Raw genomic sequence first — 144,179 nt, forward strand, 5'->3', positions numbered from 1 at the left:
CCCTGCTATGTGTTTCTCTCTTCACTATATTTTTCCCCGTATATGCCATCCACGCTGACTTCTAGTATCGTTTACTATATGTATGAATGTTTCTGTGCAGTTATCAGTGTTGAATCTAGATTTAGTTTTCGTTTGTAGCCAGGCATGGTGGCAAACACCTGCAATCTCAGTTCTCCAGATCTTGAGATAGGAGGATCATGATCATAGCCTGAGCTATGTACCAAGACTCTGCTTAGAAAGGTTTGAACGTGTGTTCATCATTACTCCTTTCTCATTAGTGCTGTAGCAATGTAGTCCTCCCCACTGCCTCCACAGTGAAGGGCTCTGCCACGGAAGTTTGCTCTGACTTAGCCAGACTTGGCTCAATTGTAGGTCTCTTTGAATTGCACACCATCTGATTTTCTTCCATTTCCTTGTATTACCTGAGTCCCTCGTGGCTCCTTTTGTCTTTATAAAGACCTCATTGCAAAGCTGACATGTAATTCGTCAAAAAATGTTGATAAAATCCAAAGAGACTGATGAGAGAGACTCATCAGTCACAAGTCTAAGTCGTCTTAAGTCGGTGTCTTGAAGGTTATGCTGTGTGACCATTTTCCTATGATGGAGAAGCTGTGAAAATAGTTACATTTAAAGACCTTGACTACCTTGTAAGCACCAGACAGTATGTCCATATCTTCCTGAGTCTGTTTCCAACCATCCTTCTTTACATTTGCAAGTTTGAGCATGGGAGAACAACCGGTTCATATTACGGTTACCTTGCTTCAGCACCGGTTGGTTTTGTTGTTTAAGGACTGTCTGTTGATTGGTTTGCTTCCACAACAGATGCCACAGAAGGGTTGGGTATTGTGTAGAAAAACTTTGTCATATTCTTTGTCCTTTTGAAAAGCCAGCTTTTGTTTAAAGGTCTTAAGATTTAATCCACAGTTCTCTAATATTCTTGGGCTTTACTCATGTCTGTCTAAGCCTGGTGCATTCCAGCCATTCCTGTCTTTGTGTCATCAATAATTTAACCTCAGCCCCAAAACAGTCATAAGAGGAGTTTCAGGGACATCCTGCATTCTCAAAGTTTATTCTTCCCTTGACTCATTTATGTATCCTCTCTGCTGGCAGTGATGAGCCTTTGAGCTCTATGAATTTCTACATATATTACAGATTGATGTTGACCACTTTTCAGCTGAATTCTTCGCCATTTCTCTGTAATGCCCTTCCGTTTATACTTTCGTTCTGTTTTATGTATTTGGGGAGCTGTGTATACTATTTGAAGCAGTACCTGGCACACAGTAGGTACTTAATATGTATGTGTTCAGTCAAAAGGGTGAAAACCAATAGAAGTTTACAATGGCTGGTGTGGAAACCTCTTTCTGAGTTCTTCAGATATCCGCGACTTGAAATTGGTAATGATTGATGTCAAGAGCTGGAGCAGTACTGAATTTCTTTTTATAGTGCTAAAAGACGGCTTTAAAAATGTGGAGAAGTGACAGGAATCAGAAATGGATCCACATGAGCCGTCTGATTCTTTGTCTCTGAATATCTGGTCTCAGATTCCTTATACAAGGGCTTCTTTCTATCTTGTGGCATGGTTTTATAGCTTTCTTAGGGATTCCAAAGAACTCAACATTCAGCATCCGATGTGATCCTTACGATGGCAGGAGGTGGGCTATACAAAGTAGCTTTCCTTTCTCGTGTGACCTCAGAGCACTTTAGTGGCTTGCCAAGGAGCCATGGAAAGTGAGTAGTAGAAGCTGTGAACTGGGTCTTCTTGGGTCTTCTTGTTCCTGGGCCAGTGCTCTGAACAATATGTCAAGTGCTTGGGATCCACTCTTAAGATGAATTTCTTGAGCATATTAATTCTAAGTCAAAAGTTTTCTGTAATGCAAGACAGTTCTACTCAGGAAATGTTTTCTTTTGTGCTTTTCCATTCTGACATGTTTAAAGGAGACAAGTGGACCAGGCGGCTTTTGCCTCACGAAACAGAACTTTAGACCAGTGTGGGTCATGACTAGAGTTTATATTTGAATGAGATCAGTGCCTGCTGCCAGCCTTTTTGTATAGAACTTCTACATTTGGAAGTTGATGGTTTTGTGTTTTGGTAGACTCAATTACAGCTTCAATTAAATGCTCTTGCACGTTCTTTCTGTTGCCATTACTTATAATAGCTCGGCTAGCTGTCGGAGCCTTGGATCTTTAGCGACTTTATGGTCTATAGTTGCTGGCGCTCTGAGGTCCACAAGTACAAATGGATTTTTTTCCTTCAGTTTTGTAGATAACCTGCTTGCTTGGCATGGCTGCCTGTTTGTTCTTGGTATTTTGTCACTTCATTTTAGTATAGCTCAGGGTTGGCAGTTGTCTGTTGGCCTTTCCTGGCACACAGTAAGCTTTCGCTAGTCCCATATTAGGCCTTATTACATTTCATATAGTTTTATACTGTTCTTCAGAAATGTGTTTCTCCATCAGCATTGTGTTACCCATTTTTCCCATTCATCTTCCTTTATGGCTTTCAACTCCGTGTCTTCCTTCGTGTGTGATCTCTCCATGCCCGAGTCTCATCTCCCATGTCACCTGCTGGTTTCCCCAGGCCCCGTGCTTGCTTTCACTTCTTTCGTGACCTTATCATTTAATTTACTTCTCGTGGCTTATTACTCTCCAATGCCTTATTTCTTTGAGGACTAAGCCTTTTAGTCTAAATGTAGTGGTTTCTGAAATCATTCTTTTTCCAGAATGGATTTGTGTATCTTTTGCTTAATGTGTCAGGCACACTCCTGGAGCCCACGGCATGGGATTGTGGCTTTTATTAATTTTGTCATAGATGGCTTTTTGATTATTTTTCAGACATATGTGCTGGCCAGGAGGGAGAGAACACTTATACAAACATACATTTATTCTGCCGCCTTTCCCAGTGGTCCAGATGCTTAAACATTGACTTTAAAGATAATGTCCTTCATAATCTATATGTTAGCAAACAGAAAAAACCAATATTGCCAGCAGGAGAGCACCATTAACTATTTAATCAATGCAGGATTTTTGTTTGCTGTTCTGGGTGAAAAGATAACTTTTAACTCTAGTTCCTGTCACACTGATTAGAGCTATCAGTACCTCCTGGCTTGAAAACAGGGGACATGTGAAATTTTAATGAACTTGAGAGGTTATCAGCCACTGACAGTGATTAATTAGTTAATTAAACATGGGAGAATACTTCAAACTAGGTGGACATAATCAGTTATCAAGAGAAGTATAAGCGTGTTTTATTAGCAGTTTGTAGACAGTCTCGCTGATGTCTGGTGTTGACCATTTTAAGAGCTTCGCTGTGACATGTTTTATTTTCAACCAAGCATTTTCAAATGTGATTCACTAATAGATAGCTCTGTTGGTCCTGACCAGGTGCCCCTGCAATCCCAGCGTGCACGGAGTGAGAGCAGGGACAAATGAGAGGCCAGACTAGGGTACGAAGTGAGAGCCTGTGTGAAAGAGTAAAGGAGAAGATAACAGAGGGAAGGGAGGAAGAAAGGAAGAACAAAGGGCAAAGAAGGGAGGGAAGGATATAAGGAAAGAGGCGTGAAGTCTTTGTTGTGGCTTATTCTTAGTATTTACGAATATGCATTCAAATAGTTTGTAGGTCTGGGGCCTACTGTAGAAGAACATGAGATACTGTTTTGAAAGTGTACGTGCAGGTAGATCATGAGGCAAAGGCTTATTTGGAATGCTTGTAGGATTGAAAGTTCCTTCCCTCAGTAGCTGGAACATCCTAGTTGCCAGCCAGCAGCAAACTTATCACCTGCAGAATTCCCATTCAGTGATCAAGGACCACAACCCTCGGAACTGTGCATGGGACAGGGCACTTCCCCGAGGCCAGCCTTCACCTTGGGTTGTGCTGGTGTGAAGTAGATGACTGAACGCAAGTGTCCTTAGCTAAGCAAGACTGGGAATGAAGGTAGCAGACAGGAGTCATGGGAAGGAAGATGAAGTCCAGCCTTCGATTTCAATAATATGTTACCATATGCTAGAAACTGTACTCACTGCTGGACATGTGACAGTGACCAAAGCAGAGTGAAATCCCTGCCTCAGGGGCTTCCCTTCCAGTGGGGACAAGATAGAGTGATTTTGTGCTTCCCTTGGGAAACAAGAACTGTGGGGGGAAATGAGAGGCTTACATTTCTTCAGGATTTCCCAAGTTTCTCGTTTTAAGATATCAGTCTGAATTGTGAAAGTCTGTCTTCTGTGCTTGGCTCTTCACTGGGCTCTATGGGGTCCCTGCAGAGGCCCTTGTTCTACAGCTTCAGTAGGTAACAGGGTCCTGCGCCCATGCCAGCCATTGTCCCCCTGGCCAACAGGGAGCAAGTGGTCTGCTGCGAGAGGAGTTCACAGTCAGATCTCATGGACTAACGAGGGTTGCCATTTGAGTCTTCGTAGCAGAAACTCAGCACAGGTCCGGATGCATCTTTTTAGGATTTCAGAAACAATCATTTAAGGGCCAGGGAGGTGGCGGAGCTGGTAACAGTGCTTGCCAAAGACTGGCAACCGAGTTCAACCTCCCATGTCCCACATGGTAGAAGGAAAGAGCCAATTGCAGGACATGATCAGCTAACTTCTGCACATATGCTGTGTGTAACACGTACACACACACTCTCTAAGTAAATGTAATGTTTTAATCCAAAGTTTAGATGTATCGGGATAATGAGTAAAAGTTGCTGCTTGTCAGAAGACCCTATTTAACCCTTGAGCTCCTCTCAGAGAAAGGGAGTAGCTGAGAAGGCTTCCCTCTGAAGTCTACCAGTTGATATCAGCTGTAGTCACTTGACAAAATGAAGGCAGTGCCCCAGCCACAGAAGTCTGGAGAAATGTGTCCTGTGTTTCCATCTTTCTCTGAAGTAGGAGTGTGGATTCCCCCTAATCTCCATGATACAGTTTGAAGTAGCCAGGACCTGGGCTGTTACTTCGTGTGTGCCACCCTCGGCTTCCTGGCAGAAGATTCACTTTCCCTCAAAGGGAATGTAAGAGTGGACTCACCCTTCTCCATACCCACCTCTCTGACTTCTTGGAGCAGATCTGAGTAGGAGCTTTAACTGGTAGGAGAAGGGGTGGGAATGTGTTTAATAACATCCGTAAGTAGATCTAACTTCTCGCCCTTTATTTTTTTTTCCGCCCTTTATTTTAAACAGCCAGCTTTTACATGAACAGAATCACCTTGGAACATCAGTACTGAAAGTCTAGTAGGTACATACCTCTATTAAAGAAAAGCACCCCTCGTCTCACAATATCCTTTGGTATTTTAATTCAGTCATGATATCCTATATGTGCATTTTGCTGTACAAAACAATTTTACCCAAGTTGCAGAACTGACCTCAGTTCTCCACCTGCTTGCTCCTTAAGTGTAGGTAACTACAGGCACAGTACCAACCAATTCACAGTGGTGACAACCTTTGATGGAGGTCTGTCCTCAAGTCCCTTGGAAGTGAAAAGAAATAAAACTTTATGTGTGCAATCTCTGAGCCAGTTAGGCCTGTTGGGTTTTAGCTGAAACTTTCTAAAAGGGCTGGAGAGTTGACATTGTAAGGCTGAGGGCAAGCAGACCAGGATGGGGTCGGTGGAGAAAGGAGTATGAACTTCACCTGAAAAATACCTCTCTTCTATAAATCTCTCAGTGGCATTTGGATTAATCAAGCATAATTAAACATAGTTAGTTTTTTTTTTTGTCAGATGGTAGTTCAAAATAATATTCATCTATGGAGAGGGTAATATATTCTGTAGAAATTTTATTAAGCATTTTAGCTAAGCAAACAGTAAGGAGAACAAAATCAGCCTCAGGAAGGTTAATTACTAAAAACGATGGAGTATAGTAGATTATGTAAATCATTTTCCTTTTGAATACCATGGCTTGAGCTTTAATTTACATAGAGAGGTATCTTGGATTTGTTTTTTACATTCTGATTTTCAAAGGTACCAAATTACACTTGCATTCTTTAGAAGTTCTAATCACTCCAGGCTTCTCTTAAACCTGCTCTAACTTCTTCCTATTAGAGTTTGCAAAACTGAATTGCAGTTTCCTTCCAACGAATTCTCTCGGGATTCCACCTCGTTTGTGGAAGTGATGAGAGCTAATGTTTTTATTTCTTTACCAAATGGTGGCTTTAAGTGCAGTATCAGGGGAGTATGAAAGCGTCAGCCCAGGCGAGCCTTCGAGGACAGTGTTCACTGAAAAGAAAAGAGAAAAGAAAAGGAAAGAAAAGAAAAGAAAAGAGAGAAAACAGAAATCAAATTGATTTTAAATGCCATTTCTCCTTGAGTGGAGACTTTTCTCTCCCCTTGCCTGGCTCATGGAACAGGGTCTGATCAGATCTGGAACTGGTATGTTCAGATCCGGTACTTGCCTAAGTTTCACGGTGAGACTTTCGAAAGCATTGTCAGCTCAGCAGTGGAAGCTTACTGAAGAAACCTGAATTGCCCTTTTCATAAGAAGTGATGCCCAAATTTCCTCGGGGTAGGACAGAGACAGAGGTCTAAAGCCCTCTGAGGTTTTCAGAGAAACTCCCTTCAGTTGGGTTCTGTTTGGCCATTTGTTTAGTGCCTTTTCCGTGAAGATCCTATGTTCCTGCAGAGCTGTCTCCTTTTGAGATGGTGAACTTTCATCTACAAGAACATCCCATTTAAGTAATCCTGACTTCCTTTAAACGTGGCCTATTAATGTAAACGCTCTCTCTGGCCAACTTTTGCAAACGTCAAAGATCCATATGTGTAGTAACTGAGCAATGCTGGCTGGTCCTGGAGTTTGCTCAGTAAAGAGGTGCCGAAGTGTGGCAGGTGGGGCTGGTCTAATTGCTCTCCTGCTCAGCCTGACATCACAAATTGATTGAAATTGGCCCAGTGCCAATAGAATTCATAGTGACAACAGAATTGCTTCATGTTTCAAATGATCTTACCCTCCAGTTCTTCAGAAAGAAAAAGTGCAACCTTAGCACTCAGTGGGAACATCTCTTAGGCATTGACACATGCTAGTCACAAGGAGATTGTGACAGTTAACTGTGACGACAAGGCAGTGACAGTCACCATTTAGCTATGCTGAATGCCAGGTCCAGGAAGAGTCTATGAAGTGAGTCAGGGCAAGATTGAAATGTGATATTGTTTACATTGTGGAATCCATTTCACATAATGGCTTGCTTTCTCTTTGTCATTTGAATCATTTTCAGAAGCTTTAATCTTTATCTTAATTAAAAGCATATTTTTTAAAGAATAACTTCTACCTTTATGTTAAATGTTGAGCTTAATATCCCACATGTAATTAGGAGTTTTGAACACATTGACAACTGAAGCCTGTAACTTACAGGGAGATGAAGACTTGAGACTACCTGCCGCTCTAAAGGGACCAGGCTGGACCTTGCCGTCTCACTTGGCAAGTCCTTTCAGGAGGAAGAATTTTCCCAACTGTTTATCCAGCACGAAAAGGAAAATAGAAGGGCCAACAATGTCTGTTCCCTTTCTTGCTGAGTGTTCTATAACTTCCCGGGGAAACATCACCAAGTCAATTGCTTTCTTTTCACATCAAAAAGCTCCTCTTGTGCAGGGTGGTGGTGGCTCCAGCGCACACCTTTAATCCGAGCACTTGGGAGTCAGAGGCAGGCGGACCTCTGAGTCCAAGACCAGCCAGGGCTATACACAGAAATCCAGTCTCAAAACAACAACAATAACAAAAAGGTTCCTCTTAGAGCTGAGATATTATTTAGACCAATAGACATTTGTGAGACTAGTAAGTGTATCTTGACTCAGATGGACAGCAGAGTTTACCTATAGTGCTTTATAGCACTAAGTGATTTCAAATGTTCCAGGAACTGGGCTGGGGATTTAGCTCAGTGGTTGAGCACTTCCCTGGCATATGTGGAGGCCTGGCTTCCACCCCTAGCACTGAAAACAGGAAACAAATTGCTGTGAATTGTCACAGGAAGTAGGTCCTGTCATCTCCACAGTTCCTTCTGTCCATTGTTTCAGCTGCTTCTCTCTTAACGCCCGTACTCAGAATCGGAGCTCAAGTTGTGATTGCCTCAGTCCTGGACAATGACCCTATTAGAAAAAAGGGAAGGCTAGCCCTAATCTCTCCTGAGTTCGTACTTTAACATGATTTGAAGTCATAATTGCTGCTTAAGGTTTATAAGCAGAGCATTTGCTCTTCCAAGTTCCCACCCAAGTGCTTGAAATGGAACTGTTTCCCATATTTAGAGCCTGACCTTAGAAGGCCTTAGAAGCACTTGGGCTGTTCGAGAGAGGTGTGAGTGAAAAAGTTCAGTGCTTTGCCAAGTTCTCTTTGTAACTCCTTGACTTATTAGGGTTGTCTTCATGGAATAATTGCTGCTTTGATAAGAGACAAATATTAACTTACACATGAAATGAATGTTCGTTGCAGTTTGTACCCATAGGTACGAGTCTGAGCTGATTCACTCTGTGCCTCTGTTGACTTAAATTACAGTGATGAATGTACACACACACACACATTTTCACAGTTCCCGAGCAACCTTGCGGTTTGTAAAATGAAGCTCAGCCCCATACGTTATGCTGTCATGAATGAAGGATGATTAGATTGGGTCATTTGTCACTCCACGTTCTACGGAGGGAAGTATGTTATGACTGTTGGAAAACATAACCGAGACGTGTATGGCTTGGACCATGCTCCTCTTGAGTTGCTAAGCAATCTGTTGTTTGTCATAACTAAACCAATCCTGCCGCACACAGGCACTTCTGTACCCTGGTAACCAGAACAATAAAATGGCAGTTGATCTTCCCAGCTCATTAGTGTGCTGTTTTCTGTGCTCCCTGGTCTGTATTCTCATCACCGTCATGTAGATAAGCTTTGCCTTCTGTTTCTGAAATTGAATCCATAAGCAGCACGCTCTTTTGCAAGTTACCTGGGATGCACAAGGGCCCTGACAAGGTTTTTTTGATTGATTAGAAGGGAAAAACATCAATTATTTGGGTTCCCTGGAGCAGAGAACATTGAAATCACATTTTAGGGAATATCCATCCTATGGGTAAAACACCGGAAATGCATGGCAGTAATTGTTTCTGTGACATCTTTCTAAATAGAGTTAATGTTTGGGGTTCAGTGGACCATATAATGTCCAGTTGGGACAGTTTTGGGTGAAATGAACACTATTATGTAGACTGTGTAAACGGATATAAACTTGATTGTTCAGGCAAAACACCTGCCCCAGAACTACCCGAAATGATTAAATACAAAGCCCCAAGTTTTTCCTCAGCTCTCTTGACTCAGATTTCCTGGGGTTAAAGGCTCAGAAATATTAATAAAAATAATATTAATATTAATAATATTGGAGCATCTGAAGATGACTCAGGGACTTCAATCGAAGGGTCATTTTTTCTATAGTACCAATAGTAATGCCCTCAAATAGATTTAGGTGCAACTCTATACTTCCTAGATCAAAAGATGGAACCTTTATTTTACTTAGCAGTGTGTCATTCATACTAGGGACTCAGTAGTGAAGGGATGCTGTTTTCAAATTTAATATGAAAGGCACATAGCCACTCCCGTGTGTGTTAATAGCTAGAAACCAACAGTCCCTGTTAGCTGTTGATTTCCCTCTATAAAATTATGGATGTGAACTCCAAAGGTCCTTAGGCCCTTACCAAGTCTGACGTTTTGTGGTACTTAAAAAAAAAGACCCAAGTGATTTGTTATCGCCTACTTAAGCCAGGAATGGTGGTATACATCTGTAATCCCAGCACTTGGTGGGTAAAGGCTAGAGGATCAGAGTCCAAGGTAATCCTCAGCTGCAGAGTGAGTTCAAGGTCAGACTGAGCTCTCTGGGGTCCTGTCTCAAAATGCCAAATAAGAACCAACTACTTTCATGTTACCTGTTTTGCCTTAAGAATGCAAAACTCTTAGAAGTGAGTTTTGGTTTCAGAATTTTCCATCTATGCTTTTCCAAGCAGTTAGCCATTGTACTAGGACTCATGTACTTGGGAGCTGCATCCCCGCAGCAGCTGCTCCTGTCTTCATTTGGAATTCATCAAAGTAGAGTTCAGCCTCACAAAGAGACTCTTTCACTCGAGCTTGCGTCCTTCCATGAGTTCTGTCCTTCCCTGATGCTGATGCAGAGCATCAGAGCTGCCATGTGCTGTGTTTTTATTTCCTTGTCCTTCATTTCCAAATTCTTCCCAAATGACTTCATAATGCATGCTCGCAAGTGATTATCTGCTGAAAATGTTTTCAGATACTCATTTCATAACAACACATAGATCAACACTTTGATCACATGAATAAACCATAAAGCATTGTGTGGAAGGGGTTGCCCTCTGGGAACATTTCCTGTAGACAGTCTCTCTACCACCACCACCACCACTCAAATGCTGCATTGATGTTCTTGTCCGATGTCTGTGCTGGCATGGGCCACCTCAGCAGGTGAAATATGGCTACAGCAACTAAGAAGCATTTTGGATTTTAATTATCTTTAAAATGTAGCCCTGTGGCTAGTGGTGACAAATAACCATCTACACAGCCTTTTCCCTCTCTTGGATTTTAAGAAACAATATTAAGCACCTATCTTCTCCTGTCACTGGCCTGGGTGCTTGATGGCAGCTGTCATTTTCAAATGCTGGCCTCTCCTTTCCCTGTCTGAGCACTGATGACATCATCAGAATAACAGTCTCTCTTTAGATAAGGAAATAGCAAAATAATACTCAATTTTTTTTCCTGTTGTCATCTTGCAGCAGAACAAGTCTCATCCCTGCTACCTGTGCCACACAGCAGGCACCTCTGTAAAGCAGCTCTGTCCAGGCTCCCGGTGTTCCCTGACCCGGTTCCATGTCAGAATCACTGAGGCCTAGCCTTTACTCCAGACTCACTGGACGAGTTCCCTAAGGCAACTCTCAAGTGTTGCACCCTGCTGACAGTGCAGGGTAGAGAGTGGCCCTTGAGAGGGGCTAGAATGTTGGCAGCAAATCCACCTCTCTGGAACAGCAACTTTACTGATGCCCTGTTTAACAGGTGATTGAAAAGCTGAAAAGGAGAAAAGGTGTTGTCTACCGGGGTTGGAGACTCCATGGCTTTGTAGCTTCCTCCCATGCATAAAACTCTAAGGAAGGCTAACATTCCGCAGTCACTATTCCCTGACATTTTATCCAAGCAGAATTTGTTGTCCTCAATAAAAATAAACTTGTTCGTAATTCCAACAATGGTATTAGATGTTGAACATTTCGTAAATGTTTACTTTTTAAATGTATGTGGCTGTGTGTCTCTGTGAGTGTATGCCATATGTGTGCAGGTTCCCAAGAGCACCAGAAGAGGGCATCAGATCCCCTTGAGCTGCAGTTACAGATAGCTATAAGCCACCTAACACGGTTGCTGGGAACCAAACTTCAGTCCTTTGGAAGAGCACCAAGTGCAATTAAGTACTGAGCCCTCTTTCTGGCTTCTTAACAATTCTTTTAACAGCTTAATAAGCTGCTGTCGTGTTTTCTAAAGTTAGGGATAATTATTGTTACCTTAGCACAATTGGAATGGAGCTTCCTATATGAAAACTGCGCGTCCTAAATCTGGTAATGAAATAACACTTTGTAAAGGTAAATGAATGCCCTGTTTTTCAGTTGAGGGAGCCTTTTAGACACTCTGTGATTAAAAAACAAATCTAGGGTGAGATCTAGGATGACCATTTCATCCATAAAAGACACTTTGACCTATTCTCAGAGAAGGCTAGGCCTACTTGCCAAGGTCCTCAAGGAAAGAGTTTATTTTATGTCAACAAAAACTTCAGGAGCTCATTTTGGCCTTTCTACTAGTTATGGGCCTAGGTGTGAGATAATATTGCCAGTCTCTTCCTTTCAACATTCTGAAAAAGTGGTTTCAAATAGGAAATGTTTTTAAAATTTAGGGGTTTTTTTCTCCATTTTTCTCCACTCTAAGTGAGAATTGGAGATCGTGGCCCTGTCCAGGGAGTGTACTCTATCTCAAAGACATTGTTACAATCAATTAGTTGGTAAGATAGATAATTCTAAATTTTTCCTTGGTAGAATCAGAATAGATTTTCATATGTTCCTTTGGAGACAGGTTCTTGCCGTACAGCCCAGGCTGGCCTGGTGCTTGCTTGCTAGCTCAGACTGGCCTCAAATTTGTGGCAATCCTTCTACTAACCTCTTACATTCTGGGATTACAAGAGTGCATAAAGGCTTTTGAGGCTCCAAACAAGGATGTTTCTTTCAGAGCGCATTAAGAATTAAGGATAAGGACAGGAGATACAGAACTTAAGTTGACAAACTACAAGCAAAGATTGTATGCTTTTGGACTTTTGTGTCCCAAAAACGTGATGATCCACTCAAATGTTTACTGCCAACTTCTTCTTTGGCCAAGACATCTCCCTTTATACCTGTCCAATTCACTCTTCATTGTGGACGTCAAGACTCCAGAGACATTTCATTAAGCAAGGTCATCACTAGTAGCAAATATTAAAACAGAATATTGCTTATTTTTTTCTAACCAGACAAAAGGCTCAGTAGTTAGTGAGCATAGCAGTGTTTAGCATAGCATAGCTTGTAATCCCAGCTCTTGACAGAGATGGGAAGATTCAAGGCTACCACTTCCTGGTGTTCGGTGGTTTCTTGAAGAATCTGTTCACTGGGTATACTTTGATGGATGTGAATTGTTGTACAGTTTGGAAAGTGTCACTGAGTGGTGATGCTGGTGCTGCCAGTGGTGCACACCTTTAATCTCAGCACTGCAGTCATTTCACGGAGCTAACCAGCTCCAGATGGAGTTACTCAAAGCTCCGGAAGTGTGTGGGGTAACGGCATACATGAAAACCCTGAGAACAACAGCCACAGCTCCCTTCAGGGTTGACACTTGGAACCATGACTTAGTGTCTCTGCCTCCATCTCTGAGCTCCCAGTTGAATTAAGATGGAAAAATAGTTGAATTGGCCACTTGCCAAAGCCTAGCTAACCTTGAGAAGCCTTCTATTTTCAGTTTATGAGGAGCCAGAATACTGATTTCCATAGTGGTGGCACCAGTTTATAGTCCTATCAACAGTGAAGAACACTTCTCACCTCCCCACACCTTCACCAGCATGGGTTATTTGTTTTCTTGATGGTAGCTGTTCTTCTTGAAGGGAGATGCTATCTCAAAGAAGTTTTCGTTTGCATTTCCCCCCGTGGCTAAAGATATTGGACACTTTTTCAAATACCTTGTGGCCATTTATGTTTGAGAATTGTCCAGTTAATTCATTAGCCCATTAATCGGTTGAATGATTAGGGGTTTGGGGCTTGGTATATTTTAAGTTCTCTCCCAAAAGACAAACACTACATTTTTTTTAAATATACAGAATCTATATATTTACATATATATTTGTGTGTATAGTGTAAGTTGACATTAGGTGTCTCCTTCAGTTGCTCTCCACCTTATCTTTTGAGACAGGATCTCTCATTAACCATGGAGCTCACAGGAGAGGAATTGATAAGAAAGGGGAGTGGAATGCATGGGGCATGAGAGCTGAAGAGCACCCAAGTTGGAAAGAAGGGGGCCGATAAGAGTGGGAGGGACACTAGGAGAGCAGGGGACGGGGACAGTGAGGACAATGTATAATTGCATATATGTATAAAATTGCCATGTGAGAAGCTGGGGAGACAGCACAGTAGAACCCATGTTAAACAACAAAGAACAAATGTGGTGCACATGTAATCTCAGCACTGGGGAGGCAAAGGCAGCCAGCCTAAGCCTACTGGTGTGATCCAGAGCATGGAGAGACCCTGCCTCTAAAACAATGTAGATGGTCCCTGAGACACAATACCAAAGTTAACCTCGGGCATCCACTTACATGCACACACATGCTATAATGAAACCCATTTTATGCTAATTTTAAAAATTAAAGAAACATAACAAAATAATAATAGTAGATGGACCCTGAGAGCCTTATATCTCCATGCTACAAATGTGGAGACGAGATCATCAACCAACGCTGCAGGTTGTGGGGATCCCGGGAGGCTTTCTACTTTGTGAGAAGTGAGCCTTTTCTCCTGGTCAGCGTGATAGCTTGGAGAACGCTGGGGGACAGTGCAGGCTGTCTCAGAAATCCATAGTGCCTTGTTGGCAAGGGAGAGCACAAAAGTTACTGCCTCAGCCCCACCTCATTTTGAACAAACAGCATGGCTGAAGAAGTGAAGTGGGTTCGATGGAGGTCACAAGTAGTGAGACCGAGCATTCAGCTTCGACCTTCCCTCAGGTGGCTCTGCCCTTAACTATCTGGTACAGAAAGATATCGGGCCATTTGGCAACTCCCAGACTTGGCTCCATTCAGCAGAAAGCAAGGGGTGGTAAGCCTTCCAAGTACTGAAGCCACAGCTGGACAGGCAGTGACTACAACTGCTACAGTGCATGCATTTTGCATATTCAGCTTGAACTCCTGGGTAGGAACACAGCAACACACAATAAACAAGGCAACCAAAGTGTGACTCTGCGTCCCTTTATTTATAAACAAGTTGGGAATACTGTGGTCCATTGGGGATCAGGGGACTGGATTGGGTCTAGGGGTTTCAGTGGTAGGGTTGGGGTGGTTCCAGTAGTTTGCACTATTCAGCACCAGAGCAAATGCTTGGGCATAAGATCATTCTTAAATCCAGACAAGCCCTTGGCTTATATGTACAGCAGAATTTTAAGTAGATAGGCTGTTCTTATGGCTTTGTCCCCAGACACACTGCAGCGACACAACAGAAAACTAGAGGAGAAGTAAAAAAATTGCCTAATGAGCTCACTTATCACTTGCTCACTTCCTTCCTTCCTTCCTTCCTTCCTTCCTTCCTTCCTTCCTTCCTTCCTTCCTTCATCAGATGGTTAGGACAAGACTGGAGTTGCTGAGTAGATGCCTGAAAACCAGTCTCATCTGTAGGGTAGGACTGGGCATTTTAAAAAGTCCTGAAGATTGAGGGAAAATAAGCCATGTTCTTCCTGTGGCCACAACCCACCAGTGTAACCGAAGTATCTTGTAGCCTAGGTCATAGAATGGCTGAGTCTCCCATACCCACTGCATGTGGGAAGCCACACTGTGTCTATCACAGGCCTGGTTTACCTTTGTCTCTGGGTTAGCCTGACAATTTGTGGCAGACATGGGCCATACACCACATTACAACTACACCCCGTTGTTTACATGGAGAGTCAGCACTTGCTTTCCAGGGGTGGGGGAGACATGAGAATTGCTAATATGCCAAAGAAGCTGGAGAGGCCAGGACCCCACCTGCTGCATGGGGATCCACCAGCCATGGAAGGAGACAATAGGAAGCCTTCCTCCTTCCTAGTGATGCCTGGAAGGAAAGTAGAAAATATAAATCCTCCCATACTCACCAACTCCAGTGTCATTTTTTTCCATCTTCCCATTCCCAACCTTAGGGAATGGGTTCCCTAAGTAGCTTCTTTCCCTTCATGGAGGAAAAGGAGCCCATTCCCTGGCTTCTATCCCTTTTCTTACTTCTCTAAGCCTGCAGCACGTGTTATGCTGTCATTCGATCCTTAACTCGCCCTTGACCATGAGAATTGCCTGAAGAACCCACACAAAGTGCAGTCATGGCTCCTCCCAGGTGTGGGGGGAGGTAAACCCGGGTCAGGGCTGGGAAGGCCTGTGAGATGGTCAAGAAGAGCCAAAGGTTGGCTAGCAGAATCTGCCCCATTTCTTGGTGGAAAGCTCGTGGCTTTGGGAAGGTGAGGAGGTGCTGTTGCAAACTGAGAAGGAAGTTTAAACCCACTTAAGTGTCTGTTTGTACCTGGGATGATTCTGATGTTGGTCACTTCCCATCATTCACAGCTACAGTGGCGCTCTCTGATGAGTCACGTATGTGGCACCTGGCAGGATGGTGTGTAGGGCCAGCAAAATTATACTCACCTGATATGTCACCTCTACACTCTCTGCCTCAGAGCAAGACTTAGGTAAAAGTGGACCTATCTGCCCTGGGTCATAGAGTCAGAACTTTTTAAAAAGGCTTCCTCAACAGAGAGTCTCCGCACAACCAGAAGTGGCTTAAGAGCGTAGATAGTTTTAGCTTTCTTTCTTTCCTTTCTCTAGGACCCTCTTCTCCTCTTCTTCATTTGCTCAGTTGCTCTCCTTGTCCCTGCACTGCCACAAGTGTCAGCTGGCTGAAATAGAAGGCATACACGCACAATTTGTCCTGGGTACATGGTGGGAGGCTGAGGTCAAACCGATACCGTGGAAGAATGGAAGCCCTTGCCTCTGGAGTATGATTCTCCGAGAGGGCCTTGACTATGAAAAGAACTTTCTCCCAGGCTGGGTTCCCAGCAATCCCCCATCTTTCACGAGCACTTTACAAACTTCTGGAAGAAGTACCAGGAACAAGGAGGCTCCAGGTTGCCTTAGCAACAGTCTCCACTGATCTTCAGGTGAGCAGGGAGGTAGTTTGACCCCAACACAAAGGGCAAAGACAGGGTACCTTTCTTCATCAGTTGTCTCCCTACCGCCCCAGAATACATGTTCCCAAAGCCTCTGAAGGCAGGGGGTGTTTCTGTCACTGGAGGAGTTGGACTTTGCCCACCAGTTACATGTTAAGGCCTTCATTCAGTCAAGCTGCAGTGCTGTCTGTCTGTCTTTACTAGGATAATCAGGAAATTCTATTTGTACCTAAGAGATTAGCTCTAAACCTTGACTGGACCTACTCATTCCCTGCATGTGATTAGGGAACAATGGCCCCACGTAGTTCTCCAGTCATCTGAGAGTCTCCATCCCATTTGGAGAAGCAAGGGCCAGAAATAACTTCAGTGTCTCTCAGACCATTCAAAAGATTGAGCCTTCCCTTTTCCCAAAATGTCGTGGGTGAAGAACAACAGGAATTTTCTGGGACCAAACATTTCTACAGGAATCTAACATTTGATTGAGCTTTTGACAAAGTGCCCAAGTCATGAGGGAACCAGGAGGTTCTTGAGATCAAGCATTTCAGCAGGGTGTCATGGGGGAGAGCAGGAGAGGGATCTAGAGTCCAACACCACCACCATATATTCATATTGCATATGGTATACACCCTGGGGTGGCATATTGGAGGATACATAGAACAGATACGTGCAGGTAGCACCCCCTATCGGTATACTAAGTGTTTGTTACATCAAACTGTTATTCGAGTCTATGAACTGTGATGTGGTCAGAAATGGAAAGAGCCGATCCTTTAAGAAGCTCCAAGAGATATTTTTCATCTTCCATACATGGAGCCAAAGCAGCGCAGCTCCTGCTAAGAAGGTCTGTGTGGTTATTTCTTTTTTAGATAAGACGGGCTTCCTTGTTGTGATTCCCATCAATTCAGGTAATTTCTGGAAAACAGTCTCCTCATGCCAAAGATGAAAACATACAGCCAGAAGCATGGCAGGCCTTAGGTGGAGTTCACCTTGACACAAATGTCCTTTGAGTGAGAGATTAAGGGTCACACTTTTCTATCTGACCAAAGCGAAGCTGCGTCTGAGGCAGGGTCCTGAAATGGGAAAGGGTTGGTGCATTCCATCCTGCCTTAGTGGCTGAACTGGGAAGGCTGGACTTTGCCTTTAACTTGCCCATTGTGGGAAGGGAATTCATTCTGGGAGAGCATGGGTGACAGGGGGCAACGTGCAAGGCTCTTTGAGGGCTGGAGAGGGCAGGGCAAGGCAGCAGCCACATCTGCGGGTGGCTTATTGGCTACAGATAGATGTGTGGACCAAAGCAGAACTCATCCCACTTCATGGAGTGCTCTGCACCTTTCCATAGCAGGGCTAAAGTGAGGGTGCTTCTAGGATGCTAAGAAGGTCTGTGTGGGTTTTCAGGTCAGAAACCTCCATGCTGAGCCCAGGCCAGACTGAATGGAGAAGGAAAAAGAGCTGGCCCTAGTAACTCCCATGGCAGAACTCCCATCTCCCAGCAGAGCTGCAGCTCTCAACACCACCCAGGCATCCCGGGAGCCCTTCCCATCCTGTGTGGTGTGCTCTTGTTGACCAGGCACCTTTACTTCTCATCCTCATCCCCCTCACTCATGCTGCTGATGGAGGCTGAGGCTGCTTTGGGTGAGGAGGGGGGAGAGGTCTTGTTTGGGAGCCAGGAGAAAGTAGGAGATGGAGAGCGAGAAGGGGACCGGCTCCGGGTCGGGCTGCTCACAGGACTCTGCTTTGGAGATAACGCCTGCAGCATCCGGCTACTCCTCTCCTGGAACATCTGCTTCTAGAGAGAAGATGGAGAGAAGATAACGTAACATAGCAATTCTGGGTATGGCTTAGACAAAGGATGAGCAGGATGGAGAGCCATGTCACCAGAACACCTGCTCCCACAGACTTGGATGGCATTCCATGTTGTCAAAGGCTATGGGGGGAGTTGAATGAAATCTGGGGCCAGTAAGAAATTTATACCTAAAGTTATGATCCCTGCTGATGAATGGGACTTTTCTTTCATCTGTACAATTTAAACGCCAGGCAAAGTAGCAATCTTGTAAGTAGTGGTAGATTCTTGTAAAATTAAACAAAAACCTTTGTCCTTATGGATGTGAGGAGAAATCACACAACAAGCAAAAAGCGCCCTGTAGTAGAGAAATGTAAGGCAGGTGAAGATCCCATGGCAGGCATGGTGGCTCACACCTGTGTGCCAGCACTTGGAAGGCAGGAGGAGTTTGAGACAAGCCTAGGGCTACAACAGACGATTTGCAAAAAAGAGTTCCCACATTGGGGCAATTATAAATTACTAATGGGCTTTCCATGAAAGACCTTGCTGAGAAATTGCTATCTGGGCAAAGGCTCGAGGAGAGGAGGGAGACCACCCCAGCAGTGAAAGCCAATTGATCTTGTTAGTGACCCCAGTCAGTGGCAAGCCAATTGATCTTGTTATCTGTTCCTTACGTTTTTACATTTACCAGAATGGCATTAAGATGGAACCCTGGTCTGGTTGTCAAGCCAACAGGACTCCCTGACAGATGACATGTGGCACATAGGAGGAAACGACATCAAGGGACTCTAGCTTCTAGCTGGTGACACTGGAATGCACTGATGCCATTTTCTGGGTTGAGGAAGACTGTGAGATAGAAGGAGACTTTACTGGTAAAATCAGACTTTCCCTGTGGATTTTTTTGGGAGAGGGAGTTGGAGGGGTTTTTTTTTTGTTTTGCTTTTTGAGGCAGGGATTCATGTAGCCCAGGCTGGCCTCAAATTCACTAATCGAAGCTAGCCTTAGACTTCAGACCTTCCTGTCCCTGCCTTCCATGTGCTGCAAGTACGGGTGTGGGACTTTTTCAGTCTTTGAGACTTTGGTCTCCCTTTCAAAAAGAAAGGGAGAGGGGCTTAAAGAAAAGGAAGAGAGGGAGTAGGTGGAAAGGGTGGGAGAAGAGAAGATTAAAGAAAGAAGGCTTAGGGTATATGTTAAATGAAGTAAAAATGGTCAACCTCACTAGTAATCAAATGATCAGAAAAGACTACATTAGCACCATGCTCTAATTAATTGAGCAAACCAGCCAGGGAAGAAACACCTTTGACTATATGAAATTGCTAAATTTGTAATCTTTAATTTGTAATAGCTAGTGTGGATGAGGGCACAGGGAAGGGGTCACACTTCCACTACCGATGGGAGGAGGAGAACACGCAAGCACCTACCTTCCTAGAGGTAATTTGCCAGTGAGAGCAAATTCTTCCTTCTCCCCCCCCCTCCCAGGAATTACAGATGTGAGTAAATACTTAGGAGGACAGATGCTGTAGTGTTATAACAGATAAATCAGTAAACTTCTAAAATAAGTTAGAGAAATGTATAACTCCAAGAAGATATGCTAGGCAACTGGCAAGCAGGTTCTTTTTTAAATGTGTGACACTCCATGACCACCTGGTGCCTGAGGAGGTCAGAAGAGGGCTTTAGATCCCCTGGAAGTGGAGGATGGTTGTGAGCCACCATGTAGGTGCTGGGTTCTCCGCAAGAGCAACAAGTGCCCTTAATTTTTGAAATATCTCTCCAGTCAGGAAAATCAGTTTCTCAAAGAATACTTAATAACACAAAAAATGCTTCTGAAATTTTGAAATTATTTTAGGATCATAGGGTCTGCATGATTTCAGTGTTATAGAAGAAATGCATACAGTGTTCCTGGAGAAGATCTGTGCAAAGCACTGCCAGGGAGTTTGTCATTTCCTTTTAGTATTTGGGGGAGGGGTGAGTGGGAGTAGAGGTGTGCATTTTACTGTGAAGTGAACCCAGAGCCTTGTCCACTTGAGGCAAGTACTCTACCGTTAATGTATAGCTCCAGCTCCCCTTATTTTTCGAGACAAGGTCTCACTATTCAGCCCTGGCTGTCCTGAAACTCAATATTCAGTCCAAGCTGGCCTCGAACTCAGAGATCCACCTGTCCTTGCCTCCCAAATGCTGGGATTAAAGGCATGTGCCAACACCACTTTTTTTTTTTTTTTTTGATACAGGGTATCTCTAATATTCCCAGGCTGCCCTTGAGCTTGCGATCATTTTGCCTTGCTCCCTCGGGTGACTAGGATCACGATCCTGTGCCCCAGGCCTATCTAGTCACCTCCTCCTAGCATGTCTGTAATGAATACACTAGTTCCACGTCTGTGGGTTCGACTGTCTGCATATCAAAAATGGCATTTATATTGAACATATAAAAAAAGACTTGCTAGCAATTATTTCCTGAACAATATAATATAATACCTAATGCATATTATTGACATCACATTAGCTATTATAGGTCATCAAGATCTTTTAAAGTGTAGAGGGAGATGTGTGCACTTTTTGTGCCAACACAATGCTATTTTATCTAAGGGGCTTGTACTTCTATAGGTTTGGGTATCTGAAGAAAGCCCTGGACCAACAAATACAAAGGGATAGCTGCTGCATGTTGCTTATGTCTTTATAAAACATATTATGATAGGGAGAAAGAAACTCAGATAGCCGGGATAGGGAGATGGGGCAGGCATTTCAATAGTGATATAGCTAGGGGAACAGAAAGACCTGCAGCACATCGTTAATGCCTCCTCATGCTCACTTTCCTTCCAAAGCCCCAGTCTATCACATTTTAGAGTCTAAAGTTTCTTCTGGAAAACATAATAGAGAAACCTTGCTGATCACTGAGATTCTTCCCAGATTGAAAATTCCACCTGTCTACAAATACAGCAATTATTTACCTTCCATTAAAAGCACTGATAATTCTGCCAAAAGACAGCCAACCCCCGTGAAATCAAACAGAAAAAAAAAAATAGTGCAGTACAACGGCATTACCTGAGATTAAGCCCATTTATGAGACAAAATCAAATGCCAAAAGGATTGGGTAGCCTATTATTAACAGTAACATTAAAAAAAATCCTTGAACTTCTAGCAGGCACTTTAAAATATGTGTTTTTATTACTATAATCTTTCAGCGTATTTTTAGTGGCAGCCATTAGCCCCCCTGCTGGTAATGGATTGTCCGCATTTCCATTAGAAGCCCACTTTCTAAGAAATCTACATCTTGTCTACTCTAGTTTGAATCAAGCTCATAACTTGAGAATATTCTGCCTAAAGGGATGAAAGAATTTGAATCTTTAATGACAAACAATGGTGTCACACTTCACAAATGTGCTACCCAGGCAAAAGCAGCCGGGCCTGGACTTGCAGGTTCTCCGATCTGTTTCGGCTGGACTTTCCAGGGTGGTTCCACTACAAAGGAGCTGAATTGAATCCAGTCAGGAGACAGTTCATAATGAGCTTCCTGGGAAGAAAAGCACTTTAGAACTATAACAAATAATGAAGACCATGGCATGACATTTTCAAAGAGAAAAGGTATTTAAATTCAATCTTTCATTGTATTAAGAGGTTTCCATTTAGAAAGTTTTCCCCCAAGAAAATAATCTCGTTTATAGTCCTGTCCGCGTGGAAGTAATTTTCTGTTTCCCTCCTACAAAGTTTTCCCTTTTAAGAAGTATTTAATATCTTGATGAATGCCTTTAAAGGCATTCATGTTACCTATACATCCTAGCACATGATTTAAAGGGAAATGAAAAAATAATCTAGTCTGATCTGATGCGGACCTCTGATATGAAAGATGAAACCCAAGAAGACAGATGTTTCCATTCTGGCCAGCTGAATAAACGTCATTATCATTACCAGCGGCTAACCCTCCACTGTGGCTGACGTGGTCTTGCTGCCAGGCTCTGTTATAAGGACATTGTTATGAACCAATTCAATCCTCGTGACAACTCTAGGAGGCAGCAAAGCTTACTTTTTCATTACGGATGATGTGACTGAGGTGTGGAGATGCAGAAAAACTTACCGGGGTGGGCTGGGCCCTGGACTGGGTCTGGGGCCAGGGGTACGCTGGGCTGGGGCTGGGCTGGGGCTGGGGCTGGACTGGGGCTAGTGTCAGTCATGGAGCACTGGACTAGTATGTAGACGGCACAGGGTATACCTTTACAGGAGCTTGGAAAAGGACGCACTCGGGAAACAACAACAAAAGAACTTGCCCAAGGCCATACAGCTAAGAAATGAGTTGGATTCCTGACCACCTCTCCTGCCAGGCACTTTGGGAGTTCAAGGCTTTTCAGGTTTACTCCCACTTTATTTGTATATTTGCTTAAAGAATTGACTATCAAAGAGCCTCAAGTGGAAAGGCTGGGAATGTGGCTCACCAGTAAAGCACTTGCCTAGTTCTGGGCTCAGCCCCCAACACTGCAAAAAGGGAAATGTTTCCAGTATGAACTCTAGTGCAGACATACAGACTTCATTTTCTAATTCTCAAAATCAAGGTGATTCTAAAAAAGAAATTAGCAGTATGCTTGAAGGGAAAAGACAGCTATTTTATAAACAAAAGAGTACAATCTGGCAAGGATGTGGAGAGCGTTGACTCCTTGTGCACCATTGGCGGGAGTATAAAGCAAGAGGAGCGCTACTGTGGAGAGTGGTATGCAAATTCCTGGAAGTGTCAGACACAAAGTCATTATGTGAGCCAGCAGTTCCATTTCTATGTATATGCCCAAGAAACCTGAATGTGGGGCTCCAACAGTTACGTGTACAACACCAAACGATTCATAAGCAACATCATTCACAACTGCCGAAGGTGGTGACAACCCAAGGATTCACCAACACAGCCATGGATAAAGCAAATATGGTGTTATACGGGGGAATATTACTCTGCTTTTAAAAGCTGCCACAACACTGATCCATGCTACAATGTGGGTGAACCCTGAATATATTAAGGATTAATAAGTCAGACACAAAGACACAAATACTGTATGCTTTGACTTATATGAGGTACCTGGAGTAATCAAGCAAATTCAGAGAGAAAGGAGGGTGGTTTTCAGCAGCTCGTGTGCAAGGAAGTCTGTGTTGAAATGGTGCAGTATCTTTTGATCTGGTGGAAATGTTCTGGGGATAGATGGTGGTAATGCTTCTGTACCGGCGTGAATGTAGTTAATGCCACCATTTGCTCAAACACGGTTAAAATGGGGCTGGCAGTGTAGCTCAGTGGCAGAGTACCTGAGCATGAATGAGGCCCTGGTTTTGATATTCAGGATTGAAAATAAAAAAGTTCAAATGGCAAAATTTATGATATACTTAAGTACATATGCTACAATTTAAAAAAATAGAAGTAAACCTTGCATTATATAAATTCCTCACCCCAAACCATGTTTTTTTTTTTTTAAACAAACAACATAATTGTATGTAACAAATGGCACATGTCTATTTGATTGGCATGGGATCTCTTTGGTCTAAGGCAAGAAGATAAACATGGTCTAAGCGGATCAAGCATGGTCTAAGATGAACTAAAAAAATTCACATTAGACTTAAGATTTTTGGGTGTTAAAGAAGTGGGCCCATGTTTGGTAAAAATAAAATAGACCCAGTTCATTTGAAACAGGAGAGCATTTTGTCTTCAGAGGCCATGAAGGACTATAGTGGCAGATCATCTACAACACGGACCTGTGGCTAAGGTGCTAAGATTTAAATGTTTCTGCTCTGTAAATTCAGATGCTTCAAAGAAAAACAGTGGAGCTGCTTTAAGAAGATGAATACACAAAGCAAAACCTACATGCTGGGCCCTTATCCCCTAACCCAGAATCCTTCACTAATGCCATTTTGGAGACAACCAGCATCTCCCCTAACATAAGCAACCAAGCTTCAAAGTGAAGCTCACTTAGAGCTCTTCTTCTGAGACAATGTGTCATTCAGAGGTAATACTCACAAGGAAAGGCAATACTGAGTCTTTGTCTGAAAGGTGTTACTGTTTGGATCTGGACCATCCACTGGGTGCGGTGAACTGCAGGTGACCCTGCCTCCTTTCTTCTACCCTGGCTTCCTTCCCTGAGGTGCTATGAGGTGAGTAGCTTCCTCCCACAGCTTTCTACCATGATGTACTTCCCTCGCTACAAGCCCAAAAGCAACAGGGCTAGAAGCCTCCCAAACAGAGAGCCCAAATCACTTCACCCTCAATAGTCCCCTCCCTCTCTTTCTTTTTCTTGTTCTTTCTCCCATAAAGAAAGCTTTATTTACTACAACATCCTAAGAATGTATTATACATGGTGCACATGTTAAAGATAACTAAACTACTACCATGTGTGAAAACTGAGGTTAAAACTTTTATGCAGGGCTGGAGGGATGGCTCAGTGGTTGAGAACACTGACTGACTCTGCTCTGCTGAAGATCTTGAGTTCAAATCCCAGCAACTACATGATAGCTCACAACCATCCGTAACGAGATCTGCAGCCCTCTTCTGGGGTGCCTGAAGACAGCTACAGTGTACTTGCATATAATAAGTAAATAAACCTTTAAAAAAAACTTTTATACATTTTGCTATTGATTCTAAAAATTTCATGTATATTAAATTACACTCACTTCAGTAGTGTACATGAAATCAACTTGTCTTCTCCTTAATTAGGTATTTTGTTACAGTAATATAAAGTTGATTAACACAGAAGGCTTCTCTTTGTCATTTGGTTTGAATTATAGACCAGCTTCTGAATATGGCTCAAGACTAGTAGAACAGAGAAATCCTGTCTTGAATAACCAAAAAAAAAAAAAAAAGAAGACGACTAATAGAATCAGTTGACAGTAGTTAAATAATAAAGTAATATGAGTTAAACAAAACAAAACAAGACAGAACAAAAAAACTATTTAGGCCCTGATATCCCACCCCTCAGACTAAGTGGGAACTGGAAAATCTAATATAGCAGTTAAGAAATACATAGGTTGCTGGCTTCAACTTCTTAGAAGTCATTGTGGCAGACAGCCTCCAAGATAGCATCCTAGGGCCCCCTTTACATCATTAAGTAGTATTCTCCTATAATAGATAAGGAGCAAATTCAAATGTTCCTTGTGCCCATCTCAGTGCCATAAATAAGTGAGTCAGGCTGGGGGAGCCAGGGAAAGCAGGGAAAAGAATATGGCCATAGGGAGCTAGCAAGTCGACTCTTCCCCAGCAAAATATAAACACCAAGAAAACCAAGTCAGTCTATTTTTGTTGTGGATGTTTTTCTAGACAGGGTCTCACTCTGTAGCCTAGACTAGCCTGGGCATCATATAGCACAGGTTGGCTTGGAATTCATTGTAAAGTTCTGCCTATTGGATTTGATCCACCAAATACTAAACTGTAGCTAGTGCCACAGACAAAGGAAGACTGTATACGGAGAGTTTAAGCCTTACCACGCCCTTTCCAGATCAGAGGAAGGTGTGTAAATAGGTATTCCTCATAGTCCATTCCTTCGTGCCTTCACTCAATGAAGAGACACTTACGTGGAATACCCACTGTACACTACATATAAAGCGCCATACCAATCCTGCACTAGCCAATTTTGGACCTTAAATCTTTCTATTTTGTGCTTTTTAAAGTCTGGGTTATTTGTGTCAGTACTGTACTTGCAGGTAATACAGATCCCCTGTTTTAAGAAATGAGTTCCAGTCACAAATCTACAAATAAAGAATTATTATAATAATAGCATATTCATGAAAAGCAAATTACTTATCTTGGCGTTTAACATCCTTGTAACTATTCCTGTACTTTTAATGTCAACAGAAAAAAAGTAATGTCTAAGTCTGGCTGATACAGTAAATTAATGTTAATAACAGTTTTGACACTAATAGCAAGTTTTTAAAAGATAAACCTCCAGTCTCTAAGCTGGGTTTCATTTCTTAAAAATCACCTCCGCTCACTGTCACCAGACTCCTTAGGAACCATTCCAGCTACTATTTCGCCTTTGCCGGGAGCCTGAGACGACAGGGAGGATAACATTCCTAGGAAATGCTATCCTTTCCCTGCCTTCGCTCACCCCAGGTGGACAGAACATCCGCCCACTGCGTTCCAATCCAAGGGCTTCTGGCAGGGTCACATTTCTAAAGCATGCTAAGCAAATGAGCTGCTACATGGCTCCATTAAAAACCACTTGCCACTCCTTTAGAGGCAGAAAACTGTGAAAATGCAAAGTAGTGAGGTCTACGCTGGCTGGCTCGAAGGGCAAGTTCAGAATTTAGATGCTGAAGACCAGAGAACAGAGTGCTCACTTTGACTGTCTTTGTGTTCTTCCATAGTCCTGTGTATAGACAAGAACATTAATAAATGGGCCATGGATTAAATGATCTGAACTGAAAATGAACAAAACAAGTGAAAAGGAGCCCAGTGTCTGGTTTCTGCTTTCTTACCAGTCCTCACTGGAAGTTCTTTAAAGGGTGCAATTAGCCCTTCCCTTTCAAACTCAGCCTACAGATAGAACATGGTTGGCTTATAACATTGTCTACAACACTAGGCTTTAAGCATCTCCTCCATCTCTCTTCTTTTTCTATACTAATTGGGTGTTTTACTTTTAGATAATCCTATAATGAATGAGCTCAAATGAGCAATGGCAGAAGTGACAACCCATCAATAAAATAAGTAGAAGTGGATTTCCTTAGAGACTTCTCATATCATAATAGAAAATCTTGGCTATTTAAGATTAAGGAAATCAAATGGAATCATTTATCTTTGTTTTAAAAAGAAAGTTGGCTTGGGGCTAGAAATCCCCAGCAACCTGTCTCATCTCTGCACACTTAGATGTAGGGTGGCAGCTGTGTACAAGATGGCTGGCTTGTTCTGCAGGTGCTGCCATCCAAACTCTGGTCCTCATGATTATGCAGTAAGCGCTTTTCTCTGATAAGACAGAAGGGTTGCTGGGGCTTTCTAGAGTCTATCTTAGCCAAGAAAACAGGAGCGCCATGTTCAGGGAGAAACTCTGGTTAAAAGAAATAGGTGTGTAGGAAGGTGACAAAGAAGGGCACACGAAACCTTCTTCTGGCCTCTGCACACAGACATCCATGTTCCACACGTATACACACGTATGAAAACATACATAGCATTTCTTCTAAAAGGAAAGTCATTTTAAAGATATCTATGTCACAGAACCCTCACCAACTCTTCCAAAAGCACTGCTTATTTAATTAATGGAGGGCATGTACAATAGAACTACCATGGTGGCTTCCAGAATGTTCTTTTCTTTTTCTACAGTTATCAATCACAGTTGTCTGAAGAATTTAGTTGAGGAGAAAATATGCTTTTCCTTTCTTGGCTCATGGTCTCAGTCCCTTGAGATTTTGGGACCTGTACCAACAACTACATGCCAAAGAAAAATCAAGGTTAAATTGGCACAGTTACAAGGCAAAATTCTGCTGCTTCTCTTTCTCTCCAGTGGTAGAATTCCTCGTAATACAAGAGGGTGGAGCAGCTCCATTCTTTCGCATTGTCCTGATGGGCAGCACTGTGCCCCAAGCACAATACCCACTCCTTACTTACTGAGAGCAAGTGTGATTACCCTCAGGAGACCTTCAAGAGCAAATCCATTGACATACAGAATGAGAACAAAGGGACGGTTGCTGGTTTCTTATCCAAGATTCCAGCCATTCCCTCCTGCACCTCCCTGCCAACATGAATTCTGCCCCGGCTACCTGTGGTCTATAAAGCATGGAAGGCTAACTGAAAGGGAACACTACCCATTCAGCTGTAGGAAAGTTGCCATCCATTCTGAACTGGGACATATGCTGAAGTACCTGTTCGCAACCCCCCACCCCCACATATACACTCACACTTTTGTTAAGTCTAAAGGCATCATTTCCCCAAGCTAGAGTTGAGTCATTACGTTGGTCTGTCACTATCTGGGGTGAGTACACGTATGTTCATTTCTCTCTAGGAAAAAGAAATAATGCAACACCTCCCCAAACCCTTGTCCTTGTCTAGCCTTAACATGAGGGAAGGTGCCTAGTTTTACTGCAACTTGATATGTCACATTTGATTGATATCCTGGGAGGCCTATGGATGGTGGAGAAGGGAGTAAGGGAGTGGAAGAAGAAGATGGGGAGAAACTGAAGTTGTGATATAATACATGAGAGAAGAATAAATAAACAATTAAAAGAAAGAGAACCCCTGGACTTGACTTCCAACACAAGCTTCATGTTCCACTGATTTACTTACTTTACCATTAACCCTAAGCTTTGTGTCGCCCCCAACTTGAAGACTAGGTTGAACTATGAGACCAACTTCCGCAATACCAGACATTCAAAGGTAAATGAACGGCTTCTAAGTTCTGGAAACAGAAACAGAGAAGACCCCACTTTGTGTACCATTTGGTACCGTACTAAATCAGTATTTGAGGGCTGATTCAGTAACTGAATAAGGACATGGACTTGGAGTGACTTGACATGATGTCCAAGCAGAGGCCACTGTATAAGGGACATGTTGGAGTCTATGAAAGGAATTTAAGCTGAAAATACCTGCCATTGCAGTGCCAATTGAAATAAGTACATACCCATGCACCATCTGGCCCAAACAGTTCCAGGAAGTTGCCAATAAACTCTCTTGATTTTTCTTCCCACTTTTGAATTAGGTCATGACTCTTTTCTTCTACTCTGTTAACAAACTCCTTTGATCTTTCTTCCACATTCTTGACCTTTTCTTTCATCTTGTCCACCTGGTTCTGGAAACGGTACTTCTTCTCCTAGTTAAAATTGACAAGAGAAAGAAATTGATTCAGGAGGACATCAGAGAGGTTCGTCTGTATTGGTTATGTTTTATATCAACTTGGATTTTCTCGTAATGTGAAGAATAGATGTCATTATTTCTCGAGGGCTAGACTGATGGGAAGGCATGTGTCTTGCACATCAATCTCCTTGGATATATAAATGGAAGTACAAATGTTGAACTATGTTCAATCTGTTCAACATCTATGAGTTGAAACTGTATGAGAATAGAATAGAAAACAATCAAAGCTACCATTTACTGAGCAAATACCCCTACTCTTCTGGAACTTAGATCAAAGGATGCATTGTATACAGAATGGCTGCTCAGAGCCTGAAAAGTTTGTTTTACTGAGGTAGTATTAAAACCAATGCAGTTTATATTAAGTTGTACACTAACTGGGCTTAGGACCAATGTCTTATGCTAAAAATGCCATTGTCTAAGGGTCTTCCCTTTTGAAATTGCAAATAGTCTCTAAAGGAGTCATAGGGTATATATTTTTCTTTACTATGTAGAATCAAGCTCATTTTGTACTTTAGAATTTTGTAAAATACCTCAAATATTATAAAACTAGGTCAAGATTCCATTATTTAGATATTCCAAAAGCATGTTGCCGCCCCAGTGTGAGGTTGGAGATGAGCCGTGTGTGCTGCTACTGAGCTATATAAGACCCACATGTGCTATATAGGAGGTGCTCTGACTTCTATCATTTGCAGTGTGCTCTGACATGAGCTGTTTAATGTTCTAAGCTTCTGTCTTCTCACCTAGAATTTAGATAGTGTTATCACACCCACCCTAGTAGGCTTATCACAAGTATTAAATGAGATGATGCAGTCAAAACACTTAGATGGGTAGCTCGTTGGCTCTAGATAAGTGTTAGCTGTTGTCTTTACATCAAGCTCTTTGATATTTTGTTCAACACTGGAAATGGCTATTTTGTTTAGTACTCAGTGACAGCACATAACAGTAGAGTGAGCACTGGGCTGGGAGTCACTAGATTTAGAGGGGTACTGCCACCTCCACCTCTTCCCCCACCCTCCCTTGGCCTTGTCTACTCTCTGGGCTCCATTTTCCTTATCTCAAAGTCAAGGGACATGGATTGGATGACTGGTCCTCATCAGGTCTTTGCCACTTCTGAGGTTCTGTGATTCATTTACACGCCCATCCAACACATTCAATTTCCTCTCTGAGCTGCAGCCAGGCTTGTTGTTGGAGAAAGGCAGTAAGCACACCCCCACTGTCCTCACGGTTCCCTGAGCTAAGTGGCTTATCTAAAGACCATTTAAAGAGACTGAGCAATAACTTTTGGAAATGGCTTGCTATGCTTGGATGGTTGACTGAATTCAATTTAAAAGAACAGACAGTTTAATTTATTGAAATAACCAGGGCTTTATTCTCTCTAAGATACCAAATCATCACGTTGGCTGAATTCTTTGCAGCAACGTGTTCGGGTGCCACTCGAACCCGGCATTTTCCATTTTGTTGCCTGGCTTGTACAAAGCTAGAGGGGCCTGCATCCCAACACTCCCTGCTTTATCAGGACAATGAATAATCACTGACTTACAATTAATGAGCCCCTCCTATTTTGAAGGTACCAATGATCAGTTGTGAAAGATGCTAGATAATTAGAGCTGCACATAATTATAAATGCTTACTTTTGCAGACAAATCCCCCTTTGAAAATACAGTATCTATTTGGGGGCTGGAATTCTGTATGCATAGAGAGTATTTGTTTGGATCAAAATCATGGGCTCCTTGGAAGCCTCGTAACCCCAGTTGTCCAGATTCACTAACATCACCCCCAACCATCCTGCTACTCTCTTTGCCTTGTAACAGCTTGTTTTGCTTGTTTTAAAGATTGTTTTAACAGTGCTCTATTATTAAACTAACAGCAGCTCTGTGGGAACAATAAGGTAGAAATACAAAAGGAAGCCAAAGGCTTCAGGCTTTATTTAAGCAGCTGTAATTTCTCTGGACAATAAAAAACGGCTGTTAAGGTTTCTAATGAGCATCTGTAAGGCCTTAATAAAATGAAAATTGTAAAACGTTAAAACAAGAAAGCCTTTTCTCTGGGCTTAGCATCTCATTGCTTCCGCCTGCCTTCCCTTCCTTTGAGAAGAAGACAACACTTGCCTTTCCCCAAGGGGCAGATGTTCCAGGAACCCTTTGCCACATCTGAAAACTAACGAGGGAGTTTGGGGGCAGGGGAGGGAAGTGAGGAAGCTCCATTATACAATGTGACGCTGCCTTTGCTCCCTGGCTGACTCAAGTTACCTCTTCGGACACTGTTTCCTCATTTGTAAATCCAGAGCTCATTTCTGGTGCACGGGTGCTGGTGCGTGCCTGTAAAGCCAGCACTTGGAAAACTGAAGCAGGCAGGTCACACTTTTGAGGCCATCCTGGACAATACAGTCCTCTCTCACAAACTAAAGTACACCACTGCTTTTTTAAAAATATGGATTAAATAAAACAACAATGAAAAGCACTGAGCGCATTGCACAGTGTACAGTAAACACAAGTTATGATAAATATAGACCTAATATAGGTGTGATATGGTGGCCCCCCAGAGTACATGGGGAGGCACACTTACGTTTATAAAGCTGACGTTCAGCTCCTTGGCTGTGTATCCTCTCTGGAGATTACGCCGGGCATATACATCATAGTCACGGACAATTCTGGTGATGATGTCTGATGTTGAAATGCCTTCTGTTCTTTGTGTTGGAACAAACATGCCTGTCCAAGTAAGAATAAAAAGATTAAGATAAAATTACAATTTATATAGTTCCTTTTTTCTGGACAGTACTGGAGCTTCGGGTTAGGTCAGGTAGACTCTTCAGCCACAGTACACCTCCTTTCCCATAACACTGTGCTCATCATCCCAGGTTTGGCCCAGGAGACACCATCCACTCACCTGGCTCCTTACAACACTCAGCTCTCCCTTCCTATCCTGAGTACCCATTTCCTAACTGCATCACCCACAGAGTTCCTCCTCACCCTCATTAGTCCACCTTCAAGGCTGTACCTCTGTGAAATCTTTTCTGATGTTAATATGAGAACCCACAGCATTCTGGACATGAAGGGATCGCCAGTTAACAACCAAAAAAAAAAAAAAAAATGTCTGATTACTGTCTCTGCACAGAAATAGACATTGTTTATGTGAGGACTTTAAAAATTTTTGTTTCTTTAAAAAAAATAGAAATGGACATTTTGAATGCCAGGATGCCTCGGTTGTTTTTCCATCACCAGGGTCCAGATGAGTCCACATGGAAGGTGCTGAGTGAATGCAAAGGAAATGCACAAGTGGATGAATAATAACTGAGTCAATGAATGAGTCAGATCACGGCTCCTCATCCCTCCGGAAGTCTCTGTCCCATTATCCCCACAGGAAAAGGAGAAGAATGGCGCCTTTGTTGTCTCTATCTAAGGGTATGTGTGTGCGATGTGCTAAGTGATTCGACCTCCTCTAAGAACAGTCTACTCTGCATGGGGGTTTCACCACTTTCATCTGGAATATGTGGGAAAGAGTAAAAATAAGCAAACAGAAGGATGCCAACTTCCAGTGGCCCTATTAGGTGTCCTTAAAGTCTTCAAAGATATATTGGAGTTTACCAGCAGCACAGGCTAGAAAGGAGTCACAGATACCAAAACAGTAAGAACTATATTCATGCTCAAAATTCTGCTGCCAACAAAAATCACGTATTGGGCAGTTGAGATCTTTGTAGTCCATATCATTCCAACCATGTTGAGATGTCCTGTATCAACAGCAACAGTAAAGCCAAAGGGCACTGCATTCTCCATTTACAACAAGCCATTCAAACCTCTGAAGGCAAGTGACTTGATCTTAGTTTCCCTCAGCTAAGAAGTTAGCTAGAACTACCGGAGGATCCAGCAATACCTCTTCTAGGCATATATCCAGAAGATGTCCCAACCGGTAAGAAGGACACATGCTCCACTATGTTCATAGCAGCCCTATTTATAATAGCCAGAAGCTGGAAAGAACCCAGATGTCCCTCAACAGAGGAATGGATACAGAAATTATGGTACATTTACACAATGGAGTACTACTCAGCTATTAAAAAGAATGAATTTATGAAATTCCTAGCCAAATGGATGGACCTCGAGGGCATCATCTTGAGTGAAGTAACACAATCACAAAAGAACTCACACAATATGTATTCACTGATAAGTGGATATTAGCCCAAAACTTAGGATACCCAAGATATAAGATACAATTTGCTAAACGCATGAAACTCAAGAAGAATGAAGACCGACAAAGTTCGTAGCTGTGATGAAAGGATGGACCATTTAGAGACTGCCGTATCCAGGGATCCATTCCATAAGCAGCTTCTAAACGCTGACACCATTGCATACACTAGCAAGATTTTGCTGAAAGGACCCAAATATAGCTGTCTCTTGTGACACAATGCCGGGGCCTAGCAAACACAGGAGTGGATGTTCACAGTCAGCTATTGGATGTATCACAGGGCTCCCAATGGAGAAGCTAGAGAAAGTACCCAAGGAGCTAAAGGGATCTGCAACCCTTTTGGTGGAACAACATGATGTACTAACCAGAACCCCGGAGCTCTTGTCTCTAGCTGCATATGTATCGAAAGATGGCCTAGTCGGCCATCACTGGAAAGAGAGGCCCATTGGACTTGCAAACTTTATATGCCCCAATATAGGGGAATGCCAGGGCCAAAAGAATGGGAATGGGTGGGTAGGGAAGTGGGGGGCGCTATGGGGGACTTTTGGGATAGCATTGGAAATGTAACTGAGGAAAATATGTAATAAAAATATTAAAAATTAAAAAAAAAAAAGAAGTTAGCTAGACAAGGTGAGCTGGGCTCATTTGGGCCACTTTTCTACCCCGAGCTGTCCATATCCAATCAATGTATAATAACAAACCCGCTCCTCAAATGCTTCACTAATTCAACCTCTTTTCTCCATCTTTAGCCACACCTGATCCATCTTATTCAAAGATTACACCAAGAGCTGCCCAGGGAGGGTGAAAGAAGGTAGCAGACTCCTGGACCTGGAATTAGGAATTTCAAGCAGTTATGAGCTGACTGGCATGGATGCTAGAAACCAAATCCAGGTCTTTTGCAAGAGTGGTATGCAATCTTCAACATACACAGCAAGACCCACAGAGTCAGCCTTCTAAATGCAAGTCCCATGCCTGCTCATTCCTCTTCATTGGCTTTCTACTGTGTTTAGAGTAAAGGCTTTAACTTGCCTCTGCCATGGCTTGCAGAATCCCCTTTCTGTGCTTCCTTCTAGTCTTAGGCTCATCTCACAGCCTCTCCTCTTAACCCTCAGCCAAGGTTCTTGTACTGTACAAGGTCTAGAATTAGTTTGCTTATAGTCTATGAAGGTGGGCCTGTACTTAGCAAAATGGGCGTCTTCACTGTTCTTAAAACGATTGGCTCTCCTCCTCTCTGTCTGTCATAGTCTCTGTCTACTTAACTCTTGGTCAGGTTTAGTGCCAAGAAAATTAAGTCTCAACTTCCAAAACAGGTCTTTCTATTTGTCAGCCCCACTGCACTCTTCTTTCAAATATTGCAAGGTCTTTGGTGGAACACTTCCATTAGCAACCATCTTTCTTGCCTATAATCTATATGAGGGATGGGGCCACACCCTTCTTGTCTCAGCACCAGATGACAGGCAGGCGCTATCAGAAAATTTGCTGAATGAACAACAAGATGAATACTGATGCTGAGCACCCTTCTAAAACCAAGTCTCTCTGAATTTTTGGTTTGCTGCTCCAAAGTGTCCCTTCAGAGACCTTTAAAAATGTGTCCTGTGCACATTCACAATGTCAGCAGCAGGGTGGTGCTGCTGAACTTAGAGACAGAACATCTGACTCCAGTCCATGCTCAGAGGACAGACAGAGTTAGGGTTGCCCACTAGGTCTGAAGCTTCTTTGATCATCTTCTAGAAGGGTGAAACCAAACATGGAAATTGCAAACACACATGAATGCAAAGCGAATTCCAACTGAACCAAGCATGGGAGCAGGGCTTTGGTTGGTGGTGGGTTCCTGGATGAGCCCAACTTAGCAGATCTGGGACAGCATACCCACCTTAATTGGAACAGTTAAAGACTTTCTATTGAAAAATCCATCCCATCTTTCTTTGGGACTAATGAAATATGAAAGTTCTTTAGTTACTCATAGATTTTAGCAAGTCACTTAGACACAGGGGACATGAGCTTGCCCTGTCTAAAGTCAGAGAGTTGGGCCTCCGTAGCTGAGTAATGGAAAGCAGATTTGGGGCTGGGTGGGTGGGTGGGGGATTTGCTTTGGCTGCTTAAGAGGTAAGTCTCTGAAAGAAGCCAAGCCCTCTGCTGACATAATGAGGCACCCAGCTTCCTCCAAATCCTAATTATTGCTCTGCTAAAAATATTCAGTAATGAGCATGATCAGAGAACCTTTTTTATCATGCTTTTCAGAATTGCAGCGTTTGGTTATGGAGCTATTTTAAGAAGCAGCAAAGCACATGTTAATAAAGCAACTTTCAACAGTAGTAGGCACTATCAGAATGATAATAAGTAACATGGGCCTTACAGTCTATTGCATCTCAGCTCCATCTTTCCATCCAGCTTTGCTAGAGGATTTTGACACTCAGTTCTGACAAACAGAGCACACGGTTGCACAGCTTAATTTATGCTCATGATATCACTTGCTTTATTTAAGGTGAGTTTTTGACCTTCCAAATAAACCATGGAATATAAAAGCTGCAAGCGGGCACTCAGGTCTTTTCTGAGACTCATCCCCAGAGGGGCCACTCTATGGCCTTCCCTGTATATATGCCAATTGGATTTTTTTTTATTACGTATTTTCCTCAATTACATTTCCAATGCTATCCCAAAAGTCCCCCATACCCACCCCTCACTTCCCTACCCACCCATTCCCATTCTTTTGGCCCTGGCATTCCCCTGTATTGGGGCATATAAAGTTTGCAAGTCCAATGGGCCTCTCTTTCCAGTGATGGCCGACTAGGCCATCTTTTGATACATATGCAGCTAGAGTCGAGAGCTCCGGGGTACTGGTTAGTTCATCATGTTGTTCCAACTATAGGGTTGCAGATCCCTTTAGTTCCTTGGGTACTTTCTCTAGCTTCTCCATTGGGGGCCCTGTGATCCATCCAATAGCTGACTGTGAGCATCCACTTCGGTGTTTGCTAGGCCCCGGCATAGTCTCACAAGAGACAGCTATATCTGGGTCCTTTCAGCAAAATCTTGCTAGTGTATGCAATGGTGTCAGCGTTTGGAAGCTGATTATGGGATGGATCCCTGGATATGGCAGTCTCTAGATGGTCCATCCTTTCGTCACAGCTCCAAACTTTGTCTCTGTAACTCCTTCCATGGGTGTTTTGTTCCCAATTCTAAGAAGGGGCACAGTGTCCACACTTTGACCGGATCTTTACAGTGACTCTTCCTCCTAGTGAGGCGTCAGTGGAGCAGGTTCATGGACCGTAAGGAAGGATCTCTGTGCAAAAGACATCACATACCTTAGTGTTAGGCCTGCACTTCCAGAGGGAAAAAAGTGCTACCTGACCTTTCATTTTAGAAAGTGAATTGTGGTGAAGGGTCACACTGGTAAGTTGCCCATGTTCCATTGCATGACTCCAAAGGCAGCACTAATTGGACTCAGTGAATTGATTATATTTTTAAAAAGAAGAAGAGGGCATGAAGGTAGAATGTGAGAGTATTGGGGGGTGGTTTGAAAGGCCATAGAAATAATTTGGGTTGGCCATGATTCAGTTATATTGTATACATGTATGAAATTCTCAAGGAATAAATTTTTTAAAACCCTATATTTTTGGAAGAGGTACATATATGCACAAAATAATAATATAGGAAAATAACTCTTAGAAGAGGCCCACAGGGGTTGGAGAGATGGCTCAGCAGTTAAGAGCACTGACTGTTCTTCCGGAGGTCCTGAGTTCAATTCCCAAAAACCACATAGTGGCTCACAACTATCTGTAATGGGATCTGATGCCCACTTCTGGTGTGTCTGAAGACAGTGACAGTGTACTACTCATATAAATAAAATAAATAAATCAAGACAGAGAGAGAGCACTACAACTCCCTTGCCCTTGAATTTGGGTTGGCTTCCTCAGTTACTTGCTTGTCATATAAATGGTGGGGTGTGACTTCCAAGGCTAGGCTGCAGGAATTCTTATGGCAGCTGTTAAATTTGCTTGCTCTTTAGACAGTTGCTCTCAGTCTTCATGCTGTGAGAAGCCCAGGCAACATGGAGACAATGTACTAGTGTCCAGGGAAAAATACCCCTGAGCTCCCAGCTAACAGCTAACTAAAGCTAAGTATATAATAACAGAGCCCCGAGCCTTCAGAGCTCCTATCAGCATCTAGATATAATCATTTGAAAGTGTCAAGCAAAACTCTCAGCCAATGGTAGCATGCTTGCCTATGGGAAGCTCTAGGTTCAATCCCTAGTACTACATTAAAAACAAGACAAAAAAACAGGCATGGTGGATTATACCTTGAATCCCAACTCTTGGGAAGCAAGGACAGGCCATCTCTGTGAGTTCTAGGCTAGCCAAATATACATAGTGACTTCTAGGACAGTCAGAGCTACAGAGCAAGAGTCTGGTATAAAAAAACAAAACAAAACAAAAGATAAAAGAAGCACTCAGTCAAGCCTTCTGTTAAGACCCTGCCCCATAAAAATCATGAACAAAACCATCCTTTTAAAATAACCACCTTGGGAGTCATATTGTTATTACTCCTTTACTCGAAACTAACCCAATACGGAAACTTCTACCAGATATATACCCAAGGTAGCTAAGAAATTCTTTTTTGTTTGTTTGTTCTGTTTTTTTTTGTTTTGTTTTGTTTTTCAAGACAGGGTTTCTCTGCTTAGCCCTGGCTGTGCTGGAACTCACTCTGTAGACCAGGCTGTCCTTGAACTCAGAAATCTGCCTCCCAAGTGCAGGCATTAAAGGCATGCACCACCACTGCCCGACAGCTAAGGAATTCTTAAGCAGAAATTCAGTTAACGCTGGGGTCTCTTAGCTGAATGTTAACCCCAAAGCAACCTCTCTGCTGCTATTTTCAGGGAAGGAAGAGTTGGCTTATGGCTCAGACCTTAAGAAGGTATTCGTCCCTTGTGCTGTAACTCATGCACCAACCATGGTTTTTCTCCTCCTCAACAGTGTTTCTCAGCTTCTCTGCAGCTTTCCAAGTTGCAAACATGTTAGATTTCTTCTCCTTGAATTCCTTACAAGCAAGGTTAGGGCTGAAAAGTGTCAGGCCCCTGGTTCTTACCCAGTTCTCCTTCATTCTAAGGGAGCTCTCTTGCAGAGGATGATACAGACCCAGCCACTTGGCTGATACTGGATATTCCAATAGTCCATCTACACACGCTGCAGACCTAGGGCAGCTGGTTTTTTATGCTTGGCTGTGTGCTGTGGACAGAAGAATGTCTCACCTGCTTCCTTGATATGCTTATAAACGTCATCAGAACCAGCAGAGGAGTATGGAATGTCATCGTGAGCCACAAAGTCAATCTATTGAAGAAAGGGACAAAAGGACTTTAGCACTGGCATGGAGGGAGGGGTTGCAGATTTGAAAGGGACTGATGAGTCCTCCCCTCTCCACCCCAGTGTCTTTTAAAATAGAGCAGTTGTAGAATGCTAGCCTCTGGGCATAACGGCCATTAACCATCTGCATCAGAACAGCTGTGACTACTTGCGAGAGCCTTTCCAGGTCAGCCTCACAGAAGAAGGCCCTGTCATCTAGGTTTTGACATTAACTCATCTGAACTTCCTCTCCAAGTCATCCTGCAGTCAGGTGGGCTGTCCTCCTGGGATGGTCAATTTTTATTGTCAACTTGATGCAATTTAGACTCATCATGAGAACATATCTCTGGGCCATGTCTGGGGTCGGGAGGAGATCCAGTGATTCTTTAGGTTAGGTTAATTGAGTGGGAAGACCCACCCTGAATATGGGTGGCACCACGCCCATAGGCTTGGCTCCTGGACCAAAAGGAGAAAGTGAGCTGAGCACAGGCTTTCGTTGATTTTAACTTCTTGATTCTGGATGCTGTGTGATCAGCTGCCTCTTGCTTCTGCTTCCACACACTCATTATCAGGATGAACTATATCCCTAGAATATACAAAATAAACCCTTCCCTTCTTCCTCAAGCTGCTTTGATGAGGTGTTTTGTCACAACAATGAGACAAATAACTAATGTGCCTCTTGAACAACTTCCCTCTAATCTTCACTCCTGCTAAGCCCCGCCCCTGTTTCCTACTACACCAGGTAAAGAACTGAGCTTTTATTCCATCTCAAGAGCTGGCTTAGATGAGTCGTTTAATTTACCAGAGTATCATTCCTACCTACCACTTACAAGTTACAAAACTCATTAACTGGATTCCTCAACCTCAATATTGATGACCATAAGGGCTAGATAATTGGGGTGTGTGTGTGTGTGTGTGTATAGGTGTCCTATGCATTGGAAGACACTGAACAGCATCTCATAGCTCCTCCCACTAGATGTCAGTGGCAGCCCCTAGCTAGGACAAACAAAATGTTTCCAGACATTGTCCTTTGGGGTGGAAATTCAAGGGAGAATTGCTGGATTAAATGATATGTAGCAGTGCTTAAAAATAGAAACTAGTACATAGTAAGTACTCAGTACATATTTTATTGCTGTTGTTATTAATTCTAGCCTCCACATTCAAACTTAGTTCCCCATCTTCAATGCATAATAATAACCCAGGGTAGCCATGACACTGAACTCATTTTATATAATAGTAAAGTCCTTAGCACAGTGCTGGGCATATGGTAAATAATAAATGGCATTCATCATTGTCATTATTAGTATCCTCTAAACTGCCTGTCATGTGTTGAATATACAATATATGCTAAGTAAAAAAAAGTGTGATTACGGGTAGTAAATCATATTGTAGTTTTTCCTCTTTTCTTTTCATTCTCACCAGGAAATTGTCTCCTCTGCTATTACCCATGCACATTTATCAGTGTTCTCTATTCTCTTCTGTATTGCGAATTTAAAAATAGAAAAGAAAATTCTTAGAACAGCTTAATCTTATTTTTTTGTACTGCTTATAAAAGGAAAGAATAGTTCCTAGTGTGGGGCTGGTAGGAAGATACAAAGAACATAATTTGATGCAGATCAAAAGAATGTCTCATGTTTTCAACTAATAAAAATCTTATGTCAGTAGGAATTTCAGAGTCACAAAATCAGAGATAGAAAGCTCTTTCTTGAAAGCCTCACCACTGACCTTCCAGATAAGATGTGTGTTCATTTGTTTCATGCCTAAGGATACCCGTAAGTCTGCGAGCACTGACAATGGTGCTGGTGACGGTAATGACAATGACAACCTTGGAGCTCTTACTGGCCAGCCAGTTCTCCAAGGTTTTAACTTGGATTCTTTCATTAGTGCCTTAAAATGGCCTTACAATGGTCCCACAAGGGGGACAGCAGTGTCATCCAATTTTATAGATGAAGTAAAGAGTTCAGCGTGGTTAAGAACCTTCTTGCTGATGGCTCTCTAGTTAGAAGAGAGAGGCAGCATGGGGTCCTGACTAGACATCTCTAATATCTGTACTCCAGGCAAGGAGAAGACAGCACTCCTTACTTTTGGGCAAAAGAGACTGTTCCATCAAGTGATGCCACATGTTACCCCTAAAATTCCCCCTTTTAGAAACTGGAAGAGTCTTTAGGATCCCTGCAATGTCGGCTACAGAAACAGAGTTACAGGGAGAATGTGTAAGAAAGAGAAGTACCTTGTGTTTTTCCAGAAACTCTGGAGTAAGAGTCCATGGTGCATCTCTGATGACTTCATCCACGTATCGACAGTGTCTGAGAGCTTCATATCTCTCTGCCTCATTCATCACAGTAAAACCTTTGAATTTGTGAGTAAGGTCATCACTGCAAACTGAAAACGGGCAAAGATATTAAATACTGCTGCCTCCCACTCTGTGGTAGACTTGGCTTCTTCAGCAAGATGGAAGAAGCACTGTTCCAGTAGGTGTGTGGCATCACTGAACTTGGAATTTTATAGTAACAAGGGATGAGGAGAGGAAAGCCAACCTAAACACACTAGGAATTCAGAGTTTCATTTTACTGTTAACTATAGCTGCATTTTTTGAGGCTTTTATCAAAATTATTCGGCACACTATCTAATGTACTTTCCTATTTTTTTCATCCTTCTAGCTCACCCTTTGGTGTCGGTTTCTATTCAGAAATGAAATGACCAGATGAAACCAGATGAAGACACAAAGGAAGAAGAGGAGGGGAGCCAAGAGGCCTGCATTGAACAAGGCTGGACTAATCAATATCAATTCCAATTCTTTCAGATAATTATTGTACTTAGTAACCCGATTAGAACACATACACACGCACACATACAGAGAGAGAGACAGACAGACAGGCAGGCAGGCAGAGACAGAGAGACAGAGGGAAACAGAGACAGAGAAAGGAGGGGATGAGTACTGACTCCCTAGAGAGGGAATCGTAATTTCCTTTACCCCTGGCCTTAGAAAGAAATGAGGTTTTTATTTCTTGAAGATTTACTAAAAATTATTTTTAAATGAACTAAGCAAAAGTCCTACTTACTCACCTATGTTTTGGTTGGCTAAGGCAGGTTTACTAATGCTCCCTATGTGCCAGGAAGAAAGGTTTACTTTATAAGTACTGTGTTTATTTACCCAGGACCTGCTGAGCAGCTTGCTGAAATGGTCAGAGCTGCCCTCACTGCCTCTTGCAATAAGAATTATTTCCCTTTGAAGCATTATGTACACGTAGTCAATTCTCTGATCTGGAACTAAATCATGTTCTATACCCTGGACCAAAACTGGCCACAGAGTAAGTGTAGCCAACTGCCGTGGTCAGCATCTCCAGAAAACATCCTTTCCCTTCATGGCTTCTTCACATGTCTAATATCCAAGTTGTCATCAAAATCGCTGGCTCTGCCTTCAAAGGAGAAAGAAGGTCATTTATGGAAAGATTCCTTTGTCCTTGGTATTCTTGATCGAAGGATGTAAATTGTCAGACTGGAGGAATAAGTTTTCGTGATCTAATGGTAACCACTTAATGATAAAGCTTGGTCTACTTTAAAATTGCTAAAACAGACCAACCACTCACACACAAACAAAAAAAGTTAAGTCACTAAGGTGATAGATATGTTATATGTATATAATTACTGATTTCCATATATGGATCAAAACATCACATTATACCTAACAAATACACACAATTATTGTGCCAATAATAGTCATATGACATTTTAAAACATGGTCAAGTTCTCAGAAGTTCATTGCTAGTTGATTTTGCAACTACAAATACTGAAGCATGTATTTATTCAAACTTTGATGATACAGGTCATCTAAGGTCAATAACTAGATGTTGCCTTGGTGCAACCACAAGACAAGGTAAACACAAGAAGCGCAGGGCTGCTGCCCATGTAAGATTGAATAATGTTTTACAGTAAGCTATTTAAATAAGTAGGTATACTCTAAATTTACAATAGAAAATATAGTATAATCAGGGTTTGGTGGCATATACTTATAATCCCAGCATTAGAGAGACAGAGGTAGGAGGATCATGAATTTAAGGCCAGCCTGGGATATATAACAAAACCTTATCTCAAACACACAAAAAAGTATTATATAGTATAACTATTTAAGCCAGTAAGATATCATTATCGAGTATTGCACACTGCCTATAATTGTACAGACTGTAACTTTTTTTTGAGGTGAAGACAAACTGCATAGCCCAGGCTGACCTTTAACTTGAGATCCTCTTGCCTCAACCTTTTAAATGCTGGGATTATAGGTGTGCACAACCAAGGCTGGTGTGGCCGTTTCATTTTTCTGGTGAACAGTACCTGACCCACTGTTGTTTATTATTTTAAATAAAATAAAATTTTTTCTATAAGTATACTTTGACAACATGAATTTAAGGAATCTCTAGACACATACACACCCACTGACACAAACATACCTATATAGTTCCTGTTTTGTTTTTTTGTTTTGTTTTGGTTTGGTTTGGTTTGGTTTTGGTTTTCCGAAGCAGGGTTTCTCTGTATAGCCCTGGCTGTCCTGGAACTCACTCTATAGACCAGGCTGGACTCGAAATCAGAAATCCACCTGCCTCTGCCTCTCAAGTGCTGGGATTAAAGGTGTGTGCCACCACTGCATTCCTGTATATTTATATCTTCTATAAATTCTTCCTGAAATACTCTCTATTGTTGCAATTTAAATGATCAAAACTTCAACTGCATGGCTGCATCATCCAAAGAACTTGTTAAATTCAAAAATGTCTGAGTCAGACATGGTAGTGCACACCTTTAGACTCAGTACTCTGCAGGCTGAGGCAGGAGGACCTATTTGAGTTCCAGGCCAGCCTGGAATACATAGTGAATTCTAGTACAGCTAGGGTCATATAGTGAGACCCTGTCTCAAAAGAAGAAACTATGTGTGATCACTTATTTATTACACAGTAATTCCCAATGATCCTTTAGCTCCTGTTTCCATTTATCTCTCTCTCTCTCTCTTTTTTTTTTTTTTAGTTTTTTGGTTTTTCGAGACAGGGTTTCTCTGTATAGCCCTGGCTGTCCTGGAGCTCTCTTTTTAAGATCACACAGGAGTTACTGGCAGCTTATCCAAAGCACTTGGTTTCAGTCACTTACAGTAGGCCTGCATTAGAGCCATGGTGCAATGTAGACAACATGTGTGGTTGAGCATGCAGCAGAGGAAGTAAGAAGAAGCAGGTAGCAGAGGTGTTCCTACATCACTACATTGCTTTGCCAGAATTTTGGATTTTATAGTCCTTTTAATCAAATGGGAAAACAATTTATATATTTATCATTTTGTTTTTTAGTTTAAATAAAGAACTCACCCTTACTATGCTTCATTTCACCTGGAATGAAAACCGGTTTATAATGGTTGTGTCTCTTGTAGCACATTGCCAGAGCTGCGTGTGTCATGCATGGAGTGGTCTATGTCTGGCCAGGATAACCTAGGGGCAACACCTTTTTAAGTGGTAAAATAAATCTAATGAATATTTTAAAAACAGAAAAGAAAATCCATGTGTGTGTGTGGGGTTGCATACTCTGCTCCTTGGGGTTTTGACTCAGTGGGTCTCTGGTGGGATCCATACAGCTTTGTCTTTGACAAACTTTATGGATGATTCTGATGCTTATAACATTTGCAAGTCCTCTGAGGCATAATATGAACAACTCGAGTAAAGAGACCTGCTTGTCTCTAAATCATCCATCATGGTCAAAGGCAGGAGAGGGGGTGGGAGGGCAGGTAGTAGGGCCATAATGACTAGGTATCAATTCACTGATGGTGTCAGCTTTTGACTCCATAAATAGGAACCATTTATGGGCCACACTATACTATTTAAAAACAGATCTAAGACTTTTAAAATGTGCTTCTAGGACTTTAAGATACTACATTAAGAATCATATTGAGTAGAAATGGATTTCAGATCTGTCTGTTTTATATTTCATATGCCACAAAACTAGGTCCTGTCCACAGCCTTCCCCTTTTGGAATCTGTACCTGAGCTGTTTCATATGACTTGGACATGACTGAGATGATAGCCTCCTGATAGACTGCAAAGAAAACAAACATCCTGTTTACAGCAACACACGGCTCTTTTCATACTCCAGGAGTGACCTCGAGAAGCAGCTGAACATGCTGAGCCATATTGTCTAAACATTAATTATGCCCCAAGCAGCATTGTTGTTCTTGAGTCTTGGCAAATGCACTGACAACTAGATGGAGAACTCTACGCAGTGGCATTCCATGGGTGAATTTACTGGACTCTGGGAGCTCATGCTACAGCTAACCTATCCTGTGCTTACTTCCTTACCTAGCCTGTGCTTACTTCCTTACCTAGCCTGTGCTTACTTCCTTACCTAGCCTGGCAACTGACTGTGTTCCAGGAGAAGCACCCTGCTGGAGAAAAAAAAAAATAGCATACCCAAGATATAAGATACAATTTGCTAAAAGCATGAAACTCAAGAAGAATGAAGACCAAAGTGTGGACACTTTGCCCCTTCTTAGAATTGGGAACAAAACACCCATGGAAGGAGTTACAGAGACAAAGTTTGGAGCTGTGATGAAAGGATGGACCATCTAGAGACTGCCATATCCAGGGATCCATCCCATAATCAGCTTCCAAACGCTGACACCATTGCATACACTAGCAAGATTTTGCTGAAAGGACCCAGATATAGCTGTCTCTTGTGAGACGATGCCGGGGCCTAGCAAACACAGAAGTGGATGAGCACAGTCAGCTATTGGATGGATCACAGGGCTCCCAATGGGGAAGCTAGAGAAAGTACCCAAGGAGTTAAAGGGATCTGCAACCCTATAGGGGGAACAACATGATGAACTAACCAGTACCCCGGAGCTCTTGTCTCTAGCTGCATATGTATCGAAAGATGGCCTAGTAGGCCATCACTGGAAAGACAGGCCCATTGGACTTGCAAACTTTATATGCCCCAATATAGGGGAATGCCAGGGCCAAAAGAATGGGAATGGGTGGGTAGGGAAGTGGGGGGCACTATGGGGGACTTTTGGGATAGCATTGGAAATGTAATTGAGGAAAATATGTAATAAAAATATTAAAAATTAAAAAAAAAGAAAGAAGAAACCTTGCACCATAATGATCGTGCGAAACGCACGGCATGTCCTTTTATTTTATGACATTACAGGAAGGTGGACTTGTTAAGGAACATTTAGACTGCTGCTATTAATTATCAGATTTAAAGATCACCTCATCCTGTGAGAAAGATGGATTAGCAGTCACCGTTTGTGAGTTTCCAAAGGATGAAATAGAGAGAGAAAAAGGATAGAAATGGGAGCATCTTCCCAGCTGTGTTGTTAGATGACCTTGTGCCCCGGTGTGTTTAAATTGCTTACTTCCTATAACTCTATTAAAAAAAAAAAAAAAAGAACTTGAATTTTGGACCCCCAAACTTGGAATCTTTTTTGTGTGTTTTGGTTTTTAGTGTTTTGTTTTTAAAGACAGGCTCTCTTTGTGTTGCTTTGGCTGTCCTGAAACTCTCTCTATAGATGGGCTAGCCTCAAACTCACAGAGATCTGCCTGCCTCTGCCTCTCAAATGCTGGGATTAAGGGCCTATAACACCAGTTAGAAAAGACTTGGATTCTAATCCCATTTCTACTCTACTTTTACTGGGAAAGCTGTTCAGATGTGAACTGTCTAGTCTTTAAAACAGGGTGAAATTTTTGAGAATCCAATTTGATGATCCACATAAACAGAGTAAGACTCTAAAATATTAGCCACTTAGTAATAATAGTGAGGAGGTCAGCTCAGGAACTTTAGAAAATTCTACCAGACTCCTCCCCTCCTGGAAGAGAAAGGTCATAGGTACCCCTCCCCTCTAGAAGGGAGGGGCTAATTACATTCCTCAGACCACAGGGAAGAGGGGCCGACCACCACCAACCACCAACCACTGGCCACCTGCAGGTAAGGGAGACACATTCCCCAACCGTTGGCCACCTACCTCATTCCCTATAGACCAATCAGTTTAAAAGTCACATTGTTCTGCCAATCACATTGTGCCTAATGACTGCTGCCTTGAGAACTGTATAAAGACCCACTGGACAGGCTGCGCGTGATCATTCTCTCTCCCCATATGCAGGGTGACCCCAACATGTTGGAACAATAAATTCCTCTTGCTTTTTGCATCAATTCCTGGCTTTGCATCGTTGTTCACTCAGGGAGTCCCCGGTAAGCTAAGGCTCACCAAAGTCTTAAAATAGTAATATTGGACCATTGGTGGAATTATTCCTTTAGGTTTTGTGCTGTCTTTTCCTTGCCCCAACTCCAATCGCTTGTCCAGGACTCTTGCTACAGACTGCTTGTAGAAGTGCTAATGTTCACTATGCTGCTTGACAGTTTGCTTTCCTGGCTAGAGCTCCTTGGGGGATTTGTATAAGGGAGATGATAACAAAAGAGAAGATTCCATCAAGTGGTGGGCAAAAGGCCAAACATCTCTGGAAACCACAAGCAGCAGGGCTAGTGGCAGAACCTTAAGAGAGATGAGGGATGACACATCTCTAGTAATTGGTGTTCACATCTGGGTGCAGACCTCAAGAGCCTCAGCTGAGAAAGGTGCAACAAATTCACTCTCTGCTGGTAATTATGTGGAGCTAGATGAAGAGGGCAGTGGAGATGTGAGCTGGGCTGAAGACTAGGAAAGCCCTCTCCTGATTTTACGGACGTTTCAGACACTTGACTGCAGAACAACTATACAACAAAGCCTGAGACTGAATTTCCCATCTGCTGCAAAAAGCGGAATCTTAGAAGAATATGTTTTTTAAAGAGCTGTTTTCATTGTTGTTTATATTACCATGTTACAAGGGGAATCGAATCTAAAGCGTCCTTATAATAGCCAAGTGGTCTACCACTGACATACACCCTTAGTTGTAGAGGCATACTTAATTTTAATCAATACAAATACAAGTTTGTGAAGTAATATTTATATGTACTGTATTAGGAGTCATCATCATAGCAGTAATAGTACTGCATTTATTGTTTTATTCTGTTTCCTTCCTTTTGGGTGGAGGTAGGTGTTTGGTGAGACTTAAGCCTTTAAAAAATGATTAGGCTTTAAAAAATTCCCTCTGTTGTAAAATTTTAATTTATAGAGCTATACCACTTAACATTAAAATGGATTTTTAAAAGTATTTTGTAAGTGGATAGTTTCAGTTCATTAAAATGCTGCCAACATGGTAAGACTGTACAGGATAAAAATTTAAATCATTACTGGCTGCATGCTTTAAAAAAAATCATACATGCAAGTACTGTAATCATGATGCAAATATGTTACTAAAATTCAAAAGTCAACCATAGCACTTCTAGTTTCTGGTCCTTTAATGAATTATTTCTGGAGAGCAGTAAAATGGCTTAGTAGGCAATAGCTCTTGCAGACAGGCCTTACGACCTAAGTTGGATTCCTGAGACCTATATGGTAGAAGGAAAGAATCATAGCACATACATGCATATATGCACATGTGTGCATGCACACACACACACAAAACAAAAAAATTATATATGAATAATTTCTCTTGAACACTAAAGACTTCCACCAAGTACTTGTCCATGTCCGTGGATCAAAAACAGTGGTTTTATGAATAAAACCACCCCAGGGAATTCCTACCATAAACCTAGCAGTAGATGTAATTAATATGACACATCCTTTCAACTCACCACAAGCATTTTTATTCGTTCACACATAAGTCCCAGAGCCAGCCACTCAACCAACAGAACAAAATAGCTTTTCCTTAATTGTGCCCTAACTCTCCTCAGGCTAGAGCTGTCCGCTATTAAGCTGGTTTGTGATACTCTGAAAAGATAATCTAAGACAAAGGTCTCTTTCTACTGAGATCACATAGTCCCAAAGGCATGCAGGGGTGGCTCAGGCGAGTCTTGAGAACAGGGAGCTTTAAAGGAGCCAGTGTCCAGAACCTCCGCTTCTAACAGTATAATTTCCTAAAATTAATATGCCAGAGAAAGTCTTTTCCATATGAAACAGCTCTCATTACAATTTTCAAAAGAGGTACCATCCACACCTTACTGTGGTGCATTGCAAGGGTGGGGGGGGTAACACTTTCAGGGCAAACTTTAAAGAACATTCGGAGCACCCCGAACCTATAGAGCAATACTTCTCAACCTTCCTAATGCTGTGACCCTTTAATACAGTTCCTCATGTTGTGGTGACCCCAACCATAAAATTATTTTCAATGCTACTGCATAACTGTCATTTTCTGCTGTTATGAATCATAATATAAATATCTGATATGCAGGATATCTGATATGTGAGCCCTGTGAAAGGGTATCCCACTGCCGTCCACGCCAAGGGCTTGTGACCCACAGGTTGAGAACCGCTGTCTAGTGCCTCCTTGTCTTTCCCTCCTATATACAGACTTCTGTTACAAGTGAAAACTGGCATTAGGAACCAAACAGAGCAGAATGGAGAATGATGCAAATTTTGGCCTAACAATTTTTCTTCTGCTTCTCTCGTCTATTATCAGAGAACACATGGATCTTGAGGGGCAAGGTCCAGGAATTCAAAGTAAACGGAGCACTGGAAAGAAATATTGAATGTGAAAAATAGCTTTTTCATGTAGTTAAGGGTAAGCATTTTTCCAGCTATTCTCAACACTCATATTGAATCCTAAAAATGGCTTTTCTCTTGTAGTTAAGAGTAAGCATTTTTTCCAGCTATTCACTTCAAAATCACTTTAATAAGCCAAAGCTCTATAGGCTGGTACGGCTGCATCTCAAAAATGTATCTGGAATATTTTCCAGAATTATAAAAATTTTAAGATACACTGGAATAAAGGCGTGGGTAAAACATTTACATTATTTTTGCATGCATTACACTATATTTTACATGCATTATTTTAAAGGAAGTTAAAAAACTATTTTATAAATTCCCATAATAAAATATTTCATTTACAAGTATGACTTATCCAATTTTGATATTTAAAATGTTTATTTTCTACATCCTCCTGATAAAAAATAAACTTACTTACAAATGATTTTTAATAATATGCTTCTTTCCTCTTTAAATCCATAGGAAACTTTTAATCATGGTACTTAATGAAGATAATTGAGTTATTTCTGACTTTTATACTTGATTTTATGGAGTCATTCCTGAAATCCAAATATTACAATCTGATGATACACACACTAAGTATTTCATTTTGTTTTATTTTATTATGAGACAGGGTTTCTCTGTGCAGTCCTGGCTGTCCTGGAACTCACTCTGTAGACCAGGCTGGCCTTAAACTCAGAAATCCGCCTGCCTGTGTCTCTCCAGTGCTAGGATTAAAAGCATATGCCACATGTCTAGCTCAAAATAATATGCCTTTCAAAAACATACTTCTCATGTGAAACCCTGTCTCAAAGAGTGGAGATAGCCCAGCAGTTAAGAGCAAGTACTGCTCTTGAAGAGGACCTGCATTTAGCTGCCAGCACCCTCATCAGGTGGCTTACAACCTTAGGCACACCATCTGTAACTTCATTTCTAGGGACATGCAACACCTTTGGCTGCTAGTACCTGCATTGACATGCACATACCCTCCCTATATATACACATGATTAAAAACAAGAAAATAAATCTTTTTTAAAAATCCATATTTTTCTTTTTATAAATATCCTATAATTTAATCTGTGAATTATATTACTTTGCAACAAATTAAATATGCTGGCTCATTGTCTTGTTTATAACATTTGTTGGATCTTTATTATTTTAATCGCGAATGATTCTACTTTTAGATACATATATTTTAGGACCATTTCTTGGTATTTTTATAAAGCTTCCTGGAATGTATTAATGTAGTTGAATTAAAAGCCATTATGCTGATCTCCAGGTTTTTAGTAAATCTGATAATAAGACCCCATTTTGCCTATTAAAAAAATATACTCTGCAAATCCAATAGGTTAAAATCCTAGCCTCCACACTTTGTTTTGTTTTGTTTTGTTTTTTTTTAATGCTTTAAAAGTAAATGCCAAAGACATTTTTTTCCAGAAATTGTTGGATTAGTGATGGTGTAACATGATTACCGATACTTCTATTTCCCCTCTCTTTTGGTATATCTGCTTGAATAAGTTGCTTTCAAGTAAAGTAGCAAGGGTGATAATTAAGAGCCATTTGATAAGTCTTGATAAAACCTTTTGTTATAACTTCCCAGAAAGGGAAAGAACAAAGGATTCTAAGAGCAGGTCAGACCATCTCCAATCCATTCTTTGCAGACCATCTTATCAGGCCACTACTTGACACACAAATGACAACAACAATACACTGTGTTCCTGAGCTAAGGAATTCAAGGAAATGCGTGATATCACTTTAACTCCTTCCATTCCCATCTATACATTTGTGTGAACAAGTATTTCAGTACTTACTAAAGCAAGGAAAACAAATTATTGCTATACCTTGCCTCAATCTGGTAATAAGTTATATTCACCCATAGATACATTCATAAATAAGAATATCCTATTCATCTTATTAAAGGAGGAATTGCTGATCAAATTTATTTTTATATTTAACAATCACTTATCAAAATGTGTAACGTGGTACGTGTGTTTGGATTTCCGCACCGATTTCTTCTTTAGAACTGTGACAGAGGCAACTAAAAGGTTTGCAGCACTGAAGCATCACACTAGGAAAATTATAGGCAAGAGCAACTTTAGGAGAAAAATGGAAATTTATAAAGTATTAGAAAAAAATGAAGAGTTTGTTTTGTATTCTACAAATATATAATGGCACATTTAAAAGTTTTTACATGCCACTGGAGGCATGTAAGTGACTGAAAAATAATGTTTAATTAAGTTAATTGTTTTGGAATAGACAGAGTTTGCTGAATGGTTCAAACTGGCCTGAAACTTGCTACCTACATAGCCCAGGATAGCCTCAAACCCATGATTCTCCTACCTTAACCTCCCAAATTCTTGGGTTATAGTTATATACCAGCATATCTGGGTACAATTATGTTTTAAAAATTCATGTTGTGATTCTGGCTCCTGGTGTGGCATGTCACCACACCATTGTACAAAGGAAGAAATAGCTGAAAAAAATCAATATGCTTTCATACATTTATCAGAGAAATGAAGGCAAAGGGCAAACTGCTATTAAAGAGAGAAAGAGAATTGAAGAAGGAGAGAGAGAGAGACAGAAAGAAGGATAAGAGAGGGAAAGGAAGAGGGAGGGAGGGAGAGAAAAAGAGAAAGATAGAGAATATGAACATATAGAATATATATCACAACTTATTGAACCAGAAATCCATAGACAGAAACCTCTGAAGGTGCCAGTGGCAGCAAGATGTAAAATGACATCTTGCTGAGGCTCATGTGGACCCATGAGAGAGTTCAAAATTCTCCAGGTGGCAGTACTCAGTCTAGAGACAGGACAGAGAAGGGAGCAAGAAATAGTTTCTCCTTTGGGTCCCTTTATCTGACTTGCTGAGTAGCCATTGGTTTTCTTGCCATTCTCAAAGAACTCCATTCAATAGTCACATGGTTAGTACCCTTAGTAAAATCTGCAAGTTTCCCTCTGAAATTTTCAGGAAGGAGTTTTTAACATTTGCATAATATAACAGGATACTAGACACTAGAATGTCCTAGCTGTACATTTTTCCCCTCTTAGAGATCTCAAGGATTATTATAGTGCCTAGTTCAATGCAGTGCCATGGAAGCTACAGAAATGGCATACAGGTCTCCTCAGTCAAGTACTAGCTCGTCACTAAAATTAGCATAGGTAAGTCTTCTAGAGAAGGAAAACATCTGTCTATACCAAACCATATTTCTCTTTCCATACTCTTAGGAAGTACATCAGCTCCTTCATTGTGAACCAAGATGCCCTGGATATATAAATCCCCATTTCTTTATCACACTGTACTTAGTTATACAACCAATTAGGTCCATCTTATTAGCATGGCACTGTCTTAAGTGCTGCAGGTCACACATAAATTACATAGACAATGACCTTATGCTCCATCAATCATCCTAAACCCCTTTAATTCTCCAACATTTGAAATCAGAGTAATATTGCCTTTTCCTTGATCCTCTAGAAAATTTTAGAAATGCAAATTTGATCATGTCACAAATAGCAGGAGAAAAGCATTAATGGAAAATGTAAGGTGGCTACCCTTGGTGGTGTCATTAATCTGTCTCTCTCTCTCTCTCTCTCTCTCTCTCTCTCTCTCTCTCTCTCTCTCTCTTTCTCTGATACAGTGGTACACAATTTCATGATGTAATTTCTCCTATGGTTTTAAATGTCACTTTAAATTTCAGGTATTGAACAAGTGAGGTGGTATGGGCTGAACTGGAAACATTAACAATGTCAGATTTTATTGATGGACATCTGAAAGGGGTACTTTTCAGGAAGCATATTATAAAGCAGTTTCTGGACAAAGAAATGCACTTCTTACCTCCTACCAACAAGTAGCTGTTGGGAAACAGTGTTTTTGCTTGCATAAGTGCCCTTGCGTGACCTGAGTGGAAGAGGTCAAATATTCCGTCTGCATACACTCTAACAGGCCTATCAACTGTGGAAGAAAGAGATACAGTTAACACAACTACACAATAAGTAATCCCCGTTACCTTCCATTAGAACTGCACAATAAGTTTACCTACAGAAGACACAGTAGCTATACATTATCAGTTTAACAGCAGTACATAAAATTGATTTTTTAAAAACTAGATTCTTTGAAAGCTATCAAAATCTAACAACACCACCAAAAAAAAAAAAATACCCACAAAGAATACAACATACAGTGTTACCCAACAAGGAAGACACATGGAGCACTCCGTAGTCTCTTCATCCCACTTAGTGAAATCTACCTGCCACTGCGGAAACTAAGGTTCCCTTTCGAGTTCTTCATTTGGTTCATTAATGATTTTAGACATGGACTTGAAAAGAGACCTGAGGGCAATTTTAATCATTTAAGTGAAAAGTAAGGTGGGGAGGTGAGAGTGGGTGAGTAGGTGGGTAAACACCCTCATAGAAGCAGGGGGAAGGGAATAAGACATGGATGGGGCTTGGGGGTACTGGGAAAGGGGATAACATTTGAAATGTAAATAAAGAAAATATCCAATAAAAAGAAAAATAAGTGAAAGTACAGTTTAAGTAAAATTCCTCAGCTGAATAAAGAGACCCCCCCCCAAAGCATCCAGCCATGTAGCAAATGGTCTTTTTTAGGTCCCTGCCCCTCCCATTTGTGTCTGAGGGCTTTGAGTCACACAGACTCTGTTTCTTAGATGATGTCAGGGTAAGAATGGGCAAGCTCTCTTTTTTCATGTTAAGGTTTTTTGGTGGGATCTCACTATATTGACCAGGCTGGCCTTGAACTCACAGAGATATGATAAAGGAATATGCCACCACGTGTAGTCATATGGTAATTTGGACATAGCGTTTAAAGTTACTCTTTATAACATGCTTCAATGGGACCATAGAAGAAAGGCCTTAGTCCTGTTCTCAAAGACAGTGATGCTCTGGTGTCTATTCGGTGCTCAGACTGTTGTTCATTTTTCTTTTCAATTCCAAAGTTCATTGGTGGCTGAAGTAAGCTGTGATGGGGATATTTTCATACCATAAATAGGGAAATGCTACAAAATAAGGCTCATTTCACCTTAGAAAGCACAATGTTTCCCAGCTTATCTTTGTACAAGGCCACCCTGGGGTGTAAGATAAAGACAGCATGTGACAGGCCCAAACAAGAAGGCAGTCAGTGTATCAAATTTGTATATAGAGTTGGTGCTTTGGATTAGAAGCAATCAATTGGTCCGTTAGTCCTTTCTAGTCCTGCAGGATGCTATTGCTGATCCAGACCAGACACCAATTTCCTTTGAATCAGAAGGGCATGCTGAACGGTTGGGTTTCATCAATGTAGTATATAAAGTGGCCACAACATGGAGGGAGAGGGTTATTGTTCTTGATATTTTTATACTGATAGCCAAGAAAAAGAAGAGGAGGAGGAGAAAGAGGAAGGAGAGGAGGAAGGAGAGAGAAGGAGAGGGAAGGAGAAGGAAGGAGAGGGAGGGAGGGGAGAACAGGGAGGGAGAAAGGAGACAGGCATGCATGTGGTGTCATCAAAGTCATCAGAGGATGACATTGAGAAATCTGTTTACTCCTATTGGATTTGGGGGCTCACACTCAGTCCACCATGCTAGTACAGCAAATAGTTTTACCCACTGAGCAATCTCACTAGCCTGGTTATTTTTTTTAAATAAATATAAGAATCATATTGACTTTAAAAAATACATGTATATATTATATTCATGCTCTAAAATGAAGTATTAAGGGAATGGGATATGGCCTCATGGTAGAGTGTCTGCCTAGCATGTAACAAGGGCCTGAGTTCAGACTTCTGCGCCTCACACCAAAAAATGGGGAACTGAACACAAAAGAGATCATTGCAAACTTCCATTAACTGATTTAGGATTTAGATTTAAAATTGTGATTAGTTATTGATGCAACCCGACCTCATTAATTTAGAACATAAAGAAATATCACATTAATAGATTCAGATGGTACAATCTTGCTAATAAATTAAATTTCTGCAATAGAAAAAAATCTAGAGATTTTATGTCAGACTGAGAACTGCAACTATTTTCAATTATATACTATTTTGAACAAACAGAATTGCTTTCACAGGATGATACTGTATTCTAAATAAGGCGCAGTAAACAGAAAATGCTCTGAAATAACAAACTGTCTAATGAGGGATCTTGGATTTCAATGCTCTTATTCAATTGCAATTCAATTGAGGAAAATTTGTTTTAAGATATAAATCCCACAAGAAAGCAGATGGCAGTTTTGTGGAAGTTTTTGTTAACGATTCAGAGGTGATCAGGATAAATGAATTCAGGAAGCAGAGAGGAAGAAAGTAAAGAAAGATGCCATAATTACTGGGGGAAAGGCCATTTAGTAAATTTCAAGACTATCTGTAGAGTTGATTTTGCAGTCAGATCACTTTTTAAAATTGTACTGTGTCAGCAACTTCCAGACTGGAAAACTCCTACAGGGCCCCAAGCAAAAAGAGAAACCTGGTTTCTTGGTCTCTTCAAGGGATGGAGGGAATGAGAAAGGAGGGAAGGGGCAGGGAGGGAAGAACAGGTGGGGAGGGAGAGAGACAATGGGGAGAGAGAGAGAGAGAGAGAGAGAGAGAGAGAGAGAGAGATTAAACTGGAGCAAACGATTACAGTGAAAGCATTGTTTATCTGCTGTACTCACACACCTTCCCTCATGGCAGGGCCTGAGCATGCTTGACTTAGTCCTGAAGCTAGCCGAGGACAGCCCTCACAGGGAAGGTCATTGTACTGGATAAGGAGGGGTATGAGGTAACAGGGAGCTGAAGTCCTAGCCCTACCCAGTTATGATACCACTTCTCTAGTCTTCTGGGGTTTTTCAAAGATTAAATGAGATGGGGCACATTCTGGCACTGAGAGCCGGCCCAGCCTTCCGACTCCACAGGTGCTCCCAGAGCAGCGGCATTACCCGGGAGATTGGCAAGAGTTACAGCGTAGTGGGCCCCAGCCCGTGCAGGACAGAATCACAGACTCCAGTGGGGAGTTCCAGACATCTGTATGTCCGAGAGTCCTCCTGGTGACTCTGATGCAGGCTCCAGTGTAAGAAGCCCTGCCACTTGACAGCTGAAGTGCAGCCTTGCAAGCTCTTTAAGTCTTCATTTCCTTATGTGTGAAATACTGAACGTCCTGACCATGTTGAGTTAGGAGAGCAAAATGATAGGGTACACATAAAGACCTTAGGACTTTGTACACATTGAGTAACTGCCTATTACTAGCAGTTGACCCACTTTCCCTTACCCTGTGGATTCCTTTAAGCTTGGGTTGTCTGCACATTGCAGTGGCTGTCCGAGCTCAGTCTGCTTTCCCATCAGAAATGCCTTAAATCTCCACTCACTCAACTAGTCTTATTTTTCACTCCATCCCAACTGACTGGACTGATCCACGCTTACCCCCAGACAGCTCTCTCTAGCTCTGTGCTTTCTGGCAAGTGTTCCCGTTCTATCCCTACAGAATAACTGTTTTCTGTGGACACAATCCAAAACTTCTCTCAAAAGAACTAGCTATGTTCTGTACCCTCCCTTATGTCTTGTCTGACCACTCCAGACCACACGAATGTGCCATTCTCTGAACTGTCACTTGTCATCAGTGTTGTACACTGTGCCTGTGTACAACATGTGAATGTGGCTTTTACTTTGTGTCTAACAGGCTTGCCCCTTTAATTATCATGAAAGCCCTTGGGAAACAGAAATGGTACTTAATATTTTTATATCTCTTTCCCGCTGGTCTTCTGATATAGGCTAAAGGAATAGCTGGAGGAATACACTTCTAGAACAAAACCCAGTCATTTTAGGGGCTCACTTAAAACATACAAATGACATTTCAGAAAAGTTACAGCTATAGTGACTTAGTTCATCAACACCTTGAAAGTGGACTTTTGCAGAACCTGTCTGTCACAAAAGCCATGTGGAACAAGACATTGCCCCTGTTTTGCAAATGGGAAGATGAAGCCAGATCTTCTTCCTGAATTGCCAAAGTCTGTGGAACTAGTAAATGACAGATCTTGGGCTTAAGCATCTCCTGCATTTTTACCTTGGCAACTTTGATTTGTATACTTATTGCTGCTTTGATCCTTTTGTTACAGGAGGGTCTTACTCTGCAGCCTATGTTATCTTGGAACTCGTAGACTACCACAAGCCATGCTGTTCCTGAATTCACAGCTGGCCTTGTGCTTCAGCCTCCTCAGGGCTGAGACTGCAGATGCAAAGCCTCATACTCAACTGCTTCTCGCTAGGAATGCCCACTGGGCTACGATCACAGAATTCTGCTCTGAAAGGAAGCACTGCTCACACAAAGCTGTGCGATAACTTCAGATGTCAACACGAAGCTCATTTGAGAAATGAGAACAGCCTCACCTGGTGTTCCTAAGCGGGCCTGGGCAACGGTCAGTTTTTCATGAGGTGCTTGGCACTGGCAGCTGGATTCATCAGCAAATGGGGCTGGTGCAGTCAGGGTCTAAAAGGGGGAAAGAGAAGGGAAATACACGCTGATAAAGATTTCTTTAGCATAATCCTCCTCCCTTGAAGTTTCCTGTTTGGTAGGCAGGTACGACTAAGAAGGAAATAGCAGGTCACGATGGCTCACACCTGTAGTCCCAGTGCTTAACTGAAGAGCAGGGTGATCATAGTTAGTTCCAGGCCAGCCTGAGCTATGGAGTGAGGTCCTCCGTGTTCCACAATGGCTCAGGCTTCAGAGGGTGAAACCCATGGGGCTAGTGGGAAAGAGCAGAATATATCTGCTGGGCTTGCCAGAGCAATATTATACTCCTAGAAATAAAGCTTTGTCACAGTCCCTTCCCCCTCCTCTTTAACTGATGCGTTGAGAATATTAAGAGCTAGTCAGCCATGGTGACTTACACATGTAATCCCAACACTCAGGAGACTGAGACAGGAAGATGGAGAGTTCAAGGCCAGCCTGAGCTATAGAGTAAGACCCTGTCTTAAAAACTAAGAACAAATAAAATGTTTAAAAGAAGAAATAATAGATCTGTACGGTGCCTACCATATGCCAGGTGTTAGATGGGATTCTCTGGGACTGCCATCTCTTTCTGGCCTCCCAACACACGAAGCTGTGTACATATTTCTATCCTTCCATAGGGTACCATCATACTATGCCTATTTCACAGAAAAGGCAACCGAGGCTCAGGAAGATTTAAAAATATGCTAAGTCATGCCCTTGGAAAATCATAATGTCCAGCTTTGAGCATCTCCCAACCAACAAGGGCAGTCTTCAGATATTTAGACTCACCCACACCCGGGACACTCGGCTGAAAGGAACCTCATATTCAGAAGCGTGGCACGACATCTCCTGTAATTCACACACACACACACACACACACACACACACACACACACACACCAGCCTGGCCAATCACAGATGCTGATGTCTCTTCAATGCAAAGGCCAAAGCTGATATCTGCACCGGAGAGAGCCTAAAAGCACAGCAATTCTGGCGGGCTGCAGATAACTGCTCCTGTGGTAGCTCCCCCAGCTACCAATGGCTAGAGGCCCCGCCCCAGGCAGCTTGGGCTGAGGCTCTGGGGAACGCTGTGAGAAAGATGTAGTCACTTGGAAGCCTGCCCAGGAAGTGGCCCTGCATTTTTTAGTCAGCCTCTTAAAATGAAAACCTCACTCTCTCCAGACAGAGGAAGACAAAGCGGGCGGTGTTTGTTGTAAACAGGGCAATCCAGAGTTGTCCATTTGCAGTCTTTAAGCTATGTCATTACCACAGTCACCTCATTTTTTGGGTTTGTTTTTGTTTTAAGCTAAGGTTCACTAGTCACTGCAAACATTACTCACAGTGCTACATGAATTGTTTATTAGAGACAGAGACAGGTGGTATTTCGTAACTTGGGAAGATGTGGCTAAGGAAGGATCTAGACATTTGAACAAGGGATGTGATTTACATCTGCCATCAATTTACTCATATTTCTTCAGTTACTTATTCACTCAAATCTCCATCAGGCGCTGTATGAAAATCTAGGGCTAGATATAGGGATTAAAGCTAGCCCATTCCTTGACTTTTTAATTGTTTTTAAAAGTCAGGACCTTGTTACATATCCCAAGCTGACCTTGACCTCAGAATCCCCCTACCTCATCCTCCCAAGTGCTAGGCTAATAGCCACACACTATCATGCCTGGAAGTTAGTCCTTGCTCTCGACAAGACCGTGTTCTCCAAGGCACCATGTTTTCTACACTGACAAAAATCCCTGGCCCCATCCTGGGGTCCCTTTCACTATCTTCTACTCTGAGGCAGGAATCCTACTGCAGTTTCATTTGGAGATCTCCTAATTAGTTACCTGAGACTTCCATAACTCCCACCCTGTCTTCAGAGCTCTGGCAACAAACCAAGACTCTGGCGAAAAAGAATTGGGGAACGCGACTCCACTTTTTTTTGTTTTGTTTTCTTTTTTTTCTCGGATACATTAAGGTGATTTGGGGGCTCTAGTAGGGCAGAGAAATGTGTGTAATGTGGCAAAGAAGTGCCATATGTATTTGTAAGACTCCCGTTCAAATCTCCTTTGTAGCACTTGCTGAGTGTATACACACACATATTATAGAGTGGAATCTGTCTGGCTAAGCTCATGTTTTCAAATCAGGATACAACCAGACTTGGCTAGAGCTGTATCAGATGGACTCTTGGTTCTAACAGTGGTGGCAATGAAAGTCATGGGTGGCCCAATATCATCCCTACAGGAACTAGCTATATATGTGGTTTATACATGTTCCTAAAAGCAAGTTCTATAATGTATCTGGATTCAGTCTCATCTGTAAACAGGGTAAATATTTTACAGGATTGTTCTGAGAAACAAAGATTATATGTGTGCTATACTTAGTAGCCAATACATTGTACCTACAGCTGCTATCCTTACTCATTAGATTACACATCGCACTACCTATTATTGTACCATGATAGATAATGTAGTTCTCCATACAAACAAGAAAAACGACTCAGAAATGCATTTGAACAACACAACCCAAATTAGTAAAGTGGTTGAAAATGAGAGTGTCTTGTGTGTTGTGTTGCTCGCGTGTGCATGTCTGTGTGTGAATAAACCTCATGTTTGTGGGTACCCACAGGAGCCAGAAGAGGGCAGCCAATCCCCTGCAACTGGAGTTACAGGCAGTCATAAGCTACCTGACACAGGTACTGCGGACCAAACCTAGGTCTCCTAGAAGAGTAGCAAGTGTTCTTAACTACTGAGCCATCTCTCCAGACCCAGATGAAAATATCTTATATTAATGATTTCTTGTCTGTTTCTGTTTTGTTGTTGTTTGTGAGAATTTTTAAAGATACAGTTTTACGATTATGCTAGTCCAGGTTAGCTATAACTTGTTATAGAGTCCAGGCTAACCTGGAACTCTGCTTCAGTCTTCACATATTTGAATTTAACACAGCTGTTTCATTTGCATGTGTATATGAACAGTTAATCTTTATCATATAGTCTCAAATAAATGACGATTTAGAAATATTTTTATGTACTAGCATCAAAGCTTACTAGACAAAGTGTTGTTGTTTCATAAGGAAGATGTATTAAGAGGGTGGAAAAGCTGGCATTTAAAACAGAGGAAAATTGTACTGAAAGATGAAGATAGTTTATGTGTGCTGTGCGTTTTGCTGTTGATTTTCATGGTCTGGAAGTACGGAAATGGGAAGACTGAAGAGAAGGAAAACAGACAGAACCCCTCAGTGCATATGTGTGCTTCTGTGTGCAGCATGAACACAGATGAGCATCTGTAACTGCAGTTGGCATGGGGAAAGTTTATTTTTGAAAGAACAGGGACAATGCAAAAATAAACAAGTTGAAGCCTGCTTTCCAGAACATTTCCTTTCAAAGTGATGCTGAATAGACCTTGGGTTGAGCATTTGATACTATATTGGAACAATAGGATGGCTCAGTGGATAACGGTGCTTTCCATGTAAGCCCAGCGACCCAAGTTCAGTTCCTAGAACCCATGTAAAGGCAGAAGGAGAGATCAGACTCCACAAAGTTGTTTTATGGCCTCTATACCTACAAATTATTATTATTACATTATTATTTTAATTTAAAAGTATTAAACTCTATATTCAACAAGATTTGGTTAGGGCCTGGAAAATACCAACTAGTTCCTGCGACTTGAAGTAATATTGTTTCAGTCTGAACACATCAGACTATAATTAAAAAAAAAAACAAACTCCCTTTCAACACAAAATAAACCATTTAATGTCTAAAGAATCTATGCTTATTAGGTTCTATTTTCTCTACATACAAGCAATAGGATCACCTCAGAACAATTGGGAATAAAATACCTGGAGTCACCTAGGAGAAGAGAGAATCGGCCAATCTGGCCTTTGACCTATCTAGTTGTCTACGAGGGTCCCTATCTATTCTTTAACCTTTACCAAAGCCCAAATGATTACTGGGATACTCTGATGTATTCTGGAGACAGGCCTTTTGTTAAGACATGAAATTGGGGCCCAATAACACAGTGTAATAACTAAGTCTTTGATTGTCTACCCAGTGATGCATATAAAGTGTCAAATATATTTGCTCATTTAGTTTGTACAAGAACTCTGTAGGATAGGTTCAATGTCTAGCAAACTATATAGGACCTGTCTGCAATAGTGATATCAGTTGATGACAAGAAGCCACAGACAGCAGTGATAGATCCTTTAGACTCAGTTGTCTTTGTTGACTCCCTCTGAACTGAGTAAACATTCAAATTTTTAGACAGGATGAGGAGACCACAGAAAGAAGATAATGAAATGCCTGATAATCCAGAAGGGGAAACTCAAACAATTAACTGAAGAAGTAGCAGTACATGGCAGATATTTTCACCCTGACTTAGTGAAGCATGTAGCCATTGTCAAGCCTCAAGCCTCAGCTCAGACTCTAAGGCATCCAGATCACCTTTTCTAGTGTTTCTAGCACAAGCTACACAGTTAACTGATGCTAGCTCTCTGGGAGGTAGGCAAATAAAGGAACAAATAAGAAAGGAAGGGAAGAGAGGTGACTCTGGGGCAGCAGTCTACCAAAGTGAAGAGTGACCTTATCAGAACATGGAAAGATAATAATTAAAAAGACAAGCACAATTTCCCATCATTTCATATTTGTAACCAAAGTCCCATTCTTTTCAATGTACAATTCATAGAAATCAAGTGACTAGAATAGTGGGGGTCATCAGAACCATAGACCACACCTCCCTGAAGAACCATAGTCCACATTCAAAGTTGGGACTATGAGACACAAGAGATCATTCATCAGAAGACTGATGACTTTCAAGGGATAAGAAGCCATGGCCAGTGCCCCAGACTTCACATGTACACAGAAGGCCTTGGAAGACCACAGATTTGGTTCTAGGCCACAGTAAAGAGTCCTCCTGCCTAATTTAGGATTTCAGAACACCCAACCATTGCTTGCAAATGGGCTTCCCATTTGTCATGTGTTCCAGTACTGTAAACTGTACCACAGAGTCATACAAAAGCTATACTCCCAAAAGGCTTTGCAAAGGAAAGGACATTGTGTATTGGCCATTGTTTTACAGAATCTCTTTTACTGAGACTTGTCAAATATTTACCTAAAACAAAAACTGTTACATAGCTGGGAGTGTACTTGAGAGACCAAGGCAGAAGGCTCAGGAGTACCCAGCCAGATTAGGCCACATAGGAATTCAAGGGCAGCTTGAGATCCATAGCAAGACTTCTGCAAGTATGTGTGCAAGCAGGTGCATATGCACACACAGCTACATGCCCATACCTGAACACACACACATACACACATGCATGCACATGCACACAAAGATAGCTATCAGGTACAATATAAAATGTATGTTATAATTACTACTGGAGTGCAAAAAAAATGACACATAAAACCTGCACTTGTGCACTATGCATCGCTGACTGACAACAAAAATTTGAGAATTAAAAAAAAGACAACATAAAAAATTCTATTTCGAGCCGGGCGTGGTGGCGCACGCCTTTAATCCCAGCACTCGGGAGGCAGAGGCAGGCGGATTTCTGAGTTCGAGGCCAGCCTGGTCTACAGAGCGAGTTCCAGGACAGCCAGGGCTACACAGAGAAACCCTGTCTGGAAAACCCCCCCAAAAAAAAATTCTATTTCTCATCTCTGATAATTTTAAATCCAGATTTAATTTAGGATCATAAAAGTTTAGTCTGATTGCAAGATAGAAAAAAATAAAACAGTTGACCATAGGTCTGAAATACACAAGTCACTAGAGTCTGGAATTAGGGCATTGATTATGTAGAATCCCAAATCACATAGTTGATATGAAAGTCCTGCCAGCAGAAATCCATGGAGTGGAGGATAACAAGGCCCAGAATGTGGCTCAACACCAAGAAGTACCCTTTTCTCATTTTGTTAACTATAGTGTGTGTACACATGAAGAAGTGATGACAGACATCACCACAAAGACTGGGGCAGATATGTGTGTATCAAGAAGGAATCATTCCTAAGATATTTCCCTGAATGCAAGATGGAAATCCCCAAACAGTATACATGCATGTTAATACTGTGGAGTATCATTTATGATTTAAAAAGAGGGGGAAGGGTGAGGTAGAAATAGATCAGAATTATGCTGAGATGATAGCTATTGTTCACATGTGGCTATTTAAACGAACATGATACTTAAAACACAATAAGATTTAAAACAGAATCTCAGTCATGCTAGCCACACTGGAAGTATTTAATAAACACATATGGTCAACAGGTCCATTGGACAGTACAGAGAACATTGCTGTTATCACAGAAAGGGCTACTTAGCTTAGAAGAAGAAAGAGCAGGCACTTAATCACCTCCTTGGAAAGAAGATATATGAGTTCTTTTGCTTTGTTCTTATAATGAGAACATATTCATGTCATTTACATAATGTAAAAATAAATTTAAAGAAATATTTTCCTCTTCTGTGATTTCAGAGTTGCAGAAAATTTAATCAAGGATCAGGTGTCCTTAATATAGAGGGTAGATCTTACGGAAAATAAAAGCATTCAGCTATTATCTATAAACTAGCTGATATAATTCCTATGCATAGGGAAGTTTTAGAACTCATTTGTGCTTTTGAAAGATTTAAATCACTGTCATAATATCTGCTCATTATCCCTTTGTTCAACATTTTATACCATGTGAGTAGTACTTAGTGTGTGTTCGGTGTTGTTGTAGATTCTGAGGTCACATCAGAGGAAATAACAGACAGAAACAAAAACAAAAGCAAAAAAAAAAAACACAAAAACAGCAGGGCAGTGGTGGCACATGCCTTTAATCCCAGCATGTGGGAGGCAGAGGCAGGCGGATTTCTGAGTTCAAGGCCAGCCTGGTCTACAGAGTGAGTTCCAGGACAGCCAGGGCTACACAGAGAAATCTTGTCTCAAAAAACAAACACAAAAACAACCAACCAACCATCCAAACAACAACAACTGTCTTGTCCTCCTAATACCGAACAACAATGACAAACAATGAGAAGAATGTCAAATATATGCAGTGTGTTAAGTGGTGATTGCCGGGAGGATGCTGGGTGTCCTTCTTCAGCACTCTGCCTGTTTTCTTTTAGACAGGGTCTGTCACTGAAACTGAAGCTAAGCTGACAGTCAGCCCTAGTTAGTAATCATCCCACCTCTCTCCACTGGGGCACTGGGTTATATGTGTGTATGTGGCTACATCTTTTTTTTTAAAACATGGATGCTGAAATCAAAACTCAAGTTCTCGTGCTTGTATTCAAAGCACTCTTCCCTAATGAGTCATCTGTCTAGTCTCTGGTTTTTATTCGAGACAAGGTCTTATGTAGCCCAGGCTAGCCTTGAACTCACTATTTTTCTGGTGGTGGCTTGAGCTCTTGATTTCCTTTTGTTAGCCTTTGCTATGCTGGGATTACAGGCATGCATCACCACACCTGGCTTTGTGCTTTAGGGGATACATTGAGAACAAACTGGTAAGAGATCTTAGGTAGAACCAATACCACTGTACTAGAGGTAATAAGACATCAGATTTTACATAGATTTTGTGTAAATAAAATTTGGAATACATTGTATACAAAGTATAAAAAGAATAAGGAGCTAGGATAATTCTAAAGTAATTGGGAAGAAAAATGGGAGCACCTGGGTTATCATTCTCTGGATGGGAAAGGTTCTAAAAGTGAAAGTCTGTGGTAGGAAGGATGGAAAGGTTTTGGTTCTGTTCTCACTCCCTCACTTGGATATTACTGTTAGATCTCTACTTAGGGATGTCAGGCCTATATGTACAAGGCAGAAATTTGGGAGAGAGCACTAAAAACTGCAATATGGCTCTAGAAGACGACTCAATATAAGTGATACTTAAAGCAATTGGAATGAATTCATATTATAACATTTAAAAGCATGAAGGCAGGGAGAATAAGGGTCCAAGTTGGCAAATAAGGAGACACTAAATTTGTAGACAGTCTTTCTCCACCATTATGAAAACTCCAGGAAGCAAGGACTTGGTCTGTCATCTTTGTTGCTATAGCTTCACTCCCAGTGCAGTCCTAGACACAGAGTAGGTCCTTAACAAATACTAGTTAAATAGTAACTGGAGTAAGTGATTGCTGATAAAACAGAAATAGGCATTAAACTCAGGAAGAAAGTACACATATTAACAGTGTGCTCTAAATGTCTCTTATCATCATAGTATATATTTTAGGAAACTAGGGGAAGTTAAGAGAAAACAAATCTCAGATAATTTAGTTCTGTTTTCCAGAGTCAACTGTTGGTAATACATTATGGTTTAGTTTCAGCCTTTCTGATATGCCATGTGTACTGGCCGGTTTTATGTGTCAACTTGACACCAGATGGAGTTATCACAGAGGAAGGAGCTTCAGTTGGGGAAATGCCTCCATGAGATCCAACTGTAAGGCATTTTCTCAATTAGTGATCAAGGGGGAAGGGCCCCTTGTGGGTGGGACCATCTCTGGGCTGGTAGTCTTCGGTTCTATAAGAGAGCAGGCGAGCAAGCCAAGGGGAAGCAAGCCAGTAACATCCCTCCATGGCCTCTGCATCAGCTCCTGTTTCCTTACCTGCTTGAATTCCAGTCCTGACTTCCTTTGGTGATGAACAACAATGTGGACAGTGTAAGCTAAATAAACCTTTTCCTCCCCAACTTGCTTCTTGGTCATGATGTTTGTGCAAGAATAGAAACCCTGACTAAGACCCCATGTATACATACTAAAAGCTTTAGAACTTTTCTGCATAAGCACCTTCTTCACCCAACACATCACAACAATCTTATCATTTAGTTTTCAATCTCGCTAATTTAAGACAATTAAATATTATACTGAATAGGAAAATCATACATAGAGCCCAAGAGATAGCTCTATGTTTAAAATTGCATACTGCTCTTGTAGAGGACCAAGTTCAGTTCATAGCACCCACACCAGGCAATTTGCAACAGCCTATATATAGCTCCAGCTGCAGGGAATTGGATACCCTCTTCTGGATTCTGTAGGCACCTGTGCACACACATGCACACACCCACACACAGACATGCACATATGCACATAATTAAAAATAAAACAAATCTTGAAAAAAGAAAAAAAGTCTTAAATTGTTCCGTAATGTTAAGTGTTAATTTAAAATATATTTTCTTAATAAAGGAACATTCTAAAGATAATTCTGAATCTGTGATTGTTTTCTTTGAATAGATGCCTAGGAGCTAAATTACTTAGATCAGGGGTGTAAACATTTTAAAGATAAGCATTTGAAGAATGTTTTAACATCTATTGGTAAATTACCTTCTACAAAGGCTGCATCATTCACACTCACATTACAATGTATGAAAAGCGCCTATCTTGTTGCCATCTCGCTGGCATGAAGTATCATCTTTGTCAATTTTATAGACCAAAAACTGGCATCATGCTGTTTCAATTTGCATTATTTTGATTACAGGAAAGATTGAACATTTTTCAAATGTTTATTAGCCATTTGTATTTTCTTCTGAGAATAACCTGTCCTTTGCCCGCTTTTTCTATTGTTGGGAATAAATAGGTTGAAACTGTTTAAAAGCAAAACAATATAGCACAGTTAAAAAGTTACCTGAAATATTTTTGTAAATGCATTTGCAACTTTACTTAGATTTTCCTTGTAGGAACTCCATTAAGGGGAAAAAAAAACCCACACAACTATTTCAATGCAGTCATCTGGGCGTGAGAGGGCTGTTATAGTTATGAACTGGCAGTGACTATACGTTCCTACACAAGAGCTGCACAAAATCAAGCCAGATAAAGTCCAATCACAAACTGGATCAGGGAGGGAGCCACAAAGTACCACCATTGCCTGAGAAGATATTGGCAGTTAACAGCTGCTGGGAGATGGGACAGTCAGTTTTCTTCAGGGATTCAGCACCTGAGAGGCTAACCGTGCTCCAATAAATGGTTCTCCACCCATGTCCATAAGGCAGCTCTAAGTGGATTCAGTGGGCTTAAAAATACAACAGCACATAATGTAGAGAGGGAAGCACGCTGAAGGGGAAAGGGGAGGCATTAGAGAAGAGGGAATGGGTAATAAGGTGGGTTTGATAGTTTACTTTTCTCTCTCTCTTTCTTCCTTCCTTCCTTCCATCCTCCCTTCCTTCCTTCCTTTTTTCTTTTTTTTGTCTGATACAGGGTTTCTCTGTGCAACCCTGGCTGTCCTGGAACTCACTCTGTAGACCAGGCTGGCCTCGAACTCAGAAATCCGCCTGCCTCTGCCTCCCAAGTGCTGGGATTAAAGGTGTGTGCCATCACTGCCCAGCCGATAGTTTACTTTTCAAAAACAAAATTTAGGCCAGTCATTTGTGGTAGTGTATGACTTTAATCCAGCACTTGAGAGGTAGAGGCAGGTGTATAACTATGAGTTTAAGACACCCTGGGCTACATAGAGAGTTTCTAGGACAGCCAAGGATACAGAGTAAGACCTCATCTCAAAAACAAAGCAATAACACAAGTTTAAAAAAAAAAAAAAAAAAAAACAACCAGGCAGTGATGGCACACATTTTTAATTCCAGCACTCTGGAGGCAGAGGCAGGTGAATCTCTTGAGTTCTAGGCCAACCTGGCTACAGAGCAAGTTGCAGGGCAGTCAGGGCTACACAGAGAAACTCTGTCTCAAAAAACAAACAGCAACAAAAAAACAAAAACAACATCAACTACAACAACAACAAAAAAAAAACAGTGTCTAAGCACCTGCATCTAAATCAGCCTAGTAAATACCGGTCCTTTGGAGATCAGAGGAGAGAAACTGTATTATGCCCTGGTATGAGGGCTTTCTTAAAACAAGGACCAGCCATAAGCTGCAAGTCCCTCCAATGTTGCTTTGGAACACATAACAGTGACTTTCAAATAGCATGACGAATCTTAGAACTAAACCTGAAATCATGTTTTACTGATTATAAAATATCTGTTTCCTCCCCTCCAATTGTAATGGGTTCAAGATTAGAACACGTCTCCCGGTACATCTTGTCTTATAACCAGTGTTGGCTGTTTCACACATGACCGCTCTGAAATGCAAGTGCAGCTTACAGTTAACAGATCTTAGGTCCATGCCATTAGCAGGCACTGGTACTAAGAATCTTTACCTGGAGGTAAGAACTGCTGTACTCTAAGTTATGTTGTCATAGGCAGTTGAGCTTTAATATGGTGAACATTAGTCATCTTATCCCACTTCCTTCCCCTAAAACCTTAAAGCAGCTTAAAGACAGTAAAAATTGGCAGTTTAAAACTTGCTTTATTTGTAGGAAGAAGGAAATATAAGTGAGTTTCTTAATAGACCCTGGGTAAGGGCTGGGGGTGAAGCTTAGTGACAGGATTGCCTACGTGGCATGTTCGAGCCTGCGGGCGCTATCTCTAGACACCAGAAGATAAGATCAAGAGTGAAGTAAGCACATGGAATGCAGGAGTACGTGTTGTACCATCAGCACTTTTGAGAGATGGACTACAAAAATGGCTTTAACTCTATGCAGTCCTAGCAACAAGGAGGGGGAGGAGGAGGAGGAGGAAGAGGAGGACTATTGAGGAAAAGGCCAGCATTCCTGGTGGTAAGTTCTGGAAGAAATCCCCTAAAAAGATTTGTTGCAGGATGCAGTCACAATTCCTACAAGTTCAACAACAGCTCCTGGAAGAAGACAGTTTTGTTTTGAAGGTTGCACTGTCTGTGCAAGGCAGAGCCCCACAACAACAGAACAACAACAATAACAACAACAACAATAGCAACAACAACAAGGGAGAAGAGCATTTCTATAAGGAAACAAACATAGAGTCTACAAATGCAGATCTTCTCCATTACAGCAGCACCCAATGGCAATATTTGGAATGTGTAGACTACTGTGTCCTTATATGCAAAGCGGAAGACAGTGCAGTGGACAGTGAGGACAATGAATCTTGCACTATTTACAGTTGCTTTTCATGTCAGTAATCAAGAAAGGCATCATTGCTAAGATCTAATTCTAACATGTGGATTTGCACTAGCACCCCATCTCTGTCATGGTAAAGTATACAATGGCCTGTGGGGAGCAGGGTGTGCAAATTGGGTGGCCTGACTTACAGCTCACCTAGGCTTTGATCAATGCCTTTTGGAATGTATTATCTAATTTTAGCCAAACAGATACTCATAAGATCAGTGAGTGGCTTAAAACATTTCCTGCAACAAAGGGCTAGAGAGCTGGTCCAGTGGTCAAGAGCCTATACTGCTCTTGCAGAGGACCTGAGTTTGTCTCCCAGCATCACATCCAGGCAGCTAACAATTGTTTTTATCTCCAGCTCCAGGAGGATCCCATGCCTCTGCCCTCTGAAGATATTGACACTCATGTGCACATACCCCTGCATACACAGAACTAAAAGTAATAACAATGAGTTTTTCAAAAAATATTTCTTGCAATAAAATAGGGAGGCAGCACTGGTAAACAACAAGAAAACGGCAGGGCTGGGGTTGGCAATGAAGCTCAGTTGACAGAGTGCTTGTCTAGCATATACGAAGCCATGAGCTTGATACCCAGCACCACATAGAACCGGGCTCCATGCCTCTATCCTCAGGACTGGGGCTGTACAGGCAGGAGGAGCAGAAGTTCAAGGTCATCCTTGGCTGTATAGTAAGTTGGAGATCAGTCTCAGATACATTAAACTCTGTCTTTTAAAAAGTGAAAGGAAACAAAATGAAACAAACAAAGAGCAATAAACCACAAAAGAGGAAGAGAAGGAAAAGGAAAGGCAGCAGAGCTGATGCTTCTATTGCCTGCATGAGTTCTGTATCAGCCACGTGATCAGACATAACCAATGAATACTTAATCTGATCTCACAAGATGACAGCTGAAATGAAAATTATTATACAGCAGACTATTAGAAATGCCAGGATGTTCCAGTTTGAGCATATATCATACCTCAAGATATCAGCTAATGGAGGTACTATAAAGCTATTGTAATTATCATGGTATTCTAAAATGAAGCATTCAGAACATGAAGACAGATGATTCTTTTAAGTTTCATGTTTTGAGTCATAGGATACTCAACCCAGCACTTTAAAAAAATATTGTCACATGTAGTGATAAATATTTAGAAGTATTTTTTCAGTTTCCTGTAGTCTAAAAGAGAAAAAAAAATCAAATCCTGTTCTTCCTGCTACCGTAAAACAAATAACTGTAACATGAAGGAGAAAAAAATGATGTCAAGGTAAAACACAGTCTTTTGTCAGAAAATATGTTTAGAAGACATATAGAAAACATTGCTGAGGGTTGGAAGAAACAAGCATTAGAACAAATTATGTAGTGTGGGAGGTTTGCTATGCAGTCAGATTGAGTACAGCTATTTCTAACATGGCTCAGCTTGAAGTATGTGCAAGATTGTATTTTAATAATAAAAGTGTGTTTATGAGCAATGGACAAATATGCTCCAAAGAAGGTATTCTCTGCAAAATATATGACTTCTTAAACTAAAGCTAGTTTATTATTTTATGGGGAGATGGAGGAAATATCAATGGGATGATGGTGTCTTGGACTCCTGGTCTCCTAGCTATATGAGAACTATCATTCTGTCTTCTTCTATTTATTTATTTATTTATTATATGTAAGTACGCTGTAGCTGTCTTCAGACATTCCAGAAGACGGCATCAGATTTCGTTATGGATGGTTGTGAGCCACCATGTGGTTGCTGGGATTTGAACTCAGGACCTTTAGAAGAGCAGTCACTCTTAACCTCTGAGCCATCTCATCAGCCCTCATTCTGTCTTCTTTATGGGACCCTCCTCTATTAACCCTCAAAATGTTGCTCCCAGGATCCCATCCTGGTAGACTGTGGAGTGAAGAAGAACAATTTAAACAGAATTCATGGAGAGACAGGTGGATATAGAGAGGATTTGGGTAGCCTTAACGACCACTCTTTGGGTTCTCCTGTAAACCCTGGGTATACACAGCATCCAGAGCAAGTCACTGACCTGTGCTATTATCCATCCCTTGCCCCTCCCACTATGCTGACTTCTAATATCCTTGGTGAGCTCTGCCTATCTCATTTTGTGTTTTGTGGAAAGGAAACTATGTCATATGTATTACGTCATATCTGGATTGTGAGATAAGCTACATTCTTATAGTTGATTGTCTAGTCTTCATTCTCATTGCCATATAGATAGACTACAACTTATTTGCCCAGTCCTCTTCTACTGAGCATTTGGGTAAAACATACTAGGGGGCTGGGTGGCTCTGACCATATGTACAAGTTTCTTCAGAGGGTAATTACTATGTCAAAGTCTTTCCTTTGAGACCTGAGTGTAATCAGTGGTAAACCACATACTTAACATGAAAAACCCTGAGTTCAATTCCCAGCATTGCAAAAAAAAAAAATAATAATAATAATTGTACTTACTTTTAATTTCTAATTTTACTACAAAAAACCTAGATATCAGATTTGTTTCCCAGTCCTGAAATTTAAAAGTGTGACACAGGAGGTCTAAATACAGTATTCTGCAAAGTGCTTTCCCACACATATCGCTTCTGAATCCTCTAGGGGCTTGAGCAGGTAACTCATGGCTCACTGGTTTGAGACATGTATATAGTTTAGAAGTCAGATGGATCTAATTTGAAATCTCTGCTTAATCGGTTAGTATCTAATTTGGGGGGAATGTTTTTCATAATTTTCTTTTAGTGTGAAGAATTGTAATTCTTATGTCATGAGCCTGTGGCCTGTTTGTACGTGTTTAACACATATAGAACATTCAACACAGTGCCCACTACAGTGTGACTATGAATGGCTGTACCATTTCTCTATCACCTACTGAGAAAAATGAGTAAGACCTCCAGCCTGGAACCAGTATAGAACAATTACCTTATAACTAAACAATTTGGAGCTACAATACAGTTTATTATTATGTGACTGTGCCTGCAGTCACTATTAGGCGTACTAGAGATGAAGCCTAGAGACCTGTGTGTCCTAGGAATGGGCTTTCAACATCATTCATTTGGCAATAAGCTCTACACATCATTCATGATGTTTCTATTAACCTATTATTGCTGTTGTTATTTTTCTTTAATGCCCATTTAAATAACCCTCAGCGTCCTTTTACACTGATGTCAGGTTCAGCATGCAAGAATTACGGAGAGGAAAACAAAAACCCCAAGTCAAAGACTTGGGCTGGAGGGAGGAGATTATATGAAAATGAATCCTGCTCAATAGGCTAGCCCTGTGTGGCCCTGCACATTATTACACAGGCTTACACTACCAGGGCTTGCTGCTTTATTTTCTAATCACTGTGTTTTCAAGTCCGCCTTCAAGATCATTGAGTGTGCTAAACTGTCTTTCCCCAAGCAGGGTCAGCTTCTCCAGCCTCCCTTATAACCCAGTTCATGCTGGGATAAAGAGGAAGGTAGGAATGTTAAAACAATAATACTATGGTCTGAGGCCAGCAACGGGTAATCAGACCCTAGCAAGGGAGAGGCTGTTACCTGGGAGATTATTGGAAGAAAATAGGCCTGGCTTGCAATGACTGACTTCATTCCTACCTTCCTTCTGTTCTCCTTCTCATCCTGCCCCCTGTGAGCAGATGGAATAATTCTTTTTCTATGTTTATTTCCCCGAGAAGCTTTGCTCAGGCACTAGCTAAAGACACAAGAGCTTCAAGACTATTGTTTTTCCCAGTTGCTGGGTTTTCACCCCAAGCATTGAACTTAGATGGACAGCCTCTGTTAAGAAAACTCTTAATTCAATGTGATACTGCCATGCCTCAAAGAAAGCCAATGCTTCAAACTTCAGTATTATGAAACAGGTAAATTAGGAGACTATTGTTCACATGAGGAGAAGATTCAACATAGCTTTCTTTAAACAATGAATAGAATGTAACAAATACAATTTGGAATACATTCAATCTTTTGAAGAAGCATCTGAGACAAAAAGCAGAAATCAGAAGTGGTTTGTACAACATTAATGTAAAATTTCAAAGTACTTTGTGAACATTTCTTACACATATTTAGCCAGTCTGTCTTACCATAAAAAAAAAAAAAAATCATTCAGGGGCTGGTGAGATGGCTCAGCAGTTAAGAGCACCAACTGCTCTTCCAAAGGTCCTGAGTTCAAATCCCAGCAACCACATGGTGTCTCACAACCATCCATAACAAAAATCTGATGCCCTCTTCAGGAGTGTCTGAAGACAGCTACAGTGTACACATATAATAAATTAATTAATTAATAAATAAATAAATCTTTAAAAAAATCATTCAACCTATCTTGTCTCCAAGTGGATAGGATGAAACAGAAACAAGGAGTGGCAGAGCCCTGACTTTTGATTGGAACAGCAGGTTGGACAGACATACAGCAATGGATCACATTCCATGGTAAAACCATCACCTGTGTCACTCCTTTGGGATGGAAGATTTGGAATATAGAAGAATTGTGATTTTCTCAAATTCATACAATAATTTCATGAAACGAAACAAAATAAAACAAAACTGTGTAACCTAGCAGGCTTCGGTGAATGGAGACTTTTCAGCTTCACCAGCCCCCAGCCTTTGCACTTCGGGCCAGGCCAGTCCCCTCTGGCTATCCTAGGTTCCTCTTGTTGGCAGCTGTAGTGCTTCAGAGACCATGAATGACCTGGTTTGCTTGCTCTCATCATTCTATCTTATCAAGAACCAGCATACTCTCCCACCACCCCCATTTCTGTCTCTGTCTCTGTCTCTGTTGCTGTCTCTGTCTCTGTCTCTCTCTCTCTCTCTCTGTGTGTGTGTGTTTGTGTACATGTGTGGAGATCAAAAAGCCTCCTTTCACTCCACAGAACTGGAACCATAAGCTTGAGATATTGTGCCCAAGTTTCAAATCAAACCCAGATCTTCATGCTCTGTGAGATTTTACGAAAGGAACTATCTCGCTAGCCATTTCTAACTCTTCCTACTCGCAGTCTAACAACCTCTGAAAAACATTCTGTGACAGGATCTAGCATCCCAGGATACCGCAAAGTGATACTTCTGCATCTGCCAGAATCAAGCCACTACGATTTTCCCTTTACAGACAGCAGCAGAATGCTATCAGATAAGAAGGACCCTCAACTTGCACTATTCTTTCGCATAACTTAATTGAACCCAAACTCACACAGCTTTACCAAAACATAACCACTGACTATCTCCTAAATCCAATCTGAAATTCTTCCTTCTGTCTTTTCACCTCATTTGCTCTCTCTGCTGACTTTGGATGTTCTCTCTGGGAATTTACCCTCCCCTTGGTACCCTGATCTCTCAGTCATTTGAGAAATACATTTCTCTTCCCTTTCCATAATCCTTCCTCTGTTGGCTCTTTCTGTATCTTCCTTGGGATTCTGTCCTGGAAAGATCTGGGGATAAAAATAGATTAATTTAGCCAAATTTCATGTACAGACAGGCAAGAATTAGGAATATTCTAATCAATTGATCTGCAGCTCTTCTGTTCCTTTTCCTCCAAGAACATAATAATGTACATTGTTTAGTGCACATTGTTTCTGTGCTGGCTGGTTTTATGTCAGCTTGACACAAACTAGTATTGTCTTAAGAGAGTGAACCTTAATTGAGAAAATGCCTCCAGAAGACAAGGCCCATGAGGTCAAGTCTGTGGGATATTTTCTTGATTGATGATTGATGTAGAGGGGCTGAGTTCATTTTCTTAATTAGTAGTCAGTGGGGGAGGGTTCATCCCATTGTAGGTTGTGATATTCCTGGGCTGGTGGTCCTGGGTTCTATAAGAAAGCAAGCTGAGCAAGTGGTGGGGAGCAAGCCAGTAAGCAGCACCCCTCCATGGCCTCTGCATCAGTTCCAGTCTCCAGGTCCCCATCTTGGCTTCCCATTCTAGACTTTGACTGGGGATAATGTAAGCTAAATAAGCCCCTTTCTCCTCAAGTAGTGTGTGGCCATCATCACAGCGATAGTAACTGTGATTAACATAGAGTCCTAGAGTTAGCTTTGTCACAGGATTGTTTAAGGTGACTGGTGATTGGTTTTGTTTGTTTTACATGGGTTTTTTGTTGCTGTTGTTTGAAAAAGAAAGTCTTGTTGTATAGCCCAACCTATCCTCACACTTGTCAACCTTCCCATCTATTGTAACTAGGGTTTCTATTGCTGTGATAAAACACCATGAGCAAAATACAACTTAGGGCGGAGAGGGCTTATTTCAGTTTACACTTCCACACCACACTCTTTTATCACTGAAGGAAGTCAGAGCAGGAACTTTTAAACAGGGCAGGAACGTGGAGGCAGGAGCCGATGCAGAAGCCATTGAGGGCTACTGCTTATTGGCTTGTCTAACCTGCTTTTTTTACCCAAGAACCCAGATACCAGCCTAGGGGTATCACCATGCATAGTGAGCCAAGCCTTCGCACACCAGTATCAATTAAGAAAATGCACTACAGACTTGCCTATAGGCATACCTATTTTTTTGAGACAGGTCTCTCTCCATGCTGTCCTATAACTTCCTAATGTAGACCAGGCTGGCCTTGAGTTCACAGACATCCACCTTCCTCTGCATCCCAAGTTCTGGGATTTAAAGGTGCATGCTACCAAGCCCAGAGCAAGGCAAAAAAACTTTTGGAGACATTTCTCAACTAAGAGTTCCTCTGCCCAAATGACTATCTTGTTTCAAGTTGGTGTAAATCTAGACAAGACACCATCTTAGCCTCCAACTGCTGCTATTACAGCAGTGAGTCACCCACCATTAATACTATCCCGAGGCATCTTTCCTAGTAATTGTTTCAATCCACTTCCTTCTGAGGTGACCCACATTCACTGTCATCAATTTGAAAGCCACCTCTTCCATGTTGTTCCTACAATCTCTGCTTTCAGTTCCAAAGTCTCTCCTGAGCTTCACAAACAACACTGAGTAGATAATAGTAAATGGAAATCCCATGGTGTCTTCCACACTCCTCACTCCTGATGTTCGCTTGCAGTGACCACACTCAAATGCTGGAGCCAGGAAAACTAGCCTTCCTTGACCCTGCCCCAACTTCAGACTAGATGACCAAATCTTGATACATTTGCCTCTCTAATATCTCACAAGTTCTCCTTCTCCCATTCAGGCCATAAATGAAAACTCATTAACTCTCTAGATTACTGCATTATCCTACTAACTGAAACAGAATAGCTTAACAAATAAAATACAAGAGTATAAAATAGGAGGTGGTGGTGTTCAACTTGCTATGATACATTTATGTATGGGTGCATTGAACACTGGATTTCTCTCTTTTGGCAGTATTGTGAGGGTTGAACCTAGGTCCTCATGCATGATAGGTTCTACCACTGAGCTATATAATCCCAACCTTATATAAACTGTAAACTAAGAAAAAGTACAGCCGGGCCTGGTAGCGCACACCTTTAATCCCAGCACTTGGGAGGCAGGGGCAGGCAGATTTCTGAGTTCGAGGCCAGCCTGGTCTATGGAGTGAGTTCCAGGACAGCCAGGACTACACAGAGAAACCCTGTCTGGAAACTACCACCACCCCCCAAAAAAGAAAAGTACTTACTGTAGATCCTCAAAGCTCAACATGAATTGAACTAGGTATAAAGGTGTCTGAGTTTACTCTAAAGCTGTACATGGCCACTGAGCACTTGAAACTTTATTCTGAATTGAGATATATGATAGGTTATTTCTCTGATGCTGGTGAAATAAGCCAATTAAAGCCAGATTAGATTATATTAAAGGCAGGTTTATTGGGAAGCTGTTTTGGGGCTGGCAAGTTCAATGGCCTCTAGGATCAAGGCCTGGGAAGTCACAATAGGGAAAGGGGTTAGGGGAGGGAGAGAGAAAGACAGAAAGGTCACAGGTGCAAGGAGAGAAAAGAGGAGAGGAGAGGAGAGGAGAGGAGAGGAGAGGAGAGGAGAGGAGAGGAGAGGAGAGGAGAGGAGAGGGGAGGGGAGGGGAGGGGAGGGGAGGGGAGGGGAGGGGAGGGGAGGGGAGGGGAGGGGAGGGGAGGGGAGGGGAGGGGAGGGGAGGGGAGGAGAATGTCTGGGTTATATAGGAAGAGCCTCTGGGGGAAGGGTAGCCCAGCCCTTGGGCTGGAAAGTTCAGGGTATGCCAGGCAGAGTATGCCAGGTAGAGACTGAGGGATGCTGGGAGAACCTGGAGGCCAGGTTTACTTTGATATGTAAGATATACACCTTAGTCCCTTGTTTCAGTATCTGAAACCAAACAATATATTTACTGGATTTTAGACTTGTATGAAAGAAAAACAGTAGAAAAAGACCCGGTGGGTAAAAGCTTGATTGCCTGAGTTCAGATCATCAGAAACCATATAATACTAGATATAATGGCCACATATCTGTACTTACATGTGCCATCTTATATACTGTCACACACAAACATGTACACACATATGTACATACATATAAAATAATATATAATACTTTTATATGGATGGCATGTTGACATAATATTCATGATACATGGCACTAAATAAGATACATCATGGGGGCTGGAGAGATGGCTCAGCAGTTAAGAGCACTGACTATTCTTCCAGAGGTCATGAGTTCAAATTCCAGTAACCACATGGTGGTTCACAACCATCTGTAATGGGATTCGATTCCCTCTTATGGTGTGTCTGAAGGCAGCTACAGTACTCATATACATAAAATAAATAAATCTTTTAGAAAATGATACATCTATACATTTTTCACTTTAAAACTCTGTCTGTTAGATAGTTTTAAATTGCACATATGGCTTGAATTCTATTTCCATTGGATAGCACCGTTCTAACGGCTGGAGTGTGCCACTTACAATAGGTCTTTAAGCAATAGTGTCTGGGTTTGGTTCTGCAGATGGGATGGATCCCCATGTGGGACAGTCTCTGGATGGCCTTTCCTTCAGTCTCTGCTCCACTGTTAGTCCCTGTATTTTATTTAGATAGGAACAATTCTGGGTTAAAAATTTTGAGATAGGTGGGTGACCCCATCTCTCAACAGGGGCTGTGCCTAACCTCTGGATATGGTCTCTACAAGTTCTATCTCCCCTATGTTGGGTATTTCATCTAAAATCATCCGAGTTGGCTCCTGGGAACCTCTTGCTTCCCTGACATCTGGGGCATTCTAGTGGTTACCCCCAGTTTCCCATCCCCAATTGCTACACACCTCTGTTCAACTTCCTGACCCTCTGTACTTCTCTCCCCAATCTTCTTCCACACCTGCCCCTGCCCCCTTTTATCCTCCCCCTCCTCTCATCCTCTTAGATCCTTCTCTCCCTCTACCTCCCATAATTATTTTGCTCTCCCTTTTAAGAAGGACTGAAGCATCCACACTTTGGTCTTCCTTCTTGAGCTTCATATGGTCTATGGGTTGTATTGTGGGTATTTCGAGTTTTGGGGCAAATATCCTCTTATCAGTGAGTGCATACCATGTGTGTTCTTTTGTGACTGGGTTACCTCACTCAGGATGATATTTTCTAGTTTCATCCATTTTCCTGAGAATTCCAGAGCCTTACCGATATAGATGAGGATGCTCACAGCCAACCATTGGACTGAGCACAGGGACCCCAAGGGAAGAGTTAGGGGAAGGATTGAAGGAGCTGATGGGGTTAGCAGCCCCATAGGAAGGACAACAATATCAACTATCCAGTACCCCCCAGAGCTCCCAGGGACTAAACCACTAACCAAAGAGTATACATGGAGGGACCCATGACTCCAGCTGCACATGTAGCAGAGGATGGCCTTGTCGGTCGGTCATCAATGGGAAGGGAAGCCCTTGGTTCTGTGGAGGCTTGATGCCCCAGCATAGAAGAATGCTAGGGTGGTAAGGTGGGAGTCAGTGGGTGAGTGGGGGAGCTCCTTCATAGAGGCAGGGGGAGGAGGGATGGGATAGGGGGCTTGCAGAGTAGAAACCAGGAAGGGGGACATTTGAAATGTAAACAAAGAAAATAGCCAATTAAAAAAATTAGGTCTTGAAGAGACCCTAAAAATAGACTGGTCCGTGTGTGTGTGTGTGTGTGTGTGTGTGTGTGTGCGTGTTTATGCCTGTATCTGTATGTATGTGTGGAGGTATACATGTGTAGTTGCAGGGCCAGAGATTACATGGGTTGTCCTCAGTTGCTCTCCACATTATATTTTGGGAGAGTCTTTTTTTTTTTTTTTTTTTTTGGTTTTTTTGAGACATGGTTTCTCTGTGTAGTCCTGGCTGTCCTGGAACTCACTTTGTAGACCAGGCTGGCCTCGAACTCAGAAATCTGCCTGCCTCTGCCTCCCAAGTGCTGGGATTAAAGGCATGTGCCACCATGCCCGGCTAAGAGTCTCTTACTGAACCTGAAAATCACCAGTTCAGCTAAATTGGCTGGCCAGCAAAATCCTCCTGTCTCGAGACATTGTCCCGGAATTGAGATTACAGGTGTGTGGCACCATGCCCAGCTTTTACATGAGTTGCTAGGAATCAAACTCAGGTCTTCATGTTAGCAAGACAAGCTCTTTACTAAGCGAGTCATTGCCCTAGCTCCAGACTGATCCTTTTCTTGTCCCAAAATACAGCTAAAGCTTAAAAAATGTAATCTTACCCTCAAATGGTGAGACTTGTCTTAACCTGGGGATAAGGTTAATAGAACCCTCCCTGCTGAGAACTTCTTCCTCTCAATGGATAAAATATGGCTTTTTAAGAAGGCCCAAATTATTAAGGTCACAGTTACAAGAAAGTTCTCTGAAGGGATTTCAGCATCCTGGCAAATATCTACACATTAGACTATTAAGTGGAAACGACCTTTAAAGGTGGGGGCTATGGAGTTACTTCTTTTATTTCTCTCCACATCACCTGGTATATTGCTGCATTTAGAAGTTGTCACCCTTTGGCTGGCTGTGAATCTGCTTGGAAAAGGAATGAGTTGTCTCTTAGTTACTTCCTAAAATCCTATATCATTGGATCCTTTAAATGCTCTGCATTGCCTGAATGCTGACCTATGTACCTTTTTGGTTTCTATATGCCCAAATACCAAAACAAAGCAAAGTACTGACCTTCTATTTGATATAAGCTTTTTTTCCATAAGGAATTTAGCATTAGACAAATGGGTGCTTAGGAGAATAGTGAGATAAATAAATTCATTGATTCCATGGGCAATATACCTATTATCAATCTGTAAGAAATGGGTATTGCATTTGGACATGAACCAATAAAAAATGTCTAACAATAACCTTGGGCAGAATTCCAGTTGGCCATAGAAAATACCCAAGGAAGCTTATTTGTACCAATACAGCACATTAAAAGCATCTTGCTTTTAAAATGTATGCTACTGAGTGGCTAAATAGATGGTGATACTACTAAAGGAAATACAGCGATAGCTGGAAACCCAGTTGTCTTTTTGAGTACCAGTGGGTGAGTATCTACATACCAAATGACATAATGCACCTTCTCTGCAAGACAGCAGTCTCTTGGCAATGCTCCACTTTAAAGTAAAACCCCAAATGAACTCCTGCTAACGTGGCACATTGAACCAGTCCTTCTTTATTTCCAAGGTCTCCTATGTTGACTGATGCCACATCCATCTTCATGGACATGGACTTTTGTAGGCTAGAATTACAGCTTCCTTATGACAATAGAATGTACCCCAAGAACTTGACCAAGGTGATTCACTAAATCCTCACTCAGGCAGACAGCTTTTTGAACAACTAGTCCTTGTTAGGAAGGGTTTTTAGAGACCCCACTGATCCCAGAGGATTAGTCTAGGCATAGTCAGGGGGTTGGGGCAATTTTTGAACAGTCCATGCCTGCAAAAAGTGTTCCTCCCCCAAGAGGTAGGTTTCCAAGGAGAGTGGTTACTTCATCTCACCCAAGACCCCTCAGCTTTTCTTTTTCAAATCTAAGCTTCTGAATCACCTTGTATCATATTTAAGCAGGAGACATTAAGTAACAGAAAACCAGTCAAGAGTAAATATCATAATAATGAAAAGTTCTCAGAAACGTATCCAATTGGATACCTTGGTAATATGGGCAAGAAGGTTATACTCCCAAAACATAGACTTCCATAAAAGTGAAATGATTTTCCATGATTATTTTTATAATTTCTTCAGCAGTACTAATTTTTTCTATTTAGTCCTTTCCTTTTGTATTTTTCTGCAATGTAAACTAAAGCAGCTGGAAAGACTACATGTTTTCCCTTTAGAAAAATTTTACCTGAAGTATATATTGAATATAATTCAATAGCATTATCAATTTGCACCTAAAATTGCACCTAAAATATAGATTGCTATAAAGCCTTGTTTATTCAGGAAATCCCAGTCTTCCTTTCAATGACTGGGAGAAAAGATCTGACATCAGAGGTGGATTCTGAGTATTGTATTGAAGTTTCATTCCGAAACTTACTTCTCTCAAATCTTTCACAAACAAAACAAAACAAAACAAAAAACAAAGTTACTTATGCAACTTAATATTCATACCCTGTTGCCTGTGGATGGCTGTTACATGAGTGACCCACATATGACTAGCTTGGGTGAATAGGGAAACACAGACTTTATAACATTTGAATAATGGAATTCCTAGGAATGCTTCATGATCAACAGAAAACAAAAACAAACAGGAAATGGTAATTTCCCATTTTCCTGTCCCACTCCCTCTCTTCATCAAAAACCATCATTAAGTAGTTACCATGTGCCTTAGTTACTGAAGCAAAACCCCAGGCAAAGACCAGTTAGCTACGAGAAATCAATCAAAATGTAGGGCATAACAAACTCCATAGTGAGAGTTTGCTCCTAACAAAAAAGATGCTTCACAAAATCTAGTTTAAGCAGGTATTTAAATAGCCAATTTCAGCAGCCCACAGAAACCTTTTATCAAAGTAGATCAAAGCAATTATTTCAACAATTCCATTTTGGAACACACCTCTCTTACCTCTGTGGTGCTTGTGTCGCCCCAGCCCCACAAAAAGATAGGAAGAGACTGCATCTCACTTGAAGAACAAATTCTACAGGCACGAGATCATACCCCTCTGGTTTAGTGCCTACCTGTGGCCCTTCAAAGGGATCTTTAGGGAGTTACTTAGTTTCTCTGAAGGAATTCTGTCAATCCCTTATTTCTGCACATGTGTAGAAGGAGACGGTAAGGCACTGCTGGGTTTGGCTTTGGTCAGTTACTACCTGAGAGAAGCTGTCAAAAGCCAAAGCAAAAGAGTAAACTGAACTTAGTCCCTCTCAGGCCAACTAGGCAAGGAGTGGAACAGCTAAAAGGTGAGAGGGAGAGAAAATATATTAAACTGGGGCTGGATACTGCCTTTCTCTCTGCTGCCTAAACTCTTTATCCAAAGGTGTATGGTTTCAAGTTTGTATATTGCACTTATTTAAAATGTATATTCTGGGAGATTTTGTAATTCACTTTTAGCGGTCAGTTTTTTCCACTGTTAAACCATGAGTTGTTTAGTGGCCCAGAGGAATTTTTAAATAACCAATTTATCAGAACAATTTATATGACAGAAGTGCACAGAGGCCACATGACTTATGTCACACAGTCACTGGTTAATGGGCTAAGAAGTAGTTAATATTGAAATAGCCTAAAAACATGCCTCAAAACATAGAAACTTGTCTAATATAACTCCCCGCTAGTTATCTGATTTCAGAAAGTTGATCCAAGCCTGCCTTCAAACCCTTATTAAGAAATAACAGTTCAATAGTTGATTAGCATTGAAATCTGTAAGTCCAGATTATGTGGGGGCTCATATAAAATTCTACACCAAAAAAAAAAAAAAAAAATCCAAAACAAAAAAAAAAAACCAAACCTCTTTAAAAAAAAAAATGTCTCCCTACTGTCAAACTGCACAGCCAATCAAAACACTTTACGTTTTAACTTGGAAGAAATCCTTGAAGAAAAGATAACTCTAGTGTGTGTCTTGGATTTGGGGGTTCAAAGAGCAGTATCCCCAAGTTGTATAGGATTTCAAGCTTCAAGAAACCTACAATCCATTTGACTTTTTTTTTTTTTAATTCCTTGAGGCCAGGTTGCTGACGTGGTTGAGAAGAAACTTCCTCATTTACCTAAAGGATAGAACAAGTGTGAGAGAAGCTGCTCAATAGAGACACAGTTACTGAGAGAGAAGAAAGCTCTAGCCCCGTTTCTGTACTTTCATTCTTAAAGGCATGCATCCCCATTCTAAATAAACGTAGCATCTCCAGGTTGCCATTGCCTGACTAGAAATCTTCAGTATCGTCCTAAAAAGGTTCACGCTTCCTTTTCAACGCACGTTCTTTCTACATGCATCCTCAAGGTATATATCAGAAGAATGAGGGTGTTTTGTTTTCATATAGTTTTCGTTTGCCAATAGGTATGAAGGAAAGAAAGAAAGAGAGGAAGAAAGAAAGAAATCGTTCCTGAGCTAGAATTTAGAGAACTTCACCGGGGAAGCAGTCCGAGGTTTGTGAAGAAGAAAACCATTTTAAAACTGTGACAATGCACCTAAAAGGGAGGGGGGGGGGAAGGTCATTCTTTCTTCTCCCAAAGCACAAAAAAGCACAACATATCCCCAGCAGCCCGTTTCCTACCCAGCCAATACAATAATGCTTTGTAAGCTGAGAACTGTGTCCGGTATAGGAGCTAAGTATAAACAGCTGAGAAGGATTAGGCTGCAGCTCCATTCTCATTTACATGAAAATCCTGTAAGCATCGTTTTTTTTTTTTTTTTTTTTTTTTCCTCGCTGGCTGCGGGCACAGAAGGAACTCTTTTGTGCCATAGCCACGCATACATTTCCATCCTTTGTCTTTACTTACCAGTCGAGGCTGTGGGCATGTGTGCTCTATTTCCTCCATGGTTTCTGAGGGAGGCTCATTGGAAAGGGATTTTGGGATACCTGTTTCTGACTCAGCATCAGTGGTAAGTACTGGCATGGCCAGTGAATGCTCCCTCCAGCTCTACACCCTCTGGGAGTCTCCTCCCAGGCAAAGAATGTTTTCTTTGTCACGTATTTTTCTCTTCCCTACCCATCCCCCTTCTTCTTCCCTTCTTTTTGTCTTCCCTGGGGGGAAGTAAAGAGGTTACCCCCCACCCCCAACGCACACACCACCCCTTTCTTTCTCGGAGAAGCCCAGAGGCAGGGCCTCAGTTTATCACTATAACAACCAGACAGCACGGGAGCGTCTGGTGCGGATACAGTATCCTCATTTGCATGGAGCACGCTGGTTGGTTACTGTCATCATAGTACCACTCCACCTGGGAGCGGCCGGGGCCCATTGGCTGGCCTGCCTTACCCACCAGGCCTGAACTTGCTGCTTTTGTTTTTTGCATTTAATTCACTTGTGAAGGTCTCTGTCAGTGCCTGGTAAGGACTCCCTGCACTTCTTAGATAAGATAAAGCTGTTTCCTGAGGTGCCCCAGACGCGTCGCAAAAGAGCATAAAGGACCATTCCCTGGCATGAGCATTTAATGCAGTTGTAGTCAGAACATTTGCTAAATAGGAATCATTCTGAAGGCAGAGCCATTTTAAAGCCCCAAACCACTAGGTCAATTGCCAGCTGGCGTCTGAGGGCTTGTCCGGCAACTCACTGTGGGCATCTGAGAGTTCACCTTCTGGACTGCATAAGACAGGAACACTGACAGATGCCTAAGGCCTGTTGTAACTCTGTCTATCCCTGGGGCTGCTCCAGGAGGAAGTTTAAAGGAGGTAGGTTGTCTTTGACAGCCTGCGTCCCAGGTCTAACTGCCCTCTCTTCCTCAGCCAGCCTTTCCCCATTAGTCTTACTGTCATCTGTTCCACAGTACACTTATCTAACATTCCTATATCCTATAGTATAGGGCCTAGACTCCTATCCAAGTGCTCATGGAAATCTGAGGAAAAAAAAAAAAAACCACAGTGATGTGCCTTTAGTGTTTACATTATCCTAAAACATCAGTGTAAGAGGAGTCTGAAGACACACATTCCAAGGAAAGAACTTGCAAAGTGTTTGTTCTAGTGAAATGCCATGTCTAATATTAGTAAGAAATAAAATCACTAGTATTTGTTAAGCACAGGTGCAGTGCCAAGTACTTTACTTAGATCTTCCTTAATCTTCATAAGAACCCAAAGCAGATCCTATTATTATCCCCACGTTCTAAGTAAGGAAATTGCAACTTAGAGTAATTGCGTAGGGTCTCAAAGTTCATAAGCAATGGAGCTGGCATTTAAAGAAGAGGGAGGAGGAGCAGGGAGGGATACAGCAAGTGTAGCACAAAAGGAACTAAGGAAGAATCCATTCAAGCCGAATAAATCCTTATGCTTCCAAAGCTTTCATTTTGTGTTTCTAACTACGGTTTCCATGCAAGTGTGGCCACAGACCAGCAGTGGACACCAACAGAATCACCAGCCAGCAATGTTTTAGGAGTGAAAACTATTGGTCCCATGACAGATCCAAAAATCAAATTTTGCAGGTTTGAGGTGGGGCTTGCATTTGCATTTTTAGTGAGCTTCTTGGTAATTCTAATGCTGCAGGTATGGGGACCATAACTTGAGAAACAGTGGTTCAAAGGATGGAATAAAAATACCAGTCTTGTCTTTCTTAATAGAATTGAGGAGGATCAAATGGATGCATTATCTATCACTCTCCACAAATTCAAACCTGGCCTGCTAATATAAAGAGGCACTTTTTTTTATTACTTCTCAAATAAACAAAAGGCTAGCCTTAAAAGAAGAAAAGAGGTACTGTAGCAGAATAGTACTTAAGTTGACCATTAAGAACCTGCTAATTTAAACCAGGCATGGTGGTGCACACCTTTAGTCCAAACACTCCAGAGACAGAGGCAGAAGGGCCTCTGAATTCAAGGCCAACCTGGTCAACAAAGGAAGTTCCAGGACAGCCAGAGCTACACAGAGAAACCCTGTCTTGAAAAAACAACAAACAAACAACAACAAACACTAAAACAAACAAACAAACAAAACCCCACCAAACTTGTCAATTTAAGTCAGGATGACGTAGCTCACTTGACACTATAACACGTATGCTTAAGAGAACTCTAGGGACTAGAGAAATGGCTCAGTGGTTAAGAGCACACACCGCTGCCTGAGTTTATTTGTTAGCACACATGTTAGATACCTCACAACCACCTGTAAGTGCAGCTCCAGGGAGCTCCAATGTCTCTGGTCTCCAAAAGCATCTACAATCACACACATATACCTCCACCCACCCCCACGGACACATGAATATACACATAATTAAAAATCTCTTTGAATAAAAAAGAACTCCAGTGATGCAAATCTCCCAGCTACTATCTTGTCATCTTGAGAAGAGTCCTCTCCTTCCTATTCTGCCTGCCCTTCTAGAAACACAAAACACTCAGGGCACAGGTTTTGCTCTACTGAGATGATCAGCATGGAAAAAACAAGCCCTGCACTACATTTAAAAAACATTTTTTAAATCACTTTATTGTAATGAATACACAAATAAAGACATCATACAACTAGATTAAAATAGCCACTCCAAAAAATAAGGTTGGTTAGTCCCAAATCTACATGGCAATGAACTTTTACTATATGGTTAGAATGGTCCTCCTGAAGTCCTAGAGCTTCACTTGGGCTTTTACATTTTCATTGTTATTTAAAGGGCCCTTTTCACCTGCACTGGACTGTAAGAGTGCCGTTGTCAGTCTTGATATTTTTCATCTGGATCCACCCCCTGCCCCTTCCACATCCCCCACACCCCATACCTCCACACCCCCACCAGGAAGTGGTTCTTAGAGAGTTGTGCCCCAAGGATCAGCCCAACAATCCTGGCAACTCTTCAGACATTCTCACTCCTCCCTGGCCTACTGAATGAGAATGGAGCCTAGGAATCAGGGATTTTAAGAGCCACTCCTGCTTTAGTAGGTATTGTAACACGCGATAAAGTTTGTGTGTGGACCATGAGCTAGAGTCACGTATTTACACTGGAAAGCACTTAACTCCCAGGGCATACTGGGTCAGTGAGCTGATGGCATGGTTCTTAAATGGTCCTCTGATTCCCTCTCTGGAATAAGAGGCTCACCATAAGGTAAGAGGTTTGCTTGCTAATTGAGTTCCTGAAGCCCCCTCCCCCCCAGAGCCTGGACCACAGCCTTGCACCCCCAGCTTTCTGCATTTCTGTTTCAAAATGGGCAGATACCTTTCCCTCCCCTGTACTTCACTGTCCCAGCAAAGCAAAGGCTGCTTCTCCATAAAATGTGGATCTTCATTGAGTCCCCCATGTCAGACATTGAGAACACAACTCATCCTGTGTTCTCTCCAACTTTGGCTTCTAGTTGCCCTGAGAGTCAGCTAACCAAGGCCATGGCTACTAATCCTATTCCAGCCTAGTCTTGGCTTTTTCCATCCCTTTTCTCTACAGCTGAGATGGCAGGTGTGTGCCACCATGAGCCACTATGGTACTCTTGTTATAGGGGAAAAAAACCATCACTTTCTTCCAAAAAGCATGTGAGGCCGGGCTAGTTAGCACATGTGCAACTAGAAAGGCATTTGGAGCTCTGTGCAAAGAAATCCGAAAGCTGAAGCAAGGAACAAGGCTATGTGTAATTATCACAGGCAGAGGAAATGCACTGGGGTGGTTGTTCAGAAACTGCCCCCCCTGAGGCACATCTAGATATTATAACCTATTTCTCTCCTGTTGAATTTCATCTGAGTCACATCCCCAGTTTTCCCTCTGTGGCTCAAAGTTAAGGTCTAAACCTTGACAGTCTGAAGAGAAGCAGCCATGTTAAGTCATTGAAACCCATGCACAAATCCTTTTCATCTATTTCAGGAAAGTCTTGCTAATAAAGAGAATTCCCGATGGGAAGCGTGGTACCCTTTTTGTAGTACTTTCCCCCATTAGATGGTATCAGTGTAGCACAAAATCGAATACTGTGAAATTTCAAATGAATAAACAGTTTCCGTGTGCTTAGGTGACTTAACCAATGTTGCATAGTAAATGATAAGAGTCCAATTTTTTAAAATCAGAATTGAACACTTCTTTCCACTAAGCTATACTGCTTTGCTGTTCAATATAACTAGATTTACTTTGTTTCAAAACAATGATCGGGTGGTTCAGGCTCTTCCTTCATTGTATCCTTTACTCCTTTTCTACTGATGTCATGAAACATGAGGCACTCTTTGACCTGTACAGTTCATTTCAAATCCGTATAACTATGGATCTGGACATCACAGGTTCTCACATTTACTTCTGACACAAAACTCAAACATTTTGCTTAAGAATGAGGTTGATACAAGGCCAGGATTCATAAAGGTATCTGGGGGAAAAACTGGAAAACAAAACAGAGCTTCAAACTTTTTTTTTTTCGAGACAGGGTTTCTCTGTGTAGCCTTGGCTGTCCTGGAAGTCACTTTGTAGACCAGGCTGGCCTCGAACTCAGAAATCCGCCTGCCTCTGCCTCCCAAGTGCTGGGATTAAAGGCGTGCGCCACCACGCCCGGCTCAAACTTATTTTTGAAAAGAAAAACCAAAAGATCCAGAAGATAGAATTAAAGTGGTTTGTTTCATTCTTAAATGTATTTTCTACTTTTTAAAAATCTTCTGTAGTAACCAAGAGTTAGCCTTTACTCATTTGTTTGACCAAAATGTATTGATTCTGAGCCCTGTTTTGTGGCACTAAAGTGCAACTGCATAAACCCAACACATCAAACCTACAGTATATTGAAAATGTGGCTGACAAACTCTGGCCTAGTATCTTATATGTAAAATAAGCAGGCTGGTCAGCAGACTCAGTGGCCAAAGGCACTGCTGAGCCTAAGAACCTGAGTTTGATCCATGGGTTCCACATGGTGTAAGGAAAGAAGCAACTCACAAGTTATCCTTTGACATCCACACTCATGCCATGGGCAAGGCAGTGACAGACAGACAGACAGACACACACACACACACACACACACACACACCCCACATAAATAAGTGTAATTTAGAAAATGTATCTAAGAAAACCCAAATATTTGACACTCTAAGTTCTTAGTAGCAAAGGGAACAGACAGCAGAGCATTAATGGCTGTACCTGTGTTTGAGAAAGTCTTGAAAAGAAACAGATTCTTTCTCAAAATACAACAGACATATCTAAATACTGATGATTAAACTCAGTAGAAATATGATGGATTTTGTTTTACTATATAAACCAGATATAACAGGGATTTGGGGCAGAAATTAGAGTTGCCATTAGCTGTAAAAAAAAAAATCATTCTTACTGACATTAGCAGCTGCGTAGTCAGTAAAGAATTATTGTTGCTATCACTTGGTGTTATTTATAAACACTTTTATATTCTAAGTGCTTTACAATCACTTATTGTCTAATTAATATCTAATCATCTGTTTACAAGTAATAATCACACATGTAGTGCAGTTTAATCAAAACTCCAAGTGCCGCAGACATCACACTCAGGATGCTGTGTAAATTTTGGTCCCTCCCTCATGGGATTTGAGTCTAACATGTGACTGAAACACAAAATACTATAGACAAAAATGGATAAAAATTCCTCACTTGAATTTGAACACTCTTTAAAAATAAAACTGTTACATATTAAATGAATTGAGTGAATGTCAGCCAGTAAGTAAACCTCTAGGTAGTTTTCCACTCTTTAATAGCTTAATTTCATGTGTCTATGAAATTTTCGTTTGCTTAACCTACAACATCGGATGGTAGTTTCCCTAAACATAAAAAGCCAGACAGCAACTTATTGCAACTGCTGGTCATAGTCACAGTCACAGTTTCAGTGATTTTAATAAAAATCAAGTGTACCAAAAGGGAAGGATCTTTGAGGTATTCATTTAACTAGGTTCAAGTCAAAAACCTGCCCGTCTTCATTCTTCACCTTAAATGGGGATACTGCTGTATCCTGTCCGTATCCATCACATGCTATTCTGTATGCAATCACAGAACCATGAAAGGATTGAAGTACACATATGATATGCGTAGTAATCTGTTTTTTTCCATTCAATGAGTTTTCTTTTTTTTTTTTAAGATTTTATTTATTTATTATATGTAAGTACACTGTAGCTGTCTTCAGACACTCCAGAAGAGGGAGTCAGATCTCATTACGGATGGTTGTGAGCCACCATGTGGTTGCTGGGATTTGAACTGCAGACCTTCGGAAGAGCAGTCGGGTGCTCTTACCCACTGAGCCATCTCACCAGCCCTCAATGAGTTTTCTTCTAAGTACAATTGTTAAGGTGGAGTACTTGCTTTTTTCAAGGCTTTTGACATATATATATTTTTATACCATTACCAAATTATCTTCCAAAATGTTTGATTACATCTAGTTTCTTATATCCACTTAAACACCTGTTTTCCTTGGTTAGTATCTGCCATAATTAGTTCATTCTTTAAAAATAAAAACAGACAGGTCTCACTGTGTAGTCCAGGTATGAACTCACTAGCCTGCAGATATCATGACTCTACTTCCTGAAGTTTGGGATTACAGGCATGCTCCACCATACTCATGGTTCTGGTCCTTTTTGCTGTTTCAACAAGACGTAGTTTCCCAATCCTGCAGCATATACTGCAGGGTCCTGAGGGTTTTCCCAGGGGCCATCCAAGTGTGACACAGATGAATCGGACAAGCAATCAAGCAATCAAGACCAGATGCCAGTATAGATGCATTCGTTCCCAAGTAGATTGTTATTATGATCCTTGAATTTTATACTAACAGATTTTTAAATGATCTTGTTTCCAGTGTGACTTTCTCATAAAATCTACACTCAAAATCTTTTAATGCCCACAAAGAGAGTTGGTTGAATTTTTTTGTTATTTTCCTATGAATGCCATAACAATTTGTTACAAAATTAATGGGTTGACAACTATACAAATCTATTATCTTAAAGTTCTGGACCAAAGTTAGAAACCTAAAGTGAGTCTCCCTTGAATAAAAATCAATATGGCCACATGACTGTACTTCTAGAAGCTCAAAGGGACAATCTGGTTCCTTGCCTTTCTGACTTCTAGATGTTGCCCATCTTCTGTGGCCTGCTTTCTTCCATGGGTGAAGCAGCAATCATATCACTCAAGCCTCTGCATCAATAATCTCCTCTTTGCCCTTGGTCCTGAGAAGGCTCAATGCCCCAGTGTAAGGGAATGCCAGGACAGGGAAGGGGGAGTGGGTGGGTTGGTGAGCAGGAGGAGGGGAGATATGATAGGGGGTTTTGGAGGGGAAACCAGGAAAGGGGATAACATTTGAAATGTAAATAAAGAAAATATCTAATAAAAAACAAATAATCTCCTCTTCTAAATCTCTGGCTTCCTTCGTTCGCTCAGACTCTGGTGACGTCCCTGCGTCATCTGAATAATCCAGAGACACTCTTTCCACCTTAAGATCGTAAATCACATCTGTAGGGTCCCTTTTGCCATGTAGGGTAATATAGTCCCAGCTTCTGAGGAATAGGACAGACATCTTTGGGAGGGGGCTATTGTTCTGTTATTCTTCCTGCCACATATATTCCTTAAGAGAAGCCTGACCTGATATTTCATGTTGAGATATTCAGAAGAATAGATTGCTTGTAGTTTCAATACTTAGTAATTATGAGACCCTGCTGTCAGGAACAGGCACGATGCCCAGTTGGCTGATAACAAGCAGTCCTTGGAGACTCTAAATGATTCTCCCAGGATTTCGGAACTTGTGCAAAACTGGATTTCGAATCCAGGGCTGTGGCACTTCAAAGCCTTGGTTCACTGCACACTGCTTCAGTATCTCAGCGTATGCAATGTTCTGATCAGTTTACTCTCCTTGGATAGCTCTCTTTGAGAGCATTTCATTTAATTTGAATTTAATAGTACAAATTAGTCAGTTAAAGCTTTTATTAAGCCCCATATATCTCCTATTTTATTCAGTTAGAAGATGTCAGCATTGAGCATCATCAGGAAACATACACTGAAGAGGATACCCTGGCTGGGGATGCAGTGCAGTCTCTATGGTTCAGCACTTGCTCAGTATGGACTAGCCTCTGAGCTCTATCCACAGCCAGAAAAGGAAAATGGCCTTCACATCTCCCAGCAATCTTTTTTTTTTAATTTTTTTTAAAAGATTTATTTATTGGCCAGGCAGTGGTGGTGCACGCCTTTAATCCCAGCACTTGGGAGGCAGAGTCAAGCAGACCTGAGTTCGAGGTCAGCCTGGTCTACAGAGTGAGTTCCAGGATAGCCAGGGCTGCACAGAGATACCCTGTCTTGAAAAACGATTTGGTTTAAAAAAACCATTTCATTTCGTTGTTGGGAATTGAATTTTTACGACTTCTGTTTGTTCTAGTCAGCCTGCTCCCTTTGGTCAACTGGGCTCCCTTAGGCCCAAATATTTATTTATTATTATACATAAGTACACTGTAGCTATCTTCAGATGCACCAGAAGAGGGCGTCAGATCTCATTGTGGGTGGTTGTGAGCTACCATGTGGTTGCTGGGATTTGAACTCAGCACTTTCCGAAGAGCAGTCAGTGCTCTTACCTGCTGAGCCATCTTGCTAGCCCCCCACCAATCTTTTAGATTGGTTGTATTGCCATCATCACAACGTGAGTTGCTCTGCAGTGTGATCTAAAATGAATTCATTGGGGCCTCTTCTTTGTGAGTAGCATGTAAATCTCCAAAAGATAACAACTGATATGGGAAAAAAATTATCTTTTCCAAGCCCCATCAATATACCAAATGCCCCCCCCCTTTTTTTTTAAATAAAAAGAGCCTTACCCTTCAGGGTCTTAAACTCAAGCTTTGCATCATCTTGGTTTCACCCCATAAGGTCCTTTGGATGGTTATTCTTTTTTCTTTTCTTTTCTTTTCTTTTCTTTTCTTTTCTTTTCTTTTCTTTTCTTTTCTTTTCTTTTCTTTCTTTCTTTCTTTCTTTCTTTCTTTCTTTCTTTCTTTCTTTCTTTCTTTCTCCCAGACAGGGTTTCTCTGTATAGCCCTGGCTGTCCTGGAACTCCCTCTGTAGATCATGCTGGCCTCCAACTCAGAAATCTGCCTGCCTCTGCCTCCCAAGTGCTGGGATTAAAGGCGTGTGCCACCACGCCCAGCTGGATGGTTATTCTTGGTTGCCAACTTGACTCTATCTGGAATCAACTAAAACCCAAATGGCTGGGCACAGCTGTGAGGGAATTTTCCTTAATTAAACCATTTGAAGTGGGCCGGCCCACCACTAATCTGTATTTTTTTAAGTGGGGAAACCCACCTTTAATGCAGCTCTTTTGAGATGGAAAGATCCATGTTTAATCTAGGCATCATCTTCTGTTGGCAGCCTAGGTAAAGGACATGGAAGAAGAAAGCTGCTTCTCTCTTTGCCTGCTGGCTCTCATCTCCCCAGCAAGTCCATTCCTCCCCTGGCATTAGAGCTTACTTCTCCTGGATTCAGGCATATTTTGGAGACCAGTTAAGACATCTACCCTCATGGACTGAAAAACGACTGGGTTCTTAGACCCCCTATTATTAGACAATAGTTGTTGCTGGATTAGCTGGACCACTGCTCATAAGCCATTCTAATAAATGCCCCTTATATATGTGTGTGTGTACACAAATTCATATGTATTCATTGTATAAGATCTATTCCTCTAAAAAAATCTTATTAAAACAGTTTTCAGTCTAGATTATAAATAGAACTACTTGAGTTTTCAATAACACTGAGGCTTTATTGTTATGCCCTAGAGATTCTGGTCTAATACACTTGGAACATAACGTCTGGAGATCCAACATGGCAACACACAACTTGAATCTCCATACGTAAAGCCAAGGCAAGAGGGTTGCTGCAAGTTTGAGTGTACCCTGGCCTACACTATAATTTCCTGGCCAGCCTGAGATTAGAGTTTCAAAACAAAACAAGCCTAAATTTAAAAATCTTTTACATTTAGTGTGTGTATAAGTGTGTGTACTCACATGTACTTGTGTCACTATGTATATGGACATGTGACAACTTGTAGGAGTTGGTTCTCTCCTTCTACCAGGTGGATTCCTAAAACTGAATTTGGGTTTTACTCAGGTTGGCAGTCTTAGTGGCAAGTACCTTTATCCTCTGAGCCTTATTTATTTATTTATTTATTTATTTATTTTAATTTTTATTTTTTGGTTTTTCGAGACAGGGTTTCTCTGTGCAGCCCTGGCTATCCTGGAACTCACTCTATAGGTTAGGCTGGCCTCGAACTCAGAAATCTGCCTGCCTCTGCCTCCCAAGTGCTGGAATTAAAGGCGTGTGCCACCACTGCCTGGCCTATCCTCTGAGCCTTAAACCCAACTATTAAATATTTCTCCCCCTAAGAATCCATGAGAAAATAACTATTATTGTATGTGTTCCCAAAAGCTTGCTATCTAAAAACTCCCAATAGGCAATTATTTTAAATACCCAGCCCGTTGAAGTCTTATGAGAGGCTATGTAAAATGACTTACTAATCCTGAGTAGAGTAACTCTATGCAAGCCAATGGTCTTCTGCAGAAGCCCATCCTTACTATAAACAATTTTTTTTCTTTTTTTTTTTTTTGGTTTTTCGAGACAGGGTTTCTCTGTGTAGCCCTGGCTGTCCTGGCACTCACTTCGTAGACCAGGCTGACCTCGAACTCAGAAATCCTCCTGCCTCTGCCTCCCGAGTGCTGGGCTTAAAGGCGTGGACCACCACACCCAGCTAGAATTTTTTTTCTTAAGCAAATTAGTGAACATGGGATAAGCATAGCATCAACGAAAAGAGATTCTTTATTCCTGCAAAATAACTTGAATAAGTTCGCTGTCATTAAACCATAGGAGCTCAAAAAGGAAGGAAATCTACCATTTGTTCCACATGCTTTAAGAATGAGTCTTTTGCACTATTGCATACGCCAGCAAGATTTTGCTGAAAGGACCCTGATATAGCTGTCTCCTATGAGGCTTTGCCAGTGCCTGGCAAATACAGAAGTGGATGCTCACAGTCATCTATAGGATGGAACATAGGGCCCCCAATGGAGGAGCTAGAGAAAGTACCCAAGAGCTGAAGGGGTCTGCAACCCTATAGGTGGAACAACAATATGAACTAACCAGTACCCCCAGAGCTCATGTCTCTAGCTAGCAGAAGATAGCCTAGTCGGCCATCACTGGGAAAGAGAGGCCCCTTGGTCTAGCAAACTTTATATGCCCCAGTACAGGGCAAAGCCAGGGCCAAGAAGTGGGAATGTGTGGGTAGGGGAGCAGGGTGGGGGGAGGGTATAGGGGACTTTTGGGAAAGCATTTGAAAAATAAATGAAGAAAATATCTAATAAAAATATATAAAAAAGAATGAGTCTTTTGAAGTTTTCATCATGTCAATGCATTAAGGTGACTCATGAAAATCAGAGATTCTAATTCAGTAGGCCAATCAAGTTCACAGGGGTCCAGCAACACTGTAATAGAGTAATTGTGAGAATATAGTAAATACAAGACCTATCAGGTGAAACTGCCAATAACAATTCTCATGAATATATCAATCTTTTTTTAAAAATAATAGAAATTGTTAAAAGAACTTAGGATCCAAATTGAAGAATCCCCTGCCAACCAAGATGGAGAGTTCAAACATCACTAAGAATGAGGATTACAATAGATTGAAGCCAACCAAATAAGTTTTAAGTCCATAAGTCCATAGTACTAACCAAGAAAAAAAAAGAGGAGCACAGAATGGCTAGGGTTGTCTGTCACCACATTTGCTAGTTATGAATCTGCAGGCCTGTGAGCCCATCACTTAGGGAGACAGAAGGATTAGGAGTTCAAAGTTATCCTCAACTACATTGTGTGTTTGCAGCTACCTTGGGATATATCAGACCCTGTCGGAAATGAAACAAAACAACCAAAACCTTTACTTGTCTGTATTGGAGGGTGCTAACTATTTTGAAAATTGGGAGCTAGAAAAGGGATCAAGTATTAATCTTGTGTTTTCTGCTACAAACCTTTTCCTTCCAAACTGTTGGCTTGACTCATCAATTAGTCTCTTCTTAAAATGGCTACTGAAGAAGGGAATGCATCTGCTCTGCCTCTTTCCCCTATCTGCTTCCTGACCCCTAATGAATGATTCAATCTAGGCACTGAGCATGCATGACAGAGAGGCATTCACAGCTACTCTGTGCTTCTGAATCATCCATAAAGTAGTCTTCCGAGGAAATAGAACCTGACTCTGACCACACCTCTTGATCTCATAGCAATTTACAGGAAACACAGAGGAGATAAACAAGTATGTTAACCCCACAGGGACGCAATCAGCAAAATCCTGGTTGTAGAAAATTCCACAGCAGAAGCTTTGCTTCTTAGGGCCAAAGAATTGTAAGAAATCTATTGACTACATACAGCCTATAAGATAGCAGTCAGTGTAGAGTACAGTCTTAGTATTTCAGATTCAAAACACTGAAAAATGATAACATTATGTGACAACTAGAATTGGACTGATTTTTGGGTGGTATGAAGATATTGCTAATTTTTTAGATATAGCAATATTGTTTATGTTTTCAAAACTTTATTTTAGAAATATATACTAAAGTGTTTGCCCCTGTATAATGTTTGGATGTGAAAAGTGGATTACATTCTAGATCAGTGGTTTACAGTTGGGTGAAGTTGTACCCCTAGAAAGTTTTAGTGATATCTATAGACATTTTTGTCAACTTGGAGGACAGTGCTACAGGTATCTAGTGGGTAAAGCTATGGATGCTACTGGACACCCTAGAATGTCCTATGCCATGAAGACCTTGGATTACCCAGAGGCTTGAGGTACCGGAGAAGGCCTTGTGATCGTTCTAGCTATCTCCCTCTGGGCTCCTTATCTCTCTTTAAACCATCTGCTGTCACAAGGTGGTTTCTAATCACCTCCTCCCTTCTTTTGGGTACTAGGTCTTCTGTTTTGTCTCAGTATGGAGCTGCAAAGCTTTCAATCTTCAATGGGTTTCTCTGAAATGGGAGTCAAGTCATCTGGTCCATTTTGTTTCAGCATTATCTTTTTTTCCAATGGGGTACAGGGCTATGGACGTTAGGGACACAGACCATTGTTTCTTTTGATGACTATGTAAATGATAAACAATTTGAATCTAAAAGTGACTCATTGTACTGTTACCAGTCAAATTGGGCAAGACCTTTTCTGATCTGCACGTGCATGGCAATGATCCCACCCATGAGGTTGCGAATATCTGGAATGAACAGGATGGGCTATGAGTTGATCATATTGAAGCAAGTTGAGGAACACATGAACATTATAAATGGGTATATACAGCTTTATCTAAATGCATATACATTTGATACTTTTCTTGAACAAAAGTATTTTTAAAAAAGATAAATAATTGGGCAGGAGAAATGGTGAAGCAGTTATAAGCACTGCCTGCTCTTCCAGAGGACCCTGTTTGATTCCCAGCACTCACATGGCAGTGTAAAATTGCTTGTAACACCAGTTCCAGGAGATCCAATGTACCCTTCTGTCCTTTGCAGGCACCAGGCTTGATATATAGTAGTTTCTGATATTGAGTAGTGTTCTGATTTTGCCTTTGAGTCTCAAATACCAAACTCCAAGCTCACATTGATTCTTAATTAATAGACTGTGAAGGCAGGGCTTCTCTTCATTAACTACTAGAAACGATGTTCCTTCTTCTGATAGCTCTGTAGACTTTTTTTTTTTTTTTTGCCAATTGAAAGAATTGGGATGAACATATTCATCACTGCAAGGGTTGTATTTCTTTTGTTTACATAATCCATCTCAGCCAGGTACAGTGGTACATACTTATAATCCTAGCACTCAAGAGGCTGAATCAAGAGGCTTGCTATTTTTTAAGTTTAAGGCCAGCCTGTGGTATAGAACAAGAAATTGTCTTTGAAAAAACTATAATCTCCATTTAGATGCTGGCTGCCTACCAGATAGCTATTAAATAGAAACTATTATGTATTATTTATCCCCCATCCCTGTTATAAAGTCAGAAAACATGGAGTTGAGATTTATAGTGATATGTGCTCAGAAAGAAAGAGGTTAAATATGTATTTAGACAGCCGGGCGTGGTGGCGCACGCCTTTAATCCCAGCACTCGGGAGGCAGAGGCAGGCGGATTTCTGAGTTCGAGGCCAGCCTGGTCTACAAAGTGAGTGCCAGGACAGCCAGGGCTACACAGAGAAACCCTGTCTCGAAAAACCAAAAAAAAAAAAAAAATATGTATTTAGTTAACTCACAAACAGTGTGGCTTTGAACATGAACCGTGTCTTTAAATATGTGTCTCTGTATCTGCTAAGTACCTATCACAAAGTATATATAGGTCCTAGGTATGCAGCAGATCTGCGGAGTAGAAGTCAGACACAAACACACTTTCTGACTGGTTATTAGTCTTTTAACAGTATATATCTGAATAAGAACAGACAATGTTCCCATAAGTAACTACCATTTTACTTAACTGCCAACTTAGTCATTCTGTGAAATTAAGCAATGATGTTGGCTATTTCTTTCAGGAGTCCCAAGATCTCTGAAGGTGTCCAGCTAGTAGATAAGCTATTGTAGATCACTAGGTACTTTTGCTTTAACTGAGCTAAGGAAACTAAAGCCTGTTTATGCCCACTGTACTTACAGTTATGCTTAGAGTCTAGTTAACTATTGCACAACCAACCCATTATGGTAGCACACTGAGTTTTTGGGAGGCTGAGGCAGGAAGATCTTCAGGTTGAGACTTGTCTGAGTTACAAAGATATTGTTGCAATTTTTTTAAATGCAAGCCTCTTGTTTTCTCATGTCTTTTTTTCTTGATTTTACTTAATAAATCTATATTTTTTAAAGATTTATTTGTTATTATATCTAAGTACACTGTAGCTGTCTTCAGATGCACCAGAAGAGGGTGTCAGATCTCATTACGGATGGTTGTGAGCCACCATGTGGTTTCTGGGATTTGAACTCAGGACCTTCGGAAGAGCAGTTGGTGCTCTTAACCACTGAGCCATCTCTCCAGCCCAAGAGAGTTATCTTAAACTAAATTGGTAAGATATAGTTTTATGACCCTGAAAATTGCCATTGAATGGCTTGATGAGGCCAAGACCACTGTAAAAGCCAGGGAATAAAATTCAAAAGTCTTATCTAGTGATCCTGTAACTCAGAATATTTTGGAAGTATCTTAAGCTGTCATTCCAGTTAGAATTAAACAAAACCAGAAACTGTAGACAATGTAGGTGTGCTTGCCTAATGAAAATAAGACAAGGCAGAACACTGAGCACTGCCCTAATCAAAGCATGTCCTTTTCCATTTCAATAAATGATTAATGTATATACTTATGGTTTTCAAAATGAGGCTCCATTATAACCATTTTAATTTTCAATGAACTGAAATAGTATATGTCCTTATACAGGGTAAGACATCTACTGTAATGCCTAGTGATTGCAACTCTCTCCAACTTTGTACAATGGAAAAAACACTAGAAAACGTAGGTGGACATCATGAATGATTTGTGTGATCATTTTAAGAAAATCCTTCAAGCTTGGAATGATGGTGCATCATGCACCCTAGAATTTGGGATGTTGAGATTGGAGGACTGACAGTTTGAGGCCAGCCTGAGCCACCTAAGAAGAAACTGTCAAAACCAAACCAAACCAAACCAAACCAAAAAAATACCTTCAGTTGCCACTCTAGACCAAGCACTCGCGCGCATACAAATCTTATTATCTTATTCCTTTCTCTCAGAGGCTGGTCTAGCTTCCACCCTCTGGGAAAGGTGAGCAAGAGTTGTAAAAGCATAAGTCTCCCCTCTGTAGTAGCCATAAGCTTTCAGTCATTATACTCCTATGGTAAGTTGTAGACTCACACAGGATTTGAGGAGAGCCTTGTAAACAACAATCCCAGTGTCTTTGTTATTGGTGCTAATGTTAACATCAATCAAGTTAGTCATTACAGTCTAGTTGAAGTTGGTCTACTTGACATTAAACCATTTCTCAAAGGCTGGGTTGTAACAAATTCTTTTTCATGAATGATCTAGAGATGACTCTAGATGGAGAAACTTCAGAGTCTTTGTGGGCAAGAAAATATCCAGGATAAACAGCAATTTAGAGGTATTTTGTTTATTCAACAAAAATTGCAGCTGGGCAGTGATGACACATGCCTTTAATTCCAGGGCTCAGAAAGCAGAGTCGAATGAATCTTTGTGAGTTCAAGGCTAGCCTGGTCTACAGAATGAGTTCCATGACAGCCAGGGCTGTTAAATAGAGAAACCCTGTCTTGAAAACAAAACAAAAATAACTAACTAAATAATAATTTTTAAAAAATTGCTTTGGTGGCGTACACCTTTAATCCCAGCACTTGGGTAGGCAGAGGCAGGCAGATTTCTGAGTTTGAGGCCAGCCTGGTCTACAGAGTGAGTTCCAGAACAGCCAGAGCTACACAGAGAAACCCTGTCTCGAAAAACAAAAAAAAAAAAAAACAAAAAACAAACAAACAAAAAAAGAAAATGCTAAGTATTACTAGGAGCCATGATTCCAGGTGAAAGTCTCCACTTTCAAGAATATGTAGAACAAACACTTAACACTTAGAGATGGATTTGGAGTTTGGAGATACATAGCTCAGTGGTAGAGAGAATGGTTCAAGGCCCCAAGTTCAATCTCTATAATCCTTTTCCAAAAAAACTAAGATTGATTTTTTCCAGTAAATTTGTTGTTGTTTTTTTTAAACTCTATTTTATTTATTTATTTTTGGTTTTTCGAGACAGGGTTTCTCTGTATAGCCCTGGCTGTCCTGGAACTCACTTTGTGTAAATATGGTTTTAAAAAAAACTCTAATCATACTGTTTTTTATTTCAACAGAAATTATTTAAATTCTTCCATATTTTTCTTTTCATTTATTTGTGCATGTGTTGTGCGTGTATGTATGTATGTATGTATGTTATACAGAGGCCAGAGAAAGATATTAGGTATCTTCTTTTATTGCTCTCTACCTTATTTTTTCCCCTCACTGAACCTGAAGTTCACTATTTTGCCAGGCTAATTGGCTAGTAAACTCCTGGGATTAGAGATCAGGTCCCATTGCTTTCTTAGCAATTTTTTTTATTCCACTGAGGTATTTCTCTTATGCGTTTTTATTCATGACTTAAATAAATGTTACTAAAAAAAAAAAAACAGATTTGAAATTGATATAGTTTTCTTTGTCCCAGACCATGCTTGGCAAGTTTTGGAGTTCCTTCCTTCCTTGTATGTGTCTATGCATGTAGAACACGTGAGTCTGTCTTTTTGTGTGTGTACACACATGTGAAAGAGAATTTGTCATTTGTAGAAAAACAAAGAAAATCCTTTCTGCTGTAGTTTTGAGACAAGCTCTTGCTGTTGCTGCACAGACTAGTCTTAAACTCCTGTCTGTCCTCCAACTCATGACAATACTCCTGCCTCAACCTCTCAAGTATGGGGATTATAGGCATGCTGCATCATGCTTGGCTCAAAGAGAACTTTAAGCTGTTCTGATACCCAAGGCAAGATTGAACTAAAAAAAAAAAAATGTAGTTTCACACTTATAAGGCCTCGTTATTAAAATGAAACAAAATTAATTTTATGCCAATTTGTTGTTTTCTTTATCTTTTGATGTTTTAGAGCTAGCTCCATGCCCTTCAGAATAGAAAAACAAAATGAAAGAAATAATAAGTCTCTTATCCCCCCAGCCCCCCCGTAGTTCTCAATGTTAGGAAACACGGAAAACCCCTATTTGGTCATAAGGCTAAAACTCCTGCTCCAAGTCTTTTTGCCTGATCACTGGGTCATTTCAGTGAACAGGGAGTCTTTACAGAATTTGGACCCACTAAGGCTTGCCTTGGGGAATCACAGTGGGTGAGGTATGGTGAAAAGTTACTATACTCTATAGAGAGTCAACTTCTGCTCCACCTGTCAATATTCAGAGGAAGAAGAAGTAGCATCCAGGCACTCTATGGCAGTGATCCTCTTTCTGCTAATTGAGATAAAAGGCTGTGTGACCTGTAGAACAGTCTACCATAGTGTCCAAAGGACACATGGCTGGCTGTGTTGTGTTAGCAGATGGGTGTGCAAATACATACTGCTCCTGTAATATACAGGGATTACAGAAAGATGGGAGGAAAGAAGGCCCAATGGTATGTTAGAATAAAAAGTTAATACCTAAGGCTAGAGAGATGACTCAGGTGGTTAAGAACACTGACTGTTCTTCCGGAGGTGCTGAGTTCAATTCCCAGCAACCACATGGTGACTCACAACTATCTGTAATTGGATGGACACCCTCTTCTGGTGTGTCTGAGGACAGTGATGGTGTACTCACATAAAATTAAAAAAAAAATCTGTAAGAGAAAAAAGTTGTTAACTGCTTTCCTTTTATACACCTTCATTTGTTTTTGAGACAAGGTCTCACTATGTATCCCTGGCTGGACTTAGAATTCCTTATGTAGACCAGCCTAGCCTTGAACTCACAGTGCTAGGATTTAGGTGTATGCCACTACATTTGAATTTCCCCTTAGGTGGCTTTTAAAATTTTTCAGTCATCTAAAAGTTCTAAATCTGGCAGATTGTAAAAAGTTCAATGATGGCCAGGCATGGTGGCGCGCGTCTTTAATCCCAGCACTTGGGAGGCAGAGGCAGGCAGATTTCTGAGTTCGAGGCCAGCCTGGTCTACAGAGTGAGTTCCAGAACAGCCAGGGCTACACAGAGAAACCCTGTCTCGAATAAATACAAAACAAAACAAAAAGTTCAACGGCTTTCAGATAAAGCATAAATATTTGGTACACATTAAATTGTTTCTACTAATTTCTTTGTCTCATTTTATGGACTGTGAGCTATACAGTTTCTTTAGGGAAAAAGAAGAAGCAACAGATAATATTCTTTGAGTTTACTGATAGGTGGAGGAGTTAGTTTCATAGGAGAGTAGGGGTGCATGGGAGGACATGCTCACAATACATTATTTATTTACATGAATATGTCCTTATGGAATCTAGTATAATGAATATATGCCAAGAAATATATGCCCTCTGTTTGATTCCCTAGCATAGAAAATGTGTGTCACGCACATGCACACACACACACATACACACACATATACACACACACAACCAAACAACTAAGAACTAAGTGCTGCTTTCTGAACAAAACATCTTGAAGTTCTTTATTCTCTGCTATCTAGTTCTTTCTTCTAAAGGAGTCAGCCAATTTACTTTTCATATCACATCCTCCCTCTCCCTCCCCAAATGCCCAGAAGTTAGTTCTTTCTCATAACATAGGAAGGCCTTATCCTGCTACAAAGACTGGTACCAAAAACGAAGCAAACACGAGGTAGTTTTCTATTTGATTCATAGATTCTGTTTGGAAAATCAGAGGTCACCTGAGAAAGTGGGATCTTGAAAGACCTGTCCCTCAATTGACAGGCTGTTATCTAACCCCTGTGTTGTGAAAGGCTGTGTGCTAGAGCCATAGGAACACCCTTCTAGGGTTTTGTGGGATACAAAGGAAGAAGTAAGGGTTTTGGAAGGGGTTCTTGAACTGGTCAAGATATCAGCGCAGAAGTATTTTTTGCCACCAACTTACTCTATGTTCCAAGTGAAGAGAACAAAATCAGTAGCATAAAATGATCTACATAGAATTTAGAAACAGCAAGAGGGTGGCTAGGAATAAGTAGGCTAACCACATTATTCTCTACAAGGGCACCTTAGGGGATCCCTATTTTAATGAATAAATAAAAATGATGTGTAATTATCATATCAATTGCTTGCAACTAAGTGAGTGCTTCTGGAGTTATTTGATGGTGCTTAAAAATCTTTGGTCTCTGAAGTGCATTTAACAGTCTCCTTGACTCTTATCTATATTATTAATTTGCAGATCAAAGTTAACTTGGCACTATGCAAATGAGGAGACTTCAAATGAATGAGATTTTAATGTAAATTTTAAAATCCATATTACTTGTAACAGAACTGAAACATATTTTCAGAACATGGCTCAACATACCTAAAAGAAATATAGTGTTTAAAGCCTTACTATTCAATAGAACTTTCTATGATTGTGGCATGTTCTATAATTGCATTGTTCAAATAAAGGTAGTCTCATGAGCTATATGTAAGCCCCTGAGCACTTGAGGTATGGATGGTGCAGCTGAGAAATTGAATTTTGGTTTATATTTAATTGTAATTATTTTAAATTTAGATAGCTAGAATTGGAGAGATGGCTTACGGGTTAAGAGGCAGCACCTATTACTCTTGCAGAAGGCCTCTGTTTGGTTCCCAGCACCTATATGGTGGCTCACAACCATCTTCCAGGGGAACTGATGCCTGTTCTGACCTATGTGGGGTTCTGCATGCATGTGATATACATGCGTACATACATACATACATTCAAGTATATACATATGCACATAAAATTCAATAAATTTAAATAATTTTGTGTAGCTAGTAGCTGACTTCCTTGTTTGATAGGATAGTTTTTTTGTTTGGTTGTTTTTTGTTTTTTCTGAGACAGGGTTTCTCTGTGTAACCCCGGCTGTCCTGGAACTCACTTTGTAGTCTAGACTGGCATCGAACTCAGAGATTTGCCTGTCCCTGCTTCCTGAGTGCTAAGGTTGAGGAGTGCGCCACTTCCACCTGGCCTTTTAAAAACTGGGTCCTAGGATTCAGTTCTTCCTTTACTATCTTGGACAATTTACACAACTTCTAGGAGCTTCAGTTTTCGCACTTAAAAGTGAGGGTTATAAATATACCTCTGAAGTGGGTAAGATCCTCCGTGGTGAGGCATACATGTAGTACCAACTCTTGGAAGGCAGGTACCAGGGAATTGTGAGTTTGAGGCCACCTAGGTTACACAGTGAAATTCAGCCCAACTTGAGCTATTAGTAAGACTTATCCCTGCTGGGCAGTGGTGGCGCACGCCTTTAATCCCAGCTCTTGGGAGGCAGAGGCAGGCGGATTTCTGAGTTTGATGCCAGCCTGGTTTACAGAGTGAGGTCCAGGACAGCCAGAGCTACACAGAGAAACCCTGTCTCGAAAAAAACCAAAAAATAAATCAATTAAATAAACAAATAAAATTTTTTATAAAAAGGATCATAATCTTATGACATTTCCACTAGAAAAAAAGCTAGCACTTTAGATGATAATGAAGATTTTGTTAAACTATTTTTCTACTATCCCCAGGTTTTCTAGGTATTCTTTTTTGCCTTGAACTACCTATATTTTCTCATACTGGTTTGACTTTTTAAAAAATTATAATTTTTAAAATTAATGAATTATATCCCAAATGCTGCCCCCTCCTGAGGAGTTCCTCCTCTGCCCTTCTCTGAGATAGCAGCCGTGCCATATCCCCCACTCTGGGGGCATCAAGTCTCTATAGGATTAGGTGGTGCATCCTCTCCTACTGAGGTCAGACAAGACAGCTCTCTGCTATATATGTGCATGCGCTGGAGGGGGGAGCTCAGAGCTGCTCTTTGGTTGGTGATTCAGTCGCTGGGAGCTCCAGGTTCAGGGAATCTGTATTTTGGGCTTGAATTTTGGGCTTGAACCCAGAGCTTTACTTACCTATGTTAAGTATACACTCCACACTCAGCTACAAGCCCAGTTCCCAACTTGATTTTTTAATGAGTTTTTTTTTTTTCTGTTAACTCAGGCTGACCTTGAATCTATAATCCTCCTGCCTCAGTCGCCTAAATGCCGGGATTAACAGCATGAGCGAGCCACCTCCATTACAATCTCACTGAGCATTTCTAGAAAACAAGTTTGTTCCTGTTGTCTAAAATCCATCCAAGGACCTTACAAAACATTCTGAGGAAAGAGAACCACTAAACACATTACTTCTCCTTTTAAAAATTTACTTCAGGATGGAAAGGCTATTACTTTCATTTTCAGTGTGAGTGTGACACACGTCTGTCACACTCTCACGCACAGGAATTTACTTTTCCACCAATTTTGATATCTAAAGGAGCAGAAAGGAAGAGGAAAGCTTTGGCATTACCTTGCGTGAGAATTCATCCTTGTCCATGCTGCATTTCTGGTGTACCACAAGGTTTGGCCCCAACTTTCTTTCGTCTCTAAGGTCTTCTCCCTTTACAAGTTCTTTTGAGTCACAGGGAGAAGTTTAGTGGCTCTAGATGTATGGGAGAGACAATTGGTTTAAAAAGTTCAAGGCAGCTTGATATGCCCAGGGCTGACAGATAAGATCCAAAGGACTAGGAGTGTCTGGTTTATTGGATAAGCAGAGATTCAAGCTGTCCAGTTCCTTTGCTTTATTTGATTTTCTACAAGTGTCCTCTTGTCCCCTCTGGGCTGTTGTTCATTGACAGTTGCTGTGCTCTGTCCGCTCTGATGGCTGTTGTGTGAGGACAGGCAGGTTGTGGTGAAAGCTGAAGTTGTGAAAAAGGCCATTGTTTGATCTACCCTGTTCCTCCCTGGAGCTATGGCAACAAATTCCGTTGGTGAATTAACTATGTCATTGTGTGCTGGCTCGACTGATTATGCTCCTGGAATGACAAACATTTTCTTTCTTTTCCCCAAAGATTAAAAAGAACCAAAAAATCTTGAAATGTGAATATACAACTCAGCAAGAACTCTCTTTAAATAGGAAAATATAGGTGAGAAAATAAAGCATTTACACACACACACACACACACACACACACACATATATATATATATATATATATATTTAATTGACTCTAATAATCATTTTATTTTTTGTAAGGAGTGATATCCTTACCAGTGATGTGTTTATAAAAAGATAGAGGGAAGGGATATGCTCTATGGAGGTGTAGTGAGGTGTGGGGGAAGGAGGTGCCTCTGCAGGTCCATGCTGAGGTATCCCTTCCCCCTGAGGGACCAGCCACATACAATATAGTGTAGAATATTGTTTATTAAGAGCATGAGGAGGGGAGTTAAGAGGGTCGTAGAGGCAGATAAAGAGGGAGAGAGAGAGAGAGAGAGAGAGAGAGAGAGAGAGAGAGAGAGAGAGAGAGAGAGAGAAGAGGAGTAGAGAAGAGGCATGTGGAAGAGGGGGAGGGGAGGAAATAGGGCGAGAGGGGGAAGGGAAAGCAAGAGCAAGAGATAGCAAGAGAGCAAGGAAGGGGCAAGCAGCCCCTTTTATAGTGAGTTGGTCTACCTGGCTGTTGCCAGGTAACTGTGGGGTAGAGCTTAGACTGAATGCTAACAACCAGTATAGAAGTAAGCACTGTTGATAATGAATTTGTGCATTTTAGCAATGTGAAGTCTTCCTAATTTGTGTTAAGGTAACCCTGCCTCATCTCCCCCACCCCCACTCCCACCCCCAATACTACATCGAAAGAATTCTAAAGACATATGTGCTTGGGCTTGCTAGAGATACAGGTTCTGTTAAGATCTGGTTGTACCAAAGTGCTACTGGAATTTTGGCTGCTAACTTTTACCTCTCTCAATTCAGGATGAACATAGTTATTCTGAGTAAGCCTTGGCTAAGATAATGCTGTCCTCAGTTCCAGCCCAGCAGGAAAGCTCTCAGAAGCTGTCCCTATAGTCTAATGTCTGGAACGGTACTCCTGCTGGATCTGTTAAAGGATCCTCTAAAGCCTTTCTGTCCATGAGTTCATCCTGTAACTGCTCTGGGTACCATGCTAGTTGTCAGTTTGCCTTCTTAGTATCACAAGTGGGCAGAGGATCTTCTGAATCATGGCTATGGGCTTCATATTGAAGGGTCTTCCTTTGACTCTCATTCTCTGAGAAGCCCATGAGTCAAGAGGATGGAGTACATATCTAGAGACCCATCCCCTTTCTAAAACACTCTGGAAGCCGGGCGTGGTGGTGCTCGCCTGTAATCCCAGCACAGGCAGAGGCAGGCGGATTTCTGAGTTCGAGGCCAGCCTGGTCTACAGAGTGATTTCCAGGACATCCAGGGCTACACAGAGAAACCCTGTCTCGAAAAACAAAAACAAAACAAAACCAAAAAAAAAAAAAAAAACCACTCTGGAGTTATCTGCCCATGTGTCCTGAACTTCTAGTCTCTTCCTTAGGGTCAGGTTAGGTAAACACTGCTGCTGCAGAATGGCACATGTCTAGACACAAGGGGGTGGGTGAAGAGACTAAACAAGAAGGCTGAATAAGAGCCAGAGGTTTGGTCTAGTTCCATCCCTGGTGTAGACAGAGAAGGAGCTTTGGCTTCTCATCTCACCTTTCCAACAAGCCTTTGGCCTCCTACCTTATTTATAAGGTGAATTTGTCAAGGTATGATGATGGTTATATATAATAGTGTACACATACACCATGTATAAGATCTAACTTTTTTTTTTTTTTTTTAGTTTTTTTTTTTTTTTTCGAGACAGGGTTTCTCTGTATAGCCCTGGCTGTCCTGGCACTCACTTTGTAGACCAGGCTGGCCTCGAACTCAGAAATCCGCCTGCCTCTGCCTCCCGAGTGCTGGGATTAAAGGCGTGCGCCACCACGCCCGGCTAAGATCTAACTTTTAAATGCATAGGCTTATGATACATGGGCCTCCACTTTATGCTCTTGCCCTGACTCCATAAAGTTTAGAGGCAGGCCTGGCTAGAAGTATTCTAAATCATCTAAATCATTGTGAAAAGGAGTGAGTTGGCATTTTCTTATAATTTTAACTATAGTTAACTATAGGTAGTAGGTCGATTTCATCACCTCTGAATATATGTACAATACTATTTCCAAATCTAAATAACCAAGAGCTAGATTCTGTACTAAAGTGCACTGATTTACTCTATACCTAACATAGTTTTTGGCATACAGTAGGTCGTTTTATTTATTTATTGCTGTGAGGAGAGATCTGACCCTGGGCCTGTACATACTAGGTAAGCTATCAATGAACAATACCCTCAGCTCCATAGGAGTTGCTTTAAAGAATGATTATAAAATGAATAAAAGAGTCTCTGCAGCATTTTGTAAACTGACTCTCATCATTTGCCATGTGTTCAGCAGCTAATAAGGCTGTAGAAAATTGTTTGTGACTTTATCTGAGGCTGCTTTGGGGATCTTGGCTCCTAGAGAAACCAAGGAACAAATGAGGAAATAGGAGCTTGCTTGGTCTTGGGGGCTAGTAGTTACCCATGACTCCCTATCTTTTTCATCTCCTGATATTCTAGAATTATCGATTAACAGGTGTACAAAGTCTAACTAGAATCAGTTTCCATCCATGATGTAATGATCTATCCAAGTGCAAGAGTAGGCTATATTTGTTTCCATTGGATTTTTTTATTATGTATTTTCCTCAATTACATTTCCAATGCTATCCCAAAAGTCCCCCATACCCCCCACTTCCCTACCCACCCATTCCCATTCTTTTGGCCCTGGCATTCCCCTGTATTGGGGCATATAAAGTTTGCAAGTCCAATGGGCCTCTCTTTCCAGTGATGGCCGACTAGGCCATCTTTCGATACATATGCAGCTAGAGACAAGAGCTCCGGGGTACTGGTTAGTTCATCATGTTGTTCCACCTATAGGGTTGCAGATCCCTTTAGCTCCGTGGGTACTTTCTCTAGCTTCTCCATTGGGAGTCCTGTGATCCATCCAATAGCTGACAGTGAGCATCCACTTCTGTGTTTGTTTGGCCCCGGCATAGTTTTCCATTGGATTTTTAAATGTCAGTTTTTAAAAGCAAATTAAGATTTATTTATTTTATGAAAATGAGTATTTTGCCTGCACATATAATATCTTTGAAGTAATAATGACTATGAACTTTGCAAGGAACAATAATGTAACAGACACAAAGCATGAATCTGAGAAACTCAGAAGACACCATCAATACCCAAACCAGACCAGGAAACACCTGCAGGAATATCCCGTTCCAATGCTGAAAATCCGATTTTGTCTGGTTGGTTGGTTTTGTTTTGAGATGGCATTTCAGGTAGCCCAGGTTATCCTTGAGCTTCCTTACATATAGACTTCTAGCCTCAGCCTCCTTATGAGTTGGTCAGCTCCACCATGCCTGGCCAGAATAAAAATCTTGAGGACAGATTGAAAAACTTTAGTTGCAGAAGAACAACGACTGGAATTATAGTCCACTTATTAGAAACCATTTGAGAAAAATAGTCTTTAAACTGTTGAAAGAAAAGGCCTTCCAACAAGAGTTCTTCTGTAGCTCAGAAAGTTAACTGCCCTGAGGGAAGGAACAAGAACAACCTGTGGAATTTTAGAAAATGAGTCTTTTTAAAAATATTTATTTATTTATTTATTTATTTATTTATTTATTTATTTATTATATGTAAGTATAGTGTAGTTGTCTTCAGACACCCCAGAAGAGGGCATCAGATCTCATTACAGATGGTTGTGAGCCACCATGTGGTTGCTGGGATTTGAACTCAGGACCTTCGGAAGAGCAGTTAGTGCTCTTAATCATTGAGCTATCTCTCCAGTCCTAGAAAATAATTCTTTTCACTGCTTAGAATGGTGCATTAAAAAAAAAGATAAGCTTCCCTTTGTTTTCCTTCTCCTCTTTCTTTCTATTCTTTCTTTTCTGTTTTGTTGAGACAGGGTTTCACTATGTACTCCTAGTCATCCTGGAACTTGCTCTATAGACCAGACCAGGCTGGCCTTGAACTCAGAAATCCGCCTGCCTCTGCCTTCTGAGCACTGGGACTAAAGGTGTGTGCTACCATCTTTGAATGTTTTCTTTCTTTTTTTAAGTCTCTTTCTCTTTTTTTCCATTTATTGAAATAGATTTTTTCCTCACATAATATGTCCTGATTATGGTTTTCCCTACCTCTATTCCTCCCAGTTCTTCACCACCTCCCCTCCTATCCAGATCTACCCCCTTTATGTCCCTCATTAGAAAACAAACAGGATTCTGAAGGTTAATAATAAAATAAAACACAGTAAAACAAAACAAAACAAAAAAAGCTAACACATTGGAATAGGACAAAAAAAGCAGAAGGAAAAGAGTCCAAGAAAAGGCACAAGAAACAGATGAGACTCAGAGACCTGGTCATTTGCCCAATCAGGAACTCTAGAAAAACACTAAACTGGAGGCCATAATAGCATATGGGAAGGTTAGTTAGGATAAAAAGAGAGAGGAAAATATAAAATTAAATTTATGTTAAAATAAAGAATAAGATAAAATTAAAAAGGAAAAGGAAGCTCTCAGATGTGACATTATGAGACAAGGAACCTCCAAAGATGCCACTGAGTTTATCCTCTGTAGGTTATCTCTTGTTGGGCATGTAGTCTACCCTTAAAGAGTAGCTTGTGTTCCCAGTGAGGATTCCTTGGAGGAAACTAAATTTTCATTTGGAAGTGCAATTGGAGATCACTTCTGGGTTAAGGATGGGGACATGTGCCCACTTTTCCTTTCAGCTCTTGTAGCCCATCCGGTATGGACCAGTGCAGCTCATATGTGAGGATCATATAGTTTTAGGAGGCTTTGTTTTCTCTGTGTCCTCATTCTCCTTGCCTCTTACATTTTTCCCACCTTCTTGTCTCCAGGGTTCCCTGAGACCTGAGCAGAGGAATTTGGTGGAGATATCCCATAGAGGGCTGAGTGTCCCAAGGTCTCTCGCTCTTTGCATAATGTCTGCCTTTGGGTCTCTGTATCTGTTCTCATCTGCTGCAGAAGGAAACCTCTCTTAAGATGGCTGAGCAAGGCACTCATCTGTGCATATAACAGAATGTCACCAGGAGTCATTTTATTGCTGCATTTCTTTTTTTAGAAAAGTGGTATCTGATTTCACTGTAGGACCCTAAACAATCTAGTCTCAGGTTCTTAGTCACCCCAGCAGTGTCAGGAATGGGTTCCATTTTGTGGGCCTTATTTAAGTCACATCAGATTTTTTTTTCTTGCCACTGTTGACTTAGCATATCTCACAGGCAGGACACCATTGTAGATCAAAAGGTTTGTGGCTGGGTTGTTGTTTTTGTTGTTCCTTTGGTCATAGGCAGAATACCTTTCTGTGCCAAAGATGCTAACAAGTAGAGAGGGCTATATGCTGGCATCAGCTTGACTTCCTTGTGTTCCATGAATTGTGTAGGTGTTGTCTTCAGCAATGCTGTCTTGCTGCCAGTTTGTGGAAAGTAACATATGCCATCCCAGTCCCCTCTATCCATTAATAAATATCTATTCTATTTCCCTTTCCTAGTGAGAGTTATCTGTTCCCTACCCTACTTACTCCCTTACTCTATAGCTAACCTCTGTAGTTCTAAAAATTATAGCTTGTTTTCATTGACTTAACATCTAAAATCCACATATAAGCAAATACATATCATGTTTGTCTTTCTAAGTCTGAGTTTCCTCACTCAGAATGATTTTTTTCTAGTTCCATTCATTCACCTTCAGATTTCATGATGTTGTCTTTAACAGCTGAGCACAATTTTGTTATTCATTCTTCTGTTGAGGGACTTCTAGGTTGTTTGCGATTCCTGGCTATTATAAATGGAGCATCAGTGAACACGAAAGTCCTGAGTACAATGTTGAGAAACAAATGTACCAACAGTAGTTATATGGTAGTGTTTTGTTAGATCACTGCCTCTCCCAAACTTTGTGCTAGGCTGTGCACAGTGAATTGACCCATTTTTTAAATTTTAGCAGGTGTTTACTTTCCATGAGTTTGTAAGCCTTCTGTTGTTACTTCTGCTGTTGGTGGCACCCAGCATTAATCTGTGCTGGTCTGATAGGATGCAGGGAGCTATTTCAGTTTTCTTGTATCTGTCAAGACTTCCTTTGTGTCCGAGTATGTGGTCAATTTTGGAGAAAGTTCCATGACATGCATCGAAGAAGGTGCATTCCTTTGATTGGGTGAAATGTTCTATAAATATCTGTTAGGTCCATTTGGTTTCTAACATCAGTTAGCGCCAGCATTTCATAGCTCACTTTTTGTCTTGGTGACCTGTCTATTGATATTGGGGTATTAAAGTCTCCCACTACAACTGTCTGAGGGTCAATCAATATGTGATTAAATTTTAGTAGTGTTTCATTTACAGACTTAGGTGTCCTTGTGTTTGCTGTGTAGATGTTAAAAAATTGCAATGTCTTCTTGGTGGATTTTTCCTTTGGTGAGTATGCAGTGTCCTTTTCTCTTTTCTGATTAGTTTTGGTTTGAAGTCTATTTTGTCAGTTACTAAATTGTCTATACCAGCTTGCTTCTTAGGTCCATTTGCTTGGGATATATTTTTCATCCTTTTACCCTGAGTTGATGTCTATCCTTGATGTTAAGGTATGTATGTGTCTTGGGTGTAGAAGAAGGACGGGTCCTGTTTACAGATCCAATCATTTTTAGTCTGCTTTCTTTTTATTGGGGAATTGTGATCCTTGTTATTGAGAGTTATCAGTGAGCGCTGTTTTGTTATTCCTGTTACTTTGTTGTGATATCTTGGGCATTCTCCCCTGTTTTTATTTGCTGGTCTGAGATTATTTATTGTGTCTTCTTAAGTGTGGTTAACCTTTTTCAGGTTAGAAATTTCTTCTTCTTCTTCTTCTTCTTCTTCTTCTTCTTCTTCTTCTTCTTCTTCTTCTTCTTCTTCTTCTTCTTTTTCTTCTTCTTCTTCTTTTTGAGACAAGGTTTCCCTGTATAGTCCTGGCTGTCCTGGAACTCACTCTGTAGACCAGGCTGGCCTCAAACTCAGAAATCCACCTGCCTCTGCCTCCCAAGTGAAAACTCAGAAATCCACCTGCCTCTGCCTCTCAAGTGCTGGGATTAAAGGCATGTGCCACCACTGCCTAGCTGGGTTTTCTTTATTGATTCTATTTCCACTTTCAGACCTTGAACTATTTTATTCATTCCTTCATTTGTTTGTGTTTTCATAGATTTCTTTAAGGTATTTTTTTCATCTCTTCTATCATATTCATAGAGGCTATTTTCAGATCTTTGTCCTGTGCTTAAGCTATATTCCAGTTCTCAGGGCCTTCTGTGGTAGAGTTGCTGGGTTCTCTTGGAGACATATTATTGTGTTGTTATGCTGGTGTCTTGGCATCTGAATCTGGGAAGACTGTAGTTCTAGGTGCTGATATGTGATCTTGCCTTAGTTGGGTGAGTGCTTTGTTCCTTGGTTTATGTTTCCCTATCTTAGGAGAGTATGGTGACTGTGTGTTGCCTGGTAGGAAATTCTTCTGGGATCCTGATAGGTGTTGTCACTTGGGGCTCCAGGTAAAATGTGTCTCTAGGTATTGAGAGCTGACACTTAGGAATGGGGATGGAGCCGGGCGGTGGTGGCGCACGCCTTTAATCCCAGCACTTGGGAGGCAGAGGCAGGCGGATTTCTGAGTTCGAGGCCAGCCTGGTCTACAAAGTGAGTTCCAGGACAGCCAGGGCTATACAGAGAAACCCTGTCTGGAAAAACCAAAAAAAAAAAAAAAAAAAAAAGGAATGGGGATGGGCTAGAAGGGGGGACTCAGGGGATCAACAGGAGGAAGAAATATAGGAGGTGCCACCAGAATCTGCTTAGTCCCCTAGCAATAGGGGAAGAGAGTGAGAAGAGGTGGTCTACTGTAGAGTTGGGGGCTGCGATAATTTGATGTATTGTCAGGCAAGGAAGCTGGGAGGGGAAGATCTGTGTGATCCATGGGAAATGGGGGCAGAGGGGGATGGGAGGCTGCTGTAGGTGGTCTGCTGCAGAAGGGCTGGGAATAAGATCAGGGAAATGGATTTGGAAGAGCCAAAAGGGGTGAAGATCTGAGGTTAGCTTAATTGCCTCCCTGCCAGAGAAAACATTTGTTTTCCTTTCTGTTATTGTGGATATTTAATAATACTTTGTGTGTGTGTGTGTGTGTGTGTGTGTGTGTGTGTGTGTGTGTGTTTAAAGCTTAGTTGTCTGAATTTTTTATTTTGAGTTTATAATCTTTTGTGTAACTTTGAAATAATGATATAACAAAAGTGTTATGTCAGCTATCAAATTTTTTTCATTATTTTTAATACTCTTTAAATCCTGTCCATCTATTTCATATCAAAACGAGACCCTTAGTGATTTTTAAAATTTTCATCATTTTAGATAATTACCATATTTAAATGATTATTCTCTTGTAGGAAATTAAATGCTGCTTACAATGCTTTCTTGTTTTTTTTTTCTTTTATATATGGCATTCAAATAACTTCTTCTTTGTGTGTGTGTGTGTGTGTATTTTCAACACAGGGTTTCTCTGTATAGCCCTGGCTGTCCTGGAACTCACTTTGTAGACCAGGCTGGCCTTGAACTCAGAAATCCACCTGCCTCTGCCTCCCAAGTGCTAGGATTAAAGGCTTGCACCACCACCACCCTCAAATAACTTCTTATTATATGAATGGTCTTCAAAAAATACATCTGCAAAAGCACAAAAAAAGCAATAAAGACTCTTTCAGACAAATAAAAACATAAAGAAATTCATCACCAGCATACTCCTATAAGAAATGTTAACAGAATTTGGACAGAGGGAAAATAGGGTAATTCAGAAATTTGGATGTGCATGAAAAAAAAAAAGCATCAGATAAGAAACAAATTAAGGTAAAATACATTTTTCTTCTTTTTTTTCCCACCCTTTGTTGACCTAAAACAATCATTTAAAGCAACATAGTGACTACTTACTGACTGGTTATAGCATAAGGATAAGTGAAATGAATGGCAACAATCTACAAAGGAATGAGGAGATGGGAACACTGGCTTAAAGGTACCTGGCATTTGGCCTGATGAATGGCTTATCAGCTAAAGGTGCTTGCTGCTGAGTCTGGTGACCTTTATTCCCTGGGATCTGCATGGGGAAAGAAGAGAAACTATTTTCTGAATTGTTCTCTGACCTCCATATGCATGGCATGGTGTGTTCACGCACACATATGTGCACATGTACAGACACAATAAATAAATAAAATCATATCTCAAATATTTTTATTAATTCTTTGCAAATCTAATACAACTTTTATTATATTTTAATCACATTCACTCTCTCCTCCCATCTTTAATGCCTTCCATATCCATCCCATTTCTTAAACTTCCCAAAATAATGTAATAAAATGATGATAAATATTCTATTAACTTTTTGAGATTTTTGTTTGTTTGTTTGTTTTTCGAGACAGTGTTTTTCTGTATAGCCCTGGCTGTCCCAGAACTCACTTTGTAGACCAGGCTGGCCTCAAACTCAGAAATCTGCCTGCCTCTGCCTCCTGAGTGCTGGGATTAAAGGCATGTGCCACCACACCCGGCTAACTTTTTGAGAATTTTATACAATGTATTTTAATCATACTCATCCCCAACTTCTCCCCTTAACTTATCCCATATCTACCATCATCTCCCTATCCCCTCAACTTTGTATCCCCATTTTGTATTTAATAACTCATCAAGTCCAACATGTGCCACCCATAGAGTCCTGGGTGTGGGGGCCATCCTTTGGAATGTTCTTGGCTATACCCTTAAAGAAAATGGACTCTCTCTGCCTTGGAAGCCATCAACTGAGCACAGTTCCTCAGTTAGGGGTGGGAGTGGTAGTAAAAGTCTTCACCCCTCAAGGAAGCATCTCTTTACAGTGGATAGAGACTACTACAGAAAACCACAACCAATCAAAATAAATAACTGTGGGGCTGTGCACTTCCAGAGGTCCTGAGTTCAATTCCCAGCCACCACATGGTGGCTCACAACCATCTGTAATGGGATCCGATGCCTTCTTCTGGCATGTCTGAAGACAACTACAGTGTACTCATATACATAAAACAAATAAATGCTTTCTGTACTGGCTAGTTTTGTGTCAACTTGACACAGCTGGAGTTATCACAGAGAAAGGAGTTTCAGTTGTGGAAATGCCTCCATGAGATCCAGCTGTAAGGCATTTTCTCAATTAGTGATCAAGGGGGAAAGGCCCCTTATGGGTGGTGCCATCTCTGGGCTGGTAGTCTTGGTTCTATAAGAGAGCAGGCTGAGCAAGCCAGGAGAAGCAAGCCAGTAAAGAACATCCCTCCATGGCCTCTGCATCAGCTCCTGCTTCCTGACCTGCTTGAGTTCCAGTCCTGACTTCTTTGGTGATGAACAGCAGTATGGAAGTGTACGCCGAATAAACCCTTTCCTCCTCAACTTGCTTCTTGGTCATGATGTTTGTGCAGGAATAGAAACCCTGACTAAGACAAATTGGTACCAGCAGAGTGGAGTATTCCTGTGAAAACCTGACCATGTTTTGGGGAGGACTGTGGAAGGACTTTGGAACTTTGGACTTGAAGATCCATTCGTTGTTAAGAGCTCTGTCAGATGTTGTGTAGGAGCTTGGAAGATAATATTGAGAACAGTGCAGAAGATGGAGGTCTGGTTTGTGAAATTTCAGAGGGAAAATTAAAGACTCCTTTTAGGGCCATTGCAGTTTTGATTGTGAAGATTTTGTAGTTCTGGTTAGCTGGGGCTGAAGAATCAGCTGTGGTTAACAAGATACCAGAACTACTAAAGCAAAACCTTTGCATTACTGGAACTATTGATGCTGGTTAGCTGGAGCTAAGAAATGAGCAGTGATTAAGAAGAGACCAGCATCATTGAGGTGACATCTTCTGGGAAGTGTTTTCTGAAAGCACAAAGAGGCTGTGTTCCAGAGATAGCCAAGGTTGTACTCCTGCTGCAGCGGGACTTGGTAATATGTAAGGGTCACCCAGGTGGTACTGGTTTTGAAGGCATGAAGTGATCACGCAGAGCAGCTGAGGCTCGGCACTGTGAGAGGCCATTGGTGAAGATGCAGCCTCAGTTGCAATTGAAGGCCCAGGACTGAAGGGGTCATGCAGTGTTTTGGAGATGCCAGTACCATGAGATGACACCAAGAGCAGCAGCAGTAGTGGAGTACAGGCATCTGGAGACCAGAGGACGACGTGTGTGCTACAAAGGGCATGGCTGGAGAAGTGACCCAAGCCCTTGGAGGAGCCCAGAAGATCGTGAGTTGGGTCTCAGACACTGGACGGTTGGAGATTGAGTTTTGCTTTGATTGTGACTGTACCCTGATATTTTCCCTCTTGAAGGAAGAAACTGTTTTAGTGGAGCCCACAGTTAAGAAACTTTTAATTGTAAAAAGACTTTGGATTTTAAAAGAGATGGATTTTTTTTTTTTTTTTTTTTGGTTTTTCGAGACAGGGTTTCTCTGTGTAGCCCTGGCTGTCCTGGCACTCACTTTGTAGACCAGGGTGGCCTCGAACTCAGAAATCCGCCTGCCTCTGCCTCCCGAGTGCTGGGATTAAAGGTGTGCGCCACCACGCCCAGCTAAGAGATGGATATTTTAAAGAGATTGAAAATTTAAGAATATGTAAAGACTGTGGGACTTTTAAAGTTATTTAGATCTTGGGGATGAATAAGAATGTAAGGGTTGAGGCTTACTAGTGATGTGTTTGTGTGTCAAGTTGACAAGGGGTCAAGGGTCAAATGTACTGGCTAGTTTTGTGTCAACTTGACACAGCTGGAGTTATCACAGAGAAAGGAGCTTCAGTTGTGGAAATGCCTCCACGAGATCCAGCTGTAAGGCATTTTCTCAATTAGTGATCAAGGGGGAAAGGCTCCTTGTGGGTGGTGCCATCTCTGGGCTGGTAGTCTTGGGTTCTATAAAAAAGCAGGCTGAGCAAGCCAGGAGAAGCAAGCCAATAAAGAACATCCCTCTGACAAAAGCACCGGGGTAGCTAGGGTGCAGGGTCGGCTGACACTCGCCAGCTACCCACAACACCCGCCACAGGATCTTAAGACTTCTGGTGAGTGGAACACAGCTTCTGCTCCAATCCAATTGCGCACGGGACCTGAGACTGCATTAGTTAGGGAAGCAGAAACCGGCCAGAGTAGGGCCACAGGCCTCATCCGGCCAGATCAGCACCGGGGTAGCTAGAGCGCAGGGTCGGCTGACACCCGCCAGCTACCCACGACCCCCGCCACAGGATTTTGAGACTGCTGGTGAGTGGAACACAGCTTCTGCTCCAGTCCAATCATGCGGGACCTGAGACTGCTTTGGTTGGGGAGGGAGAAATCCGGCCTACATAGGGCCACAAGCCTCTTCCGGTCAGAAAAGCACCGGGGTAGCTAGGGCGCAGGGTCAGCTGACACTCGCCAGCTACCCACAACACCCGCCACAGGATCTTAAGACTTCTGGAGAGTGGAACACAGCTTCTGCTCCAATCCAATTGTGCGCGGGACCTGAGACTGCATTAGTTAAGGAAGCAGAAAACTGGCCTGAGTAGGACCACAGGCCTCTTCAGGCTGGACCAGCACCGGGGTACCGCCAGCTACCCACGACCCCTGCCACAGGATTTTGAGACTGCTGGTGAGTGGAACACAGCTTCTGCTCCAATCTTTAAACAGTGACAACGACAACAACTAACCCCAGAGATTACCAGATGGCAAAAGGTAAACGTAATAATCTTACTAACAGAAACCAAGACCACTCACCATCATCAGAACCCAGCACTCCCACTTTGCCCAGTCCAGGGCACCCCAACACACCGGAAAACCTAGACACGGACCTAAAAGCATATCTCCTGATGATGGTAGAGGACTTCAAGAAGGACTTTAATAACACACTTAAAGAAATACAAAGGAACACTGGTAAACAGGTAGAAGACAATAAAGAGGAAGCACAAAAATCCCTTAAAGAATTGCAGGAGAACACTGCTAAAGAGTTACAAATCCTTAAAGAAAAACAGGATAACCTAATCAAACAGGTAGAAGTCCTTAATGAAAAACAGGAAAACACATCCAAACAGATGATGGAAATGAACAAAACCATACTAGACCTAAAAAGGGAAGTAGACACAATAAAGAAAACCCAAAATGAGGCAACACTGGAGATAGAAACCCTAGGAAAGAAATCTGGAACCATAGATACCAGCATCAGCAACAGAATACAAGAGATGGAAGAGAGAATCTCAGGTGCAGAAGATTCCATAGAGAACATCGGCACAACAATCAAGGAAAATGTAAAATGCAAAAAGATCCTAACTCAAAACATCCAAGAAATACAGGACACAATGAGAAGACCAAACCTACAGATAATAGGAGTGGATGAGAATGAAGATTTTCAACTCAAAGGACCAGCAAACATCTTCAACAAAATTATAGAAGAAAACTTCCAAAATCTAAAGAAAGAGATGCCCATGAACATACAAGAAGCCTACAGAACTCCAAATAGACTGGACCAGAAAAGAAATACCTCCCGACACATAATAATCAGAACAACAAATGCTCTAAATAAAGATAGAATACTAAAAGCAGTAAGAGAAAAAGGCCAAGTAACATATAAAGGCAAGCCTATCAGAATTACACCAGAATTTTCACCAGAGACTATGAAAGCCAGAAGATCCTGGACGGATGTTATACAGACACTAAAAGAACACAAATTCCAGCCCAGGCTACTATACCCAGCCAAACTCTCAATTAACATAGATGGAGAAACCAAAGTATTCCACGACAAAACCAAATTCACACATTATCTCTCCACGAATCCAGCCCTTCAAAGGATAATAACAGAAAAAAACCAATACAAGGACAGGAACCACGTCCTAGAAACAACAAGAAGGTAATCCCTCAACAAACCTAAAAGAAGACAGCCACAAGAACAGAATGCCAACTTTAACAACAAAAATAACGGGAAACAACAATTACTTTTCCTTAATATCTCATAATATCAATGGACTCAACTCCCCGATAAAAAGACATAGACTAACAAACTGGCTACACAAACAAGACCCAACATTTTGCTGCTTACAGGAAACTCATCTCAGAGAAAAAGATAGACACTACCTCAGAATGAAAGGCTGGAAAACAATTTTCCAAGCAAATGGTAGGAAGAAACAAGCTGGAGTAGCCATTCTAATATCTGATAAGATTGACTTCCAACCCAAAGTCATTAAAAAAGACAGGGAGGGACACTTCATACTCATCAAATGTAAAATCCTCCAAGAGGAACTATCAATCCTGAATATCTATGCTCCAAATACAAAGGCAGCCACATTCATTAAAGAAACTTTAGTAAATCTCAAAGCACACATTGCACCTCATACAATAATAGTGGGAGACTTCAACACACCACTTTCACCAATGGACAGATCATGGAAACAGAAACTAAACAGGGACACAAAGAAACTAAGAGAAATTATGAATCAAATGGATCTGGCAGATATCTACAGAACATTCTATCCTAAAACAAAAGGATATACCTTCTTCTCAGCACCTCATGGTACCTTCTCCAAAATTGACCACATAATTGGTCACAAAACAGGCCTCAACAGATACAAAAATATTGAAATTGTCCCATGCATCCTATCAGATCACCATGGACTAAGGCTGATCTTCCATAACAAAATAAATAATAGAAAGCCAACCTTCACGTGGAAACTGAACAACACTCTTCTCAATGATACCTTGGTCAAGGAAGGAATAAAGAAAGAAATTAAGGACTTTTTAGAGTTCAATGAAAATGAAGCCACAACATACCCAAACTTATGGGACGCAATGAAAGCATTTCTAAGAGGAAAACTCATAGCTCTGAGTGCCTCCAAAAGGAAACTAGAGAGAGCACACATTAGCAGCTTGACAACATACCTAAAAGCACTAGAACAAAAGGAAGCAAATTCACCCAAGAGGAGTAGACGGCAGGAAATAATCAAACTCAGGGGCGAAATCAACCAAGTGGAAACAAGAAAAACTATTCAAAGAATCAACCAATCAAGGAGCTGGTTCTTTGAGAAAATCAACAAGATAGATAAACCCTTAGCCAGACTCACTAGAGGGCACAGGGAAAGCATCCTAATTAACAAAATCAGAAATGAAAAAGGAGACATAACAACAGATCCTGAAGACATCCAAAACACCATCAGATCCTTCTACCAAAGGCTATACTCAACAAAACTGGAGAACCTGGATGAAATGGAGAAGTTCCTAGACAGATACCAGGTACCAAAGTTGAATCAAGATCAGGTTAATGATCTAACCAGCCCTATATCCCCCAAAGAAATAGAAGCAGTCATTAATAGTCTCCCAACTAAAAAAAGCCCAGGACCAGATGGGTTTAGTGCAGAGTTCTATCAGACCTTCAAAGAAGATCTAATCCCAGTTCTTCACAAACTATTCCACAAAATAGAAACAGAAGGTACTCTACCCAACTCATTCTATGAAGCCACAATTACTCTGATACCTAAACCACAAAAAGACCCAACAAAGATAGAAAACTTCAGACCAATATCCCCTATGAATATTGATGCAAAAATCCTCAATAAAGTTCTTGCTAACCAAATCCAAGAACACATCAAAACAATCATCCATCCTGACCAAGTAGGTTTCATCCCAGGGATGCAGGGATGGTTCAATATACGGAAATCCATCAACGTAATCCAGTATATAAACAAACTCAAAGACAAAAACCACATGGTCATCTCGTTAGATGCGGAAAAAGCATTTGACAAGATCCAACACCCATTCATGATAAAAGTCTTGGAAAGATCAGGAATTCAAGGCCCATACCTAAACATGATAAAAGCAATCTACAGCAAACCAGTAGCCAACATCAAAGTAAATGGTGAGAAGCTTGAAGCAATCCCTCTAAAATCAGGGACTAGACAAGGCTGTCCACTTTCTCCATACCTATTCAACATTGTACTGGAAGTCCTAGCCAGAGCAATTCGACAACAAAAGGAGATCAAAGGGATACAAATTGGAAAAGATGAAGTCAAAATATTACTCTTTGCAGATGATATGATAGTATATATAAGTGACCCTAAAAATTCCACCAGAGAACTCCTAAGCCTGATAAACAGCTTCGGTGAAGTAGCTGGATATAAAATTAACTCAAACAAATCAATGGCCTTTCTCTACACAAAGAATAAACAGGCTGAGGAAGAAATTAGGGAAACAACACCCTTCTCAATAGTCACAAATAATATAAAATATCTTGGGGTGACTCTAACTAAGGAAGTGAAAGATCTGTATAATAAAAACTTCAAGTCTCTGAAGAAAGAAATTCTAGAAGATCTCAGAAGATGGAAAGATCTCCCATGCTCATGGATTGGCAGGATCAACATTGTAAAAATGGCTATCTTGCCAAAAGCAATCTACAGATTCAATGCAATCCCCATCAAAATTCCAAATCAATTCTTCAACGAATTAGAAAGTGCAATCTGCAAATTCATCTGGAATAACAAAAAACCTAGGATAGCAAAAACTCTTCTCAAGGATAAAAGAACCTCTGGTGGAATCACCATGCCGGACCTAAAGCTCTACTACAGAGCAATTGTGATAAAAACTGCATGGTACTGGTATAGTGACAGACAAATAGACCAATGGAATAGAATTGAAGACCCAGAAATGAACCCACACACCTACGGTCACTTGATCTTCGACAAGGGAGCTAAAAACATCCAGTGGAAGAAAGACAGCATTTTCAACAAATGGTGCTGGCACAACTGGTTGTTAACATGTAGAAGAATGCGAATCGATCCATTCCTATCTCCTTGTACTAAGGTCAAGTCTAAGTGGATCAAGGAACTTCACATAAAACCAGAGACACTGAAACTTATAGAGGAGAAAGTGGGGAAAAGCCTTGAAGATATGGGCACAGGGGAAAAATTCCTGAATAGAACAGTAATGGCTTGTGCTGTAAGATCGAGAATTGACAAGTGGGACCTCATGAAACTACAAAGCTTCTGCAAGGCTAAAGACACCATCAATTTGACAAAAAAAAAACCACCAACAGATTGGGAAAGGATCTTCACCTATCCTAAATCAGATAAGGGACTAATATCCAATATATATAAAGAACTCAAGAAGGTGGACTCCAGAAAGTCAAATAACCCCATTAAAAAATGGGGCTCAGAACTGAACAAAGAATTCTCACCTGAGGAATACCGAATGGCAGAGAAGCACCTGAAAAAATGTTCAACATCCTTAATCATCAGGGAAATGCAAATCAAAACAACCCTGAGATTCCACCTCACACCAGTCAGAATGGCTAAGATCAAAAATTCAGGTGACAGCAGATGCTGGCGAGGATGTGGAGAAAGAGGAACACTCCTCCATTGTTGGTGGGATTGCAAGCTTGTACAACCACTCTGGAAATCAGTCTGGCACTTCCTCAGAAAATTGGACATAGTACTACCGGAGGATCCAGCAATACCTCTCCTGGGCATATATCCAGAAGATGTCCCAACCGGTAAAAAGGACACATGCTCCACTATGTTCATAGCAGCCCTATTTATAATAGCCAGAAGCTGGAAAGAACCCAGATGTCCCTCAACAGAGGAATGGATACAGAAATTATGGTACATTTACACAATGGAGTACTACTCAGCTATTAAAAAGAATGAATTTATGAAATTCCTAGCCAAATGGATGGACCTGGAGGGCATCATCTTGAGTGAAGTAACACAATCACAAAAGAACTCACACAATATGTATTCACTGATAAGTGGATATTAGCCCCAAACTTAGGATACCCAAGATATAAGATACAATTTGATAAACGCATGAAACTCAAGAAGAATGAAGACCAAAGTGTGGACACTGTGCACCTTCTTAGAATTGGGAACAAAACACCCAGGGAAGGAGTTACAGAGACAAAGTTCGTAGCTGTGATGAAAGGATGGACCATTTAGAGACTGCCGTATCCAGGGATCCATCCCATAATCAGCTTCTAAACGCTGACACCATTGCATACACTAGCAAGATTTTGCTGAAAGGACCCAAATATAGCTGTCTCTTGTGACACGATGCCGGGGCCTAGCAAACACAGGAGTGGATGTTCACAGTCAGCTATTGGATGTATCACAGGGCTCCCAATGGAGAAGCTAGAGAAAGTACCCAAGGAGCTAAAGGGATCTGCAACCCTATAGGTGGAACAACATTATGAACTAACCAGTACCCTGGAGCTCTTGTCTCTAGCTGCATATGTATCGAAAGATGGCCTAGTCGGCCATCAATGGAAAGAGAGGCCCATTGGACTTGCAAACTTTATATGCCCCAATATAGGGGAATGCCAGGGCCAAAAGAATGGGAATGGGTGGGTAGGGAAGTGGGGGGGGGCGCTATGGGGGACTTTTGGGATAGCATTGGAAATGTAATTGAGGAAAATATGTAATAAAAATATTAAAAATTAAAAACAAAACAAAATACTTAGTCATATGACAACGAAAAACAAAACAAACAAACAAAAAAAAGAACATCCCTCCATGGCCTCTGCATCAGCTCCTGCTTCCTGACCTGCTTGAGTTCCAGTCCTGACTTCCTTTGGTGATGAACAGCAGTATGGAAGTGTAAGCCAAATAAACCCTTTCCTCCCCAACTTGCTTCTTGGTCATGATGTTTGTGCAGGAATAGAAACCCTGACTAAGACACTTTCTAGCCGGGCGTGGTGGCGCACGCCTTTAATCCCAGCACTTGGGAGGCAGAGGCAGGCGGATCTCTGAGTTCGAGGCCAGCCTGGTCTACAGAGTGAGTTCCAGGACAGCTGGGCTACACAGAGAAACCCTGTCTCGAAAAACTAAAAAAAAAAAAAAGACACTTTCTAAAAAAAAAAAAGTTAAAAAAAAAAATAAAGATCTGTGGAGGCCAGTACCAATGGATATATCTGAAAAGAGAAGAAAATAAAAAGAAAAGTTGCATGCATTTCAGTATAATTTGGAAGTGAACTTATATTAATTAGTTTGTTTGCTCATTTGTATGGTTATTTATTTACTCTATTTTTTTGAGACAGGGTTTCTTTGGGCAGTGCTAGCTTGAACTAGCTCTGTAGACCAGGTTGGCCTCAAAACTCACAGCCATCTGCCCCACTGCTTCCTCCTGAGTGATGGAATTAAAGATTTCCCAAGTGCTAGAATTCAAGGCATGTGCCACCACTGCCTGGCAAGTTACATTACTTTAAAATGTATAGTTAAAAGCCTCAAGGCAATCACTAAAAAGTAAATATATATATATATATATATATATATATATATATATATATATATATCCTATACCAAAAGAGGAAATTAAAAAAACCACATGAGCCACCCCATTAAAGCAGAAAATGAAACAATATATACAGGGAGGGGCAAAGGGTTTTGAGCCACTATAAATGCATGCAAAAATGCTCAGTATCAGTAGTCACCAGAAAAGTACATGTTAAGATTCACAATGGGATATTAGTATGCACTACTAGGAAGGAATTTGAAATAGAATCTGACAGTACTACTGAGGATGCATAATGCCTGGATCTCTAACATTGCCTCAGCCACCTTAAAATTAGTAGTTTATTTTAAAGATAAACATGTATTTACCAGCAACCCCATGCTTTAAGTCTTTATTCAAGGGAAATGGAACATGTCTATAAATGGTGGTACACATAATTATAAAAATAGAGCACAAACAGGTTAGTATTTATCCACAGCTAAGGTCAAGACACTAGCATTGGGAGATACTGGTAAAGTGTCCACACATCTGTGTCTACATACAGCTTGGCTCATTAGTTGTAAAAAGTAGGTGGACTCTTTCTGCATTGTTTCTTACAACTGCATGTGAATTTACAATCATCTCTAATGAAGTTTAATTAACACTTTAAGGAAATGTACAATCTGCAAAATTCAAGTGAGTATTGAGAGGATACATTGAGTATTGAGAGGAATTTGCCCACTGAATGAAAAAGGTACAGAGATCCTGAGTATAGTTGTCAATAAGTGCAGCTAACCATTGATTATTTATAGCAGCGGAGGACAATGAGATTAAAGTTCAATCAAGAGGTAATGTTTCCTGAGGATGTAAGATAGCTTATATACGACCAGAAGAACGTCAAGTTTATATACATCTATTGAGCTTTTCAGCAGATTTGCTTTCAAAGTCATGTTTGCCATCTGTCCCCCTGCATCTTTTCAGCACCCTTTGTTTTTTATTTCCTAGATGATCTTTTAAAGCAAATGGTTATCAAAACAAAACAAAACACCTCTTGACTGTTCCATGACAGTTTGGGCAAGTTTGTGGCACTAGCAGAAACTAGTAAGTAGTTAAGGACTGTCTCTGCTGCTGAAAGCACAAGGATAACATGAGGAAGTACCAAGGAGGAACATTGAAAATGTTAAATTAAAATGCATTGAAAATCATTTTCCATTCCCAACTCCTTTTTTTTTTTTTGAGACAGAGTTTCTCTGTGTAGCCCTGGCTGTCCTGGAACTCACTTTGTAGACCAGGCTGGCCTTGAACTCAGAAACCCACCTGCCTCTGCCTCCCAAGCGCTGGAATCAAAGGTGTGCGCCACCACTGCCCGGCTCCATTCCCAACTCTTAGATTACAGAGATCCTTGCAGACTCAATTCTTTTGATGATAGATGCTTTAATAATGGGAGTAAGATCTGCTGTAATATTTCTAGTAAAGTTACTGCTGACCTTGCATAAAATCTTTCCACAAACCCAGTTATTATTCAGTTTACAGGAAGCCACAGGACTGGATAGCATGAGATATAAAGAAAAGATAAGCACTTCCTTAAGGTAGGAGGAGATGGGCTACTTGTGCCTTGTAGCTGAATGTTTCCCATTGAAATTGAGCAGTGGTTTATTAAGGATACTTGGTCCCAGCTTTGGCATCACATTAGAGTCTCGTCCTCAAAAGGTCTGGCATTTGGAAGAACCACTCAGATGATTCAAAATCGCAGCTTTATAGAATAAAGCCAGAAACCTTCATGCTGCTTTCCTCTTCTTCTTCTTTATATTTATTTTATTTTTTTATTATTGTGGTTTTCCAAGACAGGGTTTCTCTGTATAGCCCTGGCTGTCCTGGAACTCACTCTGTAGACCAGGCTGGCCTCCAACTCAGAAATCCGCCTGCCTCTGCCTCTCAAGTTCTTAGATTAAAGAAAGGCATGTGCCACCACTGCCCAGCTGCTGCTTTCCTCTTCTTAAATTCAGGCTGACCATCTTTGTAAACCTTGTTTAAATTTTACATTAGTTTAAAAATTGCATTTACTAACTGGGTGTGGTGGCACACGCCTTCAATCTCAGCACTTGGGAAGCAGAGGCAAGCGGATTTCTGAGTTCAAGGCCAGCCTGGTCTACAGAGTGAGTTCCAGGACAGCCAGGGCTGCACAGAGAAACCCTGTCTGGAAAAACAAACAAAAAAAATTGCATTTACTTATTTCCTTAGTGTGTGTATAGTGTAGTGTATATGTGTGCCCCATAGTATATATATATGGTGGTCAAAGAACAATGTGTGAGAGTCAGTTCTTTATTTCTGCTATGTGGGTTTTGGGAATGGAACTCAGGTTGTCAGGCTCAGCAGCATGCATCCTTATCTGCTGAGCCATCTTATTGCCCTATCTGGAAACTTTAATACTAGATGAGCACTAGTTTTCCATCTATGAGTGGTAGTTTTCCTTGATGAGTTAGAAGGTTTTGAAACATACAAATAGAATACATAGTACTCTATTTGGGAGAGGTTTTATTCAAAGTGACATTGCATATACACACAATGATCCAAGGTCCTGTTATCACAGATTTTTTTGACCAGCCAATAATTCATTCTGGTTCACTCATAGGCATGGAGTAAATCTAGTTCTGTAAGAGAGCAGGGTCAAGGATATTATGCATTACTGACTTTGAGGAAAGGATACAAATGCATTGGCTAAATGGCTAAAATTGAATGTATCAAAGTGTTTTTCAGAGACATTTAATTTTCGTTCTATATTCTTGGTTTCATTAATGCTATTTAGTTAAAATGTATATGCTAGGGCTGGAGAGATGGCTCAGAGGGGTTAAGAGCATTGACTGCTCTAGAAGGTCCTGAGTTCAAATTCCAGCAACCACATGATGCCTCACAACCCTCTGTAATGAGATCTGATGCCCTCCTCTGGGATGTCTGAAGACAGCTACAGTGTACTTACATATAATAATATTTTTCAAAAAAAAAAAGATGTATATGCTGAAGGTGTAGGTGATCCTGCCACTTGGGAAGCAGAGGAAGGTTGATCAGGCGTTTAAGACCAGTCTGGGCTACAGAACAAAAAAACAAAACTAAAAGAAGAGAAAAAAATAAAATCTTTTCACAAAGATATTTACATGCAAATATGTTTTGATTTTCTGTCCAAAAGTTCTTAGGGCTGTAGAGATTAGGATTGAAGTCATCCAAGGAGATAGTGTCTAGACTTTTTTGTTTTTCCTTTTTCTCTTTCTTTCTTTCTTTCTTTCTTTCTTTCTTTCTTTCTTTCTTTCTTTCTTTCTTTCTTTTTTTTTTAAAAGATTTACCTATTATTATATGTAAGTACACTGTCTTCAGACACTCCAGAAGAGGGCATCAGATCTCACCACCGGAAGGCTGTGAGCCACTATGTGGTTGCTGAGATTTGAACTCAGGATCTTCAGAAGAACAGTCAGTGCTCTTAACCACAGAACCATCTCTCTAGCACCAAGTCTCTAGATTAAATGTTTTAATTAACTCTTATAAGCTGTAAAACATAGTACCATAGCTACTTGATCAGTACACATTTAAGTTAGTGTCCACTTTTCTGGGCTTAGCTAATAGCTCAAGTGCTACTAACAATATGATATAAAATGGGTTATAAAATGGAACAATTAATGTCTAATTCTAAAATCTCTTCTTCTCCTTTCAACTCAATAGAGCTAGAAAGCCAGATCTGATATAATTATGTTGTCTGCAAGGATTGAATGGGGGAAAGATGTTGAATTTACTCTTTCATGCCCGAATACAGGGACTGCCAAACCTCAGAGAAATTCTCTGTTTGGTGAGGGTGTGTCTCTGGGACTATGGTCTGGGAGTGCCAAGTGCTAGCCTTTTGTAGGGGAGGATTTCTGAATCTCCGCAGGCCAATTTTCCTCCTTAGTGTTGTAGCTATTGGCTGGATTCTCTTTGCACACCCAAGGATATTCTCTTGGGGACAGTCCTATTTTACTCAAGCTCATAAAAGACAGGTTTTAACTAGAATAATCACCTATTAGTTGACTGTGGGGATTATCAATTACAAATTGAAGAATGCTTCCTTTCATCCTCTGTCAGTATTCTTCTGTCTTTTATGTAACTGTTTGAAATATTAACAAGGAGATTTCTTAGTTCATGTGAAGTAACCATAAAGCAAAACAATCATAATAGCGTTTTGTAGGGATATTAGAACTAGCAACAGGGGCTGGTGAGATGGCACAGTGGGTAAGAGCACCCGACTGCTCTTCCGAAGGTCCAGAGTTCAAATCCCAGCAACCACATGGTGGCTCACAACCATCTGTAATGAGATCTGACTCCCTCTTCTGGTGTGTCTGAAGACAGCTACAGTGTACTTACATATAATAAATACATCTTAAAAAAAAAAAAAGAACTAGCAACAGAAACTGATTTTCAGTGGAAAGAAGAAAGAAGGAAGGAGGGAAGGTATACATGCTAGGATGACAAGGAAGAGAAGAGAAAGAAGGTTCAGAGAGAATATCAAGTAGCTTACAGACTGTATAGGCCAGCCAGTGTAGGCAGGGACAAAGGAAGAATATGAAGATGGCACTCGGGAGGCAGAGGCAGGCAGATTTCTGAGTTCAAGGCCAGCCTGGTCTACAAAGTGAATTCCAGGACAGCCAGGGCTATACAGAGAAACCCTGAATCAAAAACCAACCAACCAACCAACCAACCAACCAACCAACCAAACAAACAAACAAAGAATCTGAAGATGAAATCTTCCATAAGCTCATATCTTTGATCTTTCTGGTAAAGGGCATCTTGGCTATTTCTGCCTTTGGCCTGAACACTGGCATTTACAATGGTTCTATATACATTACTGATCAACATGGTGTCTGTGTATATGTGTGTATGTGTGCACCTTGTGGAAAGGAGAATGGGACATGTTCATGCTGTAATGAGCAGCATTGCTGGGACAGAAACATTATTAGTTTGTAGACTTACAGTTTATCTTCGGCAAAATCCAGAATATGGGAAGTGACCCACACACAGCAAGAGGTATTTAGATTCTAGGCAGCCAGAATAATAGCATATATTCACTGGGAATTATTTAAGGAGTACTTTGTGTTAAAGCTAGGGAAGCCCTGATAAATGTTTTATCTCTTTCCCTTGTTAGATTCTTAGTTAAGTTTTTACTGCTGTGAGCAGACACCATGACCAAGGTAACTCATTATAAGGACAACCTTTAATTGGGGCTGGCTTATAGGTTCAGAGGTTAGGTCCATTATCACCAAGGCAGGAACATGGCAGCATCCAGGCAGGCATGGTGCAGGAAGAGCTGAGAGTTCTATGTCTTTATCTGAAGGCTGTTAGCAGAATACTGACTTCCAGGCAGCTAGGATGGGGGTCTTAAAGCCCATATCCACAGTGACACATCTACTCCATAGGGTCACACCTCCTAATAGTGCCACTCCCTTGGCCGAGCATATACAAACCATCACATTCCACTCCCTGGCCCCCATAGGTTTGATCAAACACATGAGTCTATGGGGGCCATACCTAAACATAGCATAATGCAAAATATATTTAGTCCAACTTTCAAATCTCCCATAGTCTATAGCAGGCTCAACAATGTTAAAAGTCCAAAGTTCAAAGCCTCTTCTGAGATTCATTCAATCACTTAACTGTAATTCCCAAAGCAAGACAGAAAACCAGCTGGGCAAACTCCAAACTCTGCATCTCCATGTCTGGTGTCAAAGCAGTCTTCAGATCTCCAACTCCTTTTTCATCTTTTTTTTTTCCCAAGCCTAACTGTAACCAACTTTATTAAAAATACTTTTCATAATCAATCATGATATTTCAGGTAGGACATGGGCAGGCAATCAACAATATACAAGAACTTTCAAATACTCTTCTTGTATAGACTACCAAAATCAGAAAGCCACTATAAAGCCCAATGAAGTCTTCATTCAATGCTTTGGCAAGGGGGAAGTAGCTTAGAGTGAGGGTGGACATCTCACATTAAGGATGTTGTTTAGCAACTTTTTACAAGCTGACCCTGACTTTCAGGAAATGAACATGGCAGAATTATCAATCTGAAGATCCACAATCTTTTATAAAAAGAACCAGCTCTCTTCTGAAAACACTCGATGAAGTCCATATTGCCTGATAGACTGGAAAACCAATTTTGGTTCCTACAGGTCTCTGGTTTTAAGGGAATTAAGTCTATGTTGATAGTACAACGGGAAGAGGATATAAAAATGAATTTAGAGTTTTTCCTCACCATAAGACATTTCATGCCTTGGTGGCTACATATGTCAACACCAGGATAGCTCTACTGGGAGCCAACAGGAGCCTTTCAAAATTATCAGGGAAAGAGGCTTTCTGTCCTCAATCCAGCTTGGGAGATATTTGTTATTGACATATGATCCTCCCCCTGCCCCCAGTAATGAAGTGTTCTGTGTGCTAACAATATAGCTTAAAAAAAAGTAAAACAAAATTTCTGCAATTTTATAAGACTTGATAAAAATAGTATTTCAAATTGTACAGTCATCAGAAGTAGAGAGTTATAAAAAAAAATGTACACATGTCATTTGGCATATCCAGCACCTTCAGCTTTCTGTGCCTGGTCTGTTTTGGCATCTTCATTTTCTGCAGGATTATTTGCATCCTTACTGGCATCGGCTTTCCCCTTCTTCCCCTTGGGAACCTTCTCTCCCTTCTTCGCAGGGGCGTTTTTAGGCTTGGGCTCTGGCTTTGGAGGAACATGTTTAGCAGACAACCTTGCAGCTCTCTGTGGCTCGTCCTTCACCTTGGTTTTGTCTCCTTTAGCATCCCCTTCAGCCTTTTTTTGGGCATGGTGGCAGCAGGGGACGTCGGTGCTGAACAAGGTTGTACAGCGGCACGCTGGTCATCCTTGCTGCTTCTTCACACTGCTTCTTTTACATCTTTGTTGACTGCAGCAAACTTCTTTCTCTTGGGCTGGTTCCACTCCCTCTCAGTAGCTTTCCTCAGCAGATAGCCTATGGCTCTGGCATCTCAAACATCTTTGGGTTTCCAAGGCAACTTCAATGTTTCTTGTTTCAATGTCTGGGACCCACACATGCTCTTCTGGGCTCCTCTAGAGGGGTGGTGTCACTTCTCCAGTTCTGTCCTTTGTAGCACTCCAAGCTCAGGTTGATCCACTCCACTGTTGCTGTTGTTCTTGGTGATCAACCCATGGTACTGGCATCTCCAGTACCATGGACGCTGCTGTCTTCCACTGCAACTAGGCTTCACCAACAGCCTCTCATAGGCTCTCTTCATAGTGCCAAGCCTCAGATCCTTTGCATGATCCCTTTAGCCCTGGGTTGTCAACTGCAACTGAGGCTACACCTTCCCCAATAGCCTTCCATGGCCTCTCACAGTGCCAAGCCTCAGCTGCTCTTCATGACCAGTCAGCCTTTCAAAACCAGTACCACCTAGGTGACTCTTACACATCACCAAGTGCAGCTGCAGCACGAGGTACAACCTTGGCTATCTCTAGAACACAGTTTCTTTGTGCTCTCAGAAAATACCTCCTAGAAGATTTCAACTTAGTGATGCTGGTCTCTTCTTTCTTTCTTTCTTTTCTTTTCTTTTTTTTTTTTTTGGTTTTTCGAGACAGGGTTTCTCTGTATAGTCCTGGCTGTCCTGGCACTCACTCTGTAAACCAGGCTGGCCTTGAATTTAGAAATCCGCCTGCCTCTGCCTCCTGAGTGCTGGGATTAAAGGCATGTGCCACCATGCCCGACGCTGGTCTCTTCTTAAGCACTACTAATTTCCTAGCTCCAGCTAACCAGCATCAATTGTTCCAGTAGTCTCCTCCTTTTTCATACAAAGCCAGAGAGAGGCACATGACCAAAGCTGCCTAGTTCTGCTGCTTGCAGGAGGTGAAACATGGCTCTGCTTGTTCTATTACATTATCACTAGCTTCCTCTTTTCCAGCTCCTTCACTGACTAAACTTGGCTGTCTTGGATCTTGCTCTGTAGATTAACCTTGAATTTAGAAATCTGAATGCCTAGATAAAAGGTGTGTACCACCACGCCTGGTTCTAAATTTAGCTGGGTAGGCTCTTGCTTCAAAGTCTCACTCTTAATCTGCTATCTCCTAGAACACAGGATTCAGCTCCATTTCACTTCCTGGTGCCCCTTTAATACTCAAAACATATGTTTTGTATTTTTCCTTTCTCAGCTTGCTATGCTTGTTTAAAATGCTCTAAATGAGATTGACCAGAGAACAAAGTCTATGATGAGTGTTTCTGAGACTTCCTTTGTCAATGCAATTAATCTGAGTCTCTTCACTGTAGCCTCAGGCAGATTTTTCAGATAAGAGCCACATTCTTCACCAAAATACCACAAAACAGTCTGTAGGTCCAAATTGAAAAATCTCCACCAAAATGTCTTGGGCCAGGTCTGCACAATTCAAATCACTCTCAGTAACAAAGTCTTCCATATCCCTACTAGGACAGCCCACCCATTAAGCCCCCTTTAAAGCATTCTACTGCTTTCCAAATCCAAACTCCTCAAATCCACATTCTTCCAAACAAAGCAATACCTCACTCCCTGGTACCAACTTCTGTCTCAGTTAGGGTTTTACTCTGCAAAGAGTCACCATGACCAAGGCAACTCTTATAAGGACAACATTTCATTGGGGCTGGCTTACAGGTTCAGAGGTTCAGCCCATTATCATCAAGACAGGAGCATGGCAGCATCCAGGCAGACATGGTACAGGAGGAGCTGAAAGTTCTACATCTTCCTCTGAAGGCTGCTAGCAGAATACTCACTTCTAGGCACCTAGGATGAGGGTATTAAAGCCCACACTCACAGTGACACTGTACTCCAACAGGGCCATACCTCCTAATAATGCCACTCCCTAGGCCAAGCATATACAAACCATCACCTATTCATTGGTTTTAACCTGTGTGGTCCTGATTTTGGTAGTATCATCAATTCTTATTTTAGAGGTGACATGGATTTCACTTTGAGCTAATTTGGCTCTATTGGGTGTTGACTGCACTTTGTCCAGGAGCAGGAGGACAGGCCTATCAATATTTCAATGGCATGCATTTTTTTTTTTTAAAGGTGGGAAGACAAGAGAGGGCTCCTACATTTTACGAAGAAGGTGAAATAGTTTGAACTTCGGCATGGTCAGTTAAGAGAGTTGTAATGTTTCTTCTGTCACCTGGACTCTTTGTGGTCAGTTAAAAACATATTATGCAAGTTCTATTCCTGTTTATTTTTCCAGCTAGCAGATGATCTTCTCTCCACAGCCACAAATATATAGCACGGCCTAGTTGAGCTTTGAACATTTGTATGACCCTAAAGATGATTTTGACAATATACCTAAAGAAAATCAGGCCCGAGGGCTAGATTCATGTGAACAAACTCAGCGGAACCAGAGTGATAATTTGGTGAATCGCCTTCAGGAGCATACCTAACAAGCATGTCAGAATATAGTCTGGTTGGCTGGTGTAGCTCTCCCCCACTCCCTCTCTTCCCTCCCTTCTTCTCTCTCTTTTCCTCTCTTTCCTACTCCTACTTATTCCTTCTCTCTCACAGAAAAAAAAACACTTCTTTCTCTCTCTCTCTTTTTTTAAAAAGATTTATTTATATTGATATATTTGAATACATTGTAGCTGTCTTCAGACACACCAGAAGGAGGCATCAGATCTCATTACAGGTGGTTGTGAGCCACCATGTGGTTGCTGGGAATTGAACTCAGAACCCCTGGAAGAGCAGTCAATGCTCTTAACCACTGGGCCATCTCTCCAACCCCCTTCTTTCTCTTCCAAAGAAAACTCTAGTTTATAAAAGTTGCTGGAGAAGAAGAAAATCACCTCCAGGAAAATTATCCTTGCTCAACATCTTATTTCTAGGGCTCTGAGCAATGCCAGAAGGACAGTAGGCACTTGATGAACATTTGGTGAATGAATGGATGGCCTGAACATTATTTGTCTGCTCTTAATAACTAAAGCCATTTAAATGAAGTCTATAGGCATTCACCAGAGACAGTTGCACAATGGAAAAAGTATCAGCTTTGGTGTTTGTAGGTTTAATTTTTTTTCAGTGCCTACTAAAGATGTTTCTTAAATGCTCTAACCCCACTTCTAACCCACCACCCACCAGAGGTAGTAGAAAAGAAAGGATATGGGGGAAGTGGACCTGTTCAGAAATTGTTCTTTGGAGCAAATTGCATCTGCTCCATTCACTCGTAAATACTTCACAAATATGCCAGCAGTGCAGTTCAGTAGTGTCTGGATAGCAGCAGCAATGGCATGACCTAGCAGGAACAGTCAAGCCTCAGCCAAATTGGCATGAGTCAGCAGGAGGGATTTGGACTAGCAAGGACACCATGAGCAGTCAGCCGCTATGCTTCTCTCAATGAAGCAAAGATCAGCAAAGTTTTGCACAGCTAGCTCTACAAACAAGCCTCTTTGATAGTCTGTTGAGTCTTATTTATACTCCCTCCAAACATCACCTATCCTCCACTAGTCTTGCCTCACCATGTGTCTTGCCTCAGCACTTGAATCTGATTTAGCAAAACTTCATGTGAATCTGTACCAGCAGACAACTTTCTGCCAATCAGCCCAAGTCTGTGGAAGCAGCAAGAAGCCACACACACACACCACTAGAAGTTTTTTGGTGCCTTTCTCTCTATGGAATCCCAGCAAAGGAGCTTAACTACATAAAATGTTGTTAGGGAAGACTTCCTTCATCACGTGTCCTTTCACATGCTTGCTTTAGCAGAACTTTCTTTCACCTGTGTCTACTTCAGTGAAACATCTTCAGTAGTCTGCCTTAGTGAAACATTGTTTCACCTTTGCTTCTGGCGAGTCTGTCTTAGTGAAACATCGTTTCACCTTTGTCTGCTTCTCAAGAGTCTGCCTTAGTGAAACATTGTTTCACCTTTGCTTCTCAGGAGTCTGCCTTAGTGAAACACCCTTTCACCTTTGTCTGCTTCAGGAAAACACAGCTTCATGGATCTGCCCCAGCAAAACACCATCTGACACAACTGACTTTTCAAAGAACCCTAAGTTTCCACTTTAGGTTTTACATAAATTAAGAGACTGGATCTCTCAGTCCAGGGTAAGGCGCTCTCCTCATCCCGCTATGTGGCCTTAAGTCATAAGGTTTAAAGTTTCTACTTTCGATCCTGCATGGAGAGCTGTAATCTCAGCCCCCCCCCACACACACACACCTCTGCCCCCCCCCAACACTGGGAGTAAACCAGGATGATGTCTCTCTTCTCATTCCCCATGTGACCGTTGGCAATATAGAGAAACTGATTGTCTCAACTAAAGGAAGAGAGACAACAGGGTCACTAGTGGCTACAGAGATTATATTCAACATGTCTCACTGAATTTACCCGACTCCAAGTGCCAACCACATCAAGGTCAGGAAATCCTGAACTGGAATAAGAAAGACCCAGAAGATGAATGTGAACAGATCCATTTGCTTCCTGACAGTGGGCACAGACTTCAGTCTCTGGCTACTATTCCGAGACCCAGGGCTCTGCAATTGTGTGACATCCTTCAGTGATTGCACGTGGGAAATTCTCCATGGAATTATCTTCAGCCCACTGTACTTCTGAATCCCTCTTCTTTCATTCTGTGCCACACAGCAAGTCTGGCTTCAATGCTGTCTGATCTCCATTTCAAGTTTTCTGCCTCTGGATTTTTAAATCTCAAGACCATGGACAAAATATCAGTTACAGCAACAAAAGTGAAATTTCCATGAAATATGCAGAGACTTCTTGGGGCTCTGTTTGTTTTCAGGGTGCTAGAGATCACACTCAGATGCTCATATATGTTAGGTAAATGCTCTCCCACTGAGTTACACCCCAGCTCACACAGAGACTTCTAAAAGAAAATAGGGCCATGATCTTTGAAATGGAGCATTGAGGGATGAAGTTTGGATGGCGAAGAAAACTTCTCACCAGCTCTCTCCCCACATTCGTGCCAAGCACTGCCTCCCTAGACTTCAGGTCACCATATCTATACTACGTTTTGATACAGAAGGCTTGAGACCATTCAAGAGAATTACTAAGTACACATTCCCTATGCTGCTGTCCGCCTGGTCTGTCACCAAAGGTGAAAACGAAGAGATGGATGAGAAGGATAGAGGAAGTGTAGTGAAGAGGAATGCCTCCCACAGAAAATAGGCATTCCACGAGGGTTAGTTGCATAAGTGGGAATGAGTGGGAGTCTGTATGGGCTGAGTGCCTAAGTCTAGGTACTCAAGAAAATTCCTCCAGGTTTACACTAGCCTTGCCTGTTCCTATCAGGGAAAACAGTTATTGCTCTTAATTTGTGATAGATATTTCAGGAGAATATATACAATTGTATGCACTAGTAAAAAAAAAAAAAGAGACTGGATCTCTTGTCTATTACTTATTTTTATTAAGTTTCAATTAGTAAAAATGAAGGTAAAAGTAAAAAAAAGTATATTTAATAGAAATAGGTTTAGCTAAATATAATAGGAAACTCAAAAATGGTACTTTTAAAATATGTTTGCTATTTACTTTCTTTCATGTAGGAATCTACAGTTAGTCAAGTTAAGGGTGTTATGGTGGCTTTGTAGACATTAGAGACCCATATTCTTACCATTCTGTTCCACAATTTCAGCATGTGACTTTCCTTTCCAGTCATCCCATGACTCAGGATGGTTACAGAACTACCATCCATCAAATTTGTGTTGTAGGAAGAGACAAGACAAGAAAGGGGAGAAAAAAAAAAGAGAAGAAAAATGACTTAAGTACCCCTTGTTTAAATACTCCCTATTTATACCACATATATTTTATGGTCTAGAAGTTTGTTAAATATCTGAGTCCCCCTTTTTGTTTTTGGTAAAGCCCAGAAACAGTCTTTCTTCCTTTGTAAATGCACCCAAATGAAAGCCCATGTTTCATTTCTTTTTTTTCTCTGTATAGCCCTGGAGCCATCTCACTGGTCCAAATGACGTTATCTTTTTTTTTTTTTTTTTTCCAAGACAGGGTTTCTCTGTGTTCTGTGTCTTGGCTGTCCTGAAATTCACTCTATAGACCAGGCTGGCCTCGAACTCAGAAATCTCCCTGCCTCCAAATGATGATATCTTAATGGAATTGTACAGATATTATTTCAACTAAATTTCACAATAATTCCTTAGAAAAGTAGAAGCAACTTATAAAAGAAGAAACCCAGGTCTCTGAAAGTAGTCCAAAGTTATATAAAAGTTATATAATTCAAATCCCAAGCCTGACTCCACCTGAACTTTAAATCCTCCCAATATTAAAGAGAGCATTATAAACAGAAAGCATTTATAACTCAATCATCTTTGCAAAAGACACATTTTGGGAATGGGTTTTATAGGCCTAAATATTTGATATATTTTTTTGCAATTAAGTATGTACACATGTGTGACGGTTTGTATATGCTTAGCCTAGGGAGGTGTGGCCTTGTTGGAGTAGGTGTGTCACTGTGAGTGTGGGCTTTAAGACCCTACTCCTAGCTGTTTGGAAGTCAGTATTCTGTTAACGACATTCAGATGAAGATGTAGAACTCTTAGCTCCTCTTGTACCATACCATGCCTGCCTGGATGCTGCCATGCTTCCGCCTTGATGATAATGGACTGAACCTCTGAACCTGCAAGGCAGCCCCAATTAAATATTGTCCTTTGTAAGACTTGCCTTGGTCATGGTGTCTGTTCACAGCAGTAAAAGCCTAAGACAACATTCATTTACCATTTGCTATTTCTAATCTCAAATATCATAAACACTTCCTATTTTTTGTTTTCTTAATTATTTTATCTTTTTGATGTTTGTTCATTAAACTTTCCCTCTTTTTTTTTTTTTTTTCCTTTGCTTCTCTTTCTATCCAACTCTCATTCTTTTTGAGGCATGAACTTCTTTGGCTTCAAACTTAGAAGTTCATTTTGGGCTCACAATTACCACCCTCTTGTCTCAGCCTCCCAAGAGTAAAGTTTACTGATTAACCTCCCTCACCCGCTTTGAGGTGTTATTTTTTGTCAACAACTGTCTTAAAAGAACTAAGCAAATAAAACAAATCCAAAACACACAAGTTATTTTGTTACTTTTTCAATTGTATCACATCAGGAGTGAGTCACGAAGTAAGATTGTTACATTTGGAGGCTGTCACTTCAGCTATGTGCTTGAGGGAAATACGTTTTGGTGAATGATTACACTCAGAGAGACAAGGTACAGGGCAAGAATCAGATTGTATTTGTCGAAGAAGTCACTCTTTTCGGGGCGGGGGCAGAGATGGAGGGCAGCAATTGAGAGACAATTTATACCCGCCCGCACTTCTTTTCCCAGAAAATATCTCTCGTGACCAGAGAACCCCTTTTCCCATGCGTCCTACGGACAGTTAAAATAGCGTGCATGCGCTTGCGCAGTGCCTTTAGGAGGTTTCTTTTCAGCTCCCGACCGCCTCCTTCTCCAGGTCTCCCCGGTCCTCGCCGAGGTTCCCGCTTTTCGGTCAGGGGTCATCACAGGGCGCCAAATGCACTCCCGCGGGAAGGCCGGGGGCGGGGCGCGGCTCAGCGCGCACGTCAGTGGCCTTCCGGGCGGAAGTCCGCAGCCTTCCAGGCCGCTGATTGGCTTTCGTACTGGCGCCTATCTTGGCCTCCGCGCCAGTTTCAGGCTGGTTGGCGCGGAATAGAGAGACTATCGGACCATGGCGCCCATGCACGGAGAGGACTGTAAACTGGAGACAAGCGGTGAGGGAGGATCCCGTGCTTAAGGCACCTGGTTGGGAATGTGGGGGTCGCGGTATGATCGAGGGGGAGGGGAAGGTCTCTGCTTTTTATCCTTAAGAAGGTGGCGCGCTCCTAGACCGCCCCTTAGGTCTGTTTGGCCGCCAACCTTAATCATTCTGGGCGGAGACCCTAGGGGTGTGGGATGGGGCTTCCTGATGGGGTCACTTGCTGAAGGTATTTTGGCTTGAGCGGTTTCTTTCTCTTATGACAGGCTTCACAGTCGTTGGCTCTTTGCATTTTCTTTGATGAGTCGCAAGCACGTGTGGGTTACAACTTCCATGGCAACCTTCCTCGGCCAGGATTGCTCTCTCTCCTGCCTGAAACTGTTTCTCTGCTCCCTTGGCAGGTCTCGGTTTGAGGGTTTGGAGCATGCCTGTGCCTCCGTTTCTAGGAAGTCCCAGGAAAATTGTTAGCATTGTCATTGAAGTGAGAGATGGAAGTGCTGTCACCAGATATAGATGCATTTCGTTAAGATTTTTTAAGGTTCTACGGGAAGTTCTTCAAGTGCTACATAGAAATACTGTTCAGGTCTAGTCATTTTGGGTGAGGTTTGAAAAAATGTATCACTTGAGTAGCATTTCGGATGCCCTATATATCAGGCATTTTGTGAGTAGTAATCTTTTATTTCCAGAAGTAGAGTTCAAAAATGCAGATGGCCTTGTCTGATTCTGATTTTAAACGGTGTTCAGCTAAAGTATGACTTAACTTCAGTTCTAACTTAAAATCAGATACTTTCTTAACCAAGTGTCACATGTCTTTGCCATTCACTGTGCATTGCCATTAATGAGATCTTGCTTCGTAATCAGTTTCTTTTGCATTCAGCTAGTTTTAAAATCACAGGTTTCTCTCTCTCTCTCTCTCTCTCTCTCTCTCTCTCTCAGACAAATTATTTTGGAGAGTCGACTAGCTTGGATTACAAATGGGCTGTGGGATTTAAGTACATGAACAGTCTGCAGCCCCTATCAGTCATTTGCTTCTAAGTCCTTTTTTCACCCTAAAAAAACTGTACGCCATCTGTGAACATCAAGAAATCACTCTTTGGAGGATACTGTGCAATCTTGAGACCTCTCTTAAGTCACAGTGTTGATTAAGTATTTTCTGGGGACTTGTGACTGGAATTTTTCTTTAAAGCATGCCAAAAGATTGTTATGTGGAAGACTGCTTCAGGTTACTGACCCTGCCTGCTTTGCGGGAGGGTAGAGGTACTCCCAAGTGGTGATTGGAAAACATTTCAATCTTTGTGTTTCCCCCCCATTGTTTTTTTTTTTTTTTTTTTTTTTTTTTTTTTTTTTGCTAATTCACACAGCGTTAAAGACATTGCTTAAAAAAATTTTTTTTCAGGCTTTTTATGTTGGAAGGTGGGACACCTGGACAGTGGCAGCAAAATGTAGTAAGGCGTGTAATTAGCTGCTATTGTGTATAGAAAGTCATTGGAGGCTTTAATGATAAAAAATCTGGTATATTGGTTTGTTCAGCAAACATTTATTATGCAGGTACGAGGCATAGGCATTCTGCCAGGCTCTGGCATTAGCATGCTGGGTAGAATGGTGTGGCTTCTGTCTTCATGAGTGGAGAAAGTAAACAGTCATATGTAGTACCACATGGAATCTTCCCTGAGGAAATTGCTTTAGTTTTGCTTTCTGAAGCTAGACCAAAGTGTTGACTAGGTGCCATGTGTGGAATGTATGCATGTGCATATGTTTGATTATCCTACAACCTTACACAACACACACATGTGCGTGCACACACACATGCATGCACATACATTTCCCATACAGTTGTAGTCACACATGCACACCCAATTTGTCCTGTATTGCTAAGTACATAATAAGATAGCCATTCTTATTTAATTCTTAATGGGGAAGATGTATTTTCTCCTTTTCATGAGTGTAAAAGGGTCTTAAAAGGTAGCTCTTACAAGTAGTGTATGAAAAGAGATTGGGAATTTAATGACCAAAAAAAGGCATTCAGAGGCTCAGTCAGGAACCACTACAACTACTGGAACCAACTCTAGTTGCTTTAAACAAAAGAAATTTATTAGGGTACTATGCAGTTTGCAGAGATCCTGTAGGACTGGGAAGCCACTCTGGGGGCTGCTTAGCCAGAAATGGTGATTTCTGCTGTGCCAGAGAACTGAGCCAGAGAGGTCATTGTCACCTATGGCAAAATATTCAGATGTTACAGCTTATACCTTAAGATATATTAGCAGCTGGGCATGGTGGCGCATACCTTTAATCCCAGGGAGGCAGAGGCAGGTGGATTTCTGAGTTCAAGGCCAGCCTGGTCTACAAAGTGAGTTCCAGGACAGCCATGGCTATACAGAGAAACCCTGTCTCAAAAAACCAAAACCAAACCCCCCCCCCCAAAAAAAAAAAAAAAGAAAAAAAAAGTTCTGTAACAGTTGCCTTTTTTTTTTTTTAAACACAAACTTTCTAAATACTGGTCTGGTCTACTCCCTTGGAACATTAGTCTCCATTGGTAGAGACTATTTTGCATGCTCATAGCCTAGCAACAATGTATCAGGGAAGAAAGACTCAGTTGCAGAAACATCCACTGTAGCAGGTCAAATGGGCTCTGAGAGAATTTCTGTTTCAAATACTGGGCAACTTAACAAGGTGAACCTGTCATTGAGGCACATACCTACAGTCCTACCAAGTTGAAGGCTGGGATTGGATGATTATAATTTAATGATAGCCTAGTTACCTGTCTCAGAAAAAAAAATAAATGAAATAAAACAAGATAGCTGACTGGTAGTCTCATGTCACCCACTAAAAATGGCCAAATTGGGCATCTGTTCTATAATGTTTGGAATCTAGACTTTAGATTGTCCTACTTGCTGTGTATTCTTACAAAGAAATGAGCTTCCACACTGGCTTTGACTAAGTTTCCGGATACATTTTGCATTTTCATTTCTTTGTAATGTGGTTTAGGTCTCTTCCTTGGTTTTTGCCACTTTTTATCCTGTTTTGTGATGTTGAAATTCTCCATTTTCTAGGCTTGTTGGAGACAACTCCTGTGAAACCCTTTACAGTTTCCTGGACAAAATAATGTTTTTCTCCATTTTCACTGCATTTTTACTTCTTATATGGAACCATTTTTATATTTTGATCCTAGCCTTAGGTTTTTTTGTGTTACTTGACTGTGATATACTTGGAGACAAGAAAACTGTCTTATTTGTATTTGTATCTCAAGCTTTGTGTAGTGGTACAGTTTCTTGTGGAGTAAATCTATTTTAAGATCTAGAGAATTTGTGGGGTTGTCAAGGTATTGAATACACTGAATTTATTTTTAAGGACTGTGCCCATTTTCATGTAGGCCAACTGAATATCTTTTAAGTCATTTGAATGACATTCAGGATTTTGTGACTGTCATCAAATATCTGCATTCATTAATTTTCTCTTAGTGCCTTTCTGAGAAGTGTA

The 144,179-nt window shown here is 41.3% G+C and overlaps 2 protein-coding genes and 1 pseudogene across 5 annotated transcripts in view; 1 reads left to right on the plus strand and 2 right to left on the minus strand.

Moving 5' to 3' along the window:
- Positions 1–14,443: 14,443 nt before the first annotated feature.
- On the minus strand, positions 14,444–106,530 carry Pcyt1b (phosphate cytidylyltransferase 1B, choline). 3 transcript variants are annotated; one of them, XM_021153167.2, is made up of 8 exons: positions 106,218–106,530; positions 57,397–57,496; positions 52,885–53,001; positions 40,696–40,847; positions 38,375–38,453; positions 31,516–31,658; positions 28,718–28,906; positions 14,444–18,164 (listed from the first exon to the last, which is right to left on the minus strand). In XM_021153167.2, the coding sequence occupies exons 1-8, from the start codon at positions 106,242–106,244 to the stop codon at positions 17,952–17,954; spliced, it is 1,020 nt and encodes a 339-aa protein (XP_021008826.1). In that variant the 5' UTR covers positions 106,245–106,530; the 3' UTR covers positions 14,444–17,951. The 3 variants fall into 3 exon arrangements, with proteins under 3 accessions (XP_021008826.1, XP_021008825.1, XP_085694255.1); XM_021153166.2 differs by lacking the exon at positions 106,218–106,530 and adding an exon at positions 84,168–84,452; XM_085838129.1 differs by lacking the exon at positions 106,218–106,530 and adding an exon at positions 58,289–58,367.
- Positions 106,531–132,574: 26,044 nt separating this feature from the next.
- LOC110286283 (non-histone chromosomal protein HMG-17 pseudogene) lies at positions 132,575–132,852 on the minus strand (annotated as a pseudogene).
- A 7,765-nt stretch (positions 132,853–140,617) lies between these two features.
- Positions 140,618–144,179, plus strand: part of Pola1 (DNA polymerase alpha 1, catalytic subunit) — a 324,394-nt gene continuing 320,832 nt past the window's right edge. For both annotated transcript variants that reach the window (XM_021153188.3, XM_085838130.1), the window contains exon 1: positions 140,618–140,718. In XM_021153188.3, coding sequence (XP_021008847.1) covers positions 140,676–140,718 — 43 coding nt within the window. In that variant the 5' untranslated portion in view covers positions 140,618–140,675. The remainder of the gene's footprint in view (positions 140,719–144,179) is intronic.

This window comes from Mus caroli, unplaced genomic scaffold, assembly GCF_978045245.1.
Source record: "Mus caroli unplaced genomic scaffold, Mus_caroli_1 scaffold_5, whole genome shotgun sequence".
Classification (NCBI taxonomy): domain Eukaryota; kingdom Metazoa; phylum Chordata; class Mammalia; order Rodentia; family Muridae; genus Mus; species Mus caroli.

Coding starts and splice junctions, on each gene's coding strand:
- Pcyt1b (XM_021153166.2), bottom strand. CDS start 84,284: ATGCCAGTACTTACCACTGATGCTGAGTCAGAAACAGGTATCCCAAAA. Junction 53,002..57,396: donor GGCCCGCTTAGGAACACCAG/GTGAGGCTGTTC, acceptor TTTCTTCCACAG/TTGATAGGCCTGTTAGAGTG. Junction 28,907..31,515: donor TGAACGTCAGCTTTATAAAC/GTAAGTGTGCCT, acceptor AATTTTAACTAG/GAGAAGAAGTACCGTTTCCA.